General features: G+C 42.9%; 1 protein-coding gene across 1 annotated transcript; it reads right to left on the reverse strand.

The window, feature by feature from the left end:
• Window positions 1–3391: 3391 nt before the first annotated feature.
• Window positions 3392–89486, reverse strand: STAT4 (signal transducer and activator of transcription 4; the record flags this gene model as incomplete). Its single annotated transcript, XM_080933294.1, has 23 exons — window positions 3392–3418; window positions 4483–4591; window positions 4981–5047; window positions 7885–8076; window positions 8307–8443; window positions 8722–8816; window positions 9037–9086; window positions 10384–10519; window positions 12349–12447; window positions 13952–14035; window positions 23054–23098; window positions 24155–24248; window positions 24352–24369; window positions 24827–24886; window positions 27575–27667; window positions 28475–28633; window positions 30977–31128; window positions 32675–32760; window positions 35211–35289; window positions 38569–38661; window positions 42162–42260; window positions 87145–87289; window positions 89359–89486. The coding sequence occupies 23 exons, from the start codon at window positions 89484–89486 to the stop codon at window positions 3392–3394; spliced, it is 2247 nt and encodes a 748-aa protein (XP_080789420.1).
• Between the last annotated feature and the right edge of the window lie 54693 nt (window positions 89487–144179).

A 144179-nucleotide genomic window follows, 5' to 3' on the forward strand; every position in this document is an offset into this window, starting at 1 on the left:
GTAGCATCTTCTTCTCAAGGACCCAGGCCTATGATCTATGCCTTCCAGTGGTGATTCCATAACTCTAGATTTGTTGAGTTCATACTGACACAATATAAAGTGAATTTATCGTTTACTTTTACTGTATATTAATTATACTGACAGCCATATTTTTTTTTAAATTCAAGCAGTTGGATCACTATATGTACAGGGTCAACTTAAAAAATGTTTACCCTGTGTCAGGAATTGGAGTAGGTGTGAGCAGTACCCAGTTTGCTAAGTCTGGGCTATGTCATCATCCATTCATGGATACAGCAAAGTTCTATGCTTGACCCCAAATTCTGTCACCTCCTGCTACACAGAATGCATAGGCATCCTGAGCCATGGGGTGTGAAGAAGAATCGTTGTCTACACACTCACCCGGAGGCCAAAGGACAATCTTGAGTGTCCTCCCTCAGGTGCTGCCCGCCTCTCCCTGCAAAGTCTCTCGATGGCCTGGCCTTCACCTACTAGGTGAGGCTCTCTGAAGCTTCAGGGTCACACTTTCCTCTGCCCCCCCCAACTCTGAGATTACAAATAGATAACAGTATGAGGGAGTGTGTGTGTGTGTGTGTGTGTGTGTGTGTGTGCTTGAGAGTGTGTGTGGCCTTAAACCCAGGTCTGACACTTGCAAAACAAAGTTTACTGACAACTATTTCCCTAGTCCAAGTGGTTAAAAATGACTTGAAAAATGTGTATCCTTGATTGGTCAGGGATCAATGAAAAGAGAAAGGAAGTATTTAGAAATCAAATCTATCTTGTTTCATTAAATGCATCGTATTTGCCACTGGCTTGTTATGGACTGAAGGTTGGTGTCTCCTAAGTTCTTACTCGGAAATCATTGCTCTAAATGATGTAGGTGATAACTAGGCCATATTAAGGTTTAAATCCAAAATATCCACCACAGGCTTGTTTTGAATGCTTGGTCCTGGGCACTTGTTTGAAAGTTATAAATCTTTTAGGATGGAGAGCCTGGCTGGAGGAGGTAAGCCTTTGAAAGTTAAGTCTACTTCGTTTTGGCTTTTTCCTCTGTCCTGCAAACAATGCAAACAGCCTTGTCCTTCCTTTCCTTTGGAGCAGCTTTTCCATGTGCCCCCCACCACGATGGGCTGTTCCCCCTTGCTGTTTTGTGGGTCTGCTCAGAGGTTCTAGCTGTAGCTATCACAAAGATGAACTCTCAGGAGGGATTGTCCCCCTCGATGAGCTTCTGGACTCCTCTCTGTCATATGATGACACAAGAAGGTGAAGCCTTGCTGTAACCGGGAGGAACACCTGTTCCTGCTGCTGCCTGTTCTCACGTTCCCGTGGCAAGAGCCACATAGTACCCAGTTCCTTGGAACAACTAAACGGAGAAGTATTGTGTAAGGGTTTGGTGGAAATACGACCTAATTCCATATTTATTGCACTTGCAGCTCATGCAACTGGCCAATTTTACACTGGACTTAACAGGTATCTGCAAGTCACCACTGGCCAAATCCTGTCACCTGAAAAAACAATCTCTGGAGTACATGACTCACTTGAAAAATACCTTGCAACTCTAGAGTCCTGATTTAGTAGGCTCATGGTTAAGTATATATACTGTGCTCGCAGAAGACCATAATTTGGTTCCTAGAACCCCGCATCAGGTCGCCTGCCTGTAACTCCAGCTTCAGGGAGATCCAATGTCCTTGGCATCTGAGGGTTCTTGCATTTATGGAAATACTCCCACCCTACATATGACTGAAAATAAAACATAAGCTTAAAAAAGAACTTATTTTGATTTTTCTAGATGTAAATCAAAACAAACACTTATTAAACTCATATGGTAACTCCTTCCTCTGTTAAAGAAAGAAAACCACCAGCTTCCATGTCCTCTCTGGTCTAGCACATGACAGCTGTAAACACACAGCCTTGTATTTTATCAGCATGTTCTATGTTGAGAACTTTAAAGATGTCTGTTAGGTAGGTAAGAGTTTGTGGTATTTCTAAATTCCAGGGGATGAGAAGCTTATAAAACCTCTTCTGACATCTTAGCCTGGTGGAGCATTTCCTGGTAGGAAATAACAAAGCAGTAACCATTGTTCTCAAATGTATAGTGTTCCCTTCAATGCTACCATGTTTCCTTCAGTGCTACTGTGTGTCAGTTACAGACAATTTCAAGAAGCTGACACAGTCCTCATCAATCATAAACCTTCTGAGACTACCATCAGCAGCAAAGGAGTAAAAGACTCAGCAAGTAGCAAAGATATGGATAATAGTCTATAAGCTATTTGTGTGTGTGTGTGTGTGTGTGTGTGTGTGTGTGTATGTCTGTGTCTCTCTCTCTCTCTCTCTGTGTGTGTGTGTGTGTGTGTGTGTGTGTGTGTGTGTGGTGTCTGTGTGTGTGACATTAAGGCCAAAGGTAGACATTAGGTATCTTCTTTCAAGCCTTGAGAAATTCTACATGATTGCTATAGGGAGAGTGAGCAATGACTTCATGGACTATGTAGTGAGGCCCAACATACACCTGTAGCTTATATACTTGGAGAGCTGGTGAGTAGGGCACCGTTCTCCTCTCCATCAGACTGAAATGTCTTACCGCTTCTGTAATCTCGGAGTTGTCAGGACCAGAGACTAGTGGAAAGCAAAGGGATTCCTGAACCCATACAGTCCAGTATGTTCTAGAAATGTAAACTGTGCAACCTACAAGTGACGTCAGGAATCCAAGGTCCAGGGTACTACTTGCTTCCCGGGTGTCATTTCCTAAGACTTTTACCCATCTGTCCACTTGCAGTGCTGTTTACTGTTAGTGAATTGCTCAGCACACAGGGATGACGCTGGCTCCTTTTCTTACTAAGAGACCCAGCGCAGTAGCTGTGAGCATCACAGAAGTGATGAGTTCAGCCTGGCAATCTGGAGGCTTCATCATTCATCCCTGCAGCCCTGAGAATCACCGCTGATCACGTCCCATCATTCCCCCATCTTAGATCTACTTTGAAGATTCTTATCTGGGTTTTCTACTAAATCTTCCCATGGCTCTGAGTAATGCAGGCATGATTAGGTATTGCTGACCCACCCTGAAATGTTAACATAGCTTCAGAGCCAAAGTCATAAATAACACCTGAGAAATAAAGCCAGAAACAAACGCTTTTGAAGGAGTCCTCTGTTATATTGTTACCAACACTGGTTTCTTAAAGCTGTCTTTTCTTGTAAGATTATCTGGAGCTTGTTTTTTTTTAGCATTTTAGTCACAGCACTCCTGACTGGAGTGGCACCGAGTGAAGAGAGAGCTTTGAACTTCCTACCATTTTCTAGAAACCGGTATTTACAAAGCTGAAGAAATAAATTGTGATTTATGGTAAAGAACAGTCTCCAGTTTCATCTGCTTTCTTCTTTGAAGAGTCGATTTATACTATCATTCAGCAGAATACGGGGAATTCATCTAAAAATGAAAATGAAAATAATTGTAAAAAAAAAACTTTTCCACATAAATTACTGTTTTAATGAAGTAAACACCCCTTTGTCTACTAAACAATCTGTAATCTTTCTACTAATTAACTAAGGATTCATTCAAATAATTAGGGCCGATAGTCTGAAATAAAAGGCATAATTTAAGTAGATTAAAAACTATGTTAAGAAGTCCACTCACAGTGAGGCCAAGTGGCTCAGCAAGAAAAAGCACAAGACACAAACACACACACTAATTTTTTTAAAAAAGCATTCATTGCATACACTAAAAATAATAATATGAAAATGGATGCAAAACATATCAGAAGCTCAGTTAGGTATAAATGACTTGATGGGTTAGAGATAGCCAGCATTAGGTTAAGCCATCCAAGCCATGCACGGACTTTCCCATCCCCTGGAGTCTTAAAGAACTGAAAACCATTTGGCCTCAGGCCGGGTGCTAGTCTCCTGGGTAACCAGAGCCCTCCAAGGGATTCTGATGTATCTTCACCATATGTAAATTGAGGATGTTGAACTCTTTGACAGCATTAATAGAACACATCCCAAGTAACATATGTATTATGTTATCAGGTATTATACATGTTAGACGTATCATAATGTAAGTATGATATGTACGTATATATTAGACTGTGACTCGAACCTTAAAAAATAAAACAGAAAACACTGTGTGACTGCTGTTCTTCATGTTCTACATGGAGAGACCACTGCTACTGCTGTACAGCAATCAAGAAAAGTTGGAGCTGGTGAAGCCTAAACTTAAGATAACTACCAAAGTAGACTTGCAAATCCTGGTTGTGTGTGCCCTTTGCTAAAATGGAAAGAGCTAGGGAGTGGTGTGGCTCATGGCTGTACCAGGGAGAGACGTACAGGGATCTTTGGCCCTCTGGTTTTGTGGTAAACACCTTAAAGCAGCTCTAGTAAGCTCAAGTGTTTGCTCTCGGGGTCTGCACACTCTGCAGCACGAACTGATAAGGCAGGGCCCTGCTGCTGCCCCTGTGATCCGCAAATACCCTATGTAAACATTGATAGGAAACATACTGCGGTTTCGATTGTCGTTGGGCTCAGGTTTTCTCTCAGCACAGCATATGCACTTGGAGACATGGGGAGAAGGTCTGAAAAAGATTGTGGCTCCGTGGAATCACTTCGGCTTAAAGAGATAACAGGAAAATAGGACAAGGATTATAACGTAATAGCTCACACTAACTTGCTGTGTCTGGGGCTTGTCTAGTGCTTCGTCTCTTTGTGACACGGAGCTGCCAAATTCATATCACAGCATCCAATCTGCTGTAGACTGAATGGTATATAAAAGGGCAGCTTTATAATTCCAGCCTTAATAGTCTGGAGAGTGTGCCCTGCAGACTAGCTTTATGTGTTCAAAGAAATGAGACATAAAATGCTTTATTGGGCATTAAAAATGCTTTATCCTCTGTTATATATACTCTGATCTTCCCTTAAATCTCTTTTAGGAAAGCTTTTCTTTAAAAAAAAAAAAGCAATTCAATAACAAATATTTTACATGTTACTACAGATACTCACATTGTTGAAATGGGGATAAAAACAGAGGGGACATAACCCTTGTCTCCCCGTTCTGTTGGTCTTGAAACTGAAAAAGAAAGGCACAGTGTTGGGGGGAAATGTCAGCATGATTGATAAAATTGGAAATAAAACATCTAGGAAGATATCCATAATGCTCAGAAAACAATAAATAGCATGGTTGTCCTGTAATTCACAAAACCTTTTAGTTGAGTTGAAGAAATGGCCACACAGGCAAACATGAAAAGCAAAAACAAGCAACACAACTCTTGGCTGGTCTCACTCTGCATGACTCTAAAATGTCTGATAACTGAGATTGTACTTCCTTATCTGCTCTTTATGCTGTATTTAAGTTTGGCATTAGAATCTGATTCATTTGTGTTGTAGGGGTTGTAGTGCTGTAGTGTCTCTCAAAGGTCATAACCTTAAAGGTTTGGTGGCTGATCTGTGGACTCCTGAGGTGTAATAGAACCTTTAAAACATAGGGCCTGCAGAAAGTGGATGCCTTAGTCCTTCTTAGAAGGGAGAACAAAACGCTCATGGGAGGAAATACAGGGACAAATAGAGAATCAGGGACTGAAAAAAGATCTACAGAGACTGCCTCACCTGGAGAGCCACCCCAAATGCAGCCACCAAACCCAAGCACTATTGCTGTTGCCAAGAAGTGCTTACTGGCAGGAACCTGATATGGATGCCTCATCAGAGGCTCTGCCAGAGTCATACAGATACAGTTGAGGATGCTTGCAGCTAACCATCGGACTGAACACAGGAACCCCCAATGAAGGAGCTAGAGAAAGGGTCTGCAACCTTTCAGAACAAAATGATGAGAAGAACAAAAATGATCAACTAACCAAACCCAAAACAGTTCCCAGGGACTAAAACACCAACCACTGAGCACACATGGAGAGACTCATGGCCCCAGGTGCATATGCAGAAGAGGATGGCATTTTCTAACATCAATGGGAGGAGAGGCCTTTGGTCCAGTGAAGGCTGGTTCCCCTAGTGTAGGGGAATGCCAAGGTGCTGAGATGGGAGAGGGTGGTTGGGAGAGGGAGCACCTTCATGGAGGCAATGGGAGGGGGGATGGGATTGGGGAAAGAGGATAACATCTGAAATATAAATACAGAGACTATCCAGTTTTAAAAAGAAAATGTAGAGCCCGGAGGAAGGAAAGTCATTAGGGGTGTGTTTTATTAGAAATATTGAGACAACAGGCTCTTTTTTTCTCTGCTTCTGAGTCACATAATCCCATGATGATGCCTCATTGAAGGTCTAAAAGTGATGGGAGCAACCTCCATAGACTGAACCCTTCCAAACTGAAAGCTCAGCAAAGCTTTGCTCTTTGACTGACACCCATAGGAACACAGCTCTTCTCATTAAAACAGCCGCCATGGCCTTATTGCTACAAGAGTTTTTGAAGCCTTCCTAGAAGTAGCATTACACCGTGTCACCACAGGAGCCATGGTAGTCACAATGGGTGAACCTTGGCTTCCCAGGTACACCATGCTGGGCTAGTGCACATACAGTTTTAACGTTTGTGTTTTGTTCTATTAGACACAGAGTGTCATTGAGAAGCCAGGTTTCTGTATTGTATTTGTTTTCTACTGTATGTTATTTGTTTTGAAGTTAGGTGGCAACAAGTCATACTCCTCTCAGATATCCCACAAGGAAGAGCCAAGGTTTTTCACTGCATACGGAGATCCTTAGAGATTGTCCACTCTCCTGGTAGCCACTGGGGGAATGGGTTCTAGAAACCCTGGCAGAGTGAGTCCACGGTGCTCAAACCCTTTGTGTACAGCAGTACAGCATTTCTTTGAGTCTAAGCACACTTCCTTGTATCCGTTAATTCATTTCTACAAGACTTTTTTTCAATGTAAATATTGTTTAAGTAGTGGTTATGCTGTATTGTTTATAGAAGAAAGAAAAGGTTTACATGTTCAATGCAGTTGCAATTTTAAAAACTATTTTTGATTTTTGTCCAAGTAAGATACAAAAACTTGGCTACAGAGGCCAACTGTGCTTTCACAAGAGACTGGTAAGCCCTCATACCGCAGACAGCTAGTTTTACAAACTTTCTTTTTCGTATTCCGTATTTTTACAGAATGCCCGTTTGTGCAGTTATACTCTTCCTGGCCCATAGGGTAAACATAGCAAAAGCACGTCAAGGAGAAAGAAGCTCAGACTCTGATGTCTGCTCTCTGGCAGAGAACACATGCTCTTGAGTTAAGATTACAGTAAGTGGGCAGGATATATGACTCAGTGTTACAATGCTTGCCTAGCATTTTTATCCAAGTCTGAGTTTCAGCCCAAGCCCTGTGTGTGCATGTGTGTGTGCATATGTGTGTGAGAGAGACAGAGACAGAGATAGACAGTGAGAGATGGACAGAGAGAGACAAAGAGAAAGAAAGAGATAGACAGAGAGACAGAGAGACAGAGAAAGAGAGAGAGGGAGAAAGAGAGACAGAGAGACAGAGACAAAAAGAGAGACAGAGAGGGAGATAGACAGAGAGAGACAGAGAGAGGGGGGAAGGGAGAGACATGTTCACCATCTTTCAGCTCTCCAGCTACTTTATAAAATACAGGTCTGCAGACTTGCTGTGCAAGTGTGCAAGTAGTGTGCAAGTGCACACCTATCAGCTCTTCCTTCCCTTCCCTTGGCCATAGACGTGCAATGACTGACATCTTCCTATTTTAAGTGCTGATCTGGCCATGGTGAGGTCTGGTTGCCCTGTGATTGTTACTCTACTGAGCACTGGCATAGCGCTTGACTTGCTAAGGCTGTGACCGTCATGAGACCCTGGGATATTACAAAGGTCAGAGTCAACAGAGAGGAAGTTCATTCATTTTCCTCTGACCTGATACCATTTCCCAACATCTCAAGAGGACAGTAAATACAAATGACATCACCTTCGCAAGGCTGGGAGCTGTAGTGTTTGCCAAAGGCTTTGTCTTTGGGAATGTCCGGGTAGAGGTACTTCAGAGGGTTTTCAGGGATGTTTTCAGCCATGATAACCTTGTAGTCACGAAGGATGTCAGCGAACGGCAGAGCTGACAGCCGCCCTTTGTTGTAAGGCTCTACAGAGTGGAATCTCACTTCTCCTGAAAGCACAGAAACTGGAATATTTAGGCTCCTGCAGATGTTCTTTCTATGAAGTCATTCTTCCTACCCAGGTTGTCACCATGGCTAAAACGTCTGGCCTTCTGGAGTCTGTTCGCTACAGACTGTGCGTGAGACTGAGGCTGGTGAAACGGGCTTGCAGAATTCATGCTATCTCATTATGGCCCACCCTAGCCAATTCATATCGAAACAATTGAGTTTGACTACTTACCATTTTCAGACTGGTCCACCCAGGTGAAGGTTATTCCCCCAAGATGGCTCTCACTGAATCTTAGCAAAAATGTCCCAGGCATTTTATCTTTGAGCAGAAACCGTTCCTTCTCTTTGCTAACAAAGCCCATGATGTACCTGAAATTAGAGCAAGAGGCAAGACATGGTTTCGATTCATTATTATTGCACCTGCATTTATTTTGTTCATAAGGAATAGACCTAACAAGCAACCGTACCTGAAATCTCATATTATTCTATACATATAATATAGTGTATATATGTAATATATCATTATAGAATATTCTCCAAAGAAACAGTGAATGTGTTTTTCCCATAAACATGCTTAAAAGATAAAAAAGAGAGAAAAAATAATTAAAGCAGAAAAAAGTACTCATATGAAAAATAGAGTCACTCACCCATCGATCCAGAGGGGAAGAATGTGTTTTTTAATTAGGTCCAATATTGCTTCGAGCCAGGCCCAGAAGGTAAACGTCTTGCCGGGCAAATGCTCCTGTCAGGAAGGAGGAGCACATACGGACAAGGACAGTGACTTAGGCAGCGTCCCTGACAAAACTCACTCCAACTTTTACCAACGTTCCCTTTTATCAGGATGGGACTTATTTTTTTAAAGTTATCCTCATCCAGGAACTCTTCCAAACCACCAGAGTTTTAAAAAGGAGTGTTCTACGGAAACAACACCCTAAATGACACCCCCATTGCCCTATTTGTACCTTGCAGAACTTGGCCCAGGTGAGGTGACCATCACTGAAGTTAGACTGAACTAAAAGGAAAGAAAAAAAAAAAAAAACAACTAAATAAAACAAGAATTTTAATGTAACAGTGAGACCTTTGATTCTGTTCTCTGGCGAGCATTTCTCACAGACTTCCAATGGAGGCACGGTGTGTGAGTGCTTCATCAGGTAGAACTTGTCCTCCTGTGCCTAAGATCAGTGTGTAGGGGGAGGCTTTGGTGATGGAGGGCCAACAACAGAAGCTGTTTCCTCCTCTGAGAAGGCAGCACAGGGAGGACGCTAGACTCACTGGAGATAGCAAGAGTGGCCCCAAGGGTGGTGGTGACTAGATGTCACATAACAAAATCATGTACTTAGGTGTCGCTAGACTTTCAGGACTCATGCCCATCAAAGTGAAAAAGATGGACTAGAAATCATGTAGCCAATCAACAGCCACCAACTATTTTGATCTAGAACACTGAAGAGATTAATACCATTTAAATCTTAAGGAAAATGTATTCCTGTGGATAATTTGCTAACGATCCTAAGGTTACCGCTGCGATCTATGCTAATCTATATAGGCTATTACTAGTAACATGCTATATATATTTTTGTTAGTTGCTCATTAACAAACATTTTACATATTTATACTACTGTATTTATGAATTCAAGACAAGGAAACTATATTAAGTTGTGTGTGACCACCTACTGATGAGCCAACGGTACACGTGGCAAGCCAACGAACATCGCCTAAGCCAGACTGCAGCCACAGATTCTGTGCAGAGCAAGCTTTGGTACTGTAACTGGAAATGCATACAGACTCAGCGTGAGCTCTCCCTGGAGCTAGGGGCACTAGCTTGTCAAAATCCAGCCACTTCTGAGAAATGTAGGGCGAGCGAGCGTATGAGGTGCCGATGACGTCCACACAACCAAGAAGCCAAAGAGTGTGCAGAATTAAGTCATCGCTTGTGTTTCTAAACTTCGGGTACATTTCCTGTGCTTGGTCCATCACGATCTAGTTGGTTAACATCCCCATAAAGGCTTCACAGCATATTCAGAGGAAGTGGCTTAAGAGCACCTAGAAACCATGCGTGAACAGAAGGGCCACAGAGACGCTCAGGTCTGACCCACCACGTGTCTCTGCTGCCCCCTAGCTGTGCAGCGGGGCCATTGCTCTCTGCTGTCCTCAGATATGCAGACTAGGCCCAGGAATACTGAAGTAAAACAACACTAAACCCTGTGTCTGCCAATGGGATGTAGCCATTCCATAAGGTGTGACAACGTCGTAATTATTAGCAGGAGTAATGTAACTGCTTTAAAGCCTGAGCCGCGGCTGCCCGCTCTCACCTGTGAGCTTCTCCGCCAGCATGTTGAGCTGGTCTGAATTCAGGCCGCGGCCGACATAGGATGAAAACTGCCAGCTCATCACTTCCAGGAGTTGGCCCAAAGTGACAGACGGAGGGTTATTAAAGAAAACCAAGTTCTGAAATAGAGTTATAGTGATTATATCTCATATTCTCACAGGGAGCACTACGTTCAATATATCACATTCCTGATTTAGACTCTGGGCCAAGTAGTGTCAGTAATAAATTGTTTGTAAGGCTGGTCTCCCCACTAGAGTCACATGACATCTCCCAACTTTCTCTAAACTACCAAGCAGCAAGCATCTCAAGTAAGTAGTGAACACTGCCCAATGGCGGCTGGACAGAAAGCCTCCCTTGAAATGTATTAATTGTAAATATGTTAATTGGATCACCATGAAAGACGGCTCTGTATTCAACAAGGATCACAAGACAGGAAGAAGGTAAGTAAAAGAGTTTCTAGGGACTTTCACAGTTGTCTCCATGAGAAAGATGTCTGGAAAATGACTAGTGAGGACAGAGTCTAGTTCAGAGTTTGAAGGAAGACAGAGTTAGTTGTTTAGCTTGGTTTTGTAAGGAGACTATGAGTCCAGTCTCCGGATCTTCAGAGGGTGGGCCTGGTGGCGTATGGTGGCCTTAGTGGGTTCCTAGCAGAATGTTGCTAAGTAGATAGCAGTGTGGTGCTGTTCTAGGACAGAGAACCCTAATCAAGTCTTTCCTGCCACATTGTAAAGCTGATGTGCAGACGTGTAGCTCTTAAAGAGGAGTGGCATTTGTGCCAGGGACCACTTCTGGCTTTAAAGTGCAGAGAACTATCAGTGGATTCTCCAGCGTGAGGGGGTCTTATGATCAGGCAGCCCCCCTCTTTGCAGCTGATCTGTCTCCAAAGCCAGGGCATCTAGGGATAGGGATGTACAGGGCTGTGCCATTGTCTGTGTGGTTTTCTTTTAAGGAATGTTGCATTAAAGGGAAAAGGCACTGGATTCTGGCTGACCTAGTCACCGAATGGAAAGAATTCTAGCAGAAACTGATTCAAGAAAAAACATTGTTCACATTTGAGCTGTTTCTTCAGGAACTGAGTACTTTGTAACACAGCACACAGTTTCTGAGTCTTATTTTCTCTGTCTGAAGAGCAGAGCAAGAGGGAACACAGACTTGTTTTTAGCTGAGTCCTTCCCTGGTGTTCACATAAAAACGTCTATTAACCATAGTGACTTGAAGTCCATTTTTGGTAAAGTGCCTCAAATAACCACCAGATGGCACTAATACCCAGCCTAAACCTAGACAGGCTCAAACTATCAATTAACTGCAAAACCTGTGCTGTCAGAACTCAGACAAGATTGATGGGTACCCCGTCACTCATTTGGAAGCAAATGCTGAGTAAAAGAAGAGACTGAGGAAAAGTATGCCCACAAGACGTGAAGGTAGTCAGACAGGAAGTTATGACAGGACTTCGACAATTCGGGAACAAGGTGTTTCCCCAAAGTCTAGTCAGCAGAGCAGAAGACAGCCTTAGGACTCATGGTGACCGGAACTCAAAATAACCAGCGCCAGCCACTGTCCTTGACTAGAACTCAGAATACCCCCACCTCCTCCTCATCTTCATCCTCCTCCTCTTCCTCCTCTTCCTCCTCCTCATTTTCCTCCTCTTCCTCCTCCTCTCCATCCTCCTCATCATCATCATTGATATTAATTTTGAGACAGGCTCTTGCTATGTAGCCCAGGCTGGATGCAGATTTGCTTTAGATCACAAGCTTCCTACCTTAGACTTCCAAGTGCTTAGATTCTACATGTGCGACATCCTGCTCAGCTCAAACACATGTTAAACAGGACATAATGGGACTATGTTTAATACAACTAGACATACCCCTTATCGCCACCGTGCACATTGCTTGTTGAAAGACCAAGTTAAGTGCCATGTGATATGAAGAGATAGGAGCAGGGACTTTACCTGGGAGTCATTGGTTGACACATTGTACCAAATGATCGATGCCCACGCATTGGGTAGTTGGCTGACATTAGAAATCATCACCACAGGTAATGAGCTGGTCTAGTTTTTAAAAAGAAGTCATTCAGTTAGTCCAAACATACTGATTCTCCCCTTCACCTTCTCATCTAAAGACCACCACCACCCCCCCCCCACTTCAATCCTGGTACCCAGGTGCCATTCAAAGACCTTTCTGTGCTTATACAAGCCGGAGTGCAGTAAGAAAAGAAACAGAAACCTGATGCTAACAATCAGGCGGTTTCCTCCACATCTGCCTCGACATTGACAGATGTCGACTCTGCCTTACATCACACACTGCTTCAAACACAACCAAAGTGGCTTTGTGACGATTTAGTTGTTATCCACTTATAAGTTATGCTAAAGAACCTAATCTAGAATCTAGAGAGACGGCTCAGTACTTCCAGAGGTTTTGAGTTCAATTCCCAGCAACCATATGGTGTGGCTCACAACCATCTGTGATGGGATCTGATGCCCTCTTCTGGTGTGTCTGAAGACGGCAACAGTGTACCCATATACATAAAATAAATAAAAAATCTTGATCTAAATTTACTTTGGGAATGAACCCCTGTAATCAAATTATGACCTACTGCCTGATTAAAGCCCACACTGGAAGTAGGTTTGGCCATAAAGCTTGGAGAGGTGAGCTCTTGGAGTTGGAGCTGCTGGGTCTGTTTCTGCAGAACAGGTTAGCGCTGTTGTTGAGCACTTTTCCATCTTATGAAGGAAACAGCCTTTCACAGACCAGCCTGGGGGGCTAAGCCCTGTAGAGAAGTCCCTTCCTAAGAGCCACAAGATTCCCAAGGACAGACCCGGAACTGAGGGACTGAGCACCTTATGGAAGGAGAGGTTTAGGGGAAAGAAGTGGAGGGTTCTACACACTGTTTAATGCAAAAGGGAAAGGCAGAGTCTAACACAATACACTCTCTGTTGGAATCTTACTCAAGTTGCCTGAAATGGGGCTTGCTAATGGATGTACCAATTTGTTCACCCAACATATGCTGGGCCTTTAGCATGTGCTAGGGATTGTGAACAGACATGCATGCACAAGGAATGCAAAGTGATTGGACTTCAAAGCACTTGCAATTAATGTGTTCAATTTAATCCCCCGGTTTCTTTATGCTTAGAGTTCGGTGGTGATGCCAGAAGACAGTCCAAACAGGATACTGGCCACATTCTCACCATGGTCCTTTGTGCATCAGAGAAACCCTCAGGAGACTTTCAGATGTAACTTAGAGTTTAGAAAATATATCACTACATGATATAGCTCAAGGATAGTTCTTTCTTTTTATGTTGAATATTCCTGATTCAGAAAATAATAAAAATGTAGACAACCAAATTATTCAACTTATATTGAATTCACAAGAGTCATTAGGTCTTTACCATTCTTAATTTAAACCAGAATGGCATCTAACATTTGATGTGCTGTTTTTCTAAATGATAGGTGAAGAATAGACAACCATCCAGAAGGACTGGGTTCTTACTATCAATGCTGACATGTGGCTGTAAATCTGTAAAAAGGAAGGTAGCAAGTAGATGAGACACCCACCTCGAGGTTAATGGTGAGGCCATAGAGGCAGATCTGGGTCTCAAATGTTATGGAGTGCAGCTCCTCTGTCACCATGTGGCAGCCCTGTGGGGAGACAGGTGGATCCGTTTCTTATAAAGGCAGCCTTTCTATCTGAGAGCTGGAAGTTAATAAAGTGGGAATTTTCCATAGTTTCACAGTATTTAAAAATAAGGCAAATAATGACTTTCAGTTTCCAAAACATGAGCTATTTCTTTTAAAATCATGGCATATTTCCAGTATTGGAAATACAAAGTTATTCTTCATTTTTTCTAAAACTAGTTCTTTGGGTTTGCCAAGTAATTTATAAAATAAGCCACATATTTATGAATCTATATAAAGGACTTATGCTCTTATAATGAATTGTATAGAAAAGAAACCAAGGCCCCTCTGGCCAAACATAGGTGAAAACATACATTTTCTTCTGTTTGCTCCAAAAACTTTAATAAGATTTTAGTAAAACAAAATTGTCATCTAAATTCCCAGTGTGAGGCAGGAAAGTGTGGAAAAGTTGGAAGAGGATTGGGTCTTAACTACTCTGAGGTTGAAAAAAGGAGGCCCAAACAGGCCAGCTAAGAGCCCCAGCCCACGAGATGACTTCTATAGGACTTCTGGCCTGGCCAGGTAACAAGTAGTTTTCTCTTCAGAGCAGATGAATCAGCAGAATTAGGAAAACTTTGCATTCTAGGTAGGCAGCACCTTGTGGCCAGGGGTGTAGGGTCAAGCTGAAGGGAGGGGGTTTGTGAAAGTCTGCAGTGATGGCCAAGCCCTCCTGCATTTGACATCGGTCTATGCATAGGCAGGCCTTATACCTTCAGGAAAGGGATGTGGACCAGAGCAGAGGTGAATTCGCCCGTTTTACCTCTTGGGAGCTGCTCCCTAAGAAACAGCTCCTAATAACTCATCCTTGATTCTAAAGTCTCAAGATACACAGAGGGCTGTCCTCTAATGGCTTTGATGGCCTTAGTCATGAAATGTCAAGATAATGATCGTCAGACATTTGACAAAGTTTCTCACAATGAAGTACAGGTGTGAAATTAAAGAAAAAAAAAACCCTCTGAAGAAAATACCAAAAAAAAAAAAAAAAAAAAAAAAAAAAAAAAAAAAAAAGAAAAGAAAGAAAGAAAGAAAGAAAAGAAAGAAAGAAAAAAAAAAAGAACGTGGGTTTTTTTTTTTGTTGTTTGTTTTTTGAAGTAAGCAATGTATACCAAAGTCAGTTTGTTCAAAGTAAATGACAAAGCAGCCAATTGTATCGAATGGTTATTGCTACTAAGTTGTGCCCAGCAACTGTACAAGAGCTGAAGAGATGCCAATCACAATAAATAAATGAAAAGCCACAGTCCTCACCTCTGTAAACTTCAAGAAAACCAGAGATGTCATGGGAAGTCTGAGGTTTCAGGAGTACAGAAATGAAGGACTATTTGCAAATGACCGAGCATCAGAATATAAAATAACCAGAAGAAAACGAGTGCTTAAAAAAAAAAAAAAAAAAAAACAAAAAAAAAAAACAAAAAACTTCTGAAGAAAATGATTTCCAACTCAGAATTCTATACCCATCCAAACTACCAGTCAAGAGTGACCATAAAAAGTGTTTCAGATGTGCAAAGCCTCAGGAAGCTATTCCTGAAAATCTTCTCTCTGGAAGCTGTTGAAAAGTTTCCATTAATAATAATGATAATGATAATAATAATAATAATAATAAGAAGAAGAAGAAGAAGAAGAATTATAATAATAAAGTCAGCTAAGAAAGAGGAGGACACAGGTCTAACCAGTAGAAATGGAGGTAGATAACAGAAAAGAAAACTAAACAACCAAACAACAACACACTATGTAATAACATACAACAGAATTAGAATGTAAACAGGAAAGATTGAAGGGAGAAGTTATAGCCCAAATCAGATCAAAGCTGCTATTTTTAAATAATAGCAAACTCCACTATCTATGGAACTAGGGATATAGCCATGATAGAAAAGACAAAGAAATGCTCAGATTGACATGCTTAGCCGTGCATGAGGATGAAGTTTCTGATGAAATGTTCAGGGCGACGTGAGCAACGGGTTCTCAAGTTAATTAAACAAACACTCAAAGAAGCAGTATATCCAGGGAAGACTGAAAACAACAGGAGGATGAGATACAATCACAGTATGCTGCCTGACTCAGACTTTGTATAATTTATGAGAGCAGAGGGAAATATATATGTATCAATACATCCCCTAAAAATGGGTCATAACTTAATCTTGTGTTTGGGAAAGAACGAAAGAATGTAAAATGAAAAATTAAAAACTCAAGATACCAGAATTACATTTACCTCTCAAAAAGTGAATCCAAGGGAAGGGTTAAGTGGGAATGACTGGAAGGGAAATTGCTATTTTTCTCTGATGACACCCTACAGCACTTTGCTATGCCTACAACCAGCAGAACTGTCGCCATCTAGAAGCTTAGTAGAAAAATGGAATGTTGAGCCCAGGCTTACAGAATCAGATCTTGCATTTTAACAAGAACTACAGGTAGGATTTGGGAAGCAATTATTCTTGATGTGGTCCATTCACATTTCATTTAGTTTCAAAAAAAAAAAAAAAAAAAAAAAAAGACGTGGGACGGTTTGTGATAGAAAGCTTAAACCGTTTATAAAACAAGCCTAGGAACGAGTGAGCAGAAGTGGACTTGTCTAAATTAGAACAACTAGGTAAGATCAGAAAGAACGGGGTTGTCATGGGAGAGACGGGTAATGACACAGAGCATCAGTGAAACTTCCGAACCCACTGTGTTCATTCTGAAATAAGAAAAATTAGTCAAATGTGGTATGAATTAGAGCTGCATGAGAAGTCTGATAATGCAGAGGGTGCCACGCTTAGGATTCAAAAGAACAGTACAGATTGAAAAGGCCACTCTTGGGGCTGGAGAGATGATGGCTCAGTGGTTAAGAGCACTGACTGCTCTTCCAGAGGTCCTGAGTTCAATTTCCAGCAACCACATGGTGGCTCACAACCATCTGCTATGAGATCTGATGCTCTCTTGTGGTGTGTTTGAAGACAGATTTAGTGCACTTATATATAATAATAAAAAGAAAGAAAGAAAGAAAAGGTCACTCTTGGGCTAGAAGATCATTCTGCCCGAAAATAGTAAACGTGGCAGGCTGGAGTCACTTTGCATCACATTAGCAGTAAGTTATATATAATAATGTAATGCTGCTTGCAAAGCCCTTAGACAGCCACTAAAACCACTCAGTACATGAACATACCAAGGGTTGCCCATTAACTTTGAGGACAATTCCTACTTTAGGATTTTGTTTTGTTTTAATCTGGAATAATAAGAAGTCTTCTTGGCGAATTTAACCAATTTCTGCTGTTTACATGAAATCTCCTGATCCTTTATGATGCACATTCACAACAAAACATGGCCAGGTGGCCAATACCCGTAACCGACTAAAAGAAGTCTGGAGGAGGGCTCATCATTAATTTCCACGGCCATCACTCAAAGCCTCCGTTACTTCACCAATGCAACGCAAGCCAGATGCGATTCAGTTTCACAGTTCTAAGACACCACCCAAGACGATTACAGATTTAAAATAGACATATTTAATAAGAAATTTGACAATTGGCTGAACAACGTGACTAAGGCTCTGCATGGCAGAAAGTGTACAAACTAATGTTGAGATGCCCCTGTATGATTTTGTCTCTCTCCTGACTGTCTAGTAGCACATCCTGGAATCCTAGACAATATGAGCCAATAATTAATTCCTCTGGTAAGAAGAAATTCTTGTCTGTTCCTTCGTGTTTGCTTGTTTGCTTGCTTATGATGGGTGTCCTGTAGCTTAGGCTGGCTTCAGAGCCATGAGCTGAAGAATACCTTCCTCCTGTCCTCCCTCTCCCCCTAAGTACTGAGGTTACAGGCGTGCACCACGGTGCCAGCACTTTGCTTGTTATAAAGCTATAACCTACATCACACGGGAAAATGGCAGCACTTAGGAACTAATCCTTTCGGCAAATATTTATCTAGCATGTGCAAAATAACAACAAAGCCAAGATCTGGCTTGGAACTGGGAAATAATGGGAAGAGGGGGCTAGTGGCACAGAGCCCATAACCACACGGAATGACAAGTGTCCTTAGCATGTACAGCCAAGATTCTGGATGGATGCTCTACTCTCAGAAGGGCTGGGTTTATTGGGAGAGACTTAAGCTGTCTTCTCTCCTAAGGAAAGCAATGTCTCTATTCAGTGCACAGAAAGTCAGCTTGCTGTGACCTGTTGGGGCTAGTTGGGTCGTGAGTAGTGTGTCTGTGTTTGAGAACACTGAACCATAAAAGGGCATTTGTTTGGCTATTTAGTGAAGGGAAACTTGTCACTCTGGGCTCACTGGTAGCTTCTTTGTACTTCACACCTTTCCACTACCTACAGACACCAACTCCCAGTCTGTGGCTAAAGTCACTAATCAGCCAAACCTGCTGACACAGAGCGATCTGGAGAGACTAAAATGTCAGCAATCCTTCTGAAAGGGCCTGGAAATGCTTGTTCTACATGAGAGCAGTAGCTTCAAATTCTGCTCTCTTGAGAGATGATGGAATAATTTCATTTATTTATTTTTAGTGCGACTCTCCCTGGGAAGAAACAAAGGCAGGACAAGATGGCCATTGGGGGTATACTGAAGTATTCCAAAACAAAAATGTAAAGTTCATTTAAAACCATCTAAAGCTTCTACCCTTTCCGACTTCTGAAGATTGTAAAATTTCAGACAAAGAAGCATCAGAGACTGTCTGTTCTAATGAGTTTAAAAAAGAAAAAAAAAATGTGTAGAGGATGGGGTTTGGGGTGTGTCAGAGAAAAACTGGTGGGAGTTGATCCTTTTCTCTCCACATGGCTGACGGGAATTGAACACGGGTCTCCTCATGCTTGGGCACAAGGATCTACCATGGAGCCATCTCACTGACTGGAGCTTCCTTGTTTTGTTAAACATCAAAACATAGTTTAAAATTTCCTATTCATGCTCCCATCTGTAAAAAGGATTAAGTAAAGCTAACCCAGAGCAACACAGATTAATCTCCAGTTCAAGGGAGGGGTAGTTGTAGAGAATCCTTTGTTCAATGTGTGGAAGTTTCACCTATCAATAAAAAGCCTATGGCCAATGACCTGAGGCAGAATTAGAAGGTGGTCCATCCAGCAGAGAGCGAGAGATATAGATATATGGATAGATAGATGGATGGATGGATAGATAGATAGATAGATGGATGGATGGATGGATGGATGGGTGATGGATGGATGGGTGGGTGGGTGGGTAGGTAGGTAGGTAGATAGATAGATAGATAGATAGATAGATAGATAGATAGATAGATAGACAGATAGATAGATAGATAGACGGAGAGAGATTGGGGAGGATTTGGGGAGATAATCAGACATGAGAGATTCACCCCAGACACAGACATGAAACAGGACCAGTAACCAGCCACATATAAAGGCTTAGAATAATAAACAGGTAATTGAGTTATGAACTAGTCAGGGGACAAGCATAGCTGTTGGCCTAGGCATTTATCCATACAGAAGAAATTTCAGAGTCATAACTTTGTTAACTGGGTCATGGGTGAAAAAGCCCAAGGTTACAGATAGCTTTGACTACAGGCAGAAACTCCTGAAGCTCTTGTCTGGTTCTCTGAGAAAAGAGTGCGTGTCAGGCAACTTCCTCCCTTCGCCTATGCTTCAGGCCAGTTACAGAGTGCTTTAAATCTAGGGAGAATGGAGAAATCCCCATCTCCTTGACACCCCCTTGTCAGTTAAAAGTCATCCAACATGAGTTTCACAATCACAAAAGCACAGCTTAAGAACCCAAGGTAGTGTGTGTGTGTGTGTGTGTGTGTGTGTGTGTGTGTGTGTGTGTGAATAGTAGGTCAGTGTAGGGACCTTGGGGTGGAATCAAAGAAATGCAAAACAAGAAGATTCTCCCAAAGGGGGTATTTAGAAATGTAGTCTGAGGTTTTAGAGACAGATCTGCATGCAGACTGCGGTTGTGCCATGAAAGAGACCATCTCTCCAGCTAAGCCGATTGTATGGCACATGGGCAGAGAAAGGGGACGACACTGGCTTCAGGTCACTGAATGTGAGCTTCCATGTAACACCTGGTGTCCAATGAGCAGTAGAACAAATTGCTGATCTGTGAGAACCACAGCCAACCTATGCCCACACACCACCAATAACTCACACATGGTTCTTCTTTGGTCTGTCAACAACCCTGGGAGTGCAGGGTAACATTAACCGTGTTCTGTAGATAGGAATTGAGAGGGGGGACAGCGTGACTTAAAAAGTAGAACCCAATTCAAGTGCTGTTCATATACCCCAGAAGCACACAGTGTGTGGGGAGATCCGAACCCAGCAGGGAAAGAGCATTCATACTTCCTAAAGATTATTTTCCTTCTAGGCTGGGCAAGGAGTTTATGATGAAATAGCTCTCACTTCTGTGCTAGTATAGAAGGCTATCTGTGAGGTGAGGCGCTCCACCCTCCCAGAGATTAAGATCCCAAAGGGATGTATCCCAGAAGGATGAGCAGTATAGACTCTCAAGGTTCATAACTGCCTGGTGCAAACTTGAGTGAGGACAGCTCCCCCAACTTGAATACGTGTGTTACCCTCTTAGCAGTGTTATTACCAGAATATACACCAGGAGCAACTGTTAAATGAATTCTTGGCAGGGCATGCCCACTTGCTGCAGGTGTTCTTAGAGAAGCAATAGCAACCACAGAAGCTTGAAAATAAGGTGATGGTATCTTTGCTTCCCACCTCCCTAAAATGCATTACTACCATCACTGGCTCTGTGGGTTTATGAACAACACCACTGTATACACCAACTATTCTTTTCCTCTCCTTTGGTCATTTCTACTGACCAAACCCCTGATGACTGGATCATCTTTCTCCACGTTTCATGCCAGTCAACTGTTTCTTAAGCACACAAAACAGTGTTTGAGCCTGTGGCTTGTTCTAAATGTACCTTGACATCATACTAAGATTCTATCAATAGGGGGAGCTCAGAGAATATCTTAAACACAACAGCCCCACTTTTACAAACTTGAAAAAAAAAAAAAAAAGAATAAGCAGTCATTGTATGGCTGTATGATTTTGTTATCAACTGGAAAATAAGAGGACATAAATTCAAAGCAATATAAGCAGACATTACTAATAAGACAGTGCTTGGGGTTTGTATAGAGGAAGATGATTTACTTAGAGCTCTGTCTCTAAAGAAATCCTAGTACAAAATTTTTATTTCATGTTGGTAAAGATGACAGTGTACTGCAAAAGTTGAGCTATTTGGATGTATTCCCGTTGGATATGTTTTGCTTAAGAAAAGTTCAGAATAATTGTGCCTGGTTTGTTCAGACTGGAAAATAACAACATTCAGGGATGTCAAGCTGAATGAAATATTACAACTGTGTTCAGAATTCCACTGAGATGTGTGTAATGGGTTTTTGTTTATAATGTTCTTTATAAGAATGGTTCAGAAAACTTAGAAAAACCTTCATGGGAAAGAATTCCTCTTATTTATTTTGCTAGAACCCTCAAGTACAAAAGTACACATTCTATGTACAGTGGCTGGGAGAAATGACTCACGTGAGGCTCTGCCTTCAGCCGTGACTCCAAACAGGAAGGAGCACAGCTCAACTTCCATAGGGCCATGGGATATAATGGTTTCTAAGATGCAAGTGAGACAATGAAGAGTTCACAGAAGGGAATGAGACTGGACATTACACCTTTGTGAGTCATGTGGTCTGTGTGTGTGCGAGAGAGAGGCAGAGAGATAGAGACAGAGACAGAGAGACACACACACAGAGACAGAGACAGACACAGAGACAGAGAGACACAGAGAGAGAGAGACAGGGAGAGACACAGAGACAGAGAGACACATAGAGACAGAGAGACACAGAGACAAAAAAAGACATGCACAGACACACACACACACACACACAGAGAGAGAGAGAGAGAGAGACTACTGCCACTAGATGTTGGGTTTCCAAAGTTCTTCCATATCTTCTAACCATCTGTCTTAAGAGCTATGAGTATTATAAAGCCAGGCAACTGGATCTGTAGAGGCTGTATTGGAACACACTTTTACTGTTGACAACTGCTTTGAGTTTCACCTCAGCAGGCTCTGAGCAAGGTGTGTGAGGTGTCATATTCCCCATCACTCAGAACATAAGGAATGTTTCTTTATCATGTGATTTTCAAAAGATGTCACTGTTGGAATGTGGACCCAAATTTAGACTCCCTCTATCCAAACTTGAAGATCAAAACTATAATGGCTAATTTTTTGGGCTAACGTGGAAGATGGCCTTCATGGGCACATGGAGCCCGGGATTCCACCAGTCTTCTGGCTGGAATGTGACGGCTCAGGCAAGCTTCAGTTTGTCCAGTTCGCTTGGTGAAATACCAACCTTAGAGATCAAAGTAACGAATACTACACAATCAATTCTTTCTTCAGGTATGATTTTCTGTAATCTGTCATAATTTTTGAAACTTACTTCACATCTGTGGGAAAGGGGATGATTTTAAGATAGTTGACTATAAAGGAGAGCTAATTAAATAAACATAGCACCTCTATAAAATATAATTAAACTTTCGGGGGGCTTTCAAGACACGCTTTCCTTGTGTAGCCCTGACTGTCCTGGGACAGGCTGGTCTGAACTCACAAAGATCCACCTGCCTCTCCCTTCCCGCTGCTGTAGGAAATGCATGTGCCACCACCGCCTGGCTGTAATGAAACCGTTTGAATCACGTTCTCCAAAAGGACTGGACATGACGGACAGCTGTCAGCCATGTGAAGCTGCGTCCAGCAAACATTAGGAAACCATGTGCGTGGCATATTTCTGAGGCTTAGATCTATAAAGAGAAGATTCACTGATACACCAGAAGTATGTTTTCTCTTCAGAGCAATTTGGCATCTTACTTCAATTTTCCTCTTTAAAGATTTCCATACTATCTGCAATGAGCAAACTGTAGGTTTATAGTCAGGAAAACAGATTTGATTTTATACACAATGAAGCTGTTTAAGAGAAACGAATGTCAGTGGACTGTCTCCTAGGAGAGCTCCAGAGCTGGAGTTTCCTACCTCGTTTCCTTTACTCCCAGAACTGCACTTCATCTCCTTCGGTTGCTTTGAAAAGAAAACAATAGTGTTTAGATAGAGGGTCATTATCAGTAACACATCATGTCAGCCTCTGCTGCACCTTCATCTTCCCAGCCAAAGGTGGAGGTTGGCTTTTTAACAACTGTTACCTCACCCACTGAAACTTCACTTACCTGCGGAGAGCCAACACAAGTTAAAACTGAAAACCAAACCAACCCCAAATGCTTATACATATACATCACACACACACACACACACACACACACACACACGTGAATATGTGTGTGTGTATGTGTATTTCTGCTAACCAGCTTGATGTTTCTGAAAGTGGAACCTTAGGCTGATTCAGTGGTATTGAACACCCAGTAGGCACTGGGTAAGATATAGCATGTTTCTGGCAAGAAAGGCAATAGGGCCTTTGGAAATCCAAGAATTCTCTTTCTCTCTCTCACTCTTGCTCTCTTTGTGTGTGTGTGTGTGTGTGTGTGTGTGTGTGTGTGTGTGTGTGTGTGTGTGTGTGTGTGTGTGTGTGTGTGTGTATGTGTGTGTGTGTGTGTGTGTGTGTGTGTGTGTGTGTGTGAGAGAGAGAGAGAGAGAGAGAGAGAGAGAGAGAGAGAGAGAGAGAGAGAGAGAGCACTAGTTCAAGAGGAAGTGGTAAGCAGCAGAAGCCTGAGATGGGGCAGGGACCAGAGCTTTCTAGACAACTCCAAGGTAGATTGCACAACATACAGTGATGTGCTAGGACACCAAGAACAGCCCAGGCTGTCGTGAATTGAAAGTGCTTTCTGCTACACGTTATTGGGTGTCACTTCCTGGGGGACTTGAAAAGTGAAACCAGAACAGCTCTGCACTTTAACCCAGATCTCTGCCGCCGTGAACACATGCAGCGGCACTGCTACTAAGAGCTCACTGTCTGAGTTCTTGCTCCATGTCCTTTCTATGTGTTAAATTTTTGATGGTGGCATGCTTTGTTCTTCACTGTGGTACTTGATCTCACGAAGGAAACACAGCAAAATACTCTGAATTATATAGCCTGCTAACAAAGCTGGGGAGGAGCATCGTGTGGTCTTACTTGCTTCTTACCAAATGTCTAAACTCCACTGAGAGGCTCCCATTGGAAGATTCCTCACTGGACATAGCTTTGACATGAGTTCCACAAAGCACAAATCTTCTATTGCTAAGGAGAAAAAAATCTTTGCTTTTAAAAAGGTTTTGGATCAACATATACTTAAGATAGTAGCAAAACAAAACAAAATGAAACTGCACAGTAAATATCTTACCTTAGAGTTGAAACATTCCTGTAAAACCAAGAACAGACTTTAAAATGAGCTGTTTATTAGATCCAGGAAGATATTTTTAAGACTACTTCAAATTGTACCCATGGAGTATCATCTAAACTTCATAAATCTTTGGGCTGGAGAGATGGCTCAATGGTTAAGAGCACTGACTTCTCTTCCAGAGGTCCTGAGTTCAATTCCCAGTAACCACATGGTGGCTAACAACCATCTGTAGTGAGATCTGATGCCTTCTTCTGATAAGTCTGAAGACAGCTACAGTGTACTTATATACATAAAATAAATCTTTCAAAAAAGAAATCTTTACAGAGTTCAGTTAAATGTTTGAACTTGAAGTCAAATATTTAAAGTATAGTTCTATGTCAAGTAAAATAAATAAAATACAAACATTCAAAATTATTGATAAGAATTGAAAAGAAATTGTTCATTGCTGTATTTGAAATTAAATTAGGAAGCTTACTTGTCAATGGATGCCTTTACTTTCACCTGGTAGTTTAGCTCTGGTAATTTTATTAGCAATCTGGAAAGAGACAGGAAGAATCAGAGATAAAAAATGGAGGTGATAAAAGCTTTTTCTATATTTAAAGAATTAATGTGTTCCTAGCATATACATATAAATAAAACTACATTGTTTCCACTTATATGTTAATGTGCTGTGAAATAAAAACTTAAGTTTGCTCTGTGACTTTACTGGCACGGGTCACTGTCACTGCTGACACACACACGTGCTGTTCACACTGCTGACACACACACTTGTGCTGTTCACATCTTCTCAGTGGATAGGTACTGGGAAACACCTTGGCCCATTCTGAAAAACCACCGTGTGTTTGGGTTGCAATCTAGATGAAATATATGTAAAAAAATTTCTTTGCAAGTCTATTAACATGACTCCATCTTCTCATACCACAGAAACAAATGCTTTGTAAACACAGCAAAATAAATATTTTGAGAATTTTTATGGTGGAAATATTGAGAAACAAAACCAAAGTTCTAGAATGAATATGAAAAAATTCCAATTTTGTTGTATTGTAAGCATAGTAATATATTTACATAGGAGTAAATATGCTCATAGGTTAAAAGAAAGTCAAACTTGAAAGGAACAATTCAAGTACAGTTATGAATTCCTCAAATTCCTTCTTTTGATGTCAGCCTATATATATATATATATATATATATTTGCATTTTGCCCCCAAATCCCCACTTGTGCTTATGTCTGTGGGTTCCTTGCAGCTGCAGATATAATCAGTCACTTACCTATTCATCCATCCCAAACCTTATATATTCATTCAATATATACATTGAGTATCCAATATATACACTGAGCATAAACTCAGGTACCTGAAAACATTGGCTAAGGGAGAAAGCAGGACATGGCTATGTGAAAGAATCCAGCTCAGCAGATGAGCCCTGTATAGTACGGAGGGGACCATAGCTCATCATTGGCCGGGTGAAGCTGTGCATGTGGTGAAGCAAAGGGTCCTTAAATGTCTTACATGAAACACAAAGATGGCTCCAGAGCAGTGTGTGTTACGTGTAAGACAGTGAAGAGGGTGGTCTCAGAATATAAACATCCTTTTTTTCCCCTTTTATCATCTTCTTCCTTATTTGGCTCCAGAAAGGATTTTGTCTAATGTGAGGCATTAAGCCTAGTAGAGCTGGGGGCTTGAGATCCCTTTGGGGGGGGCTTTTTATCAGATACTTACTTATAAATTATAATTTATAACAGCAACAAAATTACAGTTATGAAGTAGCAACAAAATACTGTTATGGTTGGGGGTCATCACAACATGAGGAGCTGTGTTAAAGGGTCCCCACAGGACGGTTGAGAACCTAGGATCTGCATATCACCCTCCCTAAGGAGCAGGAGAGCATACGACTACAGCAGAGAGAAGCTTTGGGGGGACACCTTGCATGATCTAGCAAGGAAGTGGGTACAATGATCAGGAAAGAAAGATGAGGACCCTGCAGTCAAGTTGAAGAGGAAGATGGGATGGCCAGGCCAGGATAGTGATCTGTCCTCTGGCGTCATTTCAAGCAAGTGCCAAGGGCTACCAGCTCAGCACCTCAGAATGTTTGCTAGACAATCCTTATGTCCTCTTCTTCTCATCAAGAATCTTCAACATCCTTTCATCTACTTGGATGGATGTCCATCACCCCTCACCCTACTTCCCGGGTTACTGACTCCTGGGTTCTACAGAGGCACTGAGGGGGGGAACGAACAAGTTTTGAGAATGAAATATTTTAATGTAACCTAGCCTAGCCCTCTCTGTTTCTGTGTTTGTACCTCGGTGCAAAATTCACTCAGAGGATTTGACTGAGAGGTTTAATGGGGGGGGGATGCAAATTGAAAAGTGCCTTCCCTATAACAACTGGGTTCCAGTGCAGCTATGAGATCTCGAATCCTGCCAAGAGAACCCTTGGTCGCTCTCTCCCATGGGATCCATAGAACCTTACTTTTCCTGAGCTTCCAGAGGCGACCTAGGGATTAGGAATGCACAGCTTTGGGTGGATTTTAAGGCACAATGAAAAAAACCTTTGAAAGCAAGACTGACATTGTCTCAAGTTTACTGGAGAAAACCCTAGTTTTGATTGTTCATATGGATACAAGAATACCAAATATACAAGAAACCACCAGAAATTCTACAGACCCCCCCACATGTCTCTAAACATGGTACTCTGCAAGGATATGCTGAAAGCTGTGGCGTTCAGAGTTTTGTGGGAACCCCAATAAGCCATTTAGCAGGTACTCACAGGGAAAGACTGTACTGCTGCATTTCCTATACATTCAAAGCCTCCCACAGCCTGCCTCCACCCCCCAATCTGGCTTCTCTATTCTATTCCTCCCTGCTCGACTCTTCCAGAACAACTCAAATCCATTTTCTCTGCGTGCTCACTGTCCTGAAATTCTCCCTTCTGTCTTTCCAGAGTTTTCCCCCACACTAACCTTTCCAGCAATCAATCCCAGAGTGCCTGGTATTATGATTGCATACTTTCATGCTAATAACCCTCATGTCTTTATTAATTCCCCATGTTGTCATGCTCTTGACAAGCAAGTTCTCAGCATATATACCATTCTGCCGGGATTTGCAGAGAGTTCAGCCCTGGGCTCCCAGCAGGTGCTCTAAGAGCAGCAGCTTCCAGTAAGGCGCCTTAATTAGCAGTGGCCACAGTGCCATAGACATCAAAGCACAGAGTGTGTTCTGCCTACCTCAGTTTAACAGTGAATTGAATGAGGGTTTTAAGTACCATCGGCCTCTGAGGGTGTGTTGGCATGCACGGCTGTCGTTCAACCACAAATGAGCTAGATAAAAAGGAAATATCATGTGAAAACATGAAAAAAAATATTGACAGAGCAAACCTAGAGAAATAGGATATACTGTCTCCCCTTACAGTCCAAACATTTTACACCTAGGAGATTCTGAAATCCCCACTTTCCTCCAGGCTTGCCAGTGATTTCTCAGATCATTAGTATAAAAATAAAAAATAAAAATAAAAACAAAACAAAAAAAGTCTGAAAATCATCTCTAGTCATTTTTCTTTCCTTTCCTCTCCTCTCTCTCTCTCTCTCTCTCTCTCTCTCTCTCTCTCTCTCTCTCTCTCTCTTGTTGTTGTTTTCAGGACAGGATTTCTCTGTGTTACCCTGGCTGTCCTGGAGGTCTATAGACCAGGCTGCCTCTGCCTCACAAGTTTCAGGATTGAAGGTGTGGAGCACCACCCCTCAGCTAACAACAGTAATTCTTAATTGCTCTAATGGACTCAATACAGGCTTATGTTCATCCTATGTAACAAAAGAGAGATTTAATGTATGTCACTTTGGAGTGAGCATTGGGACTTCTGGTGTGTATTAAAAGCTTCTCGCCCTCATTTTTTTTTTTTTTTTTTTTTGCTACACACTCCAGAAGAAAGAAGTGTTCTTTAAAATGTGTGAAAACTGCATTCAAGCTGGATGGTGTGGGTTATTACTTGATGGAAAACCGAGTCAGCCTCAGGGAGAAGAGGGGGTGGTTAGGAAGCAAAGAGTGGAACTCCCTGGGGTGCTATCCTGACTTCCTGGGGGCAGTCCTCTGCTACATGCTGAGTGAGGTCTACACTCCTAGAATTCACTTACTTCTTGAAAAGGTTGTAGATCAGGAAGGTAGCTCTCTCCAGCAGGTGTGCTCTTTGAGTGGGGATGGGGTCCCCTTCGTAGGTCATTTTGGTAGATTGCTCCTGTAATTTCTCCAGTTGTTGTCTGAGTTGGAAAAGACTCTCTGCCAGTAGGGTAAAGCTATTAAATGGCAAATGAGAGGGTTTTTTTTTCCTTCCCCACTTAGTGATCAAGCTAGTTTTAACAACTGATCTCATTTCATAAATAATAAATGGTTACATGATTGTTTAATTAAAATTATGATTACCTACAGTTATTTTTTCCTAACCCTTTTTTACTGAATATGAATTATGTTAGATATTTTCTAATTTGTGCTTTCAATTTACAGACATGCTTTATGAAATATTGTTAACATCTGGAGCCAAATTCCTTTTAATTGGCCTTTAGATCCTGTTCGGTATGCATATTAAGAATATGGCTCCCACTAAAAGTCAGAGACAGACCAATTTGAAATATAGAGAACAGGACATGAAGAATGTGTAAAATTCATCTCCCTCCCCTCCATACACATTTGCAGCTCCTGAGTGTTAGAGGGAAGTGATGACTTGGTTATTCTGGCACAAGTCAGTGTTTGGAAGCCTTGCTTTGATACTTAGGTGCAACTCTGCCCATTGTGTGCTCAGCATAGCTTAGAAATGGAGGTGAGGGTTAAGTCAGGATAGAGAATTATAGACTGCAAGAGAAAGGGGGGAAAGGGGAAGAGGAAGGGGAAGGGGAGGGGAAGGGGAAGAGGAAGGGGAAGAGGAAGGAGAAGGGGAAGAGGAAGGGGAAGAGGAAGGGGAAGAGGGAGGGGAAGAGGGAGGGGAAGAGGAAGGGGAAGAGGAAGAGAAAGGGAAGAGGAAGGGGAAGAGGAAGGGGAGGGGAAGAGGAGGGGAAGAGGAAGAGAAAGGGAAGAGGAAGGGGAAGAGGAAGGGGAGGGGAAGAGGAGGGGAAGAGGAAGGGGAAGAGGAAGAGAAAGGGAAGAGGAAGGGGAAGAGGAAGGGGAGGGGAAGAGGAGGGGAAGAGGAAGAGGAAGGGGAGGGGAAGGGGAAGAGGAAGAGGAAGGAGAAGGGGAAGAGGAGGGGGAAGAGGAAGAGGAAGAGGAGGGGGAAGGGGAAGAGGAAGAGGAAGGGGAGGGGAAGAGGAAGAGGAAGGGGAAGACAAAGAGGAAGGGGAGGGGAAGAGGAAGAGGAAAGGGAAGAAGAAGGAGGGGAAGAGGAAGGGAAAGAGGAAGGGGAAGAAGGAGGGGAATGGAAAGAGGAAGGGGAAAGGGGAGGGAAAGAGGAAGGATTTATAAATAGAGGAACAGAGCTTCTCCCAAATACACAAAAAGGACCAGGGAGGGAGCTGTGGCCCGGCTAGCTTTCACTGCAGGCCCCATTAATTTGTGGTTTTCATTTCTATCTGTGCTGCTTGTCCTGTTTTCACAGTAGAGTACTTTGGGTTTAGAGAATGGAGGGAGAATCGGTGAGTCTAAAAATGAGCCCACATCTTCACTTCAATTGAGAAGGAAGCCTGAGGCACGGCAAATTTCTGTTTACTTGGATGATCTCTTAGGAAGCAGTTCTCAATGGTAACTGGATGGTTTTTGTTTCTCCTTAACGTTTTCCAAGTGTTCTCCCAGACAGTGGTTTTATTTTTGCAGTTACGAGTCAGAAAAACCTTATCAACATTTTTATCCTTTAATGTAAAAGATGGTACCTACGTTTAACGGCAGATCTGCATGTTAGGTGCCAATACCTTGTACTGACTATTGACTTTTATGTCTCTCGTTATGGTATTAACCGTTCTGTATAGGGTCTTGCTCTGTCGGTCAAGGTGGCCTGGGCTTGCGTGACCCCTCTTCAGGTGTGTGTCACCACACCTAGCTAAACTTACTTTTTAACTGGCCAATAAACATTGTGTATATTTGTAGTTTTATACATGATGTTTTGCTATATTTATATATTGAAGTAATACCAAATCAAAATTTGAAAAAAAGAAAATGCATTATCTCCCACAACCGTCTTTTTGTAAGAACAAAAATTCTATGTAGTAATTTTCAAGTATATAACAAACTGGTAACCACAGATGTATGTATGATAGATTTCCTAAGCTTATTGTTTTCTACTGAAAATTTGCATCTTTGATCAACATCTTTTACAAAATGAATGTCTGAAAATATAAAACTAAACGTTGAGCTTATACCACAGGCCATGCATTCTAAAAGGTTGTTTTTCAGATCTTTGAAATTAATGTTTATTATACTCTTAAAGACATGCAGTGTAGGCTTCCAAACAAAGTCATTTGAGTCTTTTAAGACATCACGTTTGCCTACTGAGCAATTCTAGTATGAGAAATGCTCCCTTTTTCTCCCCAAAGGAGGCAAGCTAAGAGCACGGAGCAGTGTCTCCTTCCTGCTCAGCAGCTCCCAGCAACTCTCACTGAGCAACTGCAGCCATGCTTCCTGTGGCTTTCACAAGAAACTAAAGTCAAACACTTTACCAGTTCTGAAGCTGGTCCAGCCCGTTGTGGAGCGGGCCACCAATGCAGGCAATTTGCTGCCGCTTCTTCCAGTCCTGCAGCTCTTCCAGCAGCATGCTGTTCATGAGCAGGTCTGTCTCGTTCACTATCTGCGTCATCTTACTGAGCGCTTCCTACATACGTGCAAAGAGACCCACAGAACACCGAGTTACAGTTCTGCTTACAAAAGCACGCTGGTCTAAGAGACAAAGAGTCCATTAAAACTACCCGGTTATTTGAAAGTGCCTTCTCAAACAATAAGGCTGAATAATGTGGTGGGAACTGTAGCCACGTTCTCGGGCACTGGCATTCTCGGGTGCCAGTCTAAAGTGTCCGATGGGAACTTCTGTATCAATATTGAATCCATGCTGTCCTAAATATGCATTTGAAAGCCACTTGTAACAGTTGTTTATTTTATTTATCTATATGTGTATTGGGGTTGTGCCTGCAAGTTTGTCCAGCTGATGTGTGTGCAGTGCCTCCTGAAGGCAGAAGAGGTGTTGGATCCTCTAGGAGCGGAGTTTCAGTTGCTTGTGAGCCACCATGTGGGTCCTGGGAATGGATCGTGGGTCCTCCGGAAGATCAGCCTTTTGTTGCTCTTAACCCCTAAGCCAGTGCCTGCTTCTGGTTTTTTGTTTTTTTTTTTGTTTTGTTTTGTTTTTTTGTTTTGTTTTGTTTTGTTTTTTGTTTGTTTGTTTTTGTTTTGTTTGTTTGGTTTTTTTTATGAATGTGATTATCCATCTATTTGCAAAAATACGAATTAAAACTTGGGTCTTTCTGTGTTGCTTTTTTTTTTAGACTTTATGAATAGGGAGGTATAGTAAAATATAACTTTCATAACATACAAACTAGGAGGGAGGCAGGAGTTTCTCTTCAGGTTTTGTGAGTTTGGAAATACATCTAACCTTATTATAATTTAGTTTTTTCATTATATGTAAAAGTGGGTAAGTGGGCTACATTATTTTTCAGAGTTAATTCACTCTTTCCAATTTTGTTTCTCATGCAAAATAAGATGTTGTAACAGATCATCCATAAAAGCCTTACATGTTAGCTTGGACTATCTGCTTATATACATTGCTTGTGTGCTTAAAATCCTACATATACCCAGTTAAGTGATGCGTATATGTTTATTCACCAAAAATGCTCTTTTAGAAATGCACTACTGATTTAATGGTTATTGGTTAGATACCAATTACATTTACTTTTAAAGGTGGGTAGAAAAATTGAAATAGAACTATTTACTGTCTTGAAAATATTTCACTGAGTCAAAAAAAAAAAAAGAGTTTGTTACTAACAAACTATTCTTACGTCTTGAGAGATTTCACAAATAGGACAATATTTAACAATGCCATTCTCAGAATAGAATAAAGAACACTATTAACACTCTTAAGAATTCTTTACTAAAAATGAATAGTATAACCAACTTTAGAACCTTAGCAACCTATGTCTGAAACACTGAAAAATAAGGCTTGGGTATAGCTTCCACCTACGTTAATAATCCCTCCAGCCACCGAATTACACTAATAAGGTTGGGAGGCTGAGGTGGCCATACAAGTCCTGGAAATTCTGCCCTTTCCCATTCAGTATAAATGAAAGGATAAAATCTGAGGCCTTGGTTATGTACGGCGAGGTTTAGGAAAAGAAAGTCGGACAAATGGCAAGTTAAAATTCTTCACCAACCTTTCTCTTGAAGTCCAGACTGTTAAGCATTTCTTGCAGCGTCAAAACTTCCTGGTTCACCAGGATACTGTTCTTGTCACCCTGATCTGCAAAGGGAAGTACAGGAGGTTCAGAATTATCTTTGGGGTGAAACTTTTTATTCCTGAAAGACAAGTCCATTCAATCCACCTCCAGACCAGCCCTGGACAGGACCAGGGGCTTAGGTTGTAAGAGACAAATGGGTTCCGCGTGTTGAGGATGGAGGCCCAATCGAAGAATTTCCTTTTTCTTCCAGAGAGAGTTCCAGACAAACATGCACAAGAGACAGTTGCTAAACTCAGCTCGCCCCTGCCAAACGTTCCTGACCACAGCCTGTATATAGAGGCCACTGCCTCTACAGAGGAACGGTATTTGTGTTGGCAGTTGGATAAGGGAAGGTGAGAGATTTATTTTACTCGTCAGGACTACACTAAGGATAACTTTGCTTGTTTGATATAAGGAAAGGGAGACTTGTTTGTGCTCATGATTAAATCGTTTGACTCATTCTCATGTCTGTTTGTAAGTGCCAGGCCGCCACACAATCCAGGCTGACTTTACACTGGCTGCATAGCAGAGGATGGTCTTGAACCCGAGGTCTTCTTTCTCCCTCTGAAGTACTGGGCTACAGGTATAAGCCACCACCACTGTTTTCAACTCTTTATAGTGCACATAAAAGCTGAAAAATAAATACTGAGGAAACTTAGACAATAAAATGCTACATTCAAAATAATTTTATTGTTTACTATAGCTTGTTATATTGTCATCCTTAAACTTCATTGTTTACATGGAAATTGGAATAAATCTCTCTTCAAAGATGCTTGATAAAATACAGTTTTTCTAGGATCCCTGCTCCCTTTGATAAGTGATTAAACCCAAGTTGTGCTATTTCTTCTAAAAATAAAATTGTACATTTAAATAATCATGAACATTTTACATATTTCATGGTGGTCATGACATCCTGAATATAATAGGAGACTGGCAAACACCTTCTTCAGAAAAGATAAACATTTAAACATTCAACAACAATCACCCACGCTGCCTTCAAGGCATGTGCTAACATTTTAATAAAAGAAGTTCTGTAAAATAAATATTTATATTTGCTTTGTTTTTAAAAACATTTTGAAATAAGAATTTCGAAGTAAGTAAAATTGTGAAAATATTTCAGGGTTCCCATCCTTACTCGTTGTGATGGCTTGAATAGGAATGGTCCCCACAGGCTCATATGTTTTAACGCTTGATTCCCAATTAGTGGAACTGTTTGGAAAGGATTAGAGTGGGGTATGACCTTGTTAAAAGAAGGTGTGTCACTGGGGATGGGCTTTGAAGTTTCAAAAGCTCAGCCAGTCCCAGTGTATTTTTCTCTGCCTAAGGATCAGGATGTAGCTTTCAACTACTGGTCCAGCCCCTGCCTTCATGCCGCCTCCTTCCCACCACAATGAAAATGAACTAAACTTCTGAAACCGTATGATTAAACCACCAATTAAATGCTTTCTTCTAAAAGTTGTCTTGGATGTGCTCTTTACAGCAGTAGAATAGTAAATAAGGCACCTATCTAATATTTTCTGTTGTCTAACACAAGCAGAGTACCACGATCTAAACTATTAAGTCTATATTGGCATGGTCCTGTCAACAATCTAAATAGGACTAATTAGAGTTTCAATGGTTATTCCAGTAACTGGAGCAAAGTTAGACTATCAATCAACTGTTGCTTATACATCTAGGGTCTTATGTTTTCCTTTTCCCCATCTATTTATTAAAAATCATTTAACTATAAACTGTTTAAGTACAGAGTCATATTAATTCAGAATCTTTGTATTTAGTCATTTATTCAGTTATTAATGTTTTAGAAATATTTACAAATAAAAATTTGATTTAAAGTTCTACACACATGAACATATACAAAATGTATAATGCTTTGGAAGATACATTTATAGATACATCTGCTTATGACAAGGGAAAGAAAATACAAGATATTTTAACCTGCTTATCATGAGACTTCATGTAATTTTTATTTTTGCCTAATTTCCAAATTCTCTTCTGTGAAGCATATTTCTACTTTATAATTTTTTGAAAAGTATAAGACTTCATATCATACTTCCTGACCATATTAGGTGATTATTTTTATTCTCATTAGTTGTGCTTAGTTTTTCTTTTGAGGAAGTTTTTTGCTATGTCTCTCCACCTCGAAGAGTTGCGTGTGGGTGCCAGCACACCCCCACCCCTGAGAGCTTAGCTCCCTAGATACTCTTCCTGATAGTGATGGGGGGGATACGTGTTGCAGTGGGTATCATTTCCTATGTAACTTATAATTTTCTTTGAATTGGTTGGTAAATATATGTGTTTAAAACTTACATGAGAGATGGAAAATGCAAAACCGGAAATATTATTTGCCTACATTCCTCAGAAACATGTTGGTAGGAGATTCACATTTGCTTGCAATTTGACCCTTACCAGTGAAGAACCCTAATAATTGTGCTGTTTTTATGTCTTTATTGAGAGTTGCAAAACTGTGACTCACCCATTGTCTGAATTGTTTTATACCTGTAGTCAAACTCATCCTGCAGATCTTCTAAGTATTTGGTGTCTTGCTCTGTCATCTTTATGCAAAAGAAAACATTAAACTATGTTGTAGAACTTAAGCCACAGAAACATCACATGTACACACGAACAAGCATGCCACAGAAACATCACATGTAAACATGAACAATACACTGGGGAATCCAGTCCCCAACAGCACCCTTGACTAAGGAGCCCACACCTCCAAATGGCTAATCCACATGTACGCCATGTCTGAGGAGGCCAAAAGAGGGCATCAGATCCCTACAGCTACAGTAACAGACAGTCGTGAGCTGCTGAGTGGATGCTGCGAGCCAGATTCGGGTCCTCTACAAGAGCACCAACTGCTCTTAGCCACCGAGCCATCTCTCCTAACTTTTTTCTTTCTGCCTACGAAATCTTCCAGCATATTCTTTCTCATTTCTGAGCTAATTACAAGAGCTGCTAATAATATAACTTCATTTACAGGGCCCTTCTGGCCTTCCAGGCTGTCCTGCCCTCTGTACTTAGCAAGAATCAGAGATGTACAGTTTATGACAATTCTGCCAAAATAGGTTTTCTTTCTCTGTCTTAAAATATGCCTGCAGTTTTACTTAATAATTAATTACTGACTTTTTTACTTTTCTTTCCTCCAAAACCCTTAATGTCCCCTAGTCAGTCATAATCAATCAGCATTGAGTTTTGCACGTGGGCTTTTCACATATTCTCTATTGTGTCAGTGCTTGTGAAGAAGATCCACTCTTGGGTTTTGAAGATAAACAGAGGCTTAACAACTGAAGTGGGTGTTGTTTGTGGGGAGGGGCTAGCAGCACAGCTTTGACCTACAAACCAGCCTGCTTCGTCCTGCATTTCCGGAGGTCTCCTCTAAGAAAGTGCATGCTTCCCTTCCTGCATACATTCTTACCATTTAAATTACTAATTGGAAAAATATCATCTCCGGGTCGGTATGAATGTATGCCTCAACTCTGTGGCTTTTAAGTTGTATGGACTTGAGCTGAGATGTGTGCTCCAGCCTCTGTTTTTGTTCTTTGCTCTTGTTTGGCTTTGTTTCTTTGTTTGAGACAGAGCCTCTCTAAGTAGCCCTGGCTAGCCTGGAGCTTGCTATGTAGAACATGCTGGCCTCGATCTCATGGAGAGCATCTGCCTCTGCCTCCTGAGTGCTGGATTCGAGGTGAGCAGCACATTTCACATGCACATGCCCAGTTTATTAAATAGAAGAAGAGGACCTGAATGTTACAAGCATTTTCCTCTTGCCAATCTGCCACAAAAGTGATTTCCGTTTTTCATTTGAGAAAATCGAGGGTCTTAGACACATGGCAAATATGCTCTGTTGAGAACCCAAAGCCATCTTAGATCTAATGTAGCTTCAAATTCCATCCCCTTTACTCCTCTCCAGTGCACCTTCAGTGTTTCCCTTGGATGGTAACTTTCTTAAGAGCAAAGACTGACAAAAGGCCATGGGCTACTAAAAGACAGGGAACTCACATACCTGGAAAAAATGTACAAATATTAAATTTAGTTTTAAAGCAGACGTGTTGTTTTGACCTCAGAATTAAAAGATGTTTTCAGATTATTCTAACCAAGGTGTCAATAAAAATATAATATTAAATCGTTTTTTCAGAAAAATCAATGATAAATGAATTAAAAGGCTTCAGACTGTCTGTCATCAGTTATAGTAAAGTTTTACAAATTATTTTTGCCAAAGATTTGTGACAAAAAGCTCTCATGGTGGTCAGAAATCCTTCTGTGAATGCCACACTCCAGAACACTGGAGAGAAAGGGGGTATAGCCTAATTGGCAAGGTGAACTCATGGACAACTACGCCTCCACTTCAGTGGCATGTCCAGAATTCTGGAATCAGAGCCTCTACCCTGGACTGGGTACAGAGGTCTGGTAAGGGTGTGTTCTCAGGAAGGACCTGCTGAGTCGGGGTAGGGTAGGAAAGGAGCTGAGGGAGTGTGTGCACAGTCCGCCTTGGTCCCATAAGGAACTCGGGAGCGTGATCTGTACCACAGAGCATCAGCTTCAGTGCAGGGCCTGGTGCTTCCTGCACAGCCGATTTCAAAGATGCCCTTAGCAACCAGCATTCACAGATGGTGGCCTGAGGGAAAGATGAGGGCAGAGCTACCAATGGTAAACTTCCGGCCTCAGTGGTGGAGAACTGGCTTAGCATGCACCAGGTGGTTGATAGCACCGTAACACCATCAACAAAAGATACTGGAAACATATATTTAGTTAATGTGTTTAAGTACCCTTATTAGAATCCAGGGTTATAGTAGAAAGTAAGCAACTGCTGTCTACTTTCACACACCATGGGGTCAGTAGAGTCGGTCTAACGTGATAGCACGCTCCGGCACTGCTGTAGGTCCACCTTGCGATTCTGCTTCTTCTTTGTAATGATGGGAGAAGAGGCATGTGTGCTTGTTTTAGTTGTTGTGGAAGATCACTGCAGGTCTAGAAGTTAAAGCTTAGAAGCTTGTTCTGAATACAGTTCAAACCATGTATAGAAAGATTGGTCTTTGTAGTTGATTTAGTTTTAGAGAATTATTAACAAAACAAAAAAAAAAATAACAACAACAACAAAACCCAAGTAAATTGATGCTACATAGGTTTTGGAAAGGAAAATTTGCATTATCTTTACACATGACACAGGGGAAAGTCTGTCCCACTTAAAATTATCTTTTTTAGATCAATGAAAGTAACAAATCTATAATAAGACCAATGGGAGGAGCAACTAAAATGTACTAATAGCAAAGGAAAAAAGCAGACATAAATAATAGATTATTAATAATAAATAATATAAATAACTTATAAAGGACATAAATAATAACTAATTATTAATCAATTGTTAATTATAAATTAACAGGTAAAACAAGCACACATGCCTCTTCTCCCATCATTACAAAGAAGAACAGAATCTCAAGGTGGACCTACAGCAGTGCCGGAGCGTACTATCACGTTAGACCGACTCTACTGACCCCATGAGTATACAAAATTAGTGATTTTAACATAATGGGTTCTACAGATAAAGAATACTAAAAGAATACATGGAGTACAATTAGGGGAAACATACACTTCTTAGGAACTGTAAGTTACCAAACTTACTCTAGAAGACACAGATAATGTAACAGTTTGATATCAGAAGCAAGTTGAGTTTAAAAGTTTCCTCAAAGAAGTCTTTCCCATATAACACAGCATGAGAAAAGCACATGTCCTCTGAGATCTGTCTGCACTGGCCTTCAGCACAGATCAGATAGGCTTTTCTAGACGACTATGTAAGACAGAGCACTTACCCAACTCATCTGTTTGAGACCACTCACCTGCACACTGTTTTTAATGGCAGCCACTTTGTGTTCCACATTTCTCTGTCTTTCTGAAACCGAAGAACTCTGTAAGGATTTCTCCAGAGGTCCCTGGAAAAAGACTGTCTTGCAATTTCACTGTTGTTGACAGAACATGCTTATGGTTATTGTAAAGAACACAGCACTTACATTGACCTGAGCTTTAGATCAGTGTGATACATACTATCCTATGATCATTAGGATCGTGCTGAAAGTATTGGGTGTTTCGGTAAGCAGCAGTTGGTTTGTAACCCACCAGCACAGAATACACAAGGCTCCAGGGCCCACCCCAGAACTAAACCTTATGTTTGACTGTCCTGAACCAACTGACTCAAGACTTTCTCAGAGGCCCCATGAAAAGACAAAACAAACTTAAATTCCACATCCTTGTCCAGAACTGGACTGGGCCAGTCTAGATCTGAAGCCAGTGCTTTAGAGGAGTCAAGGTTGCAGTTTTGGGGTACCTGATTCTTCCCCTTGGACTGTGGCAACTGAGTCTGAGATGTCCCATACACACACACACACACACACACACACACACACACACGTACACACACGTGTGTGTGTGTGTGTGTGATCATAAAATCATCAGCTTTACACAAGACTGCCTGGTCTTAGTTATGCTTTTGTCTTTTTTATTTTTCATCTTTAAAAAGAAAATTTCACCTCCATTTCTCCCACTCAACACCTAACTATTAAGGACCCTTATTTCTGCTGGTTCAGGACAAGTGGTACCTCATCTTGGGTGCCACTTGTCCCCAACAAGTAAAAAGAAAAGAAAGAAAGAAGAAACAGCGGTAGCTGGGACCAGAATATCTGGCACAAACCAATCACTTATGCCAAGGAATGCACTTCACTAAGAACAACATCATGTATATTATTAGGGAGGGGCGGCCAAGGTCACAGAGATCTAAGTCAGATGATGTTAGCAAAGAGAACACAGGATACCTCAGACGGCCTAAAGACAGATAACCACAGTCGAGGGGGGAGAGTTAAGTCCCCAGAAGCCACAGCCTTGACTGCTCTGAAGCACTGGCTCCAGCCTTCCCATCCTTGCAAAGTCCACTACTGTTCAAAGACACAGAACCAAGGATCCCTTTGTCCTTTCATTGGGACCTCTGAGGAAGACTTGGGTCAGTCTGGCTCTGGACACTGTAAAAAATACTACTGGATGTGATGGAGACAATGTTAATCTAAGCAACTAAGCAGATTATAGAACATCAGATATGATTTTTACTTTGATATGGATGTGGGTATATTCTTGTAAGAATGTTAATATGTGCATAGATATTCAGAATTAAGTAGATATGACAGAAACAACACACATACCAAAATTAATGTTGTTACAATTATGAGTCATTTTATGATTTCTAAAAGATTTTATTTCTCTCCTCTCTCCTCTCTCTCTCTCTCTCTCTCTCTCTCTCTCTCTCTCTCTCTCTCTCTCTGTGTGTGTGTGTGTGTGTGTGTGTGTGTTCCATATGTGCATAAATGACATCAGAGGCTAGAGAACCGATACCCTGAAGCTGGAGTTACAGGCAATTGTGAGCTATCCAATGTGGGTGTAAGGAACAGAACTGGGGTTCCCTGGAAGAACACCCTTAACCATGAAAGCCATCTTTCCAGCTCCAAACTTCATGTCTTGAATAACGCTCACGACTTCCTACAGTCTATCCGCATCACTCCTGAACGGCATGTGATTTTAAAATTGTATTATGGGGGCACATGACTGATGGGGTGTTGAACCTGCTGAAATGTGGCTTATTTTTAGTTTAAAGGGAGCTTACCAAAGGAAATGGAAAAATAATTTGGTTATGCAAAAAGGCCGAACAGCTCCTGCAAGCACTGTACCTTGGCCACTCTAATAATCTGACACTGAGTGTGGCCCTTAAACACAAAGTTCTCCAGCTGTCTGGAGATGAGAAAAAGGTGACTAAGCAGTCCCTGTACTGAAGTTAAGCAGAGACCAAGGGTTAGAACAGTTGGTAACTTGGCAATACACATCAGGGCAGTGGTGGGATTGCACTAACTGCACCACACCCTTCAGATTCGCAAAGCCTTTATGAACAGGTCCCTTCATCACATCCTTCCCCATTGTTCCATTATTTGTCTACTTTGCCTGGTCCTTTGTTTAGTGCACTATGCAGTATTATCGTCAGAGTTACTTTGATTAGTTTGCACTTGAATGTTTTCAATTGACTAATATTTGACATCTGGAGAGAACAGAGTGAGAGAAACAGAGACAGAGATGGACAGACAGAGTGGGGAGGAGAGGAGAGAGAGTAATAACTCTCTATGTGACAGGTACAAAATGGATGCCTGTGATTTAGAAACCACGGTATTTAAGTGAAAACAAGGCCATCCTTTATCGTCCAAGAGCAATTTGAGTTTTCAAAACTTCAAGTTCTCCCTAAAACATTCATACCCTAATAGTGACTAAGCCTCAGAAATTCTAACAGTTTAAATATATATGTATATTTATATATAATAGTTTTTATATGTGTGTGTATATATATACTTTTTAGATCTTCATGTATATTTGTATATATTTATATATAATAGTTTATGTGTGTGTGTATATATATATACTTTTTAGATCTTCGTAGGTTGTATTGTTCACTAAAGGGTGGAAAATGTCATTTAGAAAATACATTGTTTTATAATCTTTTCTCTTGATGTAGGATTAACTGAAAACGTATGCTTAGAGACTGCTGGTTCCTCCACTTTCCTTATTGCATTCAGAAGGATACGATAAAATATGATGTGAACTACATTAGGGCAAAGAACAGACAAACAGGTATTTAGGGAGCTTTTGGGGGGGGGTGTTATGCAGTTTACACTGTCTACATTGCTGCTCATCACCAGAGGAAGTCAGAACTGGAACCCAAGCAGGTCAGGAAGCAGGAGCTGATGCAGAGGTCATGGAGGGATGTTACTGGCTTACTTCCCCTGGCTTGCTCAGCCTGCTTTCTTATAGAACCCAGGTCTACCAGCCCAGGGATGGCACCACCCACAATGGGCTGGGCCAGGGATGGCTCCACCCACAATGGGCTGGGCTTTAGGGAGCTTTTCAAAGTCAAAATTTGAGAGTGAGGAGTTCCTGAAGGGTTCAGAAGATTAGCCTGTGAAGATGAACATGCTAGGGAAGCGGAGTCCAAACCACAGTTGAGAATCTAAGATGTGTATTCCCAGATCAATGCCGTAAGACCTTAGGCCAGAATTTAGCCATGAAAACAAAAGGAATAGCCAGTCTGGTGCCACACCTTTGTAATGCCAGCAATGGAGGAAGGATGGAAAATTCACAAGCTCAAGACCAGACCCCATCTTTAAAGATAGGGCAGAGGATGGGAGGTGGAAAGACATGGTAATCATTTCACTGTGAACTAAAGACGTAACTTCTCAAAGATAAGCCTAAGACCTTGAATACTGTGGGGCTGGTGGAGTGACTAACAGCTTCCAATTCTCCAAAAAACTGAACTCAAGGAGAAAGGCAATATCACAGACACGGAACACATTACTTGACAGGCCAGAAACATGGTGGTCAATGCATATGACGAATCAGAAAATGGTACCTGGATAGGCATGTTGGCTGCAGCCAATATTCTCCGCTCTTCCCTTAAGCAATTTGAAATTACCACAGCTACATGCATTGGATTTCCGTGAAACTTTCCCTGAAAGACAGTAAGCAAAAGCAACATGAAAGCTTTGAAAGAGAAGCACATAAATCATAAAGAAATGTCATACTTGAAAACCAATGGTAATCTTCCTATAAACCTATGAAATGATCTGGGATCTGTTCTGGTTGTCTATTTTGCAATGCCATGGAAGCATAGACTCTTAATGAGAGAATATTGCTTTCTTTGCTTTCAGAATTGTTGACAGTTATTCTCTGAACACTTCTTTATGAACACCATGGAGAGTCAGTCTTTTGTTAGGCACTGGGTAGGTTTTAGATATAGGGGTTATTTCCCTGTGAGTCCTGAAGACTCGAGACAGTACTAGCTGTACGCATGGTCGTTCCAGCTTCCAGCTCATAGTCTCTGCCATGACCCACATTGATGACATTCATGCCAACTACCTCATAAATACGTTATACTATGCTCACCTTTGCAGCAATGATCTGACATCGGAGCACAGATTTTATTGACAAGGCTAATGGTGCGCATCTGTCATTGGCAGCCTGTGGTACTATATGAACCATCTGATATATTGCCATAAGTGGACTCATCTACAGTTACCATAGCACTTGGCAGTGAGAGCTCACTCATTTCCCTTCCTTGCAAGCATGGCAATGTCTAGCCTTGATTTGCAGTACTATCCGGAACACCTTCAGATCGCGACGAGACACAGTCAGCTGTGTTAAAACTTCTTTACTAGACTATTCCGAGGCAAGATTAGAAAGAGGCATTGGAGACCAGCACACTAATTGAATCTCTGCCCTCCTTTCTTGGGGAGGTAGATGGCACTGATTTCCGTGAAATAGTCAAAAGGTCAACAACAGAAAAACAAGCAGTCCACAAAGTAGAAAATTAACACCAATCAAAAGTAGATTTTACAGACGGCTAAACCAAAAGATCTCTCTGGGGAGAAAAAAAGAGGGTTGTTGGCTGTAAACCTTATCATGGCTGTGACTTCTGAGGAGTATATGGGATTCTGTCAATTTCGTTTTGTGAAACTGGGGTAAAAAAACTATTTGGATTCCTGTTCTTCCATATTCATTCCTTAAAAATATTTTCCTTCTTTAGGCCAGAACTTTCCAGAAGGAAACAAGTGAACAGTCTGAAACTCAGACAGCAGTTATGAGTGGACTCTGCTCGGTGTGGCGGGGTTGCGTTTCCTGCACGTCTCCATTTCCGTCTACATGAATTTATTCCTGTTAATTTTGACGCCTCTTGTTCTTTTCATATAGTTCGCCTCTAAGTCCCCCGCCACCTCCTCCCAACAAATCTCTTTTTTTCTTTTTTACCTTAATGGCACTAAAACTGTTTCCTTGCTAAGAATGGTTTCTTTTAGGGCTATTTTGCGAGCTCTGTTATTGATGTAAACTGTGAATTTGTCCTTCTGGGATGAAGAGCTCCTCTAAGGCCACAGACACACTGGTGGTGTTTCTGATCTGGGTGCTGTTCACAACATGGCTGTGTGGAGCTGACCTTCATCTTCCTGTGAACACTCACACAGCTTTACCTCTGCTGTCCTCCGTGTCTGTAAGGTAAGTCACACACTCCTCTCCTTTAAGGGCCAGACATCAACACTTTTTTTTGTTAAATAATACACGTTCATTTTCTTCTTTAACACCCTCTAATGTAATGCCTCGTTTTAATATTTGAGACAAAATGTCTTATGAAAAAAGTCAGTTTATCCAGTGCCAAATTACTATTTCATTTTCCTAAGTAGTAAAGATTTGTTCAGTCTCACCTGTGAGTAGTGACTGTGTATAGAGCTCATAGAACAGCAATAAAATGAACCCTGATGTGTGTGCGTGGCATTCTGGTTCTTGCTACGCCAAGAACTTACAAAGGTCCCTGCTCTGCAGTGGCCTTCTGGGGTCTCACAAAGGTCCCCACTCTCTGCAGTGGCCTTCTGGGGTCTCACAAAGGTCCCCACTCTCTGCAGTGGCCTTCTCTGCTCTCACAAAGGTCCCTGCTTTCTCCAGCAGTCTTTCAGAGTCTCGCAAAGGTCCCCACTCTCTGCAGTGACCGTTCACTACCCTAGTGTCAATCGACAGGCGCTGTTAACTGCAGCAAAGTCAGATTTATTGGTCTTTCCCCCAGTGATTTGGATTTTTAGTGATGCACTTAATAAACCTTTCACTAAGTTCCTGTCATGGGGATTTTTTTTCTGTCTTTTTGAGTCTAAAAGAACATTGGGATTGTGGGTTGTAAAAGTTTTTCATGGCTGTGGCTGCTGCTACAATGTATCATGGTGCACACTAGCCAGCACTTCTAGTAGTAAAATGAGGGTAACTTTGTAATAGTGAGAGTTAGAACACAGTAACCCTGATAAGCTAGAGTTGCCTTAATTTCAGTTCCTTGGGAGCTTGTTAGTGATGAACATTTCTCTCCAGCCTCTTGGATGCACAGTCCCAACAATATTCATTGAGAACTAACTGTTTTTGCTCTGCTGGCCCAGTTCTGCCTAAAGCCCATGTTCCCACCAAGGCCTCTTTCTATACTCAGTTCTGTCTTAGAGGTCTGTCTGGTCTGTCATCAGTGCGATCATTGGAGCTATGGGAAACCCTGATCGCAAGCAGAACAGGGTTCTTTGCACATCGATGAAGTTCAGAATCATCTTGTAATATTCCCTGACACCCTCTGTCTCTGTCGCTGCCTCTGCCTCTGCCTCTGTCACTCTCTGTCTCTGTCTCTGTCTCTGTCTCTCTCTCTCTCTCTCTCTCTCTCTCTCTCTCTCTCTCTCTCTCTCTGTGTGTGTGTGTGTGTGTGTGTGTGTGCTTCTTTCTTTTTCTGTTTCTGTGGTCTCTCTTCATTGACAGTTTCAATATTACTAGACTTTTTAGAAAAATTAAACAAGATTTGGCATGTGCATAGTTTTGTTCTAATCTAGTCTTTCTCGTGATAGTTAAAATTCTCTCTACTAAACAGTTTTAATTTTCCCGAGAGATCTGAACTACGTCTGTGAGGGTTCCTTCCAGTTACTCGGTATTTTTTTGATAGGAGGAGAACTGATACCTTTCTCTCAAGCTGATACATGAGAATCTAGTTGAATTTGTGTATTGATTTTGAGTCTAACAAAGTTGCTGGCTCATATAGAGTCTGATGATGTATTTTTATTAATTCTAAATTTTTACCTGTAGATTCTTCTAGATTTTATATATCCATGAATCAGCTCTTACACAGCATTCATAGAACCCCTCTCCTCATCTCAGTTCCTTTCACGTTTGGTTAATTTCCAAATGGGGCATTTTCTTCTAGTTTTCCTTTAAAAAATGACTTCTAATATAGTTTAATTATATCACAAAGAGGTTCCCAATGACATAAGTCACTAAGTTTGTTGATATTTGCTTTGTGACCCAGAATTCAGATAACTTGTATTACTTGTAAAAGTTTCATGTTAACTTGCAGGGAATGAGCGCTCTGTCGTTGGTGGTACAAGCAATTTATTCAAATTTATTGAGTCTGGTGTTATTTTGTATACATTTCTGCCTTCTTGCTGCTTTGTTTTAACTATTGACTTTATAAGTCAGTGGAAAAATTACGTTAAAAGCAACTTTGTAAGTTTTGTTCTGTTTCTCATAGAAATATTTAGATCTATACTTCTTGAGATTAAAGCCCCCTGGGGGGCTGGAGGGATGGCTCAATGGTTAAGAGCACTGACTACTCTTCCAGAGGTTCTGAGTTTAATTCCCAGAAACCACATGGTGGCTCACAACCATCTGTAATGGGATCTGATGCCCTCTTCTGATGTGTCTGAAGACAGCTTCAGTGAACAGAGATTAAAGCCCTTCATGGCTATGAGCTGAACTTTATTTCCAGTAACAATTTTTACCCTAAAGCAAGATGATTAACTCTGGCATATCGCTTTTTAGTCAGGTATACATTTTATCTTATTTCAAGAACTCTGTTTCAAAGTGGATATAGATAATTGAGTACCGGTATTATACATATATCAAAGGGTCAATACATAATAGACATGGTTAACACAATCCTAAAACTTCTTTGCTTATTTAGAATTAACTTTTTTGAATCTCATTTATACTCAGATAAAGCATTGTCCCGTGGGATGTGGGGATGTCAGCAATGAATCTCAAGGGCACAGCTACCCTCTCCTCTCTGTAAGGCTTCATACTCGAACTTTTTGCCAGAAGTTCTCAGTAGCAGGTCTTCAGACATGGACCAGCCTTCACATCCTTTCTGGAATGGCCAGCTGGTTTGCTGACTGCTGGTTTGCTGACTGCTGGTTTGCTGACTGCTGGTTTGCTGACTGCTGGTTTGCTGACTGACACACTAAGAGTGTGTCTGGTGGTCAAGTCATAGTCATGATTAGCAACCACATCACTACACACTAAATGTCCTTACTCATCTACTACCATGGTCTACATTCAGCGATACCACCATTTATGACTGTTTCGCCTGAATGCATGTATATGTACTTTGTGAGTGCCCGGGGACAGCAGAAGTCAGAAGAGAGCATCAGATCCCTGAAACTGGAATTGCAGATTGCTGTGAGTCACCATGTGAGTGAATACTAGGAATTCAACCTGGGTTCTCTGAAAGAGCAGCAAATGGTCTTAACATTTTAGCCATCTCTCTATCCCTATTCTTCTTAGATATTGTTGTGCAGTTTTAAAGTAGTATAGGGCAACTGTCTTAATCAACGGATGCAAGGAGACTGTGATATGTTGCTTTTCATGATCTGAATCTTACAGCCTTTAAAGATTTTCTATTTTTCAGATTACCAGAAGTGCAGACAATGTTATGTCTTACAAATCAGCCTCCCACCTTCTAGCATGACCTATGTGGTTAAACACATATTTTCACTTTTCTGCTGTGTGATTGTCCTGGGGGTGAAGTGCATTCTACTCAGCCAGCAGGACTTTTCTGATGCAGAGATGTGCATCTAATGGTGTTGCTGCTGTCCAAGGCAGGATTCGTTTAGTTCATCCTCTAACTGTCCTGGGGACTCTTTCATCTCTTCTTAGGAGTTTGGTCCTTTCTCTTACTGCTATTCCTCTGTATGTGGTAGGCAAGCACTACATCATGAAGTTAGCCATAGACAATAACATATCTCCTTGTGGGTAAATTCCTTTTATACACCCTGTAAAGCACATGTTGTTACTTTCTGAGAAAATACAAAACTAGATCACTTAACCGGTAACAAATGTGTATTAGACAAACGTGTTCTTGACTCATTCTGTATACATAGCTATTTGTTTGAACTATAAATTGTAGTGTTGAATTTTGATGACATTTTAAACAGCAATTAAACAAATGTGTTATTGCAAAAGAGTACATAACTCACATGAAGTGACAGCCACATGAATAGCTATGACCTGATTTCACATCACACAATATGACAGCGACATAGGGAAAGCCACATAGCAACAGCAATTAAGAGGTGTCAAAATAAGATGCATTCTGATTAAGAGGGCGGGATTTCAGCCACTGTTGGCGGGTTTGCGAATCACCCAGAAGTTTTGGAAGACAGGTTGATAATGTCTTATAAATAAATTCTCTCTTGTCATGGGTTCCATCAACCACCCTTAGTACTTACCTAAAGAAGCTGGAATCTTATTCATATGTAAGCATCATCTATACATTAGAAGTTTATAATAGTTAGATTAATAATTATTAATATTTAGAAGCCACAAACATGTCCTTCAGGTGGAGAATTGGTCAAGTAAACTGTTGTACATACAGATAAGACATTATTATTTAGTATTAAGAAGAAATGAGTTACCAAACTATGAAGATAAAATAAACTTATGCACTGCTGAGAAATATGTCAGCCTATAAGGGTATAATAACATATTCCAGTTTTATAATTTCAGAAAAACTTAAAACTGGGAGGCAAAGACCTAGGTAGGCAGCTCAGTTAAGTGCTTGTCACTCAAGGTTGAGTTCAGTGCCATTAGAAATGCTTAGCATGGTGGAATGCATTTGTAATGACTTCACTGTAGGACATCTAGGTGGGTCCTGATGCCCACTGGCCTACCAGCCTCGATGACTGGAAAGTTCCAAGTTCAGAAAAGACCCTGTCTTAAAAAAAAATTAGGCAGAGAACAACAGAGGAAGATACCCAGCTAGTATTAACCTCTGACCTTTACATTCATGTGCACCCATATGAACACATATACAAAGCTCTCTCTCGAGCGTGCGTGCACACACACACACACACACACACAGAGCAGGAAGATAGTAAAAACTAGTCAGTGGTTGTCTGAGGCTTGGATATGGGGAGCCATGAAACTGTCTTGTGTAATGTTACTGTGCCAGATACATGACATCATTCCATAGACCTGTAGAATTCTAATGTAAGAGATCTTAGTTAACAATACTCTATTGTAGGTTTATGTTAAGGTGATTGGACAGTAAAGAGGTAGGCGGGGAAAGGTCTAGGAAGGCAGAAGAGGAGGAGTAGGCAAATATTGACGGAGGAGAAGATGGAGGCAGACGTGTATGTTTCTCTCGGTGCATCTCTAGCTTGATGAGGTCATGATTATTTCTAAGGGTTTCTATGGGTCTATTTATATCATATAGATGGCAGTTTATATCTTTGTCTGTTGGTTGTAAGCTTATTGTGTAGAGGGTTTGTAGATTGAGAATTTAACATATAGGCCTGTTTGATAAGATGACGGTTGTGAGTCGTGTTTGTACCAGGAAGTGGAGGAAGGAAACAGGCCGGGGTGGTTGTGTCCACCCGGGACAGAAGCAGCAGGCGGTGGAGTGAACCATGACTGAGTTCTTAGAGGCGGCATAGAGCGCCTGGTTAGAGGTCCCCACCCGGCCGGGGGCCGGCAAACCGTAGGATAGAAGGTTGAGCCTGTTTTCAACATTTACCACAACACTATCAGCTCATCAGTTGTGACAAATGTACCATGTTAACACAATACTTAAGAGACTGGTAAGAGAGAAGGCAGCGGGCTAGGGATGTATGTGAGAACTTCATACTTTCCTCTCAGTTTTTAAGGAAGTGCAAGACTTCCTTAGAAGTGTTTTATTGATGTGACATTTTTCCCTACCTCCTTAAGCCATCCTTTGCTAAAAATGAGTGAAGTAGAATGCAGAAGTTCCCCAGGTCAAGTTAGACTCACATTTGTCTGTCTGTCTGTCTGTGTCTGCCTGCCTGTCTGCCTGCCTGCTTGCTTGGGATTCTTCAAGACACCGTCTGGACAGAGCATAGGATGGTCTTACATGCACTGTGCAGCTGTGGATGGCCTGGAACTTTAGATCCTCTGGTTTCTCTGTCTCTGGGGTGCTAGGCTTTCAGGTGCATGCTACCAAGCCCAGCACAAAGCTGGCTTTGAAAATAGAAGGGAGAGGTGTAGGTTCTCAAAGGCTTTTGCTTTGTGCTTTGTTTTGCTTTGTTTTGCTTTCAGATAGTCTCATTATGAGCCTCAGCTAGCCTGAGACTCACTATTAGATCAGGCTAGCCTCAAACTCAAAGATCCCACCTGCCTCTGCCTTGTGTTGGGACTCAAAGCATTTGTTCTTACATGCAGCTTCCAGAATGTTTACATTTTTAATGCCTTACATTCATGCCAATACCAACACACTTTAACTAACTAAACCTCAGCTGCAAGTGTGTGTGTGTGTAATGTATATTTTTGAAGCAAATGCTTTTTTGCTTGTTTGCTTGTTTTCCCCAATGTTTTTTAATTAGCATATATCTATTTATCAATGGATTTTATCACATTTTTCATACATTAATAAAAGCATGTTGGTCATAGGGACCCCTTATTTCCCTCTCTTGGTCCCTTCCCACGCATCCGACTTTTGTGGTTTACATGATGCATGTGCTTTGTCAGGAACTTAGTCCCAGGAATGAAACAATGAAACAAGGCACCAAGGCACCCTTGAGGGCAGTTCACCTGAGACAGTTACTCTGCCCAGGTCTGCACAGCCGGGGGACCTGATTCTGTGCCTCAGATGTTAACTTTGTTACTTAAGGTGAATTGCTTTTTGGTCTTCATTGCTTCAGTTGCCCTATTAGTTGAGAGAATACTTGTGTCGCCATTGTGAGGAGCATGCCACAACTGGGAATGACCTTTGTAACTTGTAAAGCACTCTAAATAACAGAGTTTCTCTGTTGCTTCAAAAATAGGCTAGGAGTTTTGGACTTCATACACATAAATCATCAAAAAAAAAAAAAAAAAAAAAAAAAAAAAAAAACAACCAGAAAGTATTCTTAACTAACAGAAATCATCAAAACTGATTATGTAGCCAATGAAATACGAATGATTTGTGTTCTGGTAAAATATAAAATATAAAACTACCAACATAAGAGAAGCTGCAGAAAACTTTAGACTGTGCTTTCTAAATAAACAACAGTGGAACTTTCATGGCATCTTGAAGATTCACAAGAAAGGCACCAAAAGCAACTCTGAATCAAATAATTAGCTCTCAGCATTGTAGCTGTTAGCAAAGTTGTCATTAAGGGCTACATTTTCCTGCATAGAAAGGCAGAAGAGCAAGTGCCAAGCTCTCTTCTATGATGACCTTTGACAATGAAATCAAAATGGATATTTTCACTTTGACTTCAAATTTTTTGCTATTAGAATGTCTTTTGACTGCAGACAGTGAAGACACATCCCCCTCCTGGTCTCTCTCTTCTATGCTATTGGAATAGAGAAGGGAGTGGTGGTACCATCTGTTGAGAGAAAACGGGCTAGGTCCCTCGCTTCTCAGAAGTCCACGACCTCAAACGTGGTTTTTACTGGGTTTTGTTTCTTGAAGTCATGAGGATCAAACTCAAGGTGTCACTCAGGCTAAGCATTTTGTGACAGAGCTCACTGCTAGCCCTAGTCTTTCTTTTTCCTTCTTTTTAAGTATTCCAATTTCACATGATAAGCTCCACTTACTACTGGCTGGCATTTGTAATCGCGATTTATAGGGCAGCTGTAGGGTTAGCAAAATGGTCAGCACAAATAGGAAATGTCTTCCCTCCAGAGATTCTCATACCTTCCTTCTTAAGGTAATGGCAGTCCCATTGCAACATGGAATTGCAAATCTATGTTAAATGTTGTACTAACAGTCTGAAGATTAAGCTTCCTTTTTCTGTGAATAAAAAATGTTAATGTTTGTCAAAAAGGAATGCCTTTTAAATAGTTAAACATATCTTGGTTTTATGATTGAAGCTAAATAGAAGTAATGAAATATATACACACACACACATATATATACATTATGCATATGATATACATATAATATATAATGTAAGAACACTTATATGATTTAAATTTTTAAACATATATTGGAAAGGGAAGTGTTAGGAAAGCAAAACTTGTTTAAATTGATGTAAACATCACACAAAGGCTCTAAGTATTGAAGTGTCACATGGTACTACAAACACTGCATAGTTTTCATATGTCTATAAATCATTTGAAAACATTTTTAAGAAATTAATAACAAATACAAGAAAAATACAGGTCTTCTATGAATTAAGATAGAATCCTAATAAAAATATTAAAGTTTGAGAAGGAATAAATTACAGACATTAATTCCCTATTGTAAGATAGTATCATCAAAATAGAGGGCGGAGGTGACAGAGAGAGACAGAGAGAGACAGAGAGACACAGAGAGACACAGAGACACACAGAGACACACAGAGACACACACACAGAGAGAGAGATTTATAATTGAGGCTATAGTCCCAAGAGTTGCTTTAGAGTATTTGAGGTTGAAAAAACAATTTAATGAAGTGATCCTAAAATTTACACAAAAGAAATGCCTAAAAGTAGCCAAGAAAATTATTAAAACTTGAACTTTTCAGTACTTGAAACAGATCCCAATTTTTTTTTTTTGTATTGTTTCTTTTAAATCTTACAACTGTCTGCTGCCGTCCAGGTTCCTAGATAAGTGAGCCGTGGTAGAGGCGTAGTGCACCGTTAGACACGGACCCTGGTGTTACACTACTCTTAACAATACAGTCCTACGTTCACTGTTTCCACGCCGAGGGGAGATGTCTGCCGTGAGATTCTGACATGCACCATAAATACATTATACCATATTGACAATAATCAGGTGTATTGGTTAGCAGAGCACGGGAAATGAACAAAAACTAGCTAAAGGTAGTGTTTCCATACAAGTAAATAAAAAGAGTCAGATGTGACAGCACACACTCCTGTAATCCCATAATTAGGAGGGTTGAGGCAGGAAGACAGGAAGTTCAGGTCCACCTGACTTACACAGTAAGACCTTGTCTCTAAACAAAGCAGACAGACAACATTCACCACTTGCTTGTTTACAATCAGTTCCGAGGAAACACAAGGCTTCTATGTACAGTTTCATATCAATTAAGACACTTTAAAAAATTATAATTCACAGTAATGTGTATAATTTAAAGATTGGAGAGACCTTTTAAAACCAAGATGTTCTCAGAGATGGTGCAAAAGACTTTTCATAGGTTGAAAAGGGGGTTGATGTGGAAAATAATGAAATCAAAAGACATATGATAGACTAAGGGACTATTATCTCATATGAATCATTAATACGTGAAAAGATGTTTTTAATCTTTCAAAAATCCTTGAATATATATAAAAATCTCTTGAAGCTGACAGAAAACCTGGTAGAAAAGATTACGGAATTCACCAGAGTACAACCAAGTGTGGGAATGAATGCTCAGCTTTAAATTCAGGAAAGAGAAAAAGAAATCATTCCCAAAATCACATTGGCAAAATTGAAAGATAATAACGTCAACTGTAGTTGGAGCCAGCAAGGAGGGCCAGTGAGTAATGGCTGCCAAGCCTGACGACCTGGATTCCGTCCCCAGAACCTACGCGGTACGAGAGAACTAATTTCCACAGATGGGCTCTGGGATGCAAACGTGTGCACGCACGCGTGCGCGCACACACACACACACACACACACACACACACACACACGCACATGCACATGCATGCACACATACATAGACACATGCACACACATATATAATATTACATTATATATTTCATGTTATATTATGTACAGATATAATGTAAAATATATATACAGCTATACTTAATGAAAATACACATCTTTCTCATTTGGCTGATGAATTGTGAATTTGTAACATCTTAGAAAAGCAATCTCATATCTCTCAAATTCTAAAATGCTTGTGTTTTTAGCTACTGAGTACATTTCTAGATGCCTAGCCCATAAAGCAGGGGCACATGATAACTAAACTATGTACAAGGTGCTTGGCAGTGTTGTCTGTGGTGAACAAGGAGAAAGGCGGAGACTGCACACTGAGCAGGAATCACTTGGTAAATCAAGGCGCACCCACACGGGGGACCGTTCGTTACCACTGACGAGAGAGGATTTCTGTGAAGCGAAACTTGGAACGCAGAGAAATGAATAGTAAAGTTTCGCTTTTGTAAGTGGTAAGCGCTTGACATCATCACCTGAAAGATTCCATAACCGCATGCCTGCATTCGCATGGGCATAATTCATGTATTTTCCACTTTTATTCAGTCATGGAATCCTGAATACGGAGCCCTGTGCATTTAACCGTTAGGGTGGAAACGACACGAGAAAACAGAGTTAATGTCTAAAAAGCCCTATCTGATTTAGTCTACTTCAGGGGATATGGGTGTTTGTGCAGCAACACTACAGAAAGATACCAACCAAAATGTAAACAGTGGTTGTGTTATTTTGGTCAAATTTTAGGGGTTTTTTCTTTTTTTTTTATGCTTTTCATTTGAATTTTCGTGAAGATGTGTGTAATATAAGCAGTTAGACAAGCACAAAGCTGGTTTTTATTCTGATAAATTCTATTGGCTTTTTTTTTTTAATGGTTCATATAATGATCAAAATGTAACGTATTAGAACCTAAAGCCAGCAGTGGCGGACCTTCCGATGAGAAGACATGCAACCATTCTGTGGGCTGACATTTGAGAAGCAACTGGCAACGCGCCCATACATTTTCCATTGAACAGTTTGAAGTCCGTGTCAGTTGTGGTGGAAGCCCGATTACTAACTGCAGTTCTGTGAGAGATTAAAGTGAAACTGTGCTAATGGCCGGTAAGGACAGGCCCCAGAGCCTCTCCAGAGTCCTGACTGGGGTGCTGGGACCCAGAACAAACCTCACAGTGGTCTCTGTGCAACTCTACGTGTCTGCATGAGGAACACACTTCTTTTGTCAGGCATGTAGAGAAGCCACTGACAGATGTTCCGTGTTTCTCTCAGGCAGACTGGCTGTCTCCATGACTGCCCTCTGTTCCCATTTCAATCAGTGCATTTGCCTCCTTCCTCGGAAAGACTGCACTGATGAGCCAGAGTCACCTTTCTCTTGCTGTCTTTAGTGAACTCAAACCACCTCTGGGCACTAATGATACACTTGACAGCCTGACCCTGCAGCATTTGAACTTGACCTTTGAGGTGACCGTTTACCTTTAAAAAAAAAAAAAAAAAAAAAGAACTGGAAAGTCCTCTGGACTTGAGGTCAAAGTCAAGGGCTGTGGGCGCTTTCATGCCATCATTAACGATGGCGTGTAAAGATGGCCACCCTCCTTCCTCCATCTTGGTTTCCTGGCTTTTCTCTCTGGAGCAGTGGGAGCTAAGCAGGGTATTCATGTAGTCACAGTCAATTATTAAATGAAGGTCAAATATGTATACCTGTGTTTTGCAGAAGTAAAAATATACTTTGCAGGAAAATTTGCATATTCTCCGAGATTCAGGACATTACACGAGAAAAATAAAATTACATAAAAATCAAAACCCCGTATTTGATCTTAATATTTTAATACATTCCAGGATGTTTTCTCCATGTGTGTAGTTCATAGGCATACGTTAAGCATACATTCCAAAGCATTCTATATATCATTTTGGCTCTGCTGTTTCTCTTAATTAGTACTCCAATACATTAAATTTCTTCAATAACATTATTTAAATAGTGATTGAATGGTTATTTTAGCTCTGGTCTGAGTTGTTTAATAAAATTTCCATTTATATACTGATTTTTTTACCATCAAAATGTTATATTATCAACCCAAACTTGTTAAATTAGAACATTTAGATGCTGGCCATTTATATTTTTACCTTGTCAGAAAACTGAACAAGATACACTAAAATATTCCACAATCATCTTTTTTGTATTTATAATTTCCAATTCATGTGATTTAATATTACTTGATATGCCATGAAGTTCATAAATTTGATCCATAAATGTCCATTTGAAATTGTCTCTTCTAGTGTCACAACATTCATCCTGATTATTGTTTTGGGGCTTAAATTTGACATTTTAAAATAGCTTCATAAGCCACATAAGCAGTAAATTAAATATTGCATGTCCTTAGCACTAAGTTAAGTAGCCACAATAGTTGGATCTATTATCTGATTTGCACACTATGTTACAAAATCCATGGTGACGATACTTTGTCTTATGGCTTTACTCCTCTTACTTTCAGCTCTGCCCGGGCTTCATCCATAGGGTGGTTGCTTAGAGCGAACATGGCTAAGTTTTATGTTGATTAGAAATGAAAACCACACTATTGCAGAACGTCATCAACTTACAGTAATGGTCATTTTTATTATGTCTCCTTTTACTCTGTCAGCTTCTGCTCTGTCAGTGTCTCATTTCTGTTGTTTCTCTGTTCTTTCTACTACACACCTGTTGTTTCTACTACACACCTGTTGTTTCTGCTAAACAACTCTGTTGTTTCTGCTACACACCTCTGTTGTTTCTGCTACACACCTCTGTTGTTTCTGCTACACACCTGTTGTTTCTACTACACACCTGTTGTTTCTGCTACACCTCTGTTGTTTCTGCTACACACCTGTTGTTTCTACTACACACCTGTTGTTTCTACTACACCTCTGTTGTTTCTGCTACACCTCTGTTGTTTCTGCTACACCTCTGTTGTTTCTGCTACACCTCTGTTGTTTCTGCTACACCTCTGTTGTTTCTGCTACACCTCTGTTGTTTCTGCTACACCTCTGTTGTTTCTACTACACACCTGTTGTTTCTACTACACACTTGTTGTTTCTACTACACCTCTGTTGTTTCCTCCACGACTATGATAAAATTCCCAGATGTAATTTTGCATGTCCTTGTTTGCATTACCATCCCTAAGTGATGACTTCACCTTCGCTCCGGACGCGGGCTGCTGTGCTGAGGGAGTGGGCATGGTTATGCAGAGTTCTTGCTTCCTCCATCAGCACTGTCACCAGAGCCAATCACAGTGCTTCGTGGATGAGGAAAACACTTGTGTTGTGTGGAATAAACGCTAAGGTTTTAAATCTTCTATGGCAGATATCACATTATCCGTTTGTTGAAGATGGTGAGTGGGGTGCATGCCACAGTCCCTGTGTGGAGGTCAGAGGACAACTCGAGAGAGTAGCTACCATGTGGATTCTAGAACTGAACATAGGTTGCCAGGTTTGTCATAGTTACTTTTCAATTGCTGTGAGAAGATACTATGATAAAGACAACTTATAGAAGAGAGAGAGGAGCAATGACTGGGAAGGGTGTGGGCCAAACAAGGCCAAACCTCTTAATCCTTCCCAAACAATTCCAACTCCTGGGGACCAAGCAGCCACATATTCAAGTCTATGGGGCCTTTCTTACTCAAACCACCACAGGCTCGGCAGCAAGTACCTTGATACACTGAACATCTCACTGGCTCAAATATTTCAAATCTGTGCCTACATGATCTCTTAGTTAACTCAGCAAAGTGTCCTAGAACTTTCTCATTTGCCATCCCCTTTCTATTCCTTTTGATTGTGTTGGCTCTCTTGAATCTGAGCTCCACATACCATGCTCTTCCATGTTCTTACCATGTTCCATGGTACTTTGTGTTCTCCACAGTGACTGCTTGTACTGGCTGGTTTTGTGTCAAATTGACACAAGCTGGAGTTATCACAGAGAAAGGAGCCTCAGTTGAGGAAATGCCTCCATGAGATCCAGCTGTAAGGCATTTTTTCAATTAGTGATCAAGTGGGGAGGGCCCAGCCCACTGTGGGTGGTACCATCCCTGGGCTGGTAGACCTGGGTTCTATAAGCAAGCTGAGCAAGCCAGGAGAAGCAAGTCAGTAAGTAACATCCCTCCATGGCCTCTGCATCAGCTCCTGCTTCCTGACCTGCTTGGGTTCCAGTCCTGACTTCCTTTGGTGATAAACAGCAATGTGGAAGTGTAAGCTGAATGAACCCTTTCCTCCCCAACTTGCTTCTTGGTCATGGTGTTTGTGCAGGAATAGAAACCCTGATGAAGACACCACTGTATCCAACATGACTTTAATTCCATTTTCTTTTCCCACCATGGAATCTTTTGTGCTGTCGTCATTGTTCTCCTTACAAACTGTTCTTTTAAAGTTTTCATCCCACACTATTTGTTCTTTCTAGATTATTGCTTTATGCTATGGTTTTCCAGAAAGTTCTTCACATGGCGGAGTGTTGGAAGATGACTCTCAGAAGTCTATCCCAACACTTCCAGGTATGCTTAAAGTCTCTCGTTGAGTGCCAGGCATTTATCTTGTATTATAGGGAGCCAAGGATGGGGTTCTGTGATTTCGTTTTATCTGCCTGATCCTTGGACATAGTTCATTTACATTTTGGAGTTTAAAATCCAGCCACCTCGAATTTTAATGTATTCTTCCTTTCATATATTTTATCTGAAACCTCTGAACGATTCTCAGGCTAATTATAAACTCAAAGTCCTCATCAGCAAAGGAGCCCTCTTTATAGCAAATGGGGACTGTCACAGAGAAATACAACTGAATGCAGTATAAAGAGCAACATGACGGGGACACAGCCCCAACAGAAACATGTCCTTCACAGCCCCTGCAGCTATGGCCCAGGGAACTTTGTGGAACGGAGGCAGAAAGACTGTAGGAGCCAGAATACCAGGAAGGCTGCTGTGCAAAAGTCTTTCCTAGAAATAGCTCTGTAACCATGGAAACAGATGCAGATCTACAGCCAAGCATTAGATAGAACCCAGAGAATTTTATGTAAGTGTTGGGGGAAGGACTGGGGGGCTTGAACTCCACAAGAAGATCAACAGAGTTAACTAAGCTGGACTCTTGGGGTTCCTAGAGACTGAACCACCAACTAAAAAGCAGGCATGGGCTGGATCTAGTCCCCCACCCGAACCCTTGCACATATGTAGCAAACATGCAACTTGGTCTTCATGAGGGTCCCAAGAACTGAAGTGGGGCTGCCCCTGACTCTGCTGCCTGCCTGTGGATCCTGTTGTAACTGGGCTGTCTTTTCTGTCCTCAGTGGGAGAGGCTGTACCTAGACCTGCAATTACTGACTGCTAGGGTGGGGTGATACCCGGAGGGGCTTCCCCCTTCTCAGAGGAGGCGAGAGGGGAACGGGGGAGTAATTTGTGAGGGGGAAGAGGAGGAGAGGGGGGCTGGGATCAGGATGTAAAGCGAATAAATAAATTAATGAGAAAAAAAAAGAAATGGCTGCATACATGAGACAAGTCCAATGGCAGTATCAGAGGACATGTTAATGCGGGAGGAGGAAACTTCACTGGGTCCCGCCCCTAGACAAAGAAATACTGGCAACTTCTAATTGCCAGGAGAAGAAGAATTAGCTCCTTCCATGGACGTGCCTCTAACTGGTTTTGCAGAGTGGTTAGCCCTGAAACCATTCAGACACGCAGCAACAGTGGACCTTGCGGATTGTGTTCATACATGTTTGTATGTGTGTGACAATAACATTCAAAGAAAAAGAGGCTATCGACTTGAGGGTGCTGTGGGAGCAGTTGAGGGAGTTTAACCTGGGGGGGGGGGGGACGTGTGCAGGGTCGAAAGGAAGGAGAGATGGTGATATAATTGTATTTTGATGAAAACATTCAAATTTCTTAAACTAAATAAAAATCGTCCGACAGATGGTTTCCCTTCACTTATCTCCCTTTTCATCTTAACCCTTAACTTTAAGACAAATCTTACTCAATACCAATTTGTCTTCACTGTCTGTTGTTCTCTGTTTAACCTGGAGGAAACTGTTCAGACAGGGAGACCTGTATGGCTTCCCCTGGGCTCCTGTCTCACGTTGCATGTAGCTATTCACCGATCTCTGGGAACAACTGCAGTTTGACACTATGAACAGCTTTATGTAAAATACAACTTAATAACCATAGAACACAATTGTGAAAAATATACCTCTCCATCTACAGTTAAATTCCACAGACAGAAGAAACTCAGGAAAGGCTCACAGAGTAAGACTGTGGTAACTGATATTTCTTCTTTATTTTCCAAATTTCCTGTGATTAGTATATATTAATTCCCTTGTGGAAGAAGAAAAACCCATTCTTCTAACTGGACAGAGAAGTCCCACTGGTAAGAGAATCGCCAACAAACAGAATTTTCCAGATGTTCAGTTCTAAATGCCTGGGGGGTATTACGACTATGCTGTAGATGTGGAATTCTGTAACTAATGTCATTTTCATTCATTTACCAAAGAGGGAAAAATAAGTTTGCAATGGGCATATATAAAGCAGGTTTGGTTTGCTTGTTTGTCATAGTCTTGGCTATGTAGATCAGGCTGCCCAGAAGTTCACAGGTAACAAGCCTGCCTCTGCCTCTGCCTCTTTCTGCCTCTCTCTCTGCCTCTCTGCCCCCCCTGCCTCTCTCTGACTCTCTCTTTGCCTTTCTGCCTCTCTGTGTCCCCTCTCTCTATCTCCCTGCCCCTCTGCCTCTGCCTCTTTCTGCCTCTCTGCATCCCCTCTCTCTATCTCCCTGCCTCCTGTTTCTGCCTCTGCCTCTTTCTTCCTCCCTCCCTCCCTCCCTCCCTCTCTCTCTCTCTCTCTCTCTCTCTCTCTCTCTCTCTCTCTCTCTCTCTCTCTCTCTGTCTCCCCCCTCTCTCTATCTATCTCCCCGCGCCCCATCTCTGTCCCCTTCATCCAGCTATGAAAAATGAGCTTTGTTTTTCTAGATTTAACCCAGAAAACTTCAGCACAAGATTCTGGAGCTGAAATAAACATATTAAGGGGAACATGACAGCCACTACCATTTGCGTCATCATCTTTTCATACAGGTGGAAGACTGGGCTCGCAGGAGGGCCAAGCAGGTCGAAAGCACTTGCCATGCAAGCCTGACAACCTAAGTTCAGTTCTCATAGCTCCTAACAGTTTCCTTTCACCACCTCATGTGCGCTGTAGCACATTTACACCGTGACGTATGCATGCACTTGCGATATGTCACGATAATAATAACAAATAATAAAATACAACTTTGAAAACATGACATTTGTTTTCCAAATGACTGTAAAGTGCATATTGTCAGAGCATAGAGCCCTATCCTTCGGAAGGAATAATTATGACAGTTAAAGAGTTTAGTTTTTCTTTTTATGCTGCCTGCTGCTGAAAGCATATGAACTATAAGTACCGCCTGGCATCTGAAACCTTGTTAAACTGAGACTCAGCTCTGTCTCCTACTACAGGGCCTCTATAGGACCAGGAGCAGGCGTTTGGGAGGATCCAGGAGCATCAGATGTGGCATTCATTTTTAGAGAGAAGCCCTCTTATACCCAGTGCTTTTGAGATAAAATATAAAAGACCTGAATGCCCATGTTAAAAACCAGGTTGTGGGAAAATGGTTTTCAAAGTCTAATGTTGCGGTGGACAATTGAACAGAATGCAGCCTCTCCTCTCAGCCTTTACCCAGCCGTTCTTACCACACTGTATTACCACTGACTTGGAGCTAGGTCCCCTGTGCTTGCGTTGCTTCCCCACAAAGTTATTTCAACAGCCAGAGTGGCCATATTAAAACATAATTTGGACCACACCATTTCCCTGCCCTAACCACCCCCCCGTGGTTTTTTTTTTTTTTTTTTTTTTTTTTTTTTTTTTTTTTTAATTCAGAATAAAAACCAGAGTGTACACTATCCCGCACAAACCAAAGCCAATGAATGCGTGGAGTCTGGTACCCAGCACGGGTTACACAGCCTCTTTGAAAAGAGGGCCCCTGGGGTGGGGGAAACCCTAGGGATGTGGCCCAGTGCTTAAGAGAACTTTCTGCTCCTTCAGGGCACGCCATGCTGAATAGCTCTCAGTCACTGGTAACCCCAGCTCCACGGAATCCGAAGCTCTGGTGCCCTCTTCTGGCCTCTGCAGGCAGTACACACAGGCACCACTCATGGACACTCATGTATGAACACGAGGCCACGACCAGAATAAACATAAATCCTTTTAAAATAAAGGGACAACTGTACAGTTCCCAATTTCCCTCTGTGTTGATTTTTAGTACAGTGGATTATTTTAAGCAAAATTTATTTTCAGACAGTAAATATAATTTATACCTATTACTGAAAAAGGGAAAGCAGGAAAAGTAAAATGGGAAAATCTAAATCATTAGTACCATACACTAAAGAGAATATGGCTGACATTTTAATATCTTTTCTCCCAATATATTTTCCCCTAAGATCTAGAGGTATAATATGCACTCCGGGTGAATGTTTGTATTCCGTGGTTTTTCACTTAACATTCTTACATTAGTCTTCAAAAACAGAATATTACATAAACGTATGCCGTTGGGTGAACTGGACAGGCCACGATCTATCAAGTCACTTCCATCTCAAACTCCGAGACTGTCCTGACTTCTGTCCACTACAGCTTTAGTATTCCTCATAAATGGAAAAGTAAAGTAACGCAAGCATCCAGAGGGGAAAAGCTGGCAACAGCGTGGAGCCTCCTAGAGGGTCTGTGGTGGAGAGAGCAGCCGTGGATCTCCAGCTCTTAATTTGACTGCTTCTGTGTCAGTCTTATCAAGCCAAAAGTAATTATCCACCCACCAGAACACACATGCTACAGAAGAGACTGAATTCTTGGGGCTCTTATTGCTTTTTGGGGCTTTTTTTTTCTCCCAAATAACTTACTTGGCCTGCAAACGTCTCCAACTTGGCAGAGCAGGAGACTAAACACGTGCCCAGTGCTGTTTCCATTCTCTAAGAGCACATCGTTTAGAAACACAGCACAACAGCATCCAGAACCCGGGGCCTCTTGTCTGGAGTAGGAGAGGAAACTCCATTTTTGTTACAGAAGATCCCTGGGATTTTCCAGGAAAGAAAGATGTTACAAAGCAGTCCAAGCTAGACTCTGCATTCTGGGGAGAGATGCTGAGCACTTGGCGGTGTGTGAGATCCTCGGCCAAACCATTCTCTCTCTCTAAGTGTATGCGCTAAATTCAAGTGCTCTGCACATTGGATGTCAGGAGGAACTAAAGGTTGCCTGGAATAAAATGTATTTGTTACACTAGGTCTAATGAATTCAGTAAAAAAGAAAAAGGTTAAAAGCCTCAGAAATTAGTATTTATTTTTCAAAAGCTTTGGTGTGTCACTTTAATGCCAGGGTCAAACCTAAGTGTTGATCTCAGTGTGTAGAGTATGTTTAGTCACTGAGACAACCACTTAGCATTTCTTCTTGTAAGTTTCCTGACTAATAATAATTAATGACAGTGATGATAATAATAAATGTGCCTTTCACACTCACTTCTACATGTGACAATATTTATAAAGTGACACATCTGGATGACTCTGAATAGCAGGCGCTGTGCGAACCATTCATGGATGTCATATAGTCTCGATAACCTGATGCTTATGGGTACAGTTCCACTGATATCTCTATTTTTCAGGGAAGATGAGAGAGCAGAGCACAGAGTTTCTGTAGCTGCCAGAAGCCACATAGGCAGCCGGGCGTCACCCACAGGGAGTGTCTTCTTAAACATACACACATACATACACGGACACACAGAGACACATAGACACACAGACACAGACATACACAGATGGCACACATGTGGACAGACACACACAGAAACACACACAGAGACACACAGACACACAGACACATAGACACACGGACACACACATACACAGATGGGCACACACATGGACACACACACACAAACACACAGATAAGGGTACACACAAACATAGACACATACAGAAACACACATGGATGAACACACACAGAGAAACATGAACATGCATGCACATACACACACACACACACACACACACACACACACACACACACACAAGAAACAGATTCATAAACTAACATTAGATGCCCAGGATAAGAACAGCTAATATAAAATGAAATATAAATATATAGAATAAAAATAAATAAAAATATAAAAAAGATGTCTGAAGAGGTGCCACAGAGGAAGAAGGCAAAAGACAGATGAGCAGCTCCCAGAGACTAAGCCACTAACCAAAGAAGCATCACGTAGCAGAGGATGCCTGCCTTGTCTGTCCCCAGTGGGAGAGGATGCGCATAACCTAGATAAGGGGGCTACCCAGGGGACACTTTCTCATAGGTGAAGGGGTAGGAGGATGAAGTGAAGGATTCTGGGAGGGGGAGACCAGGAAGGTGAAGGGGTAGGGGGATGGAGTGAAGGATTCCGGGATGGGGAGACCAGGAAGGGGCAGCACTTGGGATAACTAAGTAAAACAGCTTTCTTTTAAGAGAGAGGAACAGCTGCTGGCTTCACTTGCTGTGCGTGCAAATTATGCAACACTTAAAGGCAGATGAGCTTTTCTATGTAGAAAAGGAAATCTTTTTGGTTAGCATCAGCAAATTGGGTGGCGAAGAAGCTGAAAGGAGAAAATAAGTAAGTGCTGTACCTGAGACCTTGGCTATGTGGTCAGGCCTGACAGATTCAACCCAGCTGAAAGGTCACACCAAAGCAAGCTCTATTTACCGATGGAAACTCCCCTAAATTTCTAAAACACTGAAGACATACCATTCCGTTCTGATGAAGATTCACAAAAAAAAAAAAAAAACTGGTTTTACTCAATTAAATTTTCCATGTCTACCAAATATCTGAAAAATTCGAGCTTGTATGACAACTCTTTCCATCAGGCAAGACAGAAACCGCTGGGTTTCTACTGGAAAGTTACCAAACATTTGCTTTATTTACTTTCCTATTTACAGAGGCACTTGCCAACGACCAGAAGTGTTCACATGCTGACAAGCAGTGCGGGTGTGCACTTTCCTCCTGAGGACAGAAGTGTGTGAAATGTCTCATGAGCACACTTGTGTTCTGTGCCTCTGCAAGCCAAATGGAATCATTCCTACTGTATAAAGAAAATGGAATTCGATGACCTTTGATTCAAAAAAAAAAATGTTTTTCAGAACCCCCAGTTCCGGCCAGATATGGCACAGATCTGTAATTCTGGTGGCCTTATGGTGAGACGCGAGAACCCGGAGAGTCTCTGGGAGCATGAGGCAGCCAGCCTTTGTGTGCCATGCGGGACAGCAAGAGATAGTATCCCAGACAAGGTGCAGGGCAAGGGCCACCGCCTGAAGATGTCCTCTGCCCTGTACTCCTGTGGCACGGTACATGTGTTCCTGCAGGGAACACAGCCACACCCACTCGCTGCCTACCCTGCCCTTGTCAGACAGTAAAGCAACCCTATGATTCACCCGTTCCTCCACGGGAGAACTGAGGATTTGCGAAATGAATTATTCTCTGAGGTCATATACTTTCTAAGAGGCCGGGCTGAAACGCAAACCAGATTTCAGTGGCCACCCCTCCCGACCCTGAGAGTCTTTCTGTTACAGTGTAGGGAGAGTTTTCAACATGCTAACTGTTCTGTAATGTTTCTGCTGTCTAGAACCTTCTCCTTCCACTGCTGTCAAAAGTTTTCACCATGACATTCCCCATGGCTATCTATCCTTCAACAACAGCCCCACTGTTGGCTTCATGTGGTCAAGTTGTAACTCAATGTGACAATGTTTCTGAGCACTTAAAGTCTCCTCAGGGTCTCCTGATAGGATGCCCTGGTGACTTGGTTGGTTTCTCACAGCAGTGGTCTACTAATTAGCTCCTTTGAAGGTCGTGTGAACGCTTGAGCCAGTTGTAACCTGCTGCATTTCCCGGGGGGCACTCAAATAGAAAGATCACAGACTCAAACTTCTGGTTTCCCGTATGAGCTGTTACCTCCCACCTGGGACCAACCACCGTATCTTCTCCCAAAAGCCCCAGAGCAGGTGTCAGCTACACAGGACCCTCCATCCTTCAGTGAGTCACTCTTGAAGTGTGATCACAGAACAAGGCTTCCCTTTCCTCATGCTGCACAGCACTGGGAAGACAAAGTCCCCCTCAGACAGCTATTCTGTGATGGCCCCATGCCTCTGTGCTCTGGCTGGGTGGTCTGTGTGCTAAGAAGCGTAGGGAACGAGAAATAACAATGGGCTAAAGGGCAGTTTAGGGAAATAATCTACCTATGCGCCTAGGGATCTCTTCAGGTAAAAGGAACAACACCTATTTACAAATGCTTCCAGTATAGTTAGTTGTGTGCTCACCAGTGCCAGCTGCCATACAGCCCAGCAGCCTCAAAAGACTGCTGTTCTTGTTTTATAGGGGAACTGAGGGTGGAGGAAGCTTACCTCCAGCCTACCTGACTTCATGAGTCGCCCCAGCACTACACCTGGGGCTGGAGCCATGGAACCGATCTGAGGACTGGTGACAACAGCCACCCATCTTCCTTTAAGGGGTTGGTCTTATTTTGTCGTATGAATATATACAAGATGGAGGAATGTGCTGCCTAGTTACAACTATTGCCAAAGGGAAGGTGCATTAGATTAACTGGTAAGGAAAAAGTACCTGCACCCAGTGCTTCCAGATTTATATGACACGTTGAATTATTTTATTCAAATACAAACTGTCAAAAGAATCTCATATATGCAACGCAACATCGTGTACTTAATTTGCACGCAGTAAATAGTTGGACATAAAGAGAATGTATAAGTTTGGGGAGTCTGTGATTCTGGGGATTGAGCTCAATGTCTGCGCATTCTGGGCTCGTGCCCTACAGCTGAGCTATGTACCTAGTCCTATATGGTTCTGGAAGACAGGAATGATGTTCTTTCTATGGCAAACACCTCATCCTCTTCTCCATCCCTCTCCCCTCCCCCATCTGACTCCCTATCTGATTCCTTTTCGATTTAAATATCTATTTAATTTTTAAGGATGAATGCATAATAAGCTGAAGGCACAGATTTTAAATTAAAAATCTGATTTGTTTTTACTCCTTGCATACCTCTAAGTTAAGATAATTATTAAATACAATAATAAAAAAACTCACGTAATGTGTCTACACCATGGAGTACTCTTCAGCAACAAGAAGGAAAGGCCTCTTGATGCAAAAACACGCACGAACCTGAAGACCCAGTAGTGAGGAGTAGTAAGTACCTAAGACGGTACTTTAAGAGGAGCATGTGGACTGGGGAGATGGCTTCACGGCTAAGAGTGCTTGCGGCTCTTTCAGGCGATGCAATTTTGGCTAATGGCAATGTCCAGAAGCTTAGAACCATTCCTAACTCCAGCTGCAGGGGATCGAAGGCCCTCATCTGGCTTCCCTTGGCATTTGCACACACATGGTGTACACACACACACACACACACACACACACATACACACATACATAAGCATAAAAAGACATCCTTTAAAAAGGAGGAAAATAGAAGATGTGGCTCTGTTTAAACACTAGAAGCTCTATGGTGAGCAAAGGTGTGGGGAGGGAATACGTGGGAAAAGTGGGAAGAAGGCTCTGTGTGCATCGAATTTCATAGCTCATGCTTGTGTTATCTCTACTGGGGGAATGGCTTCCTATGCACATCCTCACATTAAAACCTGTCAGACTGGATGGTTTCAGTAGATATTTATTACAGCTGAAAGCTTTATATAAATTATTGCTGTTTAGTAAATAATCTTTACCAAGATACAAGATTCAAACCAGGCCATGTTAAATGTATAGTTACCAGTGCCGGAAATACAAGCCTACAATTGGGAATTTACACGAACTATGATCAAACCCGGTCCAAAGAGCAGTACACGTTCAGGAGTGCCAGACATTTTCGCTCTGAGAAGGAAGCCCAGTGCGGGAGGCTGCATTCGATCTGCACACAGCTTGGAAGAGACAAAGGCTTAGGGGCAGAGAAATGAACAATGTATCTGTGTGTGGGGCTTGAGCTAAGTGCCCCATTGCCAGCATGAAGAATTCCCTAGTGATTAAATACTGTGCATTTTACTGCGATGGTAAGCTTCCAATGAAGACCTTAAAATATCACAAGACATATAAGACACAATTTGGGAAAATTATCTTTGTAACACTTTGGGCACAGGCTGTGGGTTTGGAAAACACATTTATCTCAAGGATTTCACTTCTGTCCACGTGACCTTTGGCAGTTTTGTGACTATTCCAAGCCCAGATACCCTCATTTTTGGAATGATGGAAATAGCAGGACCTGCCTGGTGTGTGTGTGTGTGTGTGTGTGTCCATTATTTTAAGATGGACACTTGCATATGGGGGAATTTGTAAGGACCATGTTTGTAAGATTTTACTTACATAATATGCCACGATCTATATACAGTATAAAGCTGTGGTAAACTCCGAAGCAGTAAGGAATCCATCTATAAAAATATAGCTTTTATAATTATTATGAGTTTCACAAACATCATCTCATTTTTTTTTGTCGCCCACCAGAGAGTGGCAGATTTTTACATGGGACACAGACACTGGCTTCAGTCTAGCACTCCTCGGACAAACCATAAGGGGAAAAGTCACCACATCTAGCTTTCTAGTTGGGCGAATACTGAAAAGCTTTGATACAGTTGCTTATCCTTGTATTCTACTGTGTCCTCCTGAGCAAAAGGCAAGCTTGTCCCCCATGGCTACTCCCACCTGCTTTAGCTACCCCTGTGTGTATATCAAGTGTCCACCACTTGCCCCGGTCCAAGATCCCTAAGTCCCCTATGGATTTATGTTAAGTCGATGCGTGGTTGGACGGTAGCGGTAGGTGGAGAAAAGGAAACCGGAAGAGGAAAAGGGAAAAAGAAAAAAAAAAAAAAATCAAGATGGAGCTGGGGAAAGCAGGCTTAGATCCTGGTGGCTGTAATCGGACATTGGCAGATATAAATATTTAAAGGGATTCTATAGGTCTTTATCTCATATGGAAGGGCAGTTGGTATCTGTCTATTGGATGTAATCTTATTGTGTAGAGGGTTTGTGAATTGGGAATCTATCATATAAAACCGTTTGAAAAGTTACCGGGCTTTGAAGTGATATTTGTGACGGCGGTGGAGGAAAGAAGACGCCGGGGCGGTAATTCTACCCGGGACGGAGGCCGTAGGAAGGGTGGAGGGAACCTCCTGGGAAGGGGTCGTGTGGAGGGGCGTCGTGCAGACCGAGTGACAGAGTCTGTGCGCACGGCTCTATATTAAGCGGAGTGAGACTGCGGGCCCGGTAAAGATAAACCAGTTTCTATTTAATATTTACTCTACAGTCCCCTACTGCTTCACTGGCAATATCTGCTCGTGGGTTTCCGATTAACCTTCTCACGCACTCAAACCAGTGCCCGACTCATCCATGCAATTTGTCCCACACGTTTATAATCAATAATTCTCAAAGCTTTTCTAGGCATTGGGAAAAACTCACATCAAACGGGCATCACTTCCTCTTTCCCTTCTCTTCTTGAATTTATTTGACCTTAATTAGCTTAATATGGAAATTATGGGCACTTTTAAGAACAGGACCACATATGTTAGGGCTTATTTGAGACAAGCACTTAATTAAAACCTGATAGAGATGAGAAAGCTCTGTGTCTGATTGAACAAAAGCATGAATAACTAAGTGCTCAGAAAAACTCACACCAGGTTAGCACACCTTTGTGTGAACCTTTGTGTGAGCCCCCTTTTCGTGGCTGAGCATCTCTCCAGCCCAAGCCTGGCAAACTCGAACAAAGTTGAATTGGTTTAAAGGGTTCAAATAAACCTTGAGCTCCTGGAATGGCCTCAGAGAGCAGCTGGGTACCACCTGGGCTGTGTTGCTGCGTGGGGACCATGTGGAAGAGGCATTTCAGCAAAAGGAATGGGGGGCGGTTGGGGTGGGCACTAAAGTTGCAAAACCACAGGCAGCCAGCACTACACCAGCTCTGAGGTTGGCTTTTCCTTTTGGACACTATTTTCTCCAAGGACCTTCTCTGAAAGTGGAAGAGAAGGCTCGGGTTACAAGTGTGATTTCTGTAGCAATAACATCTTGAAATGCATCAAGCCTCCCAGGCTTGCCTCTCTCTTTCAGCCAACACAACAGGAGTCTCCCCTACAGTGAGAGGTGTTAATACACATTATTTCTGAAGAAAGCTGTGGTCTGAGCCCAGGATGAGATGCAGGAAGCTGCTGTTATTGTCAGTCTGGGCCACTGTTTTACGAGTGAATCACTATCATCAACGCAATGATGATTAATGGAAAACACAAGCCTTTCGTGTTGTATTTAATGCTAAAAGTTAATATGATTTTAAAGTTAAAGTCAAAAACATATCCTGGTGTCTTAGTTAAAGTCCTGGCAATAATACCATATATTACCAGAGTTCTTTCCCTAAATATGTTTTGCTGATAGCTTGCTTCACACACATCAGTTATACCTAAAGTTACCTCAATATCTAGAATGCTAGTTTTGTACATTTGCTGCCCACGCTGTAATAAGCAGACAATGTAATATATTCTGTACAGCATAAATGAATTGTAAAAGCCAGAGAAGGAAATATGAAGACAAAAGTATCTTCGTAGAGCTTTCTTGCTGTTCTCACCTCTGCCATCAGGTTGAACAGGAAGTCACAACTCTGAGCTATACAGCCTGCGTTTGCCACTCCCTTCACGTTTTTAGCTGGTCACTTATTAGAAATAAGTGCTCAGCCCCAGTGGGAACACCAACCTAACACCTCATTGCACGTGAGATCATTGTTTTTTTGCCTGCAAATCTTTGGGGTTCACCTGTCAAAACATTTCCCTTGTCACAGTGCGAATGTATGGATCCCGACTGTTCTCAGCTACTCATACAGCAAATTCAATTGAGAGAAGGCGGGGTGTGTTTCTAATTCAGCAGCAGCCACACAGTGTTGGCTTGGAGCAATAAGAAAGTCGTTCCCAGATTTATGGGGTTCCCCCCCCCACTGTGTTCTTTATGATTTATAACTGACGTGCTGCTGTTGCAGAGTTTGTGTGATCAAAATGATAAATGTTTCTTCACATTTTCATCCTGCGTCACAAGCAGAATATATATTGTATAGCCAGAAATATATGTTTTCCACAAAACTCACTGGAGCACCAGTCCCATGCTAGGTACTGTAGCTGGATGTTAAGGTGATACATGATTGGTCAGTGGAGCGGTTGGAGGGGGAAAGGCTAGGAAAATGGAAGAAGGGGAGAAAGAGAGAAGGAAGAAGAATCAAGATGGAGCTGGAGGAGGAGAATCTGGATCCTGGTGAACGTAATCGGAAATGGGTAGATAGAAATATTTAAAGGAACTTTATAGTGTTTATGATCTCATATAGAAGCGTAGTTTGTATCTTTGTTCATTGGATGTAATCTCATTGTGTAGAGGGTTTGTGGATTGAGAATTTCATATATAAACCTGCTTGATAAGATACTGGACTTTGGAGTCATGTTCGTGCCAGGACGTGGAGAAACAGAACACACAGTTGTAACCTTATGGGACAGAAGTGACAGGCGGGTGGATTGAACGGCCTGGGAAGGGAATCTTGTAGAGAGAGTGGCTTGCGGATCATGTGACAGAATCCGTGGGCTGGGCTCCACACTAGAGCAGTGTCCACCTCGGGGGATGATATAAGGATAAGCCATCCTTTTAATATTTACTGCAACAAGTACCGTAGTGAGGATTGGGACCCCACGTGAGTCCATTAAAAACCAAGTTCACCAAGAGCCCACGTATAACCTGGCTCTGGCTGGTCACCCTCAGGAGCTCACAAGCTAGGAACAAACAGACTAGTGAGCAACATGGTGGGTGAGGAGCACGAATGAGGCCCAGAGCTCCCCAGGTTAGCTCCCCAGGTTAGCTCCCCAGGTTAGCTCCCCAGGTTAGCGGTGAAGACTGATTGGACCTGTCCCAGAGCTCCCCAGGTTAGCAGTGAAGACTGATTGGACCTGTCTCTGAGGCAGGGGATGTTCCGTAGGATTTCTTTTTCCATGACTTGAGGCTAAGTGGCAGAGAAGTAATTGGCTTGGGTTTTGGGGGTCTTGCTTTGTAATACAAGCTGTGTTGAGCTATGTAATACAGGCTGACCTTGAACTCAAGATCCTCCTGACTCAGCCTCTTTAGTGCTGAGATTATTGGTCTATGCCACTGTGATTAGATAGAATAATTTTGTTGTTGTTGTTGTTGTTTAAAATATGGCATGGGTGGAGTTCATTTCTTGTAGTCTAGGCTGGTCTGAAATTTTCCCGTGACTGGGGAGCCCCTGACCTCCTGACTGGGGAGCCCCTGATCTCCTGACCTGAGACACTGCAGGCTAAAGATCAAATCCAGTACAACTGAGCCAGACCTACAGTCATTCATCCAGACGATGAATATTTTACAGGCCAGTTTGAGCTACAGTCTTCATTCCCTAAGAACAGGGGACGTTTCCTTTTTTAAAAAGATGTATTGTGTGTGTGGCTGTTTGACCTGCAGGTGTTTGTGCAATACATGTGTGTGGTTCTCAGAAAACGGTGTGGGATCCCTGTAACTGGGTCAGAGATGGCTGTGAGCTTCTGTGTGGGTTACACAAATTACACCCAGGTTGCTGGGAGAGTAGCCAGTGTTCTTAATTGCAGAGACATCTCTCCAGCCTTGCCAGTTTTACTTTTACTTATGTATTTACCCTGTGCTTATAGGATATTTCCAAAAACAGGGAAAAAGGAGGAAAAAATTTAAGTGTTCACACAACCCCCCAACAATCTCTTTAGTTGAAGCAGGCAAGCATCCCGGGACAACCTTTAGCCTTAGGTTGTGCACACATGAACCCCTGTACCAATGTACTTGATGACCAAATTCTTTCACTGTACCTATGTATGCATACCCAAACACTCCAAAACACTGTCTCCAAACACTGTCTAGCAATATCAAAACCTCCTTTGCACCCCACCTACATCACCATACATGCACTTCCTTCCATGTGCAGTGATAGTGTCTACTCAAGTGTATTCCCAACACACCATGAAGAATGCAAGGGCTTGGTCCAATCTGAACTGGTTTTGAATACCTGTTTAGTAGGGCCTGTGCTCTAATAACCTTTTAGGGTAAGTCCCATATTTACCACCCAGTACCAATGCATAATTGAACACACACATGATTGAGTACCAGGAGTACATATTAAGTCATATGTTCATTTTTCTACTGTGTATGCCCCTTAGTAATCAAACTTCACCTTCTCTAGACTGCACAAAAAGAAGCTCAGATAGCTAGCTCCCTTGAGTACTCTCGTCCCGTGGAGCAAGGTCCTCTTTGGTGGTGTATCTTTTTAGTCTGCACTACTACTCAGTTCTTATGTAGATCTATGTGAGCCCTCAGACTCTTGGATAAGGAGCTGAAGACCCTGAAAACAGCCAATCCTGAGCCCGGCCACAGATAACCTGGCCACAGGGTAGCAAAAAGAGCAATTCATTCTCACAGCCCCAGCCACTCAGCTGCGCAGGTGAGGGCCCTCAAGCTCTGATTTCATTAATCCACTTTAATAGACTCTAGAGTTGCTGATGTTCTATGCTAGGCTGTCCTTTCTAAGTAGTGCCCTCTTAAATAGCAGCCACGTTTCATCCTTATGCCAGACAGGTTCATTGACAACTCAGACATTCAGTGAAAGTCTAAGTAAGACTCGTGGGCAGAAAGGTGACTGCTGGTCTCACAGTGACATGAAGCAGGTGTGACCAAGACACAGCTTTGCTCGGGGGCATATAGTCTGATTATCCTGACTTTCTGCCTGCCACTTGTGTTATCGGTGCAGGGTATAAAATTCCAGTCGTGCTTCACGACTCATGCTTGCACGGCTCTGATGCTATCGGTGCAGGGTATAAAATTCCAGTCGTGCTTCACGACTCATGCTTGCACGGCTCTGATGCTAGGAATCCAGAGTTTCTGGTCTTGAGGCTATCTTACCAGATTTCCCCCAAAACCTTGCAGGCCATTTCTATGTATCTCATTTGGCGGGCGTTTGTCTATGCACACCTGGACCCACTTCTGCCTCACTGCTTGCAATGAGAATCTTCAGTGATGCTGTCTTAAGCCTAACTCTTTTATGACTTCAGTCCTCAGAAACTGACTTCTAACCAACCAGTTTACGGAGACTGAAGAAGCCCTTGGCAAATTATGTATTCTCTTGTATATGTTACACAAAGATTATATTCAGCACATGTCAACTGAGGGCAGGGTTCAACTTTCCTTCTGATTATATTGCTTTGTTTCTGTTGCACTGTGGATTGAACCCAAGGACTAACACATGCTAGACAAGCGCTCTGCCAGTAAGCTGTGTCAAGAGCATCTGTATTCCGGTTCTAAATGTTCTTTCCTGAATCAAATCCTGCGTGGCTATCTTAAGAGTTTGGATAAGGCCATATCAGTTAGAACTGGTGGGGCATTTGGCTGAATCATGGGAAAGAATGAGAAAACTGATGAGTTATCAGAGAAATTACACCTCTTATGAGAAAACAATTCCCATGGCATGGAATATTTTGGGAAAGGCCATGACTTTGCTATAGTACTGTAGAGGAATTTTAATCCAGTAGCATGGCTGCTCTGGCAAGATCCCATAACTAAAGACGTTCTGGGTCTGTGTGATCTGGCTGGAATGCAGACTTGCCTCACACCTTTAATCCCATTAGCTGGACTGCAGACATGCTATTTACATTTAATTACACATTTAATCCCAAACAGTTCAGGGGCAGACAAAGTGACAAATCAGAGAAAGATGTGGCAGAGTGAGTCAGAGAAAGGAGACACCTCGTACTCTCTCTACAGGGGACAGAAAAGGGAAGTGACTAGAGGGGGAGAGGGAAGGGGGGAGAAATGGGTGAAGAGGTGTCAGTTTTACTGGGACTTGCAGGTGAAGATAGAATGACACAGAGAATTAGAAGGATCCAGAATATTGGAAGATTGCCAAAGTTAGTTTGAGGCCAAGCAGAACAATTAAGTCAAAAGCCAAAGGAAGTCAATTTGAATCAGTTAACTTAGAGAAGAGTTTGGACCAGAACAGCTGGTTGGAACCAGCCAGCCAGAGTTCAAAAGAGCTAGAAAGGGTGAGTTTATTCAGTAGTAATAATGCTAACATTTTTATTGTTGTTTGAGAGGATGATTGCATCTGGTGAATAAAAGTTACCTTTACATAGTGTAATTTCATCACTTGCATTGATGATATGAAGACTTTGATATGTGAGAGAGCCTGAGTTCAACTCCCAGAACTGAAGGAAATGTAGTAATAAAATACGTTAGTCAGGTATAGTGGCTCATACCTGTAACCCAAAGACTGCTGAAAATTTGAGGCCAAGCTGATTTCCACAGAATTTTAAACCAGCCTAAGGCATAGCATTGAGATCTTTTCAAAAGAAAACCCTAAAACTAAATCAAACCAACTGACCAAAAAACCCTGGGCACATCGACTTTCCATCATGGAGAGGAGGGACTTGTAAGGCCTTGGGTCTCGTACAGGAGTTATAGGCAGTTCGTAGCTGCTGGATCGGGCAATCATATTTCTCAGTAGTAGCCTCAGGAGTGCTGCTCACACTCATGTAGGCGTGTTGCTCACACTCATGTAGGCAAACATGATTAAAAGCAATGGGCCACACAACAAAATCACACAGAGATTGGGTGGGAAAAGGAGAAAGGATTTGGTGGGAGCCAGGGAGAACAGGAACTGTGTGTGTGTGTGTGTGTGTGTGTGTGTGTGTGTAATTAAGCTGTGAAAGAATCATTTTTAAATGGAATAATAGAAAATAACTACATGGTTCACTGTATTCATCGGGGGTGACAAGAGCCAGATGGGTTGTTCGTAGGGCATATAGACCTACAACCTGGAGCAGCTTGTCTACAAGATCCTTCCGTCTTCTGCGTTCCAGCCTGGGCTGGAATTTACCTACACTGTAACTTGCAAAATAGTGCTACCTAACTTATAACACAACACTCACCAAAAGAAAGCCAACAAGTGTCATTCCAGGAAACAAGTGCCAACTGACCTAGAAAAATCTCTCAATAATATCAGTAAATATTTCTGATAAACTAGAAGGGATAGAATTACAGGCTTGGAAAAGTTTGTTCTTAACAACCTTGCATCTTATTTAGACAAAGGTGGCCTGTTTGGTCCACGCTGGTGGTCTCCTTGGTGAAAGCAGGCAGAAGCCAGCTGGAAGTTACTGGAAGATACTGGATCACTTTCTGCCCTCATCATTAGATCACGTGTGTCACAGACACTGACAAGACACTCTGCCTGTACCTGTTGTGTTCCCAATGTCAGCTGAGCCCTTGGTGCACAAGTGTTAGGTGTGTAAGTGAGAAGTAAATTCACTCAAGCTTGTCAGAAATGACCACAGGCATGATTTAGGAAGCCATCACTTCCCCAAGGCAACTGAAGTGTTCCCTCCTGAGACATTACAAAGAGTGCATGTGTGTGAAAATCATACGGCTGCATTTCATTACTTATGGACAGTGAGTCTTGGTTACACATGTTATAAACACTTATGGAACTTTAAAAAAATTCTCAGTTGAAACAGAATCTCTAGAGTGTCGCTGAACATCACACATGAAAAGTAAAAAGTTTTATATCAGCAGAGAACTTCTTGATCACTAATTCTTTTTTATTTTTAAGATTTGATCTATTGTTAATGAAGTGCGTGTGTTTCAGCGTATACACAATTGTGAGTGTGTGTGCCCAGAGCGTCTGGAAGAGAGTGTTGGATCCCCAAAGCTGTAGTTACAGGTAGTTGCAAACTGCTCTATACGGGTGCTGAGAACACATCTAAGTCCCCTGCAGAAGCAGGATGTGCTCCTAACTGCTGAGCCCTCTTCGACTCAGGCTTCTAATTCTTTCAGCCTCTTCTGACTTCAGATTTTGCCTTCCGAAGTGTCTCATTGCCTGCAGCTAAGTGTTATCACATGTGTAATTTATTGCATGGTCATATTCTAAATTAGCCTCCTATTCTAAAATGAAGCTTCAGCTGCCTTCGCTAGACTAGGTTTTCACACACAGACACACAAACTCTCACACACACACTCACTCACACACACACACACACACACACACACACACTCTCCCCCCCACTCACACACACACACTCTCTCACATACACACATACTCTCACACACACTCACATACACACATTCACACATACTCTCTCACACACATACTCACATACACATACATTTTCTCTCTCTCTCTTACACACACACTCACACACACATAGACACTCACCACACACCCACACACTCACACACATTCTCACACACATACACACTCACACACACTCACACACACTCACATACACTCACACACACTCTCACACACACATACACACTCACTTACACACATACACACACACACACACACATACACTCTTACACACTATTACTCTTTGTCTCTCAGAAGAAGGGGATGCTAGAGTTGCCTTGGGGAAGTGATGGATTCCCCAAACTGTAAATCTTTACTATCAGCTGATTGTTAGCTGTCTAAAGTGGTAGATGCAATTACCAAGTGTTCGGATGAATTGCTTGACCACTGAAGGCTATGAGAAAGTAGAATGGGCAGAAACCATTGTAGATTCCCTGGCACACAGGACAGGCCACACGCTGGAACATGGCGAACTGTGTCCCAGACAAGAAAACAGCACAAAGACCAGGAATCCATTTTAGGAAGAGCACAAATTATTCACCTCATGTAACTTCCATTGCTCGCAGTAACTGTGATCTTCCTGCCCAGGACACACACCTCGTTATATCAATATACCGAGCCTACCCTCATTTCTAAATCTACCTCTACCTTCATAATCAAAATTACAAGCGAGATCACAAATCCACATTTTAGCAAGCTTCTCGGGTGATTTTTTTTAAATCAGGAAACACTAACTGGAGGAGACTGATCAATCTACACAGTTCAAGAGGAAGACAGATGGAACAGACTGATCCCCCAAAAGAACCGACTGCAGCAAACTACTGCTTCTGTCGAAATAAATCAGATATGCCATTCTTCATTTATCAAGCTGGCAAAGATTAAACACTATGCCCCACTCCACACCAGTGGAATAAGCTTTTGGACACTGTGGGGGACGCCACCATTACCACAGGACAATCTGGCAATTATTACTATAGGCCTTTACATTTTTCACTCCTTTGACATAGCAATTACACTTCTAGAAATGTATCCCAAGGCGATGGTTTTAACCTTAAAAGTTGGTGAAGCTTTTATGAATCAGATTTCTGGGCCCTTCTCCCTGGGGTGTCTAAGAGTCAGGTTTATAAATCTAGTGATTTTTGTTTTAATGCATACATCATTTGGGCATATTTCTTTTAAAGTCCAACTAATAGAAATGTTGGTAGTTGGTGAGCATGTCTTTCTCCCTTACAGCCTCTGTGTAGTCACACAGGACAGTTTACTGTCAGCGACACACATTGTAGCAGCCCTTCCGTCTCAGTGCATAGTCATGTGCCGCAGGCAATGTTTCAGTCCACAGGGACGATCCCATCAGGTCCTCTGGGTGCAGGAATGCTGGTGTAACCACACCACAGCTGCCACAGCATCATGGCGCAATACCTTAACGGTGCTTGTGGTGACACCGGTGTAAGTAGGTACTGCCCTGCCAGTGTATAAAACTATTGCACTGATGTTAATCTTCACTTTTCCTGTTGCAGAAAACAAACCTGATGGTGAGACAGAACACATGACACACCGGCTGCATCCTCCTGTGTCTCGTGACTAAGCCTCTGTCTACACCAAAGCCATGGCAAGTAAGGGACACGTGCAGACTGCATAGGACCATTTGGTGATGGATGACATCCCTTCACGGCACATTTCTCAGAATGTGTCCACCACTAAGCAAGGGGTAATTGCATCCAGGTCTAGTTCATTTTTGTTCTCTTTTGGTGCTTGATAATCATAGATATTTATTTCATCATCCGTGAGCCACGACTATTTTTACCTGGTGTAACTGTGCTCTTTAAAGAGAAAACTGCACTATGCAATTCACAGCAGATTCACAAAGATTAGCAGTTAAGATGACCGTGATGAGCCTTAGCAATTGGAATAATTTCTCCTACTCCACCACATTAAGGTGTTAGGATTTAATATTTTGGTAGAGTAATAGCATATGGTAAAATACTCCAATCTTTGTAGACAGCCAAGCATGGACACTTAGGATCATTTTCACATTTTTATTATGGCTAGTAAGATAATGACCATTCTTAGACATCCATTCCTCTCTTGACCTATATAAGGTACACCCTCAAAAATGGAATCACTTAAGCATCAAACTTGGATATTAAAATTTATTTTATAAAATAAAAAAATATGTCTTTGTCAAATGTGACACACTTAACCACCCACATAAACCTCAGCTCCTCTTGGGAAAAGGTGAAGCAAAACCTAGCAAGGTATTGATGACAGCCCCCTTGGTTTGGTTGAGGAGTTGGCTTACCCACCCTCTTCCCCAACCAGGGTCAGCTTTACTGTGCTGCCCAGGGGAGGTCCAGGGCCTGCTCTCCCAAGTGCTGAAGCCAGTGAGAGGTAGGGACATCTCTTCTGCTCTCGTGACCTCTGGGCCAGTGCTCTCACCAGCTGCAGGTGTCGAGGGGCAAGGGCAGAAGACGACATCTCTCCCTCTCCCATGCCACTGCATGGCATACAAGTGGCATGAGCATGGGAGAGCTGACCTGCTGTGTGGTTGTCTAGGCAATGGAGAGATGCTTCCAACCCCCACCCCAGATATCACCCCTTGACGCTTATAGCAGGTAGAAGAACTGTCACTGAGGCACTACACGGAAAAAGCTGGCACTGTACCTCACCAGCTGCAGCGCTAGGAGAGCAGGCTCTGCACCTCGAGTGGACAACACGGTGGCGTGAGTGTGGATGATCATGTGGGCATGAGGTCATGAGAGCTGGATCTGCCCCCTTGCCAACTCTGGCATTGGGTGGCTTAGCTGGAACATTGCTGGAGAGCTTGCCCTGGTGGTGTGGGTACGGGAGAACCGGTGGGCTGGCCAACCCAGGCACAGATCCAGGGCTCTGAGTTGACCCACCTCAACATCTATCCCATGAACGGCTGGAGGGTGTGAAAGGGCCCGTCCTACAGAACCAAAGCTGCAGGAGCTCTGTGACACAGGACAACAATGTTATCCCAGTGAGGAACCAGTGTCGCTAGTGTAGCAGTAGCCAGAGACTTCAAAGCAGACCAATGATTCATTGCAATGGACGTTTGTAAGTTTAAGAAGTGTGGGCAAAGGGATGTACTATGTGACAAACAGCTTCCACAAGGAGGTTGCAAGGGTGGAGAGCAGGTACAAGGGAAGGGGTATAAGTCTTTCTGTATGTGTTTTTTACGAAGTATGTGTTATTAATTCATCAGTAATGCTGAGATTAGGATGTGTGTTCATTTAGATTTGCAGTAGAGCTCAAAAGAGTTACAGTATCTGCAGCTAAAGGTGACTGAACCCATTTGCACATGAACTCACGGGGGGGGGGGGTGTTGCATACATGTGACCTGCACAAGATCAAGCCAGCCAAAGTCCCATTATGCACAGGAGTTTGGCTCACAAAGACCCACCCCAAGCTTAGGAGCAACTGACAGTTGCTGGCTGTAGGCGGGGAGAGTGTTTTATTCAGAGATGTGGCCCCTGGGAGGTTTCCCATGGTCCACTGGGTGACCTACATCTATTCACATATAACAGCACCAAGTGGGATCTGTGGGCTGTAAAAGAAGTTGGGGTTGGGGGCTAGTGGTGAGAATAAAGGAGGGTTGAAGGAGAGGCGATGGGGGTAGATTTGACCAAAAAAAAATTATATACATGTTTTAAATTCTTAAATAATAAAAAGTTATAAAAATAAAGGCATTATAGATATGAGAAAGCAATAGCCTTCAGAATACAAGACATATAATATATGAAGAAAACTACTAAAGGTAAGCCATTCTTCCCTTCATTAGTAAGTTCCCCTATGTATAACAGTGGGAAATGGTTTAATTTATAGCAGACATGACAAAGGGAAACATTCCTGGTGGTCACACTGAGCTGCACACCGGGATCTGAGGGCTCTACTGTATGCATAGCATGCACTAGTGAAAGACTTTTTAAAGTGATGTACTTGGCCCTCAGAGCATCGCATTAACACTTCTTTTAGTTGAGTACACGCCGGTTTCACGGAAGCAGAGGGGAGAAGGGAAAGGGGTAGATGTCTCATGTCCCGTTTCTAAGTGAGTCTCCATCTGCAGGTTGCTTTACTGTTCTGGCACGTGAGGAACTCCGAAGCCTATGATTCTCTGTTACAGAGAATGGCTGTGCTTGACTAGCTCCTGGAGAGTGGAAATTGGTTCCGTAAGCTCCCTAGTGCATCTCCTGTGGAACTCGAGGGTGTTGGTGTGCGGCTGCCTTGCACTTCAGTACTTCCTTGTCTCTAAATATAGTTTTTTTTTTCTCTTAGCTTGCTTCCTCTGGGAAGTTTCCCCAACTTTTCCTGCTTCTGGCTACCACATCAAACCTTATCTCTCGCACCATTTGTTCTAAACACTAGTTTGCAAAACTAGTTCTTCCATCCTCAGAAACCGATGACATCGGGAGGTTAAAGCGCACCATCTGAACTGCCTTCGTGAACTCTGAACTGCATTTGCGATGTCGTGACATTTGATCTGCTAGTCAAAGGATATTTATCGCAATAAGGCAACAGTCATATTATGAATGTCAGCTTCATTTCTCATTATTAAATAAAACACAGAGCCCCTGACTACACACTGGGCTGTGTGCAAAGAGCTGGAAATTCGAAGGCCAATGTATGCTGGCAGCTGGGTCTTGTGGCACTAAGTATGTAGACAATGTAGTTTTAAGTCCTTTGTACTAGTTTTCAGCATCACAGGATGCATCAAACTCATTTTTATCTCACCCCCCCCCAAAACTAATTAAGATGTATTTTTATATGTGAAATAACCTAAATTAAATGACTAAATTGTTTTATGTTTATTTCTCTCACATTTTGCATCTATTTACTCATTAAATGTCAGTCCTTTTACCAAATTGTCTTATAATCCCAGCGCAGTCCACATCCCCACCGACTCATCCCCGTCACATTCTTGTTGACTTATAATAATGACCAAATAGGTCTCCCCATCTATGCCTGCTATGTTAAAGTCATGGTGCTGTCATGGAAATCCCTCCCGTTACCTATATCTCCAAACGAGGAACGCAAGAACCTAAAGCAAGCAGCAAGGCTAGTGACAACGTGCTCAGCTACAGAAAGCCAGTGGGACATGGAATTCCAACACACATCCTGACAGAAGAGGACGAGTTACAAAAGGCAGGTGGATTGTTTCAGTTTCACAAAGGATGCATAGTTTTCCTCCCATGTCTATCCCCGGAGGTAGATATCCAGCTTTGGATGACAAGGAACAGGTAGTCTTCATGGCATTAAGAGCATATATAGGGGTCTTATCCTTTTGGCTACTTTTCTTGGTGCACGGCAGAACAGTGGAGGAAAGAAACTTAAGGAAGGGTTTATTGTGGCTCACAGTTTGAGTACACAGTCCATCATGGTGGGGAGAGTATGACAGCAAGAGCATGAAGCAGCTGGTCACATCAGATGCACCATCAAGAAGTAGAGAGAAACCAATGTGAGCACTCAGCTTTGATCTGCCCTTTTGTTGTTCAGTCTGGGATCCCAGACCAAGGGATGTCTGTGCCCACATTTTGAGAGAGATCTAATATTAATTCTGTAAACTCCATGAAAGACAGTCCCAAAAGTTTATCCTTTAGATGATTATAGATCCTACCAAGGTAATCAATATTATACCTACCTATATAACTTATTTCTTCATGTTATGTATATGAGTACTGTCTGCATATAGAGCTTGAATACCAGAAGAGAACATCAAATCCCATTACAGATGGTTGCTGGAGATTGAACTCAGGACCTCTGGAAGAGCAGCCAGTGCTCTTGAGTGCTGAACCATTTCTCCATTCCCACCTATACCAATTCACACTTCACTCTGCACTGTACTTGGAGGACTACAGAGCAGCTGTCAGAGGATATGGAAAGAGATGACTGAAGAATATTCAAGACTCACAGAGCTAAGGAGGTGGCTCGCTGGCTAGGCATGCTTGCTCTGCAAGCATTAGGACCTGAGTTCAAAGCCTCAGCACCAACCTAACAATGAGCAGGGCTGCATGTGCCCGTGATTCCAACATTGCGGGCATCACAGAGGTAGGTGGATCCCAGGAGCCATCCAGTACAGGTGAAATGGTGAGCTTCAGCTTAGTGAGAGACTCCGCATCAGAGGAATGAGGTAAGAGCAACAGAAAAGACGTCCACCATCTTACTCATACCTCTGTATGTGCATGAACACACAGACAAGCACACGCTACAACATACACACCACATACAAGCAAAAAAAAAATATGGGTTCCATATTTATACACAAAGTAGCTATTCCAAAGAGAAGCCCTAAACTCTGCCATAAATTGTTAACATTCAGGATCTAGGGGGAAAAAGATTGTTATGGCTTAAAGTATTAAATCATTAAGATTTGACTTTTTTAGATACATGAATTGAGTGTGTGTGCACACACGTGTGTGGTATATGTGCATGTGTGTGTGTGTGTGTGTGTGTGTGTGTGTGGTGTATGAGTGTGGTGTGTGTGGTATATGTGTATGTGCATGTGATGTGTGTGTGTGAATGTGTGCATGTGTGTGGTGAGTGTGTGTGTGTGTTATATGTGTATGTGCATGTGATGTGTGTGTGTGAATGTGTGCATGTGTGTGGTGAGTGTGTGTGTGTGGTGTATGTGAGTGAGTGTGTGTATGGTGTGTGTATATATGTGTGTTTGAGTGTGTGGTGTGTGAGTGTGTGTGTGTGGTGTGTGTGTGTGTGTGGTATGTCTGAGAGTGTGTATGTGGTATGTGTATGTGTGTGCATTGTACAGAGGGGAAGGAAGAGGGGTGAGCTGAGAAAACAGTGAGTTAGAGGATAAGATCTGATGAGTTCAGAAGGGATCAGTATGCTAAGTGTTATTTTTCGGTTCATTGTGTTGTTTTCTTCCTGGCATTGCTCATGTCAACAAAACCAAGAGCACATTTTTAATCCAAGCACACTCAGGTGCTCTCCAACACAGCCGCATGGGAAGGCAGAGTGTAGGCAGGTGTGCTAAAGGTTACACTTCCTCATGTCACCTCACCCACCGAGTTTCACCCTCCCACTGTAGACTATGGTCTCCACTAACTATGGTCTGTGAGAAGTTCTCTGCAGGTGGCGGGATTACTAACCACAAAAGTAACACCAAAGCTCACAACAGTGCTTTGTGATTGACAGGGAAGAAAGATTCTATCAGCACATCAGATGCCTGTGCCTGCCCTCCACCCCCAATCGCTCTCAGACCTGAGGAGTACTCAAAAAATTTCATCTAAACTAAAAACCAAAACACAGGAAGTGTGAACTATTTAATCTGCGAGATAGTGGCTTCCCCTGGTTGAATTCCTAGTACTTAGAAATGTGGCCAGGTACATGCCCGGTACTCTAATAGTCGATGGCCAAATAAGCTTTTAAGAAACATAAAACCCAGGTTTGATCCTCAGAACCTGTGTAGATGCTCACAACTGTGTGTAACTTCAGTTCCAGGGGACTTATAGCAGCAGATATTCATATGGCTTTGCACACATATGTATGCATGTAGGCAAAATACCCACACACATAAAAAATTAAGTATATAAAAAGTATCTGTTGAAATGTGTGAATTTAAATGCACTTATAAAAAAGAAAAACACTGAAAAAATATGAATGAAGCTAGAGAAAGGACACAAGGTAAGCTGGCATATACCACCAAGATTCAGTGTAATTCAAGACTTACAATCTCCACAGTTCAGAAATTCTACCAGTAGATATATATTATAGAGAATTTCTTACAATGTACCATGTTGTTATAAAGGACACATGAAGATGTTCAAAGTAACAATATTTGATGCAGAAAAGAAAAAAAAATAACTCAGGTGTCTACCAAGTATAAAATGAATGAATTTTGATATATCCATATATACAAATACAATGTAGCAATAAAAATGAAAAGATTATTGCAGTCAAGGTTGATGCTGATGAATCTTGAGAACTATGAAACTTCTAAAATTTAAATATAGTGCCATTACGTTTATGTGAATTTCAACAGTTCACAAACTACTCTTATTCTTTAGGGATGAAAATATACAAGGTGAGACTACAACAAAATGGAAGAGACTGGTAAACACGTGTTTTATACCATCCTCTGGGAGGGAAAACAACAGACCGGAGGTAAAGAGGAAATATTGGAGTTTTCAGAGGAATTAAATGTCTACAAAGCTCTAGAGATCTATCCATGTATAAAGAGCAGAAAGATGCCAAATTGCATGGTATCATTTGAATATTCAGACTATACCAACAAGCTTTGTACATTCAACTTCATACCTTTTCCAGATAGTTCAGAAACAATTGTAATATAGTCAGGGAACCAGTACACATCAAAACACAGTTTATTGTGTAGATTTATGAAAGAACATACTATTCTCTGAATTTCCATTGTAAGCAGTGCTGATGTTCAGTGGGTATCATGTGGTCGGGCTGTCTGTGAGGCTATCCTATCATTACATCCTGCATCTTTTTTGAAATACCAGTGCCTACATAAGCTTAGTTGTAAAGTAGCATCTTGATCACTCCTAACTATAAGAAACATCTCAGATTAATCTAGCATTTCCTCAATATTTGTAGAACAGTGTCTCCAGAAAGCAATCTAAGATTTTTATACCCAGCCACAGTGTCCCTTAAAGTGCCAGACTTGGGATGAAGAGATGGTTCAAAGAGTAAAGGCACTATAGCCAAGCTTGGAAAGTTCATTTTAATTCCTAAAACCTATGTGGTAGAAGGAGAGAACTGACTACTAAACATTGTCTTCTGACCTCCACACATATGAATCCACAAACATACAGGTATATACAATGAATAAATAAATAAATATTTTTAAAGGTTAAGCTGTCAGACATTCTTAGGCATAAAAGTTCTCAGATATTATAACGATTGAGACCTTCTTGAAAAAAAATACTTGATAAAATATAAGCAATTATGAATAAGTTAAATGTAAATTTTTATGAATGAAAGACCAATCGTAAAAAGTTCTTATGTGCACCAAATCCAATTGAATAGAAAATTAAAGAAATACAGGTCACAGTTTAACAACAAAGTGAGAAAGTAACAAACACTAACAAGGTGGAGTGACAGGTTTCTTCACATTTAATATCTTTAAGTCAACAGATAACTTTGCCCATAGTTAAAGAGACAGTACATATAGTCCACCATTTTATGCTTTCCATATGTTCATTAATGTGAGTGAAATTTCTTTAGAAAAAAAAGTCTTTCTCAAGGTGAGGGAGAATACTTATTTTATAAACAACTTTTAATATTCCATCAATACAATAAACAATTATTTTCAGGAACACATAGACCATTCTACTTTTACCCCCAAGTAATTGTATAGTGGTATTTATTTATTCTAATTAGCATCTATCGTGTGTCTAGGCACTATGTAGGCATTAGAATATAAGAGTAAAGGAACAGAGTCCTTCCCTTGGTGGAGATTATATTTTTCAGTCAAGAAATAAACAGATGTAGAAATTACAGGCCAGAAATGGTGTCACATGCTTTTAACCTCAGGACTTGAGAGTCATGGGCAGGAAAATCTCTGAGTTTGAGGTCAGCCTGGTCTACAGAGTGAGTTCCAGGATAGCCTGAGCTACACATAGAGGCCCTGTCTCAAGAAAAAGCGGAGGTGGGGGATGAAGGGAAGGGAGCAACACTGGGGAGTTTGTGGTGTGTTTGTGTGTGAGAGGGGGTTGGATAGAGTCTCACCTTCCTTCTCCACCTGATGTATGGGAGTGAGAATTGTTAAAGTGGTAGTTGTGATTTACTCTATTGTGGATCTATAGGGACACACAGACAGGTAAATGTTTAGATGGACGCTCATCAAATATTAGCATGGTTACGCCTAAGAACTAGGTTTTGGGTTGTTGCTAGCTTTACATTGTTTCCATGACAGAAAGGGTGAGTGAAATAAGACAGAGTCATAGAAGAGCAACATAGGTTTTGGGGTAACAACTCAAATGAAATGAAAACTTAGACCCCTGCAAAACCCTCATGTAACTCTAAACAGTAGCTTTATTTAGAATGAATAAAATAAATACACTGGGATACCAACTAGAAATTAACAACAAAACTATCACACCATGGAAACAAAGACTTTCAGTGCTTGGTGCTAAGTGGAAGACACCAGTTGCATAAAAAGCCATACACTGTTTCTAATTGTAAAACATTAAAGAGAAGACAAACTTTAGAGAGGAAATGACCTCAACTTTCAAGTGCTCAGGGTGAAGAGAGGTAGGGAAATTAACTGGAGCACGGGAGATTTCTCCACTGTGGAACTGCTGTGTAGACCACAGTGATACTGACACCTGACACTACGAGCTGCGTAAAATCTATAGGATTGTACCTAATTCACCATCATTAGACTTTAAGGTAATAATAGTGTATCAACATTATAACATACATCCCTAGTGTTTATACTTAAAGAATGAGATTAATGCTAACTGTTATATAAGAGACAAAGACATGAAAGAGGACAGACATGAATGTCTGGTCTTTTATAATTATTTCCATGATATTGAACTTGGTAATAATTGGTATATAAGTTAGGTGAGTAACATACAAACACACATGTACACTCCCCTTCTGACTTCCACAGAATCTTAGACTCAAGAAATTTTAACAAACATAGTAATTAAAAACCTACTAGAAAAATGAAGAAACAAAAACTTTACCTTTAGATCTGTTTAGAAAGCTAGTTAAGGGCACATAGTCAAATTTTCTCCTAAATCTAAGACCTGTGCATCCTTTTTTTTTTTTTTTTTTTAAGTAGAGTGTATTCTTACCTGAAGAACTTTTCTAATTCTCTTTAGATTGTGAATCAATAGCAGGTTTTTCTCTTTGGAAACTCGACCCAACTGCTCATCCAACTGTATTAATAAGTTTTGAAGCAGAATTGTTGCCATAGTTTCATTGTTAGAAGCTACTTCCCTAAAATAAATAAAATGTCCAGGTGTTACTACTTAATAAACAGTTAATACAGTATTTACTTCTTTACCATATACATTTTAAATGTCAGTTTTGTTCTACAATGATAAGCATTTAGGTGTTATAAAAGTTAAACTGAATACATGAAAAGCTGTTCAACATCATTAAGGTTTTATATTAAAACTACAATAAAACAGTACTTCATTCTCACTGGGAAGGCTATTATAATTTTTTTTTTATTCAGAAAATAAGCTTTTGCAAGAATAGTGAGAAACTGAAACCTTTATGTGTCACTGGTGAGTGGTACCGGCCCTGTGAAAGGTGTAGCAGTAACTTATATTACATGCAGTTACATGAGCAACAGCACTATAGCTGGGTCTATATGCAAACACCACAGATGAGACCAGTTATGAGCATCTCTGTTCCCTCATTGCAGCTTTATTAGCAGTGATCTAAAGGTAAAGGTAGAATGAGCAGAGTATCTACCAGTAAGTAAGTGGGTCTGACCATAGGTAGTGTGTCCATACAATGTCATACTACTGAGCTTCAAATTTGAATACAATTTTGCTACATGCTGTAACTCAGCCACAAAATAAAACATACATGATTCCTTCTCATAAAGCACCTCCTTTACTCAAATTCATTTACTGGATTATTGGAACTGAGTTTTGAGGCCAGAGTTACTGTTTAATGGGCCAGAGTTTCTAACTGGGAAGATGATGCTGTTCAGATCCGTGGGACAGTAAGAGCAGAACATGCAAATCAGTCACTACAACCAAACTAAAGGTAAAGGTGATTAAAATCCCATGGCTTATATTCTTACACAGTAGGAAAGGTGATTGAAGGAAAGGGGAGATTTAATTCTACGGAGTGAATAGAGCTTTGAAAACTGTTTATTAACTGAATGGTTTCATGCAGCCGCTTGCGTTATTTCTCCTGTCCAACAGCTTGGGATGGAGACACTGAGTGGCGTTTTGCCTTGTCTTGTTCTAACTGTAAAAAGATAGAGACAGCCAGCAACAGGGAGGGAGCTTGTTGAAAATAAACTGGGGGTGAAGGAGACATGGTGTGTTGAGGAGCGAATATTTCCCACTAAAGGTGAAAAAGGATTCCTAAAAGGAATATTTACTTGCCTTGAGTCTGTAATGATGGAATTGTTTGTTTCTCTGAGTCTTGTTTCTCTTGAGTGGTGTCGTGATTTGAATAAAAATGTCCCCCATAAGCTCATATATGCTTATTCACTATGGAGTAGCAGTATCTGAAAGTAGGAGGTGTGGCCTTGTCAGAGAAAGTGTGACCTTATTAAAGAAAGTGTGTAATTCGAGATGGGCCAGGCCTAAACCAAGCCTAGTCTGCGTGTGTGCATGTGTGCATGTGTATGCATGTGTATGTGCATGTATGCTTGTGAGTGTGCATGTGTGTGTACATGTGTAAATGTGTGTGCATGTGTAAATGTGTGTATGTGTGTATGTGTATGTATGCATGTGTGTACACATGTGTGTGCATGTGTATGTGTGTGTGCATGTGTGTATGTCTGTCTGTGCACGTGTGTGTATGGTGTGTGTATGTGTGTGCATATATATGCATATGAGTGTGTGTGTGTGTGTGTGTACCTGCAGACCATGATATAGCTCCCAGCTACTGCTCTAGAGCCATGTGTGTCTCCAGGCTCCCTGCCATGAAGACAATGGACTAAACCTCTGAACCTGTGAGCCACCCCTAATTAAACTCTTATAAAGGCTGTTTTGGTCATGGCATCTCTTCAAAGCAATAGAACAGTGACTAAGACAATTGGAGTAGGAGGTACTTACAGACAATGAATTAAAACCATTAAGTTTTCCTTTATAGTGGATAAAACCTGAATGGAGAAGGGTTCCTTGCCTTTGAGATGAATTTCCAAAACCTTGAAACGATGTATGTAAACATACATACACACACACATACATATACATACATACATATATATATGAATACATCTACTGAGTCAGAAACAGACCATGAAATACTTGACTACGACACAAAAAGGACACAAAGCAATGCCCATCGTTTCCCGGCTGTGCGTCTGAACTCACCAGTCTTGCTTCTCGATCCACTGAGCCAGCAGATGCCGGATCTCCATAGGGAAGTTGTCATCGTAGAACTGATCTACTTGCTCCAAAAACTTGATTTCTAGTTGTTGGACTTGATTCCACTGAGACATGCTACAAAAGAAGGTCAAGGAAGAGCTTTAAAATAGTGCTCACCGGGAGCCACGAGGCAGGGTCTCTCTCCGTGGACCTCAGTCAGCTGTTAGCTATTAACTGGAGAGGGGAAATCAACTTTTATACTTTCTCAAAGAAAGGAGAAAAGTTCAACTCATATAGCATCTCGACGAAGAAAGGAGGGGATGCCTTTAAAACAGCTTCCGGCGATTCCTCTTGGTGTTTTCTTAAAAGTTATCCCCTGTGCAGGACAGCTTTCTTCTTCTGCCCCAACCACATCCTTCCTTGCCTTAGCATGCTGCTCCAGGAAGTCCCACCCTCCTCCCCAAACACCCCATGCCCTACCCTCCCGGCTGTCCACATAGACTCAGGTTAGCACTGAACCTCTATTGTCCGCAAAATGTTTCCCTATCCCTCCCTCCTTGAGCAGGCTGAAGGTAAATAAGCGCGCGCTCGTGCTCGCACACACACACACACACACACACATACATACATACACACACACACATACACACACACATACACACACACATACACACACACACATACACACACACATACACACACACAAACACACATACATACACACACACACAAACACACACACACACACACACACACACACACACAAACAGAGGCCTTTTCATTCAGTTCTTCCCCAGAACTTCTTGCTCAAACCTGTTTTTCTGTATTTCCTATTTATTGGGACTCTGCCATCAGCTTCATGCTGACCAGCTCCATGCACCTTCAGTTCCGTGGACGCTTCCCAAGGAACTGCATATGAGCACTCCCGAATTCGAGTCATATCAGTGCAAACTATTCCTAGACCAACACACATTTTTATTGCTCCCTGTGATCTACAGTTGGGCAGAGCTTTTTTAGATACAAAATCACCTTGTATCTGACAGTTATTGAGGCCTCAAATTAACTAAAGTAGGATAAACAATCCCATTTTTATAAGATAAACACACAGAGACCAGTGTGTTCCTCTAGTATAACCTAGATACTCCCACTCTGGTCTCATAGAGGCTGGAGATGTACTTTCTAGAGTAGAAAAATCTATGACTAAGTCATTGCCTTTGCTCTTTTGAAATGCAGAATTATTGATTAGTAGTGCTAAGTCAAGGGGGAAATTTTTCACTGCAATGTTTCAGTACCTCTTGGAGGCATGACATGTCCCTTTGCTTATAGAACAAATTGAGTCTTCAGATTTCAGTGCAAACATTTTCAAACACCTCTTCCCTGAGCTTCCACTGAATGTTATAGACTATACCAAAAAAATAGATATCAATCAATCAGTCAATAAAATAATAAAGTTGTGCTTCCCTCAGGAAAATGTAGCTAGGGAGAGAAGCGATCTTGAACTTGTATATGACTTATGTTCATAAGCACACGGGACAGGCCATTGCAACTATGTTGCCAATGCTCTGTAAATGTTTATTTAAGGAAGCTTATTTGGGCCTCCTGGTGGGCCCCTGAATAGGCAGGAGGAGAGCAGGCAACTTGGGCTTTAGAAACAACCAAGTTTCAAAGAAGGGTTGTTACTCTTGCCCACAGTGAGCAGTTCTGACAAACTTCCCAGGTCTGGGAACAAACTGGAGCTTTCTCTTCTACCAGCAGCAAAGCTCTGTGGCATTGGGGGCAGGGAGCGGGAGCTGAACACAGCGTGGCTGCTTTCACCGTTTCTATTCTTAAATCTTTTTCATTATTTGAGTGCGGGTCTATTTTGCCTCTCTTACCAGTTAAATCACTCAGATAAGTCACTCTTTTGCAAACCAATGCTGAAGCAAGGTGCAGAAGGACCCTCTTCTCCCTGGTGGGCCCTGAAGAGCTCTCTGGGAGCTCAGGAAGTCCCTCCCACCTCTGGCTGAGGAGCTATGGGCAATTGATGGATGGAGGGAGGGAGAGTGAGTGTTCTTCAGGGTCTGCGTCCCTGGAGTTACCTATGCTCCAACCCTACGTCACCACCCACGCACATGCAGGCAGTGCTACGTGAAGCCTGTGGCTTCGAAACAAACAAACAAACAAACAAACCGGCACGTAAAGTTGAGAGGTAATACCCTAGGGAGAAAAGGAGAAGATTCGGAGGGTAGCGGAGAGTGAATTTGATAAGTTCCTTTTAAAATTACTTTTCTGCGCGCGCAGGTGTGGGAGGTGGTGTATGGTTTGGTTTGGAGGTGTTGTTGCTGTTGTTTGGTGTCCAGACCTCCAGCGGGGTATCTTCGTTTTCACTCTCTAGAGGCTCAGGGTCCTTCCTCAGGACCTGTGTTTTCCAGCTAAAACCGGGATGCCTGCCTGCTCCCTCCGGCATTCCGGCATTCAGGGCATTCTCGGAGCCCGCAGTGCTGTTGACTTTTTGACCTCTTTCAAGTACCACTCACATTTCTCAAAGCCACAATCACTAGCTACCCTAGCTGGCTACTGTTTCTCTGAAACCCAGATACGCCAGTCTCAGGTCAGACATCGCAGCTCTCCGCTGGCTGAAGGAAATTAGGGCTGTCCTCCAGCCTTTGGCTGACACACCTCCGCATCCCTCAACTTCAGAGTGATGCCTACTTCTCCCTCCTACAGCGAAAAGCCAGAGCCAGATCTCTAAGTCTTTGGAAGACTGGCTGTTTTTGTTTGTTTGTTTCTGGGTGATTTGAATGTAAGGAGCAGGACCCTTTTTTTATAGGCACCCCTTCCTCCCCAGTCTATTAAAACGAAGCTAAACAGTACCAACTGTAGAAAGAAGACCCAGGCTTCATGCCTGGGTGTTTCCTCCTGTGGAGAGGCTACACCCAGATGCCTGGCTTACCTGGCTCTCTCTCCGTCCAGGTAGGGGCACAGCTTAAGTCCAAAGTCAGAATCGGCCTTCAGGGTCGGCAGCCGCTGACGCCATGCCACTAGGGGATTTGCATTTCTCCACCCACTTGAGGCTTTCCTGTGCGTCAGTGTTTGAGTCCCTGGGACTTTAGTCAGTTCCTACCCACTCTATTCTAGAAACCCGATGACAAAGTCGGGCTTAAGCCCCCTTTGCCGAGCTCCGCCCCCATCCCTAGTAGCCACCCTTACAAATGCAGATGGCCCAAGAGCTCAGAGTAAGGGCACTCCCTGAAGAACAGGAATCCCTGTTTTTCTCAGACACAACCCCACTCTTTGGTGAACCAGCCCTGGAAAGAGAGGGCTAGGGAACCAGGTCTGCTCTCTTGTGAGAGGACAGCCTCACTCAGGTTTGGGCCACCTCCTGTGAAAGTTCCCAGTGTCTGACCTCTCTGGCCAGCTTCCTCCTACTCTGAGTAGCCTTGTCCTGGTACCTGGAGTGTTTGTGCTTCCCTCTTTATGACAAGGACCTATTCTAGAACCACAGAACTGGGTGGAGCTTTGGCTCCTTTTGGTTCTAAATCTCACTTTCTGGAGACATTGAGGACCAGGCAAGGTGAGCAAAGTTACTCAGACACATTAAGACAGGCAGTCTTCACTCGGATCACTAGACTTTCAGCAGATTCCCTTAGATATCAATGCCTTGAACAGAAAAAAAAAAGAAGAAGTCTAGAGAGTTCAGCAAAATAAACCATACTGGTGAAAAGCAACGGCCAGTCTGGATACACGTGTCTAGGGTGGTATACCTAGGCAAGAGCCTGTATCTTACAATGATCGCCCATCACACAGGTGGGCCACCTGGACTCTTCTCTCCCAGGTGACAACTATGTCATTCACACCCCACCATGAGTCAGCCAGCACTGTGGTCAACTTTATCAGTATACATTTGCAGCTCAGGAAGTCCCGTCCTGACTGCATGGCCACAGGGAACCTTCTAAACATGTGTGTTGCTAGGTTCCCACACCAAGGAAGTCCTACTTCCGGTAACCCACGAACTGCGGGAGAACGCCAGTTGTCTTCTATGAAGCTGCTTGCCTACCTATGGGGCTATAACCTTGGCATCCGAAGTTCAGGTTAGTTCATCCCCAACCTACCCAGAAAATGTTTCTCCAGGAGCTGGGGCTGTGACTCATGTCACGACTGGGCATTGTCACTACTCACTCCTGATGTCCCTTCACTGGGTGCCCCCATAGTGCAATCCTGGCCTTTTGTGAAGGTGTCAACAATGCCCCCAAGCACACAGTAATTTTTTTTTTTTTTTTACTTTGAATTTCTTCTACTCTTGGCCAAACTGTCTGGGAGAAACGGAACATCCTTGGATTTTCTGATTCCCCCCGCCCCTTATGTTCTTAATCTCTGTCTGTCTCTTCCCCCTTCCCGCCCCCTCTCCTTCAGTCCGTGTGTGGATATGGGTATGTGTGCAGAGCGTGTGTGAGTGTTGGTGTGCCACAGATCTCCAGTGGAGAGGGGAGGAATGTCCTGTGTCAGCCGGTGCCCTCCAACCTTGTTTGAGGCAGGGTCTCCTGTTGAAACTGAGTTAGCCAGGCTGGGCTGCCCGAAAGCTTCTGGGGATTTTCCTGTCTCCCCTCTTGCTGCAGCACTGCCACAGCTGGCTTTACATGAGTCACGGAGATCCAAGTTCAAACCCTCTTACCCGCATGTAAGTGCTTTCCCCACTGAGCCATTTCCCTAGACCCAGCCACATTTAAAGTGGGGAAAATGGGTGAAATTAGCATCAATAGCACAAATAACCCAACAGCTACAAACTATTAATATTTCTGGATATAATCAATGTAAAAATTTAAATTACTCCCTAAGAGACTTTGCACCCCTCGTTACTGAGCATCTAGACTCATGGGTGTAAGTGGAGCTTACAGTTCTCAGTTGACCCTGGATTTTGTTCCAGCGTCTAAAGGTCCCTGGTGGCTAGTGGCTGCCATCCTGGACAGCCAATGTGGAAACCACTACTTGACACTTTTACTTCCTGCCTGAGAGTGTTAATCACATTGGGTTTTGTGTATTTATCATCAGAGTGCCTGCTGTAGAAAACGGGTGTGTTCTCTTTCTCCCTGAGACACTGTTCTTCTCAAACGGACCTGAGACAACTTCAGGCTTTTAAAAAACTTGTTAGAACCCCATGTTTGTGTATTACAGTTGTGCAGTTAACAAATTAACAGTTTCACTCTGTTAAAATCCAAATCTCAGATAAGCTACTCCAATAATATGCCCGTTACATGTTGAAATGAACATGTTTTATGAGCAACAAAACCATATTCCAGCATAAAAGCACAGTGGCTTTAGGGTTTGTTTTGAGACAGGTATCTCAGGTTAGCTTCAAACTCATTATATAATATAACCTTGACCTCCTGACCCTCCTGCCTCCATCTTCCAAGAGCTGGGATCACAGGCCTGGACTACCTCTCCAGACCTGAGTTATATTCTTTAAGTCTCTCTAGTATCTGTTTTGAGACTACAACTGGATTCTCACATCTGCTTCAGCATTTAATATGTTGTAAAATACCATTTTTGCTTGAGATATTTGAAAGGAAATGCAGACTTAAATCACTATGCAGCGGAAATGGAAGGGTTATAATAACCTTTGGGCTAAGTTGGAAACCACACACTCGCTAAGTGGTAGTTTCTTAGGAACAACTACATTGTAGAACCTGAGACCATCTCAAACCCTTTGTAATATATTGTTTCAGCAAAGCCATTGGTCTGACTTGCCTTTTGCTTTGTGTGGCATTTCCCTGAGGGATTAGGGACTAAATTCAGGGCTTTGGACATGCTAGGCAGGAAATCTGCCACTGGGTTACCCCAGCCCATTGTATTTTTGCATTTTGAGTAGAACTCTTATCCTTGTGTGGTTTTGTAGTGCATTAGTCATTGGGAAATCATTTGCTCACAGAATTATGCAGACGCTCTGACTGCTGGTACAGTTCATCTACAGTGGAAGAAATTGGCATCTGGTGATACCGGTATGGACTCTCACTCCCTGGGAAGCTGTGGAGCTCATGGTGGGGAATGAGTTTCCCTGCTTTGGGTTTTGCCAGCTTCCCTGTAGTGACAAGCTAACTTCAGTCACTCAGACAACTAGACAAGTGCTTTTCCTTGTGAGGCCCACATATACCTTCAGATGTATGTCCTACCTCACATATACAAGTACTAAAAAGGTGCACCTTGAAGGTCTGAGACTGAGTAAAACTCAATCTCACTTGGTACTGCCTCCCTGGCTGCCTGTTAAAGCATCAACTGTTTTGCTCAGTATTTCTTTGGTAGCAAGTGAAAATATCAACCTACTGGAAAGCAAAAACATCATTATAAAAATAATTTAATCTCTCAGCACCCCTTGAGATATACTGGAAGCCACATGTGGAGATCTTTGATGACAGAGAGCACCCACTATATGTAATACCCCCCTATCCACTGCAGTGGTATTAACTCGGGGGGTATTCCTGGGGGAGTCTCTGTTACAAGAATACCTTCTTCTTGATTGACTAACTGACTGACTGATTAATTGATTGATTGAAAGAGATATCTATCTTCCTCTGTTCTATTTTATGGATGCTTAGAATGTGCACTAATGTCACTGTGTCTCTGCTTCTGAATTAAGCCTAACTACACAAGTCCCTTCATTGCTCTGACCCACCTTAGAGCTAAACAAAGAAAAATATCCAAGGAAAACAAGCAAACTACATTCTAATATAAGTTTCCTATGAAGAATCTCAAACTCAGAAAAACCTCACAGGGTCTCCCTCTCTTCTCCAAAGACATTTCCTGATGCTAGATTTTGAAGCTTACTCTGGGTGCCCTATTGGCCTTTCGGGAAGATAGATTCAGTCTCTGCTGTGCCTGGATCTGGCGATGCAGCCTATGTGAACTGTCTGAGTGCCGAATTCCCTTCTGTAGAAATGGGAATATCGATTGTGTATAAAATGGCTGCGAAGTCAGAGGTGTGACAGAGGCAACTAGATAGGAAAGTAAAGACTAGCTGTTGGTAACAGTAACTTGTCAAGTTCTGGAGGTCAAAGGTTGGTCCTCCACCTTTCTCTTCTCCCTTATTTATCTGTGGTGAGTAGAAGTCAAAGAGAGGTCCAAGGCAGCAGGAAGCATCTCTTTTGCAAGCAAGAGGCAGAGTAGATTCCACATCCATTCACCTGACTGTGCTTTTCTATTTTGAAGGCCAGAACAGAGACAGGGGTAGGTTGGGGGGGGGGGGCAGAGAAACAAATAGTGTCGTCTCCTGATATTTCCTGTATAAATGATAAAAGCATCTGTTGGCTCTCATCTTTGGTAGAACCTTATCTCCATTCTCCAAGCTTCCTCGGAGACATTTCTTAAGTTGGACTTGAATGATGAACAAGCAGAGATACGATATATAAAATCACATCCATTCCTCAGTACCACAGCACCAGGTAATGGTACTGTGAACATTTCTGGGGCAAGATGGTCTGATGCTGGTCTTCCCGGGTCACTGTATTCAGCCACTAAGTCTTCATCAGAAGGGGACAATCTTGTAAAAAGAGTTTAATAGCCAAAGTATCTCAAGCCTGATTGTGATGACTGTGCTCCCTCTACTGATGTGTGCAAGCATCGCAACGTGCAAACACCAGATTCTTACCATTGGCTGGAACTCTGTCAGAGGTGGTGCTGTTTGCCTAATCACACTGCACTGCTGTGCTCAGTTCCTCAGCGCTCGCAATCGCCTATGCGTTGGAAATAGACTTTTCCCAGCTTAGTGAGAGTTTCTCTTGTGGTGATAAAACACCATGACCGAAAGCAACTTGGGGAGGAAATGATTTATACCAGCTCATAGCTCCAAATCACAGCCCATCATGAAAGGAACTCAGGACAGGAACCTGGAGGCAGGGATGAATAAGAAACCACGAAGGAGTGTGGCTTTCTGGCTTGCTTCCTATGGCTTGCTTAAGCCTGCTTTCTTATACAACTCAGGACCACCTTCACAGGGCCTTCCCACAACAGTCATTACAGGAGACTGTCCAACAGGTTCCCAAATGACTAGCTTGTGTCAAGTTAACAACAACAACTCAACCCACCAGCACTCTTAAGCAAATGCATACACTTAAAAATGCCCAGCATACTATGAGGACAGACACCTTGTAAAAAAGAATGTCAAAATATTTGTCAGTTTGTCCGGCTGCCAAGGCATCATGTGTGCTGTCCACAGCAAGCTGCCAGAGCTGAAGCACAACTTGAAAGAGCAGACAAGACTCTTCCCCAAAACTTGTTTGTCTGGCCAGTTTAAACACTCCTCGGTCTCCTAACATGTTGTCATGTATGTATTCATATGTGAGTCTGACGCTGAGCTGGATGTTTAAGAGAATCGGGAGTAAATATGGTCTTTCTTCCTGTCTCAGTGTCCTGTGCCTGGAATGCATCTGGTGTTTGTTAGCTGTCCAGTAAAGAGGGAAGGGCTGGTAGAGAGCACAGTTCCATCCTTCTTGAAGAAGACGTCCTAGTGACATGCCCTGTCTGGGTTCCTCATTCCCACAAGACTGCTACTGCCATTAAGATTTATAATTTACAAATAGCCGGGCAAAGTCATTAGGATCATTGCATAATATCCCAAACTGAGGTAGTTTTCCTCCTCCTCCCTCTGAAATGCTTAAGCAAGGAAGGTATTTTTATTTAAGAATCTATCGGGCACTGGGGAAGTTAGCCATCATTGGGTACAGCATCTACTGGAATGGAATCCCAGGTGGGACACATGAATGCACATCTGGAATTCCAATGGTTTTAGGGTGAGAGAAAGGTGGAAGCAAGAGAACCCATAGGCCAGTTAGACTGCTGTACACAGCAGTGAGCAAGGAAAGACCCTGCCTCAAACAAAGTGAGAGGATTAACATACAAGATTGTCCTTTGACCTCTACCTGCATGGGCCACATATGCATCAGATGGTATATGTGAGCCTGCTCTCACACATAAAAAATACACATGCATCATATACACCACACACACACAACACACACACACACACACACACACAACTTCAATTAACTAGCATAAGTAGGAGAAAGAGATATTTACCAAACTCCACCCTAAATCTTACATAGAAATGATAAAGGAGAGAGAAAAATAAAACAGTCTGAGACTCACAAATGAAAGGGACACCATCGAAAAGATTCCTAGTGGGGGGACTGAATGGCCAATGACAAATGATCCCCATTGAACTGTGTCCCTGTTGCCAATTCCTCTCTAGTGACCATGGTTTAAGGAAAATGAAAACCTTTTAAAGAAGGTGGAGACAGGGATTCCAGGAGGTTTGCTGGCCAGCTACTCTGCCTTATATTGCAAAGATCAGGCCAATGACAGACCCTGTCTCAAATACGAGGTGGAAGGCACCTGAGGAATGGTACCCAAGATTGTCCTCTGACTCCTAAACTCATATGCACAAACATGCCCATGTACCCACTCATAGGAACACACTTGTATACACACATGCACGTTTTTCCATTTCCTCAATGTAAAATCCTATACATAGATTTATGTCAAATTATTTCTCTTGTGAGAAAAAAAATGGCACCATTAAAATTCTAAATTCTAATTGTTCACTGTAATGAGCTTTTGTGCACTAATTTATACTCTGTCATGTAGCTAAACTCTCACATTCCAGGAGTTATTTATTTTTAATTCTTTGAGAATGTCTGCATGCACAGTCATATTTTCTGTTGATAAAGATTATTTTATCCATTCTAATGTATGTTTCTTTTATTAATTTTTTTTGTCTTACTGCTGTTGCCCTGTCTTCGACTAGTAACTATGCTAACTGTAGGTTTTGAATATATACTTAACTGGAACAGCAAAGCTACCTCTGTAGATATTTTTGACAATTTTTATCATGAATAAATGTGTAAGATTATCATCATCTACTGATATGACTGGGTTTGAATGAGAGTGGCCTCCATGTTTGAATGCCTGGTCTCTAGTTGGTAGAACTGTTTGGAAAGGATCAGTGGGTGTGCCCTTGTTGGAGGTGTGTCACTGGATCTTAAGAATCCAAAAGATTGTGATTCCTAGTGTCTCTCTCTCTCTACCTTGTAATTATGGATCAAAATGTGATCTCTCGGCTGTTCCTTCTCTTGGCTTAGTGAATAATGGTGTTGAGAATAAACGCCCATGGGGCTGGAGAGATTGCTCAGTGGTTAGAGCACTGACTGCTCTTCCAGAGGTCCTGAGGTCAATTCCCAGCAACCACATGGTGACTCACAACCACCTGTAATGGGATCTGATGCCCTCCTCTGATGAGCAACAATGAACTCACATACGTAAAATAAGTAAATAAATTTTAAAAAAAACAAAATATGAAAAACAAAAAGTGCCCAGTCCAGCCCAGCACAGTGGCACAAGGTGACACCGGCTTTCAATCCCCCAGGACATGGGAGACAGAGGCAGGCAGAGCTATGAGTTGAGGGCCAGCCTGGTCTACATAGTGAGTTCCAGGACAGACGGGACTATAGAGAGACCCTGTCTCAAACAAGACAAACAGCACAGAATAAATGCCCAACAGTTCAAAAGAATTGCTAAAAGGAACTGCAGAGGAAAACATCAGGCGTTTACTGACAATAAAATCGGAGCTTATGGTGTGCAGTCAGTGTGCAGTGTCTAAGCCCAGCTCTATCTGGAGGAAGGTGCTAGGTTCAAGCTTTCTAAAGAGGGCACCGATGCAGGGCTGGAATGTATCCTTAGCCAGATACGTAGTGGTGGTACAGGCCTGTAACCCCAACTCTAGGATGCAAGGTCTCAGGTCTTGGAGATCAAAATGATCCTCAGCTAGTTGGCTGAGGCCAACTTGGGCTCCTTGAGACTTTGTCTAAAAAAAAATTCATCAAGTGGGAATCATTCTGCGTCATGAGAAAAAGAATTTAAATAAAAAGTGTTCTGAAAGCATCGTTATATATAAATTTAGCTAGTGCTGGGATTTCTTCCCCGAGCAAGAGAAAGTTGAGGAGATGAATGGGAATAATACACAAACATCTCCAAATCCCAAGGTAGAGCCATATCTAATTGGATAGGGGTGAATTTCTAATGCCAAGGTACCTCATAGGACGTAGGAGGTTTTGAAAGAAACTCAGTGTCTTCCACCTAATCAATCCCACGTGATTGCCTCCCTAATGGAGTCTATTCCTTGAGGCTATCACTACAGTGAGAGGCAGGAACATTTCTGTACAGGCTACTGTGGGAAAGAAGGCAAGGAAGGGACAGAGGAACTTCGGTCTTACAGCTCCAGAGAACAGAGGAGGTGAGGAATGAAGGATCTGAGTATTTTGATAAATACTCATGTTCAGCACTTGCTCCCTGTGGTCTGACCGTTCAGTGAAATCAATAGCTGGAAACTGAAAGGCCTGGAGGGACAGCTGATGGTGGGGCCCATAGAGCACGATGTCCCCACGGGCGGCAGCCGTCTGAGCTTCAGGGAAACTGCCTGAAGTGTGATTGGTTTTACTACAAAACTTCACTATTGCTAACAGGAGCCTGATGTGGATGCCTCCTGAGAGGCTCTGCCAGAGCCTTACTGATACAGAGGAGGATGCTCACAGCCAACCATTGGACTGAGCACAAGGACCCCAATGGAGGAGTTAGAGAAAGGACTGAAGGAGCTGAAGGAGTTTGCAACCTCATAGGAAGAACAACAATATCAACTAACCAGATCCCCCCCAAGGGCTCCCAGGGACTCAAACACCAACCAAAGAGCACACATGGAGGGACCCATGGCTCCAGCCGCATATGTAGCAGAGAATGGCATTGACTGGCATCAATAAGAAGAGAAGCCCTTGGTCCTGTGAAGGCTCGGTGCCCCAGTGTAAGGGAATGCCCGGGAGGTGAGGTGGGAGTGGGTGGGTTGGACAGGGAGCATCCTCATAGAATCAGGGGAAGAGGGGTTGGAGTTGGGGAACTGGGAACATTTGAAATATAAATACATAAAATATCCAATTAAAAATTTGACCCTTGCATAATGCCATGTAGAGAGCAAGGACTGTGCCTAACCTTTCCCCAAAAGACTTGATATGAGCACCACCCACTCTGAATTCCTTGCTACGCACTGAGATTACAAGAAACTAACATGAGAATTACAGAAAACACTAGAAAGAAAGTGTAGAGTCTCCCTTACATTGGAAAGGCCAATAATAGCTATAAGGTCTGAAACTAAGAGAAACCAGACTAAACTGGATATTTATACCGACGTAGGGTAGGTGGCTCTACAGTATGTAAAAATAATGGATTCCGTCTTAAAAACTGAGAAGACTTGATAGCATGTCCTGTTTTCCCAGAAGTATTTGATTGCATGAAATCAGGTCAGCCATGATCAGCTGTCCTGGATTATGTTCTTCACTGATCTTGTGGGGGCTGCAAAGTCTTGGTTTAATGTAAGATCATTGCTGGGGAGTGGTCTCACACAACGTGAGGAAAGAATATTTAGTAGAAAACCACAATATTAAGAATGAGTGCTCTGTCGCATCCTAAGTATGTGGATGGTGGTCACATTGTCAAAGTCCCTAGTCCTTGGCCAGTCCTGAACACTAGGGGGTGCTACCTTCACGTGGGAAGCAAACAGGCCAGGGCTTTGTTGGGCATTTACCCCTTCAAGTTCTTTCTACATTTGAACAACATGGGTATTATTCTTTGGCTGCTTCTCACCTGTGATCATGTAATGTTTTTTCCTTGTGGTATCATAGAGGTTTTATAGAGATTCCAAGCCGGACCCTACGGACTTGTGGTGTGACTCAAGGCATTGTGTTGGTATATGTACATACATACATACATGCATACACACATACATACATATATACATGCAGGTGAATGTAGGAGGGGAAAAAAATGAAAGAAACAATAGCCATGCCAAATGACTGTGAGAGTTTAATTAACTCTTGGCATTATTGAGCCTGGCCACCTGAGGAACGCCTCTGGTATGACTCATACTTGGGACAGAGCTGAGCTAAGTATTCCCTTAATTTAAGAAAACAAAAATAACAAATGAAAAGTGAAGAAAAACAAAAAACAAAATCCCTGTAAGCCTTATTAGATGTCAGGGATCTCAAATCTGCAAAGGGCGGTGGTGCCAAAGGATGTCTTAGGCCTCGTCTCTCTATCTCTTCATAGCATCGACTACAGCAAATTTCTCCCTTTTAAAATCATCTAGACAAAGATGCTGGAGCCACATCTCAAAGTCTCCTTCCTTAGACGAGTGCCCTCTGGCTTTATCTTACAAATAAGTTGCTGATTTTTCAGTTGTTTGTTTGGGAAGCCTAGAGTCAGTGATGCTGGTTGGTTAGTTGGTTGGTTGGTCTGTCGGTTTGTTACATAGAACTTTTTTTTTTTTTTTAGAAAGTTTTAACATAGCATAGAACTCCAACGCTCCAATTCACTTATAATAGAAACACCACGGCCCCCATGCATAGAATATCAATGCGTAGGAAATTCCGAATGCTGCTATTATGTAAAAAAGATTCACAAAAGAAAGGACTGTGAGAGATCCTAGTAAAATCCCGCAGAGTTATAGGTTTAGGCTCCCTAAAAGATGGCTCCTGGCCTGCTAGTCCCCTCAGGGTAAAGAAGCTTGTCCTGTCTAGCCCTGTCAGAAACATCTGCTTAATGAGCTGTAATGTGAGACTTTGACAAACCAACTGTGCAGTGGTAACTCTACATTGTCCTCTTGCCCAAATTCAATACTGCCCCCATTGTAAACACAAGTCTGGCTTAACTTGGCTTTCCACTAAAAATATTTAAACTAAAACAGAAACTGACATCATAAGGGCAGGCTGAGTTCCCTGTGCTTAGATTTTTGGACCATTTCTATACCACTTCCAGAAATTTCCACCGGATGCTGCTTAATAGCTCTAACAATGGGTTACAGACAGAGATTAACCGGGAAAACCCGATTAAATCATCCAGACAACTGATCTTTCTGCAAAGGTCAGGTTCTCCAGATTGGGACTTTAACACTGTGCTTTGGGCCACGAGCCAAGAGGGACATACAGTGAGTCCCTTGTCTTCCCGCTCAATCCTGTCTGAACACTGAGCTGTTTTAGTTGGCTCTCTCATAGCCCATTTAATGCCTCAAATGGGAACTTCCAAAGATGATGCTTTTTGCCTTGGAGATAGCTGGTGGCAGAAATGCTGTCTAGTGGCAGGCAATTGCCTCTCACAAATGGCCTGCACTAAAGTCAAGGTCCTGTTACCCCTGAGAACACCAGGAGACAAAGCCAACCTGGGAAGAAGAGTGGGACAGCCACCTCTAGCTTTGTGACAACCCTGGCTTGGAGCCCCTATTGTTCCTGCTCTGTTTACTCAGCTGGAGGGATTTACTCAACAGCTCATTGGCGGCAAGCCTGCCTTTCTCACCTCTAGAGAGCGGGCTTGCTAGCAAGTCTTTTGGAGATACATGTCCTTCTGACAGTCTGATTGTAGTTAATTCTAATTTTTCCAGGGTGGGTCTTATGAGGTCTGGGATGTAAGACTAGAACTTTCTGGAAGCGGTTGCCATAGTCTCAATTTATCCTTGGTTTCATCATCAAGAATACACGGGCCTCGGTCGACCAATATACTTTTTTTTTCTTAAATGACCTACACATTGTAACTCATGCGTTCGGATGACCCATCGGGGCACCCAGTCTTGACTACCTTTGCGACGGAGAAGTAAGCCTAGATGACATGAGAAAGCTCTAGAAAGAAAGCAGATTGCTTGCAGAGCAGTTGTAGTCAACCAGGGAGGGGTAGGACTTACTTTACAGAGCACTTGCTGAAGTGGTTGACTTTTCTGCAGGGTAACAGCTGCTTAACATTTCCCGGAGGACTGGGGAAGCATCAGGACACTGGGGAAGAGCAATATGACATTGTTGTTAAATAAAGACCTTGCAGGTTCAACTTTTGTAGCTGGAGAGGAAGTCTTGGCAGTGAGTGAATACAAACATGCAAGATACCAATTTTACGTGAGCCACACCCCCGGCCAGTCTAATATTTTAATCTACTGACAAAAGATCTCACAGATACAGATTAAGGATAGGGTCGTAAGTGCACGGGAGGAAATGATGTTCAAACAAACCCTGGAACCATGGTCAGTCACACTGCAGTAGCTGAAGCAGAGTCAGAGCTAAGGTTGTACCTGGATCAGGGGGCAAAACCTCAGGAAATTACAACGTTCACCTAAGATATTATGTTATCTCCTGTTTACATGTAGAATTTGGGGTGGAAGAGAAGATGATGCCGCCAAGCCTGACAACCAGAGTTTTATCCCTAGGGCCCACATGACAGAAAGAGAGAACCAGCTCCGGCAAGCTGTCCTTTAACATGTGCATGTACATCACAGCATGTGTGTGCCCTCCTGTGTAAACAAACACATACAGAATAAAGAAAGCCATACTTGTAATGTTGAACTGAATTCCCGAGCCTGGGTCCATGGAGACTGTTTAATTCCTTTGAGACAAACAGCTGCCATTGACTACTTTTGATAGGTACAGTATCTTCATTCTCCTTCCAGTAATTCATATCCATGTGTGTATAAGTGTATGCATGTGTGTATGTATGCATGTGTGTGCATGTGTGTGCATGTGTGTGCATGTGTGTGTGTATGCATGTGTGTTTGTATGCATGCCTGTATGTGTGTGCATTCATGTATGTATTGTATGCATGTATTTATTTACTTATTCATTAATTTTTCAAAACAGGGTTTCTCTGTGTAGCTCTGACTGTCCTGGGACTCCCTCTGTAGAGCAGGCTGGCCTTGAACTCAGATCTACCTACCACTGCCTCCCAAGTATTGAGATTAAAGGCATAAGTCACCTCTACTCAGCTCAGTAATTCATTTATTCACTAATATTTTCCAAACATCTTGTTTTATCTTGATTTTTGTGTGTGTACATAGTCAAGTGAGTGCGGAGGCCAGAGGTGTCAATAATGTCTTCCTCCATTTCTCGGCATTACTTTGAGAGTCTTTCTCTGAACCTGGAGCTCCTGGGTTCATCAAGGCTGCTTAGCTGTAAGGCTCTAGGGGGAGTCACCTTTCTGCTTCCCTGGGAGCTGAGATTACACGTGTACACTGCCACACCCCACTCAGCAAACACTTTACTAATTAAACCTTCCCTCCAAGCCTAATTTACCTCAGTCTGGGTGTTTTAAAGGATTGTCTAACTAGGGTGACGATGGATGAAGGGCAGACTCAGGGACACAGGGACACAGAAAGGCTGGGGTCGGGCTCACTGATGGAGCAGCCGCAGCACCCAGTCACTCCGAATGTTTACTATGTAGGTTTAACAGGGGGAGGGGTATTGTTGCATACACTCTTACCTACAAACAAGGAGGCAGGGTTTATGGTGTACAGCTGAACAAGGTGACAGGCTTAGTGGTCTGTCAGGGAGAACTCTTCAAGCCATAACGACCCATGGAGAAAGCCAGGGTGGGCATTTTCTGCACACACATTTGCACTCAGACCAGAGGAAGGGCTTTGTCATCTTCTGATCCTAACCTGGAGAAGGCTTTGCCACTCATGTGGATTTGAGAATTGGTTTTTGAAACGGCTATATCCATATCAAAAACACAGGACTTTGTTTGTTCCCAATATTGAATATTTTACTCACACGTTTAACTGCAATTATACCAAGGGATAAAGGAAGAATGTTAGCTGGTTGATTAGTCCCCACCACGTTCATAGCAGCCTTATTTATAATAGCCAGAAACTGGAAACAACCCACATGTCCTTCAACAAAGGAATGGATACAGAAAATGTGGTACATTTATACAATGGAGTACTACTCAGATATTAAAAACAATGACGTCAGGAAATTCTTAGGCAAATGGATGGAACTAGAAAATCTCATCCTGAGTGAGGTAACTCAGTCACAAAAGAACACACACATGGAATGCACTTACTGATATGTGAGATTTAGGCAAAGAACACCCACAGTACAACTCACAGACCACATGAAACTCAAGAGGAAGGAAGACCAAAGAGTGGATGCTTCAGTCCTACTTAGAAGGGAAACAAAATAATCACAGGAGGAAATACAGGGAAAAAGAGTGGACCAGAGACTAAAGGAAAGGCCATCCAGAGACTGCCCCACTTGGGGATCCATCCCATATACAGACACCAAACCCAGGCACTATTGTTGATGCCAAGAAGCACTTGCTGACAGGAGCCTGATACAGCTGTCTCCTGAGAGCCTCTGCCAGATCCTGACCAGTACAGATGTGGATGCTCAAAGCCAACCATCAGACTCATCACAGGGACCCCAATGAAGGAGTTAGGGGAGGGACTAAAAGAGCTGAAGGGCCTTATCTGGCATCGAAGGGAGGAGAGGCCCTTGATCCTGTGAAGGCTTGATGTCCCAGTGTAGAGGAATGCTAGGGCGGTACCCTCATAGAAGCAGGGGGAGGGGATAAGGGGCTTACAGTGGGGAAACTGACAAAGGGGATAACGTTTGAAATGTAAATTAATAAAATATCCATTAAAAAAAGAAAGCAGGTAGTACTCAGTAGGCGACATGTGACAGAAAGTGTTAGAGGAAGTGTAAAAGTGGGGGTTCAGCGGGGGACTGGGAAGATGAACAACAGGGAGGGCCAGTAGAAACAAAGGCTGCATGAAAAATCCTATGTTTATGGAAACCTATTACTTTGTGTGCTGATACTAAGACAAAATTTAAAGTATACATTAAAAGATTCTCTTTCTCAGTCAGAAGAAAAATACAAATTAAAATTAATTAAATATATTAAAATTAAAAATGTTTGGTAGAAAAAAAGAAAGCATTTTGATCATATCAGCTCTACAAAAGTTATATAAAAAGTATTTCGAAGAACAGTTACAATGTAACTAAGTCCCCACGACCTTTTGCTACTATGAAGATTTAGAGTAAGCTATGATTTTTAAAAGTTAGTAAAAATGTATGTTTAAAATCAGCCATATCAGTTAGAACATGGACTCTTTTGTGCTGTCTTGGATTTGAGTTTTGACAGTTGGGACATATGATTTCCTAAAGTACCAGTTAGCTAGCTGCTGCTCTGCTCAGGTTCAGTAAGCCCTTGCTAAGCCAGTGCCCTGCTCTTATTAACCACAGGAAATGTTACATTGTATAAGCTTTGCTTTGTCATGGTCAGAAATAAACAGATCAAGGCATATGGAGAGAAGATCATTTTATTCTTCCCAGTGTTACTTTTATTTTTACTTTCCTTTTGAGCCTGGAAGCTTATTCTGGGATTGCTGTTATTATGCTATTCTGCAAAAACAGTTCACCAAAGAAACTTCAGAGGGACACTTCCTGCAAGATTTTACATTCCAACAGAATGCTTGTTTTTCGCTCACAAATTTCATGTAAAACCTCTCAGCTAAGCAGTTACTAGACATTTTCCTGACAGATCTGGACAGTTGCCTACAAGATCAAGCAGTGTATGGCTCATTGACTCGTCCATTTATCTAGGTCATTTTACACTATTCAACAGTGAAGATGGCCATAGTAGGGTAAAACCAAGTAAGACGCTAATTTGTGCAAGACAGGTACCTTCCCTTAGCTTTTGTTCCAATTGCTAGAACACACAAACCTGGCTTGCTAAAGCATAGCTCAGTGCAAGGGATGACGTTATTTTCAGGAGACTGGTTGGTGCTTGAGTTTCTGACTACAACCTGGAGAGTGTCTATTGGATGTGGAGAGAAGGGTGGAGCAGGCAGGGAGCAGTGTGATTTCAGCAAAAGCTGGGGAACAGGCAGCAGGAACAATCTTAAGATAATCCTCACAAGATACTGATTATTATCCCCATTTGTAGCTGGAGATGGGGGTGTTCAAGTAAGTTAATCAAGGTCAGGCATTAGTAAAAGGACAAACTTGGGATTTTTAATGCAGTTCAGTTGGATGTGTTAGCACACACACTTAGAAGTAATCAGGAATATGAATTTACATTTGGAATAATAAAAAACCCAGGATAGCAAAAACTATTCTCAACAATAAAAATCTTCCAGGGGAATCACCAAACCTGACCTCAAGCTGTATGACAGATCAATTGTGATAAAAACTGCATGGTATTAGTACAGCGACAGGCAGGTAGATCAATGGAATAGAACTAAAGAACCAGAAATGAACCCACACACCCACGGTCAATTGATCTTTGCAAAGGAGCTAAAAACATTTAATGGAAAAAGGACAGCCTCTTCAACAAATGGTGCTGGTTCAACTGGCAGACAGCATGCAGCAGAATGCAAATCAATCCCTTCTTATCTCATTGTACAAAGCTCAAGTCCAAGTGGATCAAAGACCTTCACATAAAACTCATAGAAACTCATGAAACTCATAGAAAAGAAAGTGGGGAAGAACTTAGAACACATAGGCACAGTGGAAATTTTCCTGAACAGAACTCCAATAACTTATGCTGTAGGATCAAGAATCAACAAATGGGACCTCATGAAATTGCAAAGCTTCTGTAAGGTAGAGGACACTGTCAACAGGACAAAACAGCAGCCAACAGATTGGGAAAAGATCTTTACCAACCCTACATCTGATAGAGGGCTAGTATCCAAAATATACAAAGAACTCATGAAGTTAGACTCGAGAATCAAATAATCTTGTCAAAAAGTGGGGTACAGAGATAAAGACTTCTCAGTTAAGGAATATCAAATGGCTGAGAAGCACCTAAAGAAATATTCAACATCCCTAGACATCAGGGAAATGCAAATCAAAACAACCCTGAGATTCCTCCTTACACCAGTCAGAATAGCTAAGATGAAAAACTCAGGTGACACCAGATGCTGGCAAGAATGTAGAGAAAGAGGAACACTCCTCCACTGTTGGTGGGGTTGTAAACTGGTAAAAAATCACTCTGGAAATCAGTCTGGGGGTTTCTCAGAAAATTAGGGATAGTACTACCTGAGGACCCAGCTATATCACTCCTAGGCATATACCCAAAAAGAAGCTCCAACATCTAACAATGACACGTTTCACCATGTTCATAGCAGCCTTGTTTATAATAGCCAGAAGCTGGAAAGAACCCAGATGTCCTTCAACAGAGGAATGGATAGAGAAATTATGGTACATTGAAGTACTACTCAGCTATTAAAAACAATGACTTCATGAAATTCCTAGGCAAATGGGTGGAACTTGAACTATCATCCTGAGGTAACCCAGTCACAAAAGAACAGTCTTGGTATGTACTCACTGATAAGCAGATATTAGCCCAAAAAGCTCAGAATACCCAAGAAACAATTCACAGAACTTATGAAGCTCAAAGAGAAGGAAGGCCAGAAGGTGGATGCCGCAGTCCTTCTTAGAAGGGAGAACCAAACACTCACTCATGGGAGGAAATAAAGGGACAAATAGAGGAGCAGGGATTGGAGAAAAGATCATCCAGAGACCATCTCATCAGGGGATCTACCCTATATGCAGCCACTAAACCCAAGCACTATTGCTGATGCTAAGTAGTGCTTACTGGCAGAAACATGGTATGGATGCCTCCTCAGAGGCTCTGCCAGAGCCAGACTGATACAGAGGAGGATGCCTGCAGCTACCCATCAGACTGAACATGAGGACCCCCAACAGAGGAGCTGGAGAAAGAACTGTAGGAGCTAAAAGGGTTTGCAACTCCATGGGAAGAACAAAATTATCAACTAACCAAACCCACCACAGCTCCCAGAGACTTAAACACCAACCAATGAGTTTGCACAGAGAGACCCATGGCTCCAGTTGCATATGCAGCAGAGGATAGCAGTGTCTGGCATCAATGGGAGAAGGGGCCTTTGGTCAAGTGAAAGCTTGTTTTCTCAGTGTAAAAGAATACCAAGGCACTGAGGTGGAGAGGGTAGTTGGGAGATGGAGCACCTTCATGGAGGCAATGGGAGAGGGAGGGGGATGGGATTGTGGGAAGGAGATAACATTTGGAAATAGAGCTTCAGCTCCAACGCTGGGAAGGATCCTGGGAACAGAATGGCAATGTAAGTTGTCATTTCCTGCATCCTCTGCCATTCCTCCCTAAGCCCGCAGGAACCTTCAGAAGTTCCTCCGTTTATTCTAGCCTCTGGCAGAACATGAGAGACTCCCCTAACCAGAGCAGAGTAGACATAGGAGGGTGGCAGGAAAGGGGTGTGCAGGGGGAACAGTGACACAGACGGGGCTGTATCCTTAACCATCCTCTTGGATGGATCCCTTCTGAAGGAACCGGAAGTAGCTCATGTGCTCCCACAGAGCCTGGAACAGAGCAGCAGCTCCAGCGGGTTCTGCTCACATGTTACACTCACACCGCTGGAAAATGACAGCCTTTGAATTTACCTGCGAAAGCTCTCATTCCTTACATGGGAAGGGGGTGGGAACCTAGAGTTCTGTTTGAAGGCAAAGATGTTTACATAGCCCATCTATACTCAAGTTTAAAGTGTCCATAATCACGGCTGCAGAGATGAGCCTTCTACAGATGTTTTTATCCTGCATTTTATTGAACACTATTTCAGTAGAGCAAATGCTCTCTTTGAACGCTTTGGTGTGGGTGCCCAATGGGAAAACAAATGAAAGGGAGCTGCATGGGCCAGCAGGAGGAGGAGGGTCTCAAGACATCAGCTCCAGCGCACGTTCCCCTCAGACATTTTCCCTATGCACCTTGGCTTGGAATTACCTATGCCCACAAATTAAGTTTAGAATACTCCGAGTACTTCTACATACCACTTGAACGAATGGGTCCAGGAAACAAACCACGGCCATTTGAGGGGGACAGCTCTGTGTCAGGTGGAATATTAAGGCTGGGCAGGACTCCTCTGAAAACCCAGAGGACCCCTCCCTGTTGTCATGGGTGCTCCTATGACCTACAGGAGACCAGAGCCAATCACAGACCTGGTGACTTATGTGACTAGGGCAAGAGCATCAACCCCTTAGAGAAGCTCTGACTTCTGCCAGAGGACACAGAAACAAATCAGAGGTTGGGTGGGAGATGACCAGGAGAGTTCCTGGTGAAGTCTCGGATGAGCCGCAAAAATAATGAAGTCGTGGAAGATGGCACTCCGTTTCTGGTCATCTGCTTACTCCAGTGTTCCTGCCAGAGGGTAGATAACCTTGGAAGACGATTTCCACTTGCTCAAATATAATCTTACTCTCAGCTTCCCGAGAAAAGCAGGCAGCAGTTTAACATGGAGATTACGCGTTTTCCTGAGGGGAGGGGGTGTTCGGTGGGCACAGAAGCTTTAGCATTAACATCGAAAAGTCCTAAGAAAGCCAGGAAACTGCTCCGTTCTAATGAAACAGGGCAGACTTGGTGTTAGCTGATCTGACACTAGGACCAGGTGGAGACTGCACAGAGAACAAATCCATTCACACACTGTAAGTGTGCTCCTCACGAATCTAGGCAAAGCTTTGCCTCAGACAGCACATGCACACAATGTCTCAGTGCAGAAAGCCAAATGGAAACCCAGGTAAACACACCAACTATTTACAACATGTAGCCAAATATCATTCTAAGTGTTTCTGTTGGGGCATTTTTTTTAACATGTACCATTCAAATCAGATTCTGAAAAAATATTTCCATTATGTAGGTGAACTTCATCCAAATAGATAAAGGCCTAAACAACAACAATAAAAAATAAATAAAAACCAAATGCTGAATTCCTTCTACTCCCACAAAGGGAGTAAGTTTTCTGCCAATAGAGAACTTTCACACTCTAGCTGGACTCCTTTCCTGGGGTCCTCCTGACTCCCCCTCCTCTCTCTCCTTCCCCCTCTTTCTCCCTTCCTCCCCCTCTCTCCTCTCTCTCCCTCCCTCTCTGTCTCCCCTCACTCTCTCTTCCCTCTCCCCTCCCCTTTCTCTTTCCCTTCTCCCTCTCTCTCCTTCCCTCCCCCTCTCTCCTCATTCTCCTTCTTCCTCTCCCTTCCCCTCTCTCTCCTTCCTCCTCTTTCTCCCACTCTTCCCCTCTCCTTTCCTCTCCCTCTCTTCTCTCTCTCCCTCCTTCCCCCTCTCTCCCTCCCTCCCCCTCTCTCCTCATCTCCTCCCTCTCCCTCCCCCTCTCTCCCTCCTTGCTTCTTTTGTCTCCTGTCTCCCCTCTAATCTCTATTTAAGTATATGTACTTTTATATGCATGTATGGAATTAATGGAAAAAAAAACGATTTTTACTAGAAACTAGCCTGCTAAAGCTAGCCTCTAAATGCTTAGAGCAAGTTATTCACAATATTTCAAAATAGCAGCCTGTCACTCAAACATTTGTTGAGTCTTCTTATAGCTCACCACAAATGCGTGTACTTAGAAAACAGAAGTGGGGTGTAAGCCATGTAAAGCTATGCCCTCATAGGTCCCAGGTTAGTTTATCGAATGCTAGCTTGCTGCAGACTGAAAGCTTCTCTGGTCCTGGGTTATTATTTTTACTTTCTTACTCCACAGATGGTCCTTCCTGTGCCGTCTGAGTCCCCATCTGGTGACTTAGGAGCTTAGAGGTTTCCATAAGGAGCAGGGTTTGGGCCCCTTTCTCTTCTTAGGAACGCATCTCAGCTCATGTGAAGCTCATGTGAATCTAGATTCTTTCTGGAGTCTTCCCACTTGGCTGTCCTTGGTTCTCTTGAGAGGAAAAGTTAGCATTTCTTCTTTCATTTACTCTGGACCACTGTTACATGTGTACAAACAGGCTTATACTGTATCATTCTGTAGGTGAAGGCACACACACACACACACACACACACACACACACATGCATGCCTGGTTTTGTTTGGCATGAGCAAAGTATGTAAAAGTCTTTCCTTTTCAGTCTGTTCCTTTCTTGGTGATGCTGCAGCCTTTGGTACAGTTTTTGGAGGGACTTGATGAGCAGCCTCTGCACAGCAGGCGTTGACGCTCCTGCAGAGCACTCGAGATTCTTGGCCAGTTTACACCCTGGGGCAGCACTCCTAGGCTCTTCTTCCTAGACCTCATGTTGGAATCAAGGCCTGGCTCCAGCAGGTTCAGCTCCTGGGTGAGCATTTACTGACAGACAGCTCCTGAATCACCCTACACCCTCATATTAGAGATTCTTTTTCTTGTACTTTATAGATAGAAGGATTCCCAAGAACACTTCTACTGTCTTCTTGGTGACAGAGGCCCCAGGACAGAGTCTGAGGATGAGCATGGTTCTGGCACCACGACTCACCTCTTTGCTAATGGTGTTCTCCTTTTGTAGGCAACATGAAGAAGAGGGAGGTTATATCCATGAAGTCTCACCGACAAGACTGTTGCGGTAAAAATAAAATTTGGTAACCTTTTATCCCACGCTAGTGCCAGCTCCCTTAGAGTCACAAGGCACTGCGGGGCATCTTTATTTTAGCAGCTCTACGCTGCCTCTAAGTACTGGCAGACCCCGGCTTCTTTTGATCCAGGTGGTCCACAACTGCCCCACCATGTTGTTTTCACTCACTTTCCCTTGGTGTGTTGTTGCGAAGCCTTGCACACACAACTCTATGGTAGGCTTTGTGCATCCTGCACAAAGGTCAGTTGGCGAATGGAAGGTCAAAAGTGCAAGTATTATGGGGATGTTGGCTGGGAGGTGTCAGATCCATTTAGGGGATTAAGACAGATCATTTGACTGCCGATTTGAGGGGAAATAATTCTTGGTCTCTCTCCATCGTTATTGGGAACTAGCTAGGATAAAGAGATACAGACACCATATTAAGGTACTACATACATTTATATGGAAACGGTTATTTACAGGATAGGATACCAGAGGGGGGAAAAAGAAATTCGACAGAGAATAAAGAACAAGCACAAAGGTGTGTGGCCTACCTGGCTAGGACCCATGACACATGCAGTAACCACTCGAACTCACGACAAACGCAGCCGTTGGTCAGCCTTGCAGAGAAACCACACAAAAAGAGTGGCTTCTTGGGGAAGTCCTTTGGGTGAGCATCAGTGGGAGCAATGCTGTCCAGATGTTCTCCTGCTTCTCATCTTCTTCTGATCTTCAGAGTTCACACAGGCCCACGCTGCTCAATCTGAGCCACCACTGCGCTTCTGAGATCCTGCCTGGGCAGCACGGGCCTGCAATGGTCTCCTTCCTTGTTTGCTGGTACATGTTGATGTTTCTCAACCTGTGGCAAGGATGCTAGCAGAAGCCAGGACCCAGACTGTGGTACTGGGATGAACTGTTGGGACTTATTTTGATTGGGGAGAATTCCAAACACCAAGAGGGCAATCAGAGTACAGATTCTAGCGGTTGGAATTCCTAGAAGAAAACAATGCTTGACTCGAACGTTAGGTCTAAATGTTAGAAAGTCAGCCATGGGTCCCCACCTATCTTACTAAGAACCTTCAGTCACCTCAGAACGTCATAGGCCTAAAGAACTAGAAGATTCTGTGTAAATCGACAGCTGAGAGCATGCTCTTTAGAAGCCTTAAGAGATACTGGCAAGTCAGATAAACACTCGTGGGGTGGGGGAGCCGCCTGCCTGCATCCCAGACTTCATTCCACAGCAGCACACTGATAAGAGGTGGGAGGGGCTCGGCATTTGACTCCTGTATTTGTGTGTCTCCTGAAGGTGTTAGTTTAGTGAGGTAGTGTCTAGAAGCCATCTCAAAAGAAAAGCATTATGTAATTTTGAACTCTTAGCATTTGGGGAGCAAGATGCATTCTTGCTACATGTGCAGAGGCAGAGCCTAGTCTTTAGAGATGAAATCAGGCATGAACAGAGAAGGAAGCTCGGGTCAACAAGGGCAAGTGCATTGGACGGAGTGCCCACTTCTTCCTTCTATCACATGGGGCACTGATGAAGGGGTAACTCTGTGTTCCTTCCGGTCTCTTTGCATTCGTGTGAGCCAAAGCCTTGGGCTTTCAAAAGACTCGTATGACTGTGGTAAAGATTAATGTGCACCTAGGACAATAGCGTCGTGTCTCTTGAAAATATCTCCAGACTTGCTTTCTCTTAGCAGAGACGTTACCTGGGGCATCATTTGTAGACTTGCTCTTCTGACACCTTAACTGAAGGATACAGGGTGCTGTGCTAACGTTACAGGTCTAAAGTCTGTCTTCCATCACCCAATGTCTGCAGCTACCAATGCTGTCACAGGGTTTCATATACACGTTTGTTTATTTTGCTGGGGATGGGGGTGGTAGATGCCATAGTGCAGGTGTGGAGGCCAGAGGACAACACGAGAGGAGCGTTGCCTCTGTCTTTCCACTGTGTAGAACCCAGTGATCAAACTCAGGTCTTCAGGCTTGTCAGCAGGCACCTTTGTCCTCTAAACCCTGTCAAAGGCCCTAACCAAGGTATTTATAATACCCTTTAAAACTTTTTGTTTTACTTTCCATCTGAGGAAAACACACACTCGTGCACACACACACACACACACACACACATTTCTGGCATGCTAAAGTCTGTTTCCTATTATGTTTTAAATTAGTGGCAACCCTAATTGTTTGAGTATCTGCCCCCACCCCTACCGCCCCCACCCCTGTTCAGCCTGATAAAAACTGATGAGCTAGCTTCAGATTTCCCAATCACCACATGCCCTGAGGTTGGCTCAGGGTATCTTCTGCCAACAGGAGCATGTTATTTCTGACTTCGTGGCAGAGAAAACCAGAGTGAGAAGACAGCAGGGGACGGTGGGGAGGAAGCATCTCTGTGCTCTCATGTCACTCTTCCTCTCAAGTCTCCTTCCACCACAGATGGATACACCAATGAGGAAACGGGAAATGCACATGAACGCAATTCACGGAAGGCAAGATTCTCACGAGAGTTGTGCAAGGAAAGCATTTGTACTAATGTGAGCCAGGCTCTGGGCCTACCAGAGGCTACTCGTCTAGAACAGAAGAAATAGCCACTTCTCCACATGCATGACGCATTGTCTGTGCTGTCCCTTTGACACGGAGAAGGTCACTGCTCTCCTGTGGCTTCATGAGACCAAGGATTGGGATACACACAATCCAAAAGTCACCGCCCTTGCGTCATTGTGTATTAGAACTTTCAGAGGACACATACTTTTAGACCCAGGAGGGCGAGCAAGACCCACAGAAATCTAAGAGAAACACTGAAGCTTGCTTTTTGTGTTTTTGACAGGGCCTCAAGTACCCAAGGCTGGTCTTCAACTTGTTAAATAGCTGAAGGTCACCTTGAACTTCTGATCTTCCTGTCTCTACCTCTCAAGTGCTAAAAGCACAGATATGTACCACTTACCAGGTTATTTGGTACTGGGGATCTGTCTGGGTAAGAGCAGCAGCCATGCTGTTATGTGTCTAAAATTACAAGACACGAAAGATCAGGCACATTCAGGGTGGCATGAAAGTAGAAACTGAAGGCTTCTGTGACAACTTCCCTGCAGAACCCCAAAAAGAAGCAGTAAAGACAAGAAGCCATTGAAGAGTCTTTTAAAACTGTGATAACTGTGTAGCTCTTCACAGTTGGTGACTTCTGTTGAGGGCAGGGGAGGACTTCAGTTTTCTTTAATGGGCTGGCCACTGTTTTTTCACCGTGCACACACAGGACTGAGTGAATGGGGAGGCGGCACAAGGGTGGACCCCGGAGGAACTGGACACTGGGGTGATCGAGTGCATAGTATGAAGTTCCCAAACAATAATATTATGTCTCAGGGAAAATAAAAACGTTAAAAGAATGAAAAGCAGGAAGAAGTTCAGAGACATCAACGAATGAAGAAACCTGCAATCAACCCTTTCCTCAAATAAATTCATTTAAATCACTGAAAATGCAAAATGATAAAATCAGCATATTTGTATATGCATGCTGAAAAAGTAGATTGTGACTTTTTGCTGAACAGTCATTTTGGTTTGCTTTTATCTAATGCTTTGAAATGGGGAATAACTTTAAAAATACTTCATGGTTCAGTGTTTTATTGTGCTGTATTTCAAGCCAAGCTAGTTCCTTGCCGGATGAACTTCATTCCTGTCTATAAAAGGAAGTGTGTTTGTGTGTGTGTGTGTGTGTACATTTGTGGTGTGGTGTCCTGGTCAAGCTAGTTATGTAAGAGGGGGCAAACACAACTGAAAAAATGCTTCCACAAGACTGGCCTGCAGGTAAGCCTTGGCATATTGTCTTAATTAGCAATTAATGTAAGAGGCCCAGGTATATGTGCTGGCCAGACTGGATGTAAAATGTCTTCCTCAATTACTCTTCACCTAACTTTTAAAATTAATTGTCTGTGTGTGTGTGTGTGTGTTTGTGTGTGTGTGTGTGTGTGTGCATGGGAGGCTACATGGGGAGTTGGGGGGGGGGGCAAGTGGAACTGTGTCACCAGACAGAAAAACTGGTAAGGCTGAGCAGATTAAGACACTGTGGCAAATCTCATAACTGAGAACAGTAGGCATTTGAATCTCCTCCCAGCCTGGTTCCTGTCCTGGAGCTAAAAACCACAACACCCCACTAAGAAGACCACAGCAACTGGTCACAGAGCACAGATCCCAGAGTTCTCCATGCTAATGAGTTATCTAGATGGGCTTTGAGGATTTAGCCAATTAGTCCTGTTCCCAACTCCTCTTGGTTTCTAGCAGGCGTCTGGGTGCCCCGGAGTTTGGCAACTATAATCTTGGACCCCGGTCTATGCTGTTTCTCACCTGGGCTGGGGCTCCTGTCTTAGGCTGCCTTCCCCCTTCCCTGAAGGGTGTGTGTTCTGAGAGTCCAGCACCCCGATGACAGCAAGGATGGAATGTAGCCTAGCACCTCTGCCCTAGTGTCCCTCGCACACACACCAACAGTGAGGTAAAACGCTGACCCACAAAGGTGCACGTATCTTAACTCACATGTGGAGGTCAGTAAACAATTTTGTGGAATTGGTTCTCTCCTTCCACCTTTCCATGGGCTCTGGGGATTGAACTCAGGTCACCGGGCTTACATAGTGAGTGTTTTTACTAGCTGAGCCATCTTATCATCCCCTGGAGATGGTGTCTCTTGTTGAACTGAGGGCTTGCTTAGCCAGCTAGTCTGGTAGGCTGGTAAGCTCCAGGGATTGTTCTGATTTTGGCTCCCCAGAGCTGGGGTTAGGAGTACAGGGGTGGTCTCGGGCTTGTATGACAAGCACTGTAACCCCCCGAGCCATCGCACAGCCTGTTATGGTGTACTTTTATAGCATGTTGTCCAAAAGACCATCGGGTGGTGGAAGTAGATATGAATTTACTACATTTTCAGCATTTTTTCAATTCAATAATATTTGTATGACACAATTTTAATCCTTAAATAAAGCAAGGTCCTTTGGGAACATGACATGGATGAGGTTCAAAAGTATACAAGTGTAAAATTTAAAATGAACACAGGGGCTGGAGAGATGGCTCAGCGGTTAAGCACACTGACTCTTCTTCCAAAGGTCCTGAGTTCAATTCCCAGCAACCACATGGTGGCTCACCACCATCTGTAGTAGGATCTGATGCCCTCTTCTGATGTGTCTGCAAACAGCTCACATAAAATAAATAAATAAACCTTGAAAAAAAGAAAGAAAATAAACACAGTTAAAATAGATACCTAGAATTGTCAGTTATCTTAAAAAAAATGCATTACTTTGCTAACAAGTGTTTACTTGCTGTCATTCTATCATTCTACAAACACACACAGAGACAGACACACACACACTCTCACACACAGACACACACTCACATGCATCTCAAATTATCACTATTGTATTTCTACACACTTAAAAGAAATAAAGCAAAGAGATGCTTTTTATTCACAACTCAGTTTACTCGAACAATAACATTTTACTAAACATAATTTGGTAGCATAACCAGAATGCTGACACCGGTATAATCCACTGAGTCTACCCTGGTTCCCAGCTTTGCTTCCGTTCACTTTCTTGTCCACATTCTGTAGCCCTCGCGGCGTGTTCAGTCCGTACCAGGCAGTATGTGCTGTGCCTTCAGTGCTCGAAGCGCTATCTCAGGGAGGCCACTCCTGAGGTGATTATCTCAGAAAGTAAAAACGTGTTTGTACAGAATCTTGCCTTCAAAACCCAAAGGAGGAATCAAGGGCCCTCAAATAGGTGAGTGGCTAGACAGAGTCACAAACAGAACATTAGTGCTGCTCCGTGGCATGGGGACACTTTTCATAAGGAATCATCAAAATGTGCTGCAGAATACCTCTGCCGTTTTTTTACATCCCAGAGGCACTCGATGGCTGAGTGACTCATCCACTTTCCTGCAATGCTGAGCTATCCTTACTGTTTCTGTTTCTCTTTAGTGATGACTCATATCTATGTCACTTCTTGAGCAGAGAATCCTGTGGCTGCGTCCCTTTCAGTGGAGGATGATGGAGGAAGAAAACACCATTAGCTGTAGGGATGTGGGTCACGTGCTATTCTCACCCACAGCTGTAGGGATGTGGGTCATGTGTTATTCACACGCATAGCTGTAGGGACGTAGGTCACGTGTTATTCTTCTATTCCCTCTCTCTTTTCTAGTGGCTGTATTTTTTTATGAGCTTTGTGTTCCTAGGTAGGAAAATGAGTGACAAGCCTGTGGTTTACCTCAAGTAATACCCACTTTCTAGACAAGCGGGCCACTTTCCCTCCTCTTCCTGTTGTTCTTGTCCAGTGTCTATGCAGACTGGCCCTCAGCAGCCAGAGAGCTCCCCAGGATAAGGGAAAAGACAGCGTAAACTCAAATGGCCCACCTCCAGTTCATGCCATGACACATAAGGAGGATCATTTTTTGAGGGCCACTGTCAGGCTTGGGGTCAGAGATGTCTACATTATTGTTGTGCAATCACAACCTACGTATTGTAGCCCCTCTTAGGAAACAATGTCCGCTCCATTTGACAACTATGTATATTTGAAGATGGAGGGATGTGGGTAGGAAGTCTTTACTAGCCAATTTAGCCAAACTTCTCACAGCCTAGTTCATATTTTCTTACTGTTTTTTTTTTTTTTTTCTTTTCCTCTTCGAATTTTCTCTCCTTTTCTTCTGAGGGACCCTAAGGGCTTTTACAGTTCCACACCCTCCTTACAGCTTCCCCTCCCACTGAGGGTCTCACAGCCCCCTCTCCCACTAAGGGCTTTTGCAGTCTCGCATCCTCCAGGAAGGAGTGCTTCAACCTTATCTGGGCAGCCCCTGGAATGTAGGAAAAGAGCCTTGATCTATGACCCAGGCAGGCACCATTAACAGCACTTCCTGGGGAGAAGTGTCTTATCTGGGTAACCCTGGAATGTAGGGCATGGGTCATTAGATGCAACCCATGTTGGCAGCAGCCAATCAATTTAAAAGTCAACTAAATCCACCAATGCTTCACGCCTAGTCACCATCACTGTAGCCCACCTGTTACTAAGTGTATAAAAACTATACTGACAGAGGGCTCAGATTGTCTCTCCTCCGGATGTAGGCTGCCCCAGTGCAGTGGACTAATAAACCACTAGCTATTGCATTGATCCCTGATCTCTCATTCATGGGATAGATAAGATAGATAAGACTCAGTTTGGGTCTCACACTTTCAAACCATAACCTGGTCTTTCCTGATTTTAGAGAGCTGAAATATCCCATGTGTAGTATGCGCCCAGTCATGTCTGCTTTCGAATTTTGCTTTTTAGATCGTCCTTTTCTCACCCTCTCACTGGTCTGTCGACACAACATAGCCTACCATTCACTAGGCCTCCACATAAGCAATTGATGCTGTTACATTAGCCATGAACAAGAGGTACTGTCCTTGTCTTCATGGCAACTTTATGAGAAAAAGAAAAAAACATGATAACTGATGGGATTCAGAAAATTCTAATTCCAGCCACTGAAAGGGAGTAAGAAGCTGGGACAACCCCTGCAGGCAGAGCAGCAGAGAGAATCGCGCATGGAAACACCCATAAAGAATAACACTAAGGGGCTTCTTCACATGGCTTTGTTCTTTAAACATTGGCTCTGCTGTTTATTTTGCTGCGATCTGTAGCTCTGTTTGGAGACTGGCGTACAGCCAGTTTTCAGTAGATTCCCCACTTGTAATAGCTCTTCCATTCATCTGAGCTTGGCTTAAAGATCAAGTTGCCTGGAGGCCTGCCCTGATTCTCGCCAGGATGCGCTGGCTCTCTCCCAGTCTGTACAGAATCTTGCCCAGGTGAGGATTTTACACAATTTACATGAAAGAAAGGAAGGAAGAAAAGAAAGGAGGAAAAAAGAAGGAAAAGATAGAAGAAAGAAGGAAAACTCAGGAAATAAAAATAAAAACATTGTATCTTTCATTTCTTTTTTAAAGATTTATTTATTTATTTATTATATATGAGTACACTGTAGCTGTCTTCAGACACACCAGAAGAGGGCATCAGATCTCATTGCAAATGGTTGTGAGCCACCATGTGGTTGCTGAGATTTGAACTCAGGATCTCTGGAAGAGCAGTTGGTGCTCTTAACCACTGAGCCATCTCTCCAGCCCACATCTTTCATTTCTTTTCTCCTAGGTTCAGGTATATTATTTTAGATTTTCTATTATTTCTTGTTTTGTGTTTTTATTTTATTTATCTTACAGAAAACAAAAAAAATTTTTGCAGCCCCAACATGAAATTATTGCAATGCTTGAGTATAAAACTACTCTATCAAAATACTTCTCACACACTCAGAGCAATGTTCAAGTCAGCACGGCTGTGCGAGGTAAGGAGTCACTTACTCTGCAGACCACGAGCAGGTGTTTCCTAGTGTAAAGTCTCTATTAGATGGCTTTCCCTTTGCTTGGTCACTGGAGAATGTCTGGATGGCTAAGGTAGTTTTCATAAACCGTTTTTATGATAGCCATAAAAGCTAAGAGTCTTCCTCATCGTACATCTTTTGTGTGTGCAAGCTATGACCTGCACGCAGTCACTGCACGTGTGGGCATGGAGGTGGGTGGGTGTAGACGTCCCAGGACAACCACTAGTGTCAGCTCTCACCTCACAGTGTTGCGTGCCACTGCTGTAAGAGTGAGCCACAATAGCCAGCCCTCGGGCTTCTGGAGAGTCTCCTGCCCCTGCTTCCTGTCCGTCTGTGGATGCTCTAAGATTATAGACACAGCTTTACATGGGTTCCAGAGATCTGACCTCAGGTCCTTGTGCTTACATGGCAAGTGCCTTACCCACACAGCCACCTCTCCAGTTCCAATCTGCTCTTTAAAGAAAAAAGTACTATGTCATCATTACTGATTTAGCTGAATCCATGTTCCTTTGGCATATTGGTTTCTTTAGCTCCTACTGATTAGTTGCAGGGTTGTTTCCTACATAGAAGTAGCTGTACTCTTATGCTTTAAGTGTGCCTCCAGGGAAGGAAGCCTATAGTTTCATTTGCTTTTCTTGCTATACCTATAAATATATCCCTTTCCATGTTTGAAGACTTAGAAGGAAGATGTTTGTGATGTCCTGTTTGTCTGTTACTTGGACAAACATCTATCCCTGCTAAATGTCAGGTATAGTAGCTGGGAACATCAAGGATCCAGGAGCAACAGCAGAGTAAACAAGGGTTGCCATGTCTCTGAGATATAAATAATATAAATAAATATATCTTAAAAGACATATTTAAGAACTATTCCAAACAAAAGCTTTGTTTATTCTTCAGAAACCACGCAAAATAACATGAAAACATTTCTAGGACGCCTAGTGTGTACATTTCCAAACCTGAAACTCGGAAATAGAATGAAGGTAACTGGAATTAAGGATCCAAACAAATTGTTCAAGCTTCACGTGTCTACCTGAAAATTAGACAGCGGATTGTCTGTGGGTTTAGTGTATTTGCATTTGGCAAGGTCCTTCACAGGCATTGTTTCTTTGCTTCCATATTCCTGGCTTACATTCTGAAGCAACATTTGCATTAGTTAAGCATGTGTCTCATTTAGACCTGGGTCCTACACTCCAACCTCTACGAGTGGCTTAGCTGTTGGTTCACTCGTGGTGATACATAGTCTTCTGGTGAGTGGCTGGCTGGGCTTTAACCATCCAGGTCTAGATGTGCCCTATGTATGTGGCTTTTGTAAAACAAATAGGAAAAGTGATACTTCACCCACTCAGAGCTGTGAGCGGCCGTGTGCAGATACAGCTGTCATTGCTCTGTGCTAGGGATTAGCTATATCATCCTAGTCCCAAGTCAGGAACACAGTGATGTGACCTCTAACCTCCCAATGAGAAAGCTCTGCACAGCTAGTTCCTGATCTCAAGGTGTTCGCCAGAAGGAAAGTCTGGCAATCCCAGGACGAGCATGGCGAACAGATGCCCAGAGCTATGACAATGAGGCGAGATTTTTGACAATGACACGGTCTTTGCTTACTCTCTTCTTGCTCCTGGATCCTTGCCGCTCCCAGCTGCAACGCCTAAAGCTTTAGCGTTCTCAGTAGATGCGGTGTCAGTAACTCTAGGTGAAGGACAAACGGGACATCACAGACATTTCCTTCTGCATCCTCTACGGCTACCCACCATTCATGGGTTCTGTCTGGGCTAGTGCAGGGAGGTTGATGGAAGTCCTCTGTGATAAGCCCCCAGGTGTTTATAACTCGCTACGATGAAGCAGGGCCACCACAGAAAGATTGATGAGGAGCTGTAACCTGATGAAGCTCGCACTATGGATAGGAAAAAATAAAAATGTGGATATATTCATTTGCTAGAGCTGCCGGGGGTCCGGGGGGGACACAGACTGTGTGGTTTAACCGCAAACATTGCTGTGTGGTCGAGGTTCTGGTTGATTAGGTCTCCGGTGAAGGCTGTCTTCTTGGCTTTGTGGATTAATATTAAGAAGTTATTATATAACCACAGGCCTGAGATGGTAATTGGTGAATGCGAGCTATGTCGGGCCTTTCCTTATAAGGACTCTAATCAGAGTGGGCGGGGCCCATACTTATGTCAGAATGCATCCACTGGGATGTAGCCTTTCAAGATACAAATTTTGGGGACATAAACATTTGGTAAAATCTGTAACAATGGGTTTGAAATGAAATACCTGGGAAAATCAATCCCTCTCACCTCATTCTCTTTTGCCTAGAGGACTAGTGTGAAAATGGCTGGCTTACCTACTTGAAAGAGTCACCATGGCATGACTCCCCCACATTCTAGCTTAGCTCCCCAGGCTGAGAAGGCCCTTCACACTGGATGATGTTCGTGCAGGTTCTAATAGGAGTGGCTGCTGGAGAAAAATCTTGAAGTGGAAATGTCACAATTGTCCTCACACTGTATTCGATAATGACCACCTTTCCAGGGCCAAAGGTGACTGAGACCATTCTGAACTCAGATAAAGGTAATTAAAATTAAAAAAATTCCGGATATAAGTACTATCGGTTTGTTTTAAGGTGGACCTAAAGGATATCAGAAGAATGGGGGACTTCTCAGGAAGGAAGCAAGGAGCACAGCTAAGGAGTAAGACCTGCTTCCCAGTCATCCTTCTGAGATTCCAGGTGGATATTCGGGAGCTAGGCACTCACAGTCTTCATCCCACTCAAAGGTCTCCTTGCAATGGTTCTTCTGACCCTTAGGACAGAGATCATGATTTACCCAAATGCCTTTCTCACACCTCTGTGTGTAGTCCTCCTCATCCCTTCCCTAGTAAATCATCAGAGTCAGTGTCTGGAGAAAGAGCAGGCTGTGAGGGCAGAGCTTAGGACTCATGGCCTGTGGGCATGGGTTGTAATTCTTTCTAGGGTTTGCTGCCTGGGGAAGAGATCGCCAAGGTCTCAATAGCTCCAGAATAATATTTAGTTGTGGGTTGCCCTGGCGCTGTTTGTATTTTGATGTTAATTCTGCTTCCCCAAGAGGGGCTGCCTGGGAGGAGGAGTGAATCACTTACACTCGGCTTGTCAGAATCTTCTCCCCATTTTAACTTGCAAAATAAAGGACAGAGTCTGTGATTGGGCCGGAGGGGGAAGGGACGATGGAGCTGAAAAGATTTAGAGAGAACCAGACGACAGAGGTGGAGGAGGTAGAAGGAAGGTGGAGCTAAGCACATGGCCTGGAGAAGTTATAAGGGATCTCGTAGCTGGGGAATAGAGTAGTGTAGTGGTCGATCTGCCCAGTCTAGGCGCACAGCATGTATTCATATTAACTGAGTTGTCTTCTCTTTGCACAGGCTTGTCTGGGTTAGGGTTTTTACCATGACATTTAGTCTTCTCACAAACCTATCGTGAATAATAATTCCAGAGAGTATGACTATAAACCCATCGAAGTCTGCATGGTAGGCTCACCGCAGTGCCTGGCACAGCCGCTAAGGTTAGTTGCAGTGGCCTGCTTCTCGTCCATGGTCCCTAGTCCCTAAAGAGTCAGTTCCATACCATAGTGGCCAAGAATGAAAAGACCAAGATTCCTCCATGTGCTAATACAAAACATGTTTTCCGTGGCTTGTTCCTGCAGGTGCACATGTCACTGGGGAGGACCTACATATTTATAGATCTCCACTGATTGGATTCCTTCCCAATTTGAGTGGAGAAACTTGCTTAGGAAGCACAATTATTTATTCCAAGTAAATGCTGATTTCACTCCCTCAATCTCAAGCTAAAATCTCCACCTAAAATATGTTAGTAAATCTGTTTATAATCAGTCTATGGCGGAGTCACACATCAAAAGCATTTACATTGGAATGAAAGGTGAAGATGTGGCCCAGCAGTGGGTGCATTCAGGACTGAGCCAGTGACTCTAAAGTCTGTCTGCCAAACACCTACACCTACAGGCATGGCCCAGGAACTCCACTAGCGAGCTCCTCTGCAAGTTCAGCCTGGGAACTACTAGACCTGAGACTGACTGATGGAAGGCCCACAGCCTGGGCATCCGCAGCCCCACAGGTGACTCCGATACCCAAGACCGAGATATGCTCTTGATCTACAACAATAATTCTGCTCTTTGGTATAATGCACATTTGGATCACCTGGTGAACTCTGAAAAATCTGGTGTCCAGAGTACTCCAGAATAAATCAGACTCAACGTCGTCAGAGCACATAAGTAAATTTCCAGGTGGTTAAAGTGAACAGGTCTGCATGTGTGTGAAGATGATACTGTGTCAGTCACCCCCTCTTGTTGCTTTGACTAAATGCCTGACAAAAATAACTTAAGGGAAGGGTTTATTTGGGCTCATAGCTTACGAGCACAGCCCATTATAGCAGAGGAGTGGGTAACTGTTGTTGAAAAGTATCTGCCATCAGGAAGAGGATAGAAATGAAGGTTCTTGTTCAACTTTTCTAATTTTTGGTCAGCCTAGGAACCTACCCTAAGGAGTGGTGTCATACGAGCTTAGGGTGAATTATTCCATCACAACCAACCCAACAGAAATTTCCTCATAGACACACCCAGAGATTTGTCTCTTAGGTGATTCCAGATCCTGTCGAGTTATCAATTAATATTAACTATCATCCTATTCGAGTATGTATGTATCTCTGAAGATTCTGACTCATGTCTCCACAACAACACTGGCATTTCCCTTAGTTAACTAAAGTAACTATACGGTAAGCCTTACAGCTGACAACACCACACCCACACTTTAGTTATAAGACATAGAGAAATCAGTCTCCGGCTGATTGGGAACCTTCCTTCTTACTGGCTATGTCTCATCGCACTGGAAGTGGCTACACAGGCTTCGGGGGAGGAAAAGGCAGCCCTGGTCTTACTCAGTATGGGGCCCGAATGCTGAAATGCTGACCTGTCAGGGAAGATGTGTCCACATATGCAATACTGGCACAATTCTTATGGCAGGCTAACTGCTTTCTGACTTAAACTGAGGCCTGCTCCACAAGAGGCAATTCATGCCTGGTACAGTAAACCTGGTCAAAAGCTCTTGGCTCAGAGTGGGAATGACCTATGGTAGTGTTTCACTAAATGGTTGTGTCAATTGTTTCTAGACACAGGTTTATACACAGAGACCTGAGCTGCTGTCAATCTTGGTCAGAGACACTTCTTTCTGCCTTTGAGAGCAGTCAACACAAAGGTACATGACTGGTAAAGGGGGTGATAAGTAGAGACTTGAGTGTTTATTCCTAAATAAGCATCTTTATCAACCTCCTCTAGACCTCAAGGCTCAGAGAACATTGTGGAAGGGGGAACAGAAAGAATGAAAGAGCCAGAGGATGGGAAGAAGCACCAAGAAATGCTGTCTGAATCCAGAGAGGACACTGCCTTTGCAGACGTGACTACAGCAGCTATGGTTACATGCACAAGACCTGCACAAGGTCAAGCCAGCCAGAACTTCAGCAGAGATAGGGAGACCTCACTCCTTACTGAGCTCTGGGCTGCTGATAGCTGCAGGAGAAGGAAGAATAAATCTTTGATGGTGTAGCCAACTAAGAGGTTTTCTAGGTTCAGTGGACGGCCTTATACCTATGTAGCACTCACTGGACTTTGTAGATTATCACACACACACACACACACACACACACACACACACACACACACAGTGGGGTGGGGAGAGATGAAATTGAGAGAAAGCCATGTTGGGGAATGCAGGAGAAGTTGGACGGAGGAAATGGGGATAGGTGTAATATTTCATTGTACACATGTGTAAAATTTTTGAAGCATAAAACCTTGTAATAAATATGGTTTTGACTCAACAGTATCAGTGGTGTCACAGGATTTATGTTTTTAGAAATATGGGTGATGCCATAGCAGAGGATCCTTGGGCCACTCCGTAAGGACCCCTTAGACTTAGCATTGCCTTTAAGAAACTTGGGAAAGGTCTGGCTTAGAATTAAACTTGTAAGAACTAAGTCATAGCGGTAAACATTTAAAGTTTCGGGGCATACTAGGTCAGCAAATTACAGCGTGAATAAGGTGGAAAATGAAGTTTCAGATTCAGACTGGAATCCAGATTGATTAACTATGATGTCACCATTAAACATGACCTTTCATTTACCTTTGGACTTAGTAAACAAAGTAATGACATCAAAATCTTGACCAAATAATGAATTTGACCTTAAATTGTACACTGCTTGCTGGGGGCTCCTATAACTAAGCAAATCCACCATCTAGGAACAGGTATCTAAAAACAGCTCTGGCTCTTGAGTCCAGGAGACCTGGTTCTGAACTTGGACATTACTCATCGCTCCGTGTTCTGGCCTGTCAGATGAGGACATCGATACCTACCTCACAGGGTCATTATGAAGATCACTGTGAACAGTGCTTGGCTCATAACAGAGAGTGGCTATTGTTATTTTGAAGCATCAAATACCTCATAACTACTTATCAACCTGAGCCTACAGTGAACCAAATGTGCTCCAGGATTGAGACACCCTGAGAAATTTTCTTATCTCCTGTTCATTAACTTCTGGAGTTCACCATAGGAAGGCATATTGGGGGAAAATCACTACTTCCTTTAAAACTGAGTAAAAACATGAAATAATGCATAAAATATACTGTAAATTCTAGAGTTGTATGTTTTTAAATCAAAATAAGCACAAAACCTAAGTATTCTAAGTTATCGTATTCATAAGGTTTTAAACTAACTGTACCCAGTATTGTTGACTCATGAGAGGTATCTTGGGAGAGCAAGCCTTTGCACTGTCCTAGCTGTGTTTGGACAGTGTACTTAGGAAGAGCACACTCACTTGTGTTCACTGGGTTACATCAAGGAAAGGGAATTTTAAGTGGGTCACGCCATGTTTTCTTATCTGGGAAGAATTTTTTTTCCTCGATGAGCCTACAGAAAGAAAGAAGAATATAGCAGAAGGAGACATTAAGAATTAATGCTTGTGAGGAATCAAAGAGATCACCTGATAGAATTCTGAAGCTTCATAAAGACAAGTGTGTTTGGTGCCATGGTGATGGAGGTGAAGCAGGGCTGCTCTCAGCATCCACTCTTCAAGAACTGTTCCCTCGACTGGGTTTAGGATTGATATTAACTGGGTACCACTCCCCTCATAACTACTCTTTGGCCACTTGAATATAGTAATTCAGTCATCTACTTGCCCCACCCTTTTCCAGGAAAAAAATTAGTTCCTTAAAACTTGCCTCAGAGGCTTTATTTCCCAAGCTTTTAGCTACTGTTTCCTTTGTTCCCTAGCCAAGGTCCCTGCTTCTCTTTCAGCTGTGTCTCTCAAATCTATGCCTGGTTCATGAGAAGAGTTCTTCTGGTGCTGACAGAAATAGGAGAGACCCATGTTGCCATGGTCACTTGTGAGCCATCAAGGATGGAAGCAGTCACGACCAAGCAACTCCCACTGTACTGGTTTTGTGTCAACTTGACACAGGCTGGGGTTATCAAAAAAAAAAGGAGCCTCAGGTGAGAAAATGCCTCAATGAGATTCAGCTGTAAGGCATTTTCTCAACTAGTGATCAAGGGGGGAGGGACCAGCCCATTGTGGGTGGTGCCATCCCTGGGCTGGTAGACCTGGGTTCTATAAGAAAGCAGGCTGAGCAAGCCAGGGGAAGCAAGCCAGTAAGTAACATCCCTCCATGGCCTCTGCATCAGCTCCTACTTCCTGACCTGCTTGGGTTTCAGTCCTCACTTCCTTTGGTGATGAACATCAATGTGGAAGTGTAAGCTGAATAAATCCTTTCCTCCTCAACTTGCTTCTTGGTCATGATGTTTGTGCAAGAGTAGAAACCCTGACTAAGACAACCATTATCCTAAACAGTAGAGAAACCTCTGCATTACCAGGAATAGGCAAGAAGAGAAAGAAGATAGAAGAAGGTTGTGTCAAAAGAGGTTATGAAAACAGTCAGCTTTGCTTAGTTCCAGTGGCCCCCTAGATCCCAAAGCCTGGTATTCTACTATTGCTAGGACCTCTCTCTCTCTCTCTCTCTCTCTTCTCTCTCTCTCTCTCTCTCTCTCTCTCTCTCTCTCTCTCTCTCTCTCTCTCTCTCTCTCTCTCTCTCTCTCCTTCCTGCCCAATCTCTTTCTCTCTTTCTCTTTCTGTATGTGTGTGTATGCTGGAAGATATGTACTTAAGTTACAAAAAGAATCTCTGATTCTTTTGTAATTGCAAATTCTTAGAAGTGGACTTTCTGTGGCACACTTTTTTAAAAAGTTTTTTTTTTTTAATGTGTGTGGGTATTTTGCCTGTGTGCAGATATGTGTGCACCAGGTGCGTGTCTAGTGCCATAAATCCCCTGGAACTGGAGTCTCAGACACTTGTGAGCTGCCACATAATGGACGGAATTTCAACCTTGGTCCTCTAGAGAAGCAGCCAGTTCTTAATTGCTGAGCCAGATCTCCAGCCCTCGAGGACTTTTTTATTCTGCATGAGGCTGTCAAATTCTCTGGCATTATAGTCAGTTATGAGCTGCCTATGGATGCTGGGAATTGAACCCGGCTCTCTGGAAGAGCACCCAGTGCTCTTAATTGCTGAGCCATCTCTCCAGCCCCTCTGTGGCATAATTTAGTCTCTAAAACACAGTAGCAAATTGCCATTCAGAAAATTCAATTATGCTTTTCGGTATTTCAAAAAATATTTAAACACCCCATGGAGTCTCAAACAAGTCCATGGCATCTTGAGTATGTTAAAGCATCTGGCGCTGCGCCGGCTCCTCAGAACAGCTCTGGCCCACCATGCTCATCTATAGTGACATTCGTAAAACTGGAAATGCAATGCAGGCTTCACGCTTTGTCATCTCTCCACATTGGATCTTGGCTCGAAGTCGAGGTCCGGCTTGTGGATAGGTGTCTTAGGGTTTCTTTTGCTGTGATAAACACTGTGACCAAAAGCACAGTGAAAAAAACTTGAGGGGGAAAGGGTTTGTTTCCTCTTACACTCCCAGCTAACAGTCCGTCCCTGAGGGAAATCAGGGCAGGAATGCAGGAGCTGATGCAGAGGTCAAGGAGGGGTGCTGCCTACTGGCTTGCTCTTCTTGGCTTGCCCAGCCTGCCTTCTTATAGCACCCAGGACCACCATCCTAGGTTTGGCACTGCTCACAGGAATTCGGGCTCTCCCACATCAATTCTCAATCAAAAATACATACCTCAGGCTTGTGACAGGCCACTCTGGTAGGGGCATTTTCTCCATTGAGCCTCCCACTTCACGAGTGACTGTAGCTTCATCAAACTGACATAAAATTAGCCAGAGCAGCAAGATCTGCAGCTTCCCCATCCTTAATAAAATAAAACAGTCAGGTAGAGCTGACTTCTGCTCACACCTGTGTAAATCAGATGTACTTTACATATTTTGTTTGGTTCCGTCTTCACCTAAGGCCATCCTTTTGTGCAAACAGAATGCTGTTATTATGATGCTCTTTGCTGTTTAAAATTTGCAGACTATAATCTTCACGTTAGTCGGTCTGGTGGCACCTCCTTGTACAGGTCTTGTTTAGATTGTTTCACAGGAATTCTCACAGCAGACTTCCTGATCTCCCGCCTCTTCTGAGACGGTCCGTGTGTAGGTGTGGAGGTTGTGTTGATGATGTACGGGTTGGGGCTGGGGCACCCCACGGTCCTTTGTTCTCTGTTTGTGGACCAGCTGTGGCATTCTGTGAAGCCGATGTGAAGTGGGGTAAGAGCTATACCCATCTCTGCGAGTAAAGGTGAGTATTTAGAATGCAGTTAGGAATGTTTAGTAAAGCAACAACAGTTTCTCCTCTGAGATCCGTGGCCTCACAAGCCATGGGAATTTTGCTAAGTTCCCAGCACCTGGCAAGATTTCCCTCCTGCTAAGTGGGCCTTAAGTTCAAGCAGACAGCTGCTGACCACTGCCAAGATATGAGTGCCACCATTGCACCTTTGGGGATATCGTGCCAGACTAGTCATTGTGAATCATAGATGTCACAGCCGAGTGGGACTAAAGATTGCTTCTCTCCCTTGGCAGCTTGCATAGCCTCTTCTGGTCTAGGAGAGTTAATCTTCCAGGAGGAGGCTTTCAGCACGACCCACCTCAATTCCTCTGTATCTGTGAGCCAAGTGGTGTCTTTGGCAATACAAACTTGGCTTCACATTCTGAGAGGCAGCCAAGACCACCAGCAATGGGTTGTATTGTTCTGTGAGTCTCTTGAACTCCTCTGACCAACAGTTTGACAGGAGGTTTCACATGCCCATTACTAAAGGTTTTGTTAGATCGTCTAAGGCTCTTGTGAGTCAAAAGTATTCAATAATCTGAAAAGGGGTTACATTATTCATTAAGTAGAAAAGTGTGGAGCTAAAGTGTACAACCTTTTGTGATGACAGAGTGCTCTATCCAGTGACTGAGTTGAAGGAAGCATTTGCTTTGGCTTGTGGTCTGGACATATTCACCATCACCCTGACAGGAGCAGACGGCAGCTGGTCACGTGACGTCTACAGTCAAAAAGCAGAGAGCAAGACCCCAGCTCTTGGAATCGTGCCACCCATACTTAGAGTGCACCTTTCCTCCCTAATAACCTTAATCTAGCACTGCTTTCTAAACATCCCACAGGATTGTTTCTACTTTGAGTCTACTCAGGACCAACTGACATCAATCAAAACAGACAGACAGACCACCACACCAAATTCAATTTTATTTTCAATTTTACTATGATTATTTTTGGTGTGTGTATGTGTGTATATGTGTGTGTGTTGTGTATGTGTGTTTGTGTGTGTGAATATCTGTGTGTATGTGTGTGTGCAGGTCCAATGACAACATGCAGGAGTAAGCTGTTTCCTTGGGGATGGAACTCAGGACATCAGGGTGGGTGACAAGTCCTTTGAGTCCCTCCCCCTCCATGTTTTGTTGAATATCTCTAAAACATATATGCTCAAAGATAAAGACTAACAAGTGTACAGAGCATCCCAACATCAGCTCTAAATTCTCAACAGTAACTATGTGCTTTAGAAACATTTTAAAGTAACATTAAGACATGAAGGGGTTGAAGAGTCAATAACACTGATACTGAGAAGAGAGATTGGAAGAACAAGTAGCCCCCAAGACAGCCAGTAGCTTTAACCCCACCCTCTCCACGCAGGAGCTGCCATTCTGAGTCATGTGATCTTATGTCAGCTTCTTAATCATCACAAAATTCTTGTAGATGAAAAAAATAAAGAAAAGGACTTGTAAAGGTGCTATGTGTGTGTTCTGTGATATGACATGGCATGGTTCGCCATGTTCGATCAGAGCTACATTCGCTGTAATGTGAGTCCTTGGATAAACACCGCCATGTTCGATCAGAGCTACATTCGCTGTAATGTGAGTCCTTGGATAAACACATTTTGGTGTTTCAGGCTCTTTGTGGGATTTTCTTATTTGCATTGTGTTGTGGAATCTATCTAATTGGAGTTGAGCTTGCTTCTTCAGCTTAGAGGTCATAATTCTGCACTGGCTTATGTATGTATGTTGGTTTTTTTTTTTTTTTCAGGGTTTAATGCGGAGAAATGAGCAGGTCTCCATTACTGGCTATGCCTTCATTTTAGAAAGACCTTTCTTCCGGGACCAGAACTCCAGATTGGTAGCACTTTCGATTTTATTAAGGTATTTAGATTTTTCAGAGTGTCAGAGATATCTTCTGACTCATGTCCTTAACAGGAAGAATCATTCTGTTCCCTTGTTAATGTTTTTCCATGACACTAATCACATTATCCCACTTTTTTCAATGCTATAGATGAAATCCAGAGATTTCTCACACACACACACACACACACACACACACACACACATGCATGCACTCTTGCAAGCCCTTTCTTATTAGATGTTGAATATCTTTTATTTACGTTTTGTGCATTGAACTATTCTCCTCCCTTCTTACCACTCTCTTTTGCTTCTGTCCTTCCTTCTTTATGTCTTTTCTTCCTCCCTCCCTCCCTTTATCCATCCGTCCTTTCCTTCTTCCTTCCTCTCTTCCTTTAGTGTGCAGTTAAACCCAGGCCTCAATCGTGATGTTCAACACTATCAATAAGCTATAACCCCCGAACACATTCATTCCTCATCTTGTAACACGGTCCGTAAAGTGTCTCCAGGAACCGTCCAGAGCAACCATGACAGCCATGTTATCTGATTACTTTTCCTAGGGCATTGCTCTCCCGCACTTCCTGTTTCAGCTTATGAAATGTGTTTTCTCCCCCCCCCCCATGTTATATTCATTTTATGTATTTATTTTTATTGATTCTTTGGGAATTCCACACCCCAAATGTACCCTAATTCCATTTATTTTTCAGTTCTCCCATGTCAGTCCTCCACCCCTGTAACCTACCCCCACCAAAAAGTAAATCAAAAAAAGGAATCTTGCCACCCATCTGGCCAGTGTTCTCTCGCACCCGTCACAGCTGTCTCGTCTTGAGTTCTGCCGTGTGTACCACTTTCCTTCTTCTTTCTAGCCTCTCCATCACATACTGGTTTGTCGGAGTGGCACTGGAAGCAGTGGTGTGCCCTGCAGGATACCCTTTTGCCCAAACGGCTTTGCTTGCAAATGTTCGTTGTAATGAGTTGTTGTTCTGGTTCAAGACTACTGGCTTCTGCTACAATACCAACACTGTACCCTCACTGGGACTCCTCTCTGCTAGTCTGCAGTTGCCTGGAACCATGGAGATCCTGGAACTATCTTTCTGCAGCTCTCCTCTACCAAGGCTACCAAAGGCACTACTTGTGGGAAGAGGTGAGAGGAGGGACCAGGTTTCCCAAGTGCTGTGGCCATTGGGGTGGGATGAGCTCAGCGCCTTCAGACAGCAGCGTGGCTTCAGGGCCCGCCCAGACCACAGGCATCCCCACAGCCTTTGGTGGTAAGAGGACATTGTATGGCCTCAGGCCACTCACATCTGCCTGTTCCTCAGCACCAGGGAACCTCAAGCCCAGCTCTGCCTCTCTCTATGGCTCATGAACTTCTCTTACTCTCCTCTCTCTCCATCATACGCTTGCTCATATGACCTGCACCATGGCTGTCCTTCTACCCGGTTCTGTATTTCATTTTCTAATGTCAGTCAGAACCCAAGTCCAATACCAGTGACTGTGACATTTTTGTCAGAGGCAAAATTCAGTTATGTTATTAAAAACAATTATTCAATTAAAATGTAAATAATATTTTGGTATATCTGTGTACTAACCAATTAAAATATTTTTGTGGACCTGAATGACTAATGTAATCCCATACCCCAGAGGCCCTTTTCAAATAAATTGAAATTTTTCACAAGCATATTCTCTTTGATTGCGTGTAATACTGAAAACCTAAATTGCTCAGTGATGCATAATTTTTGCTACATTTCACAACTGTGGGGCTGGTATATGACTTTTTCTTTATTGTGGATTATTTCTTCCATGTATTATAAAATACATCTCTGGGATGGAGGTGGGGAAGCCCCATGGAGTCTATAGGAGTGACTCTAGCTGAGACTCCTAGCAGTGCGGGATATGGATCCTGAAGTGGCCACTTCCTGAAGTCAGGCAGGACTCCCAGTGGAGGGGTAAGGACAGCAGCCCACCCACAAAGCCTTCCACCCAAAATGTGTGCTGCCTACAAGATGTGCGGGGACAAAGATGCAGCAGAGACAGAGGAAATGGCCAACCAATGACCGCCCCAACTTGAGACGCACCCCAAGGGCAAGAGCCAATCCCCAACACTATTAATAATACTCTGCTATTCTTTCAGACAGAAGCCTAGCATGACTGCCCTTTAAAAGCTCCACCCAGCCGTCTCGTGGAAGAGTTGGGGGAAGGATGCCACAAGAAGACTGACAGAGCAAACTAACCTTGAGTTGAGAGTCAAAAAAGCCCTCAAGACTGAACCATCAACCAAAGAGCAAGCCGGGGCTGGAGTTAGGTTCTGTGCTCTTAGGAGCAGATGTGCAGCTTGGTCTTCACGTGGGTCCTCCAACAACTTGTTCGGGGGCTGTCCCTGACTCTGTTTCCTGCCTATGGGTTCCATTCCCCTAACTGCGTGGCTTTGTCTGGCCTCAGTAGGAGAATGGACCTAGTCCTACAGTGGCTTGATATGCCAGGATAGGGTGATAACCAGAAGAGGCCCCCCTTTTTCAGTGGAGGGGGGCACTTAGTGAGAGGGCTCTGGGAGGTGGGGGGGTTGAGATCGGGGTGTAAAGTAAATAAATTAATTAGTGAAAAAAAAGACCTTAGTAGAATGTGAGTTCATTAAAAACAAAGACTAAACCTTAATAATCTCAAGCACTTAGCACCTAGCACTTATGGGTGTCAAACTTAGTAAATCATTGCATAATAATGGAGGAAAATGAAAGGGCCTCCAAGGGGCGGGCCCTAAGTCAGTGGCTTTCCCTTCAGCCACTAAGGCTAGTCATGCAGACACCACACTGTTTTCCGAACACGCAGAGGTCACTGTCTGCAGCTTGTGCCAACTTCTCCCATGAAGTGCGAGGAGTGCAGGCATGCACTGAGGCTTCACGTGCTCTCCCCTTTTCAATGGCCATGTCTGCTTGGCTCCTGTCACTCTTCAGTCTCCGTGTGGCTGAGGATCCGGAAGCTTCCGAAGCTATGGGTAACAGGCCCCATTCATTTCCCAGGGGTGTCTGCCCAGCAGTGAATTCAAATAGCTGTTTCTCAGTTCCTCTCTAAGAGCCCTCCCTGCCCAGGGACTTTTGTCTCTCTAGCCCTCCTCTCTGTAATGTATCTGCCTGTTTGGCATTGGCTGGGCACGCACGTGTGTGTGTGTGTGTGTGTGTGTGTGTGTGTGTGTGTGTGTGTATTTGTGTGTGTGTGAATAACAGATTGGAAACTGGAAATTATGCCTGTGAGAAGTAAAGTGTATCAGACTGACTGCTCTTCCAGAGGTTCTGAGTTCAAACCCCAGCGACCACATGGTGGCTCACAACCATCTGTAATGGGATCTGATGCCTCTTCTGGTGTGTCTGAAGACAGCGACAGTGTACTCACATACATGGAATAAATAATCCTTAAAGTAGGAAGTAATTGTCTTCAGCTTAGGGTAGCTGAGGCTTTGTTCTGCAGGCAGTTGGATCAGGGGTTTAGACCTAAGTGAGGCCGTGCATTATGGGAGGGAGGGTGTTGGAGCAAAGCCACTCAGCTCAAGATGGCGGAGGAATAGAGACAAGAGGTCTCTGAGCAAAGTGCACCCTCTGAGCACATTGTGCCATACTTCTTCCACGTCGGCCTCTCACCTGCTTTTCCCTTCCCGATGACTCCAGGACGTAGGGATGTACGGGCTCACCTATTGATTGGGACAGAATCCTCAGGATCTGTGTTCCCTAAATTGCAACCTCTGAATATACACATGGGTTTCTGGGATATATTTTATACCCAAACCCCAATCACATACAACAGTTTAGAAACCAGAAAATTATGGCTTGCACGGGAGGGAAGCTACGGGAAGAAATTGGTGGTAAAAAAAATCAATTAAACTGGAGTCTGCACTTTTTTTAATTAAAGAGAAATTGTCACATATTTGTTATTCTGTTTGCATGGGGTGTGGTGACACACCCCACAACATTTATGTAGAGGTCGGACAGAGAACTCAGGTGACCAGACTTGGAAGTGAGTACTTTTTCCAGCTGAGCAATCTCACTGGACCAAATCCCCACTTCTGATGATCTGCTAAGAAATGTAGACTTCTTTCCACAAGTCCCTAAACCTCAGCTGTGGTCTTAATTCCACACTATTCAGTGGTTTTTAGTAACTTTTTTCTTTAAATCAACTTAAACCTATCTTTCTTTTTTTAAAAAAGTCATTGTATAATATTTGATTATTTTCAAAATAGTGCGTTGGCATACAGGCATGAAGATAAGTGGGGGGACAGGGAATACTTGACTCTCCACTGTAAGAAGTAAGGCATTGCTGTTCCGCTTCTGAACACAGCCTCCCCAGTTCACAAGCCCAGCTTGTATCCTGCTCCCTGCCTGAATCATCTTCTTCCCTACGCTCTTTTCATCAGCATGGATTTCATTTTCCTAACTCTGCGGCTTGTTGAAGAATTATCAACTCTCTGGATATAGGCTTGCCACGATTTTTGTTGTATCTTGAAAGTGTCCTCTACAGACTCTCGTGTTGCTCAGTGTTACTGAGCCTGGGATTCTGTGAGAGAGTGACTCTGGTATCAGAGCCTGGCCTTCACAGGGGACAGTGATCATCTCCAGGGTAAGATCTTACAAGAATGTGTTGTTCGAAAAATAGCCAGGCTGACCACCTTTCCCATCCCTGTCTTCCTTTCCTGCCATGGAATCCCTGGCTCTGACATGTGTTCTGACTTTGATGCTACCCACTCTGTGTAGCTGCCACCAAAGGGTCTCTCAACAGAGGCCAGCAAACAGGACCACTGATTTTAGATGTTCAGCTTCCAAAACTGGACAATAAGCACCTGTCCCCCCAGCCCCAGCTTTTAAAGATGAAGTCTCAACTTTGGGTACTTTGTTAGCAAAGTATATTGTTATCAGTATATTGTTTACCTTTAAGTTTGGGCTTTAGATTCTGATTGGGAACATTCCCCTACACTGGGGAAATGAGCCTTCACAGGACCAAGGGCTTTTCCTCCCACTGATGCCAGACAATGCCATCTTCTGCTACATATGTAGCTGGAGCCATGGGTCTCCCCATGTGTGCTCTTTGGTTGTGGTTTAGTCCCTGCGAACTCTGGCGAGGAGTGGGGAGGGGTCTGGTTGGTTGATAATGTTGTTCTTCCTATGAGGTTGCAAACCCCTTCATCTCCTTCAGTCTTTTCTCTAACTCCTCCATTGGGGTCCACTTGCTCAATCTGATGGTGAGCTGCAAGCATCCTCATCTGTATCAGTAAAGCTGTGGCAGAGCCTCTCAGGAGACATCCACATCAGGCTCCTGTCATCAAGCACTTCTTGGCATCAGCAATTGGTGACGGCATGAGGGACGGGTCCCCAGGATGGGCCAGTCTCTGGATGGCCTTTCCTTCAGTCTCTGATCCACTCCTTGTCCCTGTATTTCCTCCCTGTATTTTGTCTCCTCTTCTAAAAAAGACTGAAGCATCCACATTTTGGTTTTCCTTCTTTCTTGAGCTTCATGTGGTCTGTGAATTATACCTTGGGTGTTCTGAGCTTTTGGATTTTATCCACTTATCAGTGGGTGCATATCATGTGTGTTCTTTTGTGACTGGGTTACCTCACTCAGGATATTTTCTAGTTCCACCCATTTGCCTAAGAATTTCATAAAGTCATTGTTTTTAAAAGCTGAGTAGTACTCCATTGTGTAAATATACTACATTTTCTGTATCCATTCCTCTGTTGAGGGACATCTGGGTTCTTTCCAGCTTCTGACATTATAAATAAGGATAAGAAAGGTGTGTGGTCTGATCTGAAATATCTTCTAAGGTATGGTATTTTACAGTTTACGTTTCAGACAGATAATATGAAGATCTTGGCTGTTTAACACTAAGATAAGTCTTTATCTCTAGGCCATAACATGTTGAATTTGCCTTTTAAATTTCACCACACCCAGCTTTGTTTCCAAACACAAATCTTGTGGTTTTATTTGCAAACAGCCTGTACAATATCACTATTATTTTCAGAGAATTTTTCTCTGGAAGCCCGGATGAAGCAGATGAAGCGGCTGATGTTTACAAACTGTAGTTAATTTAACACTAAGGGAGTTCCTAACTTTAAAATAAGGGGGTTGGATTAGCCAATTTTATTGAGACTAAAGTAATTACCTTGTAATTTGTGGTTGGCTTTAAAAAGTCACACATTTGAAGGGATATGGCCTGGGTACTCCCCAAATCTTCATGCCAGTTCTGACTGGGAAATTTGAGCAAAATAAAGTGGTTTGGAAGAAGAAGTTTCTCTCCAGGAAGCCATTTGTGCCACAGCAACTGGTCTTGGGAAAACCTTGGGCTTGCTAGATCATACTGCAGGAACCTAAAAATATACAGATATGATGATCCCTTATGAAAACGCCGGTGCAACACAATAATCTCCCAGTTCATTAGAGAGCCAGTATCTTCCCCAGTTCCTCACAATTCAATCAAACAATTCCTCTAGTAAAAACTGGTTCTTCGCCAAAGTGGCAGGCTAGAAAACTCAGTCACTCGGAGATAAAATGCCTGAGATAAGTTATCGGTGCTTGGTGGTGGTGACATTCCGGTAGAAGTCGGCGCAGCTGCATGCCAGTGCTTGGCTGTGGGCCCTTAGTCTCTCCAATTCAATTAGAGTAACACTCATTTAGTCCATTGTGTGGAAACGCTGTGCTGGGTAATACTGTTGCTGCCAGACTGTTTGCACACACAGGAGGATCCCAACAGTTTGTAGCTGGGCTTTCACGTATCATGGTGAAGAGAAGATTCCATTTGTCTTCCAAATAGTAGAAAGGAGGCCATGGCTTACGCTGAATAATTGTCCCCTCCTCCCCTGTGGGAACAATCGTTAGCAGAGAGCTAAGTGCAGGGCAGGATTCTGTAATTTGGAAGGGGTTCACAGGTAAAGTCCCCAAATCTGCTATTTGAAGAGATCAACGAGGACTTGTAACTGAATCCTAACAAAACATAAAACATCCAGAGTTTAGAGGCCGCCTCAGTGGACTGAGACACTTCCTTCTACATCCCCATTTGAATAGCAGTTATTGCTACTGAAGAGAGGGTGGTGGTATCAGTGGAGGTTTTCTCCCCGCACAGAACAGGAAATTATCTGACCAGAACAAGCCCTTTTCTATTTCTATTTTAAAAAGTTAGTTGGGCATAATGCCTTACAGCTGTAATCTCACCTTCGGGAGACTGGGGCAGGACAATTGTCATGAGTTCAAGGCCAGCCTAGATTACTTAGGGAGAGATCATGTCTTGAAGACTATATTTGTAACTCTTGGTGACTGGTGGATTAAAAAGCTAGCTGACAAAAGCATTTTTTTAAAAAAATCCCACCTATTTAAATGTTTAAATCATAACAAATCCATTTATGAGTTATGACCTATTATTGGTACTGGAAGCTAACACAGGCATAATTAAGGCCTCCCAGCCTAGTTGTTGGGTGCTCTGTCCAGAGAGATGCTTTTAGAAACTCAGGCAGTGTTTATCTTATAAAAGCTGCCCTGGCTTTGTGCGCTCATCTATGTGGTTAAAACCATGATGTCTAGAGCAGGCTACCAGAAACACAGTCCCAAAGGAACTTCCTAATACCCAAGGCCTTGAAAGTGAGAACGACAGGGAGGGAGACTGAGCTTTTCATTGATGGTGCTTCCCTCTCTCCTCCTCTACTCTCATACCCCTGGTTTTTGCTCTTAAGTTATTCACTAAATAGCCAAAACTCAAACTCATAGACATCCTTCTGCCTCATTCTCCCAAGCCCTGGGATTACCTTGTGAAGGCCTTTCAACCCAACAGAACATGTAGCTTTGGTTTATTTTTAATTCCTGAGGACCACTTGGCTGCTACTCCATAAAACTGCACGGTCACATCCTCATCTGTGGAGGAGGGGCTTAGGGCATTGTCCTGTGTGACTCAAACCTCTCTACAGGTGGCTGTGGCGGGCTGTAGCTATGTGAGAAGGGCCTGATCTCCCAGGAGACTAGGAAGCTTCCTATCTCTGATTCAACCAGGAATCAGGATACCTTTCACAGCCCACAGCCCCACACATAATATAAAATAATAAAAATGTGGATACGCCTTCAGGATTTTGGCACTATGGTAAGAGTATTACTGTATAACAATATATCCAAGCAACTCCTAAAATCCTCATGTCTATGGAATTTTGGATATTAAAATTCAGGAGATTAAAGAGAAGCAAAAACTGTCCACCAGGTGGCACTCATCTCTCTGAATGAAGGGTGTGGGTGGGAACCCTTGGGATTATGTTCCCAGAGATGCTGAAGTTACAAGCGCAGGATGTGGTCTTCAAATCCTAGGCTGAGAGCCTTCATTGAGGCACGTTGAGAAGCAAGGAACCCTCAAGTGAACTCTACCTGCTCTGCTAGTAGTGAGAGTATGTTTGGGTGCAAAGCAGTCAGCATGGTGCAGACTACACTGTAGCGGGTGGATGTAGGGCTCATCTTCAAAACCAATTGTAAGTGCAGTTTTCATTGGATCACAGCCCTATTGATTACCCGTTGTATGACTTCAGGGGGGTCGCTTAGCCTTTCTATGCCTTTGGGGCCTCACCCCTGAGGGGCAATCATTAGACCTACTTCATTCTTCTTGCATGAAGCAACATTAATGTAACTTCTGTAGCTGACTATCAAACACAGCCTCAATTTCTCTTGTCTTAGAGTATACTATTGACGACAGCAACTCAGCTTCCTTTTTAAAACGGGTGTTTTCTACATAAGTGCAAGAGATGCTGGTTTTGCATCTCCAGCAAGCTGGCTACTTCCAAGCTGAAGACCTGGGCAGGGGGTGGGAGGTATAATGAGGCTAGTTTCAAGCTGAAGATGGGGGGGGGGAGATAATGAGAGAAATGTAAGAAATTCTAAAAGTAGATAATTTTTAAATTTTGCAAAAAAAAGGTAAATCAGGTGGGTTTGCCTGGGTCTGAGGTCAGAGAAGGCTTCTAAGATGGGGTCACAGCCAGGGAGCTGCACTGGGCACAAAAGCTTGCACAAAAGCAGGTAAGTTCAAACACCACGTGAGCAAAGTCCAGGGCAGAGGCTCGAGGAACCACTTACTGGATAGAAGGACTCTTCAGAGTTTTAAACAGGGGCATGTAAAATTGCTCAAAGGAGAGCAATTGGTTTGTTTTGTTGTTTTGTTTTTGGTATTTCCACACAGGGTTTCTCTGTATAACAGTCCTGGCTATCCTGAAACTCACTATGTAGGTCAGGCTGTCTTTGAACTCACAGAGATCCACCTGCCTCTGTGTCCTGAGTGCTGGGATTAAAAGTATGCACCACCATGCCTGGCTAAGAAGAGAACGTCTTTAAAAAATCAGTGAGAAGCAGAAAGGAGACCTACTCGACGTGATAACATTTGAAAGGAGACAAAGAGATCCAGTGACACCCCTGACCAAGTATAGCTTCTTTAGCGTCCTAACAGTGAGAAAGACTTAAGTAGAAGTGAGCTCTACACAGGTAAGCAGTCGAGTCAACATCCCGCTCAACACAGATGTGTAGGCTCAGGCTGACAAAGTGTAAACGTTCCAGGAGACAGTTCCTCTTCTCCCTGCCCCTATGTCCCAAGCTCTTCCTTCTCCCAGCATGAGATTCCTGGGGATATTTCTGTTTCTTAGACCCCATTGTTTCAGTAGTCTGATAGTTGAGGGAGAGGGGCACGTATTTCTTTAAAATGGTTTCCTTCCTGCCCAGGTGGTTTCATTTCCCCACTGAGAAGTTTAAGAAGCATCAGAGAACAGGAATGAAGAGGCCGAATGGAAGAAGCAGGATGGGGCTGGAAATGCTCTCAGGAACCTTGTAGTATTTCAGCCCCGGAGTGAGGGCTCATCAACCGTAGAGGCAGGAAATGGAAGGCTGTGAGAGGCACGGTAGACCTGTCAGCTGGATGGGCTTGGTAGACTAGATGTCTGAAGGGTGGAGTCAAGGGACAACAGGGTTGTCATCTCCCAGGACAGACTCTTGTTCAAGTAGCAGTTTGGGAGGCAGGTCCATGCATTCATTTCTAGGTGGGTTTTCAGTTCAAGAGGAACAGTTGAGTCCAGGCTACGCCTTACTCTAAGTTACTCTATATTGTATACAACAGAAGTTTCCCAAGATATGTCTTGGCCTCAGAAAATCCATTTTACAAATAGCCTTCAGCTCCATTCTTTTGAGGGGAAAAGAAGATGGTGGCCCTTGGGTGCACCCACACTCCATACCATCCGCCAGGTACCACTCATGTAACGCAAGCTCACAAACAACTTATTCCTCTGAATAGAGGGTGCTGCCACCTACTTTATTGGGGCAAATTAAGGATTGAGTGGGAGGGAGTACTTAAGTGCATTAAAGTCACATCAGGAGCTGGGCAGTGGTGGCACATGCCTTTTCGCTCCAGCACTTGGGAGGCAGAGGTAGGCAGATCTCTGAGTTTGAGGACAGCCTGGTATACAGAGTAAATTTCAGGACAGCCAGGGCTAGAGAGGAACCCTGTCTGAAAACCAAAAACAAAGTGTCCTGTTCTGTCTGGGAGCTTGAGCATGTTTTCAACTAGGCAAGAAAAGCTCCCTCTCTGCTGGGGCCCGTCCACCTGTGGCTGTGGGTTGTCAAATGGCAGTGGGCTGCAGTTCTGAGGACAGGCTGCATAAAAACCCAGGGTTCTCCATTCAAGGCTGCACCGCTGGCGT

Source organism: Micromys minutus (assembly GCF_963924665.1).
Source record: "Micromys minutus genome assembly, chromosome: 19".
Classification (NCBI taxonomy): Eukaryota; Metazoa; Chordata; class Mammalia; order Rodentia; family Muridae; genus Micromys; species Micromys minutus.